The sequence below is a fragment of the Mastigoproctus giganteus genome, chromosome 6, assembly GCF_048544385.1.
Source record: "Mastigoproctus giganteus isolate SK-2022 chromosome 6, ASM4854438v1, whole genome shotgun sequence".
In the NCBI taxonomy this organism is placed as follows: Eukaryota; Metazoa; Arthropoda; class Arachnida; order Uropygi; family Thelyphonidae; genus Mastigoproctus; species Mastigoproctus giganteus.
The window spans coordinates 21,799,661-21,932,509 of record NC_143580.1 but is presented as its reverse complement, the minus strand read 5'-3'; the positions used below and the strand labels follow the sequence as shown (position 1 = coordinate 21,932,509).

The window sequence follows — 132,849 nt, the reverse complement described above, 5'->3', positions numbered from 1 at the left end:
CACCACCAAATACGGAGGATGCGGGAAGGTCAGGGAATGGCTACCGCATATTCCCGGGGCAATATGGCTTTAGTTGCTAATGCTCCTAAAAACAAACAAACAAACCCCTATGAAAACAATGCGACCCATTGACCACATGCGGTAAGAGAGTGCAGAGTTTGTCAACCTATGTAGCATAGATAAGGTGTCCGTAGTTCAGTAGGTAAAATTCCAAGCGTGATGGGTAAAAGGAAGGATTTATCAGACTTTGATAAAGGACATTGTGGGTGCTGAAGGAGCTGGTACCTCTATTTCCCAAATGGCTGAACTGGTGGGGTGTTAGAGAGATGCCATAGTTAGTATACCAGGATGCATCAAAATGGTCAAACAACCCGACGGCAAAACTACAAAGGTCAGCGAAAGGTTTGTTAAGAGGTGAGCGCTGGATCTGACGACTTACAGGCATAGCAATGATGCAGAGTTGACTACCCAATACAGAATGGGCCAACCTAGAACAATATCTGGCATGACCATGCATCACATATGGGCCATCCCAGCAGACGACCCCTATGGCATCCTCTCCTAACCAAAGTTCATTGGCATAAGACTCGCCTGGTGCAAAGAGTGTGCAAGTTGGACATTACAAGACTGGAACGTGTGCTGGTTAGATGAGTTATGTTATTTACTCCACACCGTGGATGATAGTGTATGGATTTGGCATCAACAACCTGGGGCTCTTGATCCGTGATGTATGGTACCAAAAGTGGAGGCAGTTGTATGATGTGGGGCATGTTTCACTGGCAGGAACTTCAACACTTGGAGCATATGGAACAACATATCAGTGGTCTCCACTATCAACTGCTTGCTGAATGTATATAGCCTGCTATGTTTTTCCCGAATGGCAATGGTGTCTTGACAAGATCACTGCGCCAAGTCATTGGGCACTTGTGCAGGAATGGTTCAAGGAACACTTCTGACTTCCAGCATATCGATTGGCCTCCAAACTCCCCTGATATCAATCCCATAGAGCATGTGGGACAATATGGAAAGGCATATCAGGCATCTGGATGCACCAATCACCTCTATACCTCATTGCACAGCTTAGTTGGCCAAACCCTTCCAACATCTTGTTGAATCAATGCCATTCAGTGGCATAGCTACCATGTAGGCAGGCAAGGCCTTTGTGGGCCTGGCATCTTCGGCTGTCTCCTGTTTTTGCAATTTTCATTAATTAAAGTAAGAGCCTGAGCATGTTCTTTGCTTCCAGGCCTGAAAAAGGGTAGATATGCTTCTGATTCCACATCAGATAGCTGCTGTACTGGGGGCATAAGGAGGAACTATGGAGTATTAGGTAGGTGGTCATAATTCAATGATCACTCAGTTGGCTTTGCATTAGCAATGCTTCTGTGGGCTATATTATGAACAAAAGGTATTACCTTATGGATTGTAACACCTTTAAGGTATAGAGTCTGGGCATGGGCTCCACAAGGTGTTGCAGTGTGCCCTGTAGTACTACTTATGCATTGCCCAATACTGCTGGTGGCTTTGTGGGTAGCACAGTTGGTAGGATTGCTGTCCTTCCCACACCAGGTGAAAAAGACCAGAGTTTGAGTCTTGTCAATGATGTGAGGAATTTTTATGGGCCTTTTTCACAAAGGCTGCAGGTAAGAGTCGATTTTTCTCCCAGAAACTAGGTTTTTCTCCAGCGAACAGAAAATTGACATCAGAACACATCCAATTTACAGACAATATAGATGGAGCAATATGGCCTTTTTGTCACTGATTCTCCTAAAACCCCATTACAATATGCTGGTATAATGTCAGGTGGAACCATTGGGACTAATGTACTTTCGTAACAGGTCCCAAACATGCTTGATTGAATGAATCGGGTAAGTTCGGCAATCATGGGATCAAAGAGAATTCAGTCTCATATTCTTAAAATCGGGTAGCAACTTGCCAGCTTTGGGGCATGGCACACCTTCTTGAGTGTATCCAGAGTTGTCATGAAGGGGGGCGTAATTTGTCATCAACAATAGGTGTTCTCATCGAGAGGTTTATTGGTGGTGATTGGAGGGACCAAGACATGCCATGAAAACAATTCCCTAACTCCAGCCTGACAAACGCCAACAGTGTATGCAGGTGCCATGTTGCACTTGCCATATCCAAATACTGTCAGCACGAGAGAGTTGGAAACAGGAGTCATCAGACCAAGATCAGATTTAATATGACTGCTTCCATCATGCAAGAGCCAGTTTCTTGTATTGTGTTGTACGGTTTTAGGAGTATCAATGACAGGTCATATGTTCTATATACACTGATGAGCCAAAATAGTACGAGCGAGTTATGCAAATCGAAGCGACTGCAAGTGAACTGTGGCGCGAGTCAGGACACTGTATAAAAAACACCTGAACTGAGCTTCGTTAATTAGTGTTAAGAAATATTGTTCAAGGTTTAGGCATAAATGGATGTCAGGTGGACTAATGAGACATATGACAGAATAAAAATGCATGGGATACATATAAATTAACATGTGACACAGAAGCCTATGATAGATATAAGCTCGTCTAACCAATTTACAAAGGAGGTTAGGCAGGCGAAGGCAGATTACGAGAAATCTTTGGCAAAGGATGCAAAGAAAAACAGCAAAGAGTTCTTTACTTATGTAAACTCTAGTAGGAAGGGGATGAATCAGATTGGTCCACTTGATATCGATGGTTGAACTGTTGATGATGCTGCTCAGGTAGCTAACAAACTAAATGAATATTTTGCATCGAAATTCACACGTGAGGAGTTATTTAGCGAGGAGAATGCCAGAGTTGTATTCAAATCTGGCAGTAAGCTAGATAATCTTGTAATAACTGAGAGTAAAGTGGAGGAAAAATTGTTAAAGTTAAAAACACAAGAAAGGCACCTGGGGTGGACGGGATCTATCCAGTTGTATTAAAGGAGGCAGCAAAGGAAGTAAGCAAACCCTTAGCCTTAATTATGAGAACTTCCATGGACACAGGGGAGGTACCCATAGACTGGAGATGTGCAAATGTGACCCTAATTCACAAAGGAGGATCAAAGGCTGACAAGTAATTATAGACCTGTGAGTTTAACTTCTGTTCCAGGAAAATTAATGGAGGCACTGGTTAAAGAAGCACTGCAGGATCGTCTAGACAAAACTTCAGTTATAGCTCGGACACAGCATGGTTTTGTTAAGGGAAAGTCTTGCCTAACGAATTTGATTGGATACTATGATGTGGTCACAAAAGAACTGGATGCGGGGAATAACTTTGATGTCATATATTTGGACCTTAGAAAGGCTTTTGATACTGTTGCATATAGTCAAATAGGGTTGAGATAAACAATAGTGGTCTTCACCATCAGGATGGTGCTGCCTCGTGCCCTACAAACTGTAAGATTGAGTCGGGTCTGATCTAAAATAATATGTATATTTCTTTTGGACAACTATCACATCCTCCTAACATCTCCATGATGCTAGGCTAGCAGAGTGAAGGACTCGTGAAAATTATTAACAAGCTTGTGACATTTTTGTCATGCATTTTTTGTTTGGTGTGCTTACATCACTTATGAGTCAAAACATTACGACTACCTACTTAATAGCTTGAGCAGCCTTTTTGCCATGATAGCTGCTTGCATCCAGCATGGCCTCGACTCCACAATACAGCAAAAGGTGTCTATTGTCCTGGACAGCATTTCGGAATTCAGCAAGAGCGTGAGGCATTGGCACGGACTGGCAAATGTATTCATAAATACACTGCATCCCACAAATGTTTTAATAGGACTGGTATTGGGAGAATTATTTTGTGATCAGAGGAGTGCACAAAATGCTTGGAGATGGTCTTTGAACCATTCTTGCACAATGGGGCACTTTGTGACAGGGAATTGCCTTGTTGAAAGTCCACTGCCATCTGGATACATGGTCACTATGTAGTAAAACTTGGTTTAAAACAATGCTGAGGGATGGTCTGGCAGTAACAGTTTGTTCAATGGGGATGCAGTGTTATCCATGAACACATCTCCATGATACCACTGATGCTGATGTGTTTTCATTCAACCATGCAGTCTGGCTGCAGCTATTCGACTGCTCGCTATCGAATACACTCCTTTCCATCATGGAGCTGAAACCTTGATTCATCAGACAAGGAAACTTTTTTCCGGTCATCCAATGTCCAGGAATGATGCCCACCCCAGATAGAGACGCTAATGGTCAGTCAACATGGTCACCTACCCCTTCATAGGCCTCTCAAGGGCATTTGCTGTATGATGTACTCAAAAACGTTTCCCTGGTTGTGATCATCTGTTAGCTGATTGAGTGGGAGTCATCTGTTGTCTAGGACAGCACGTTCCAACCACTGTTCAGCTCAACCGTCAATATGGTAATCTTCCTGTCATGTTGGGTGGTTTTATGTCCCTCTTTGGACCACCACATTTCCACCACTCTGGCAGCACTCGAAGTCGGCAATTGCCTGCCATTGCTGAAATGCTGGCTCTCACCTTCCTAGATCTGAAAATCATTCCCTGTTCTAACTCCATCAGCTCTTTCTCTTTCCCATTGAATGAGCTTCGTATTGATGAACTAACAGGCACACTGTGCCAAAACTATGTGTGCCCGTCAGTGACGTCACTCCTAACTTTTGTGGGATGCTTCCTCCCGTGGAGATAGGAATGGTCAATGTTTTGGCCCACCAATTTATGCCCCTCTGATATTTGGTAAATGGACATCTTGCTATATTATGACTTTTTGTCATACCTCTTATTAAGTGATCCAGATCATGTTCTCTTTCCATTCTACTACATATAACTTTCATTGCGTGCTTGCCTTTTATATATTACTTTTAATGGTAATGCAATCTACCTCGCGTGGAGGCTCGAGTATTAATCGTTACTTATGGTGGACGAGGTAGCCCAGTACATGTAGGAGTTACACTTCCGTCTAAAAGTTTAGAATCACGTTTAATTTTTCTTAATTTTCAAAGTTTTTATTAAAATAGGACAAACTTGTTTTTCTCAATCTTTATTAAAATATTTTCCATTGTGTATTAAAATCAAAGAAAAAAAATTAACTAACATTTAAAAATTTTCTATAATATTCCAGAAAGGTCTAAAAGACTCCTGAATGTCGTAGAACATTGGGAAAAATTCCTGAACGGGGTTGAATGTTATAGATGATTCTAAAATATTCTAGAAAGTGGTAGTTTTCAAATATTACAGAAGGTTGTAGATGATTCTACTGTACAGTATTTTGTAAAAATATAAATTGAGTAAGAGCTTATAAAATCGGACACCCGTATTCAGAAAGAGTATTGGGTGTACGTTTTGTGTGTTTTGTCATAAACATTGAAAAAAAAAAATAAGGAACTGAGCGTTGAAAAAAGAAGTGCTATTATAACTCTGTATAAAGAAAGTTATTAGGTGTTTCATTTAAATGAGTACAAATTGCCATTCGACGATTCAAGGAAACTGGTATTTTAAAGGGAAAACCACGATCAGAACAGGACCGCGCTCAAACAGATCAGAAGATAAGATCACAACATTGATTTCAAAACGAAATCGACGACTTACTACATCTGAAATACAAGCTGAGTTCAAAAGGGACAGTGAGACTACCATATCAACATCCACTGTAAAACTTTGTCTTAAACAAGCAGGACTTCATGGTCGTGTATCGGTCCGATAACCCATATCAAAACTGTAAAATCGAAAGAAACAGTTGCCTTGAACTAAGAACCATCAAAATTGGACGGTTGAAGAGTGGAAAGCATACTGTGGACGGATGAATCTAAATTTTAAATTTTTGGATTCAAGCACAGAGTTTATGTGAGACGATCGAGTGGGGAAAAATGGTGCCGCATTGTGTAGTACCTACAGTCAAGCGTGGTGGTGGTTTTATCAATCTGGGTTTTCTTCCGTTTTTCTGTACTGGATGACATCGTCAGACTTGCAGGAACATTAAACTACAAAAAATTCTTGAACATGATGCAATAACCTCTGGTCTTCCATTTTATGGAAGATATTTTATATTTCTCCAAGACAATGACCCAAAGCACAACTCTGAACTGTGTAGGGACTTTCTAGCAACTAAACAATAGGAGGCGGTATTGCAAACTATGGTGTGGCAACCCCAATCGCCTGGTTTAAACCCAATAAATCGTTTATGGGATCATCTAGACGGTCAAGAAACCAAATTATGATATTAGGGTTCCCTGTAAACGATTACATCTACCCATATATTTATTTTGTCTGTAAAATGCATGTGTTCTCTGGTCGATTTGCCTGTTTGCTGGACGAAAAAAAACCTAGTTTCTGTCGGAAAAAACCTTGCTATCTACGCCTGAGGCCGACTAACTCAGCCTCGGAATGAAAAAAGCCCAGTAAAGTTCCTCGCGTCATCGACGGGATTCGAACCCGGGCCTTTTCCATCCAGTGTTGAGAGGAAGGTAACGATACCACTGTGGCAGCCACGCATAATCTAGACGGTCAATCCGTCCATTTTCACAAAATTTAAGGGAAACTTTGCGGATTGCTTGGAATGATGTTAGTCAAGGCACTATTATAAACTTAATCGTCAGAATCCCACTATATAAAGTGGTGATAAAATCTCGTGGAGGATATTTTGATGAAAAGTCATTAAAGTTGTTAATATTAATCATTTCTTTAGGAGCATCGGCGACTAAGGCCGTATTGGTCCGTGTATATTGTCTATAAATTGCGCGTGTTCTGAGGTCGTTTTCTGTTTACTGGACGAAAAACCCGAGTTTCCGGGAGAAAAACCATGCCAACCTCGCCTGAGACGGAACTAACTCTGCCACATTGTGAAAAAGGACGAAAGTTCATTAATGCAATTTTGAAGTTTTGTACTTGAATATGATTTAGAAAAACGTTTTGTTATATACAAACACTTGCATGTTAAACCACTGTCGGACGTTTTCTCGAACATATTCGTTGCAATGATACTGTACCTTATACTACCTACATTGAGTATCTACTAAGTAGGTATACCTACTTAATTTCAAGTAAGTCCTCCTCATAGAGAAGTAAGATATGTTACTACTCTGTGGTTCTCCCTTTAATCCTCATAACAACCTGGATTAGTTATGGACTCAACGAGGTATTTAAGCGTACCCCAACAGCTGATATGGTGGTAATATTAAAATTATGAGCAACTATAATAAGGCATGCTACCTAAATTACGCTTGTAAATAATGTAAGATAATATTTTACTTTTTAATTAACAGTTGCAATTAACCTTAATCTTTAACAGCAGTGTTAGCATCAAGTTTCACACAGATTGGGGGGCTTACTTACAAAGGTATAATATTGTTCAATGCTTTGATCACCCATGCTGTATTAGCCCCCCCTTCATAAAGCTGTGTCCTTGAAGCATTGCACTGCTTTGCCTTTATGTTGCATTTGTAAGAAAACAAAATAGATAAACAAAAAAAAAAAAAAAAATATATATATATATATATATCACACACACAAGAACGCTCTTTATTTATAAGAAAAGTCAAACCATAGTCAACTTAATGACAACAGATAATTATTTATTTCTAAAAAAAAAACTTTGTTTATATTGAATTCTTGGTCGCATATTTCTTGGGCGTAACAGTGATGTCACACTGATTATCTCGAGTTCTAACTTTTTGGAAATTTTTAATATATGACGTCACAACCATGTGACGTCATATAGTGACGCGAAGGATGTTTCACATAAAACCATCTATCGCGCGTGCTCAGCAGACGCACGACTTTTTTATTATTTTTTTTACAACTAGGGAAATATAATGGATACATTTTTTTTCATGATAAAATTTTAATATTGCAAATAAAAATATATTTCCCATATTACAAATAACGAATTATCACAAACATTCTAGAATATAAAAACAAATATTACATAAAAGACAAACTGTTCTAGAAAAGGTACACAAAATCACAGATTACATGAAGAAAATATTGCACAAATATTCAAGAAAATTTTCTTCTAAAAATTGCCATATGAAATTTACTTCTTTATTAATATTGACATAACGATCTGGATCAAATTGAAGCAATGGTTTTCCATTTAGATGTATGGTCATCATAATCTGCAACGTGTTTAATTTTCAACATTATTCGTTCATATATTCTTTCATTCACACGATATTATGCTGAAAGCTCGCTCAGTTTCAGCACTGTTAATCGCAATGGTTTCAAAGATATTTCTGGCTTTCTTAATTGTAAAGGGAATTTCACTCGATTTGAAAAATAAACTGTCTTCGACAAAATCTCTAAAATCATTAATTTTTTCAGAAAACAAATTTCTTATTCCGAGACGAAAGTTCTTTTAAATTCCACGATTTCCGGTAGAATATGTTTAAAAAATTTTTCAATGGTATGATTATTTTCTTTATTTAATTTAAAATCACCCTGTTGCATTAATAATAGTTCGAATAATTAATTTATCTGCTTTTGCCATAGTGAATCTGTAAAGTTTTTGAAATGTAAGAGAGCTCCTGCAGGATGTCGAGCATCGGTGCTAAATGGTTAAGAAATTCCAGATTTAAAAGTCGCTTTAACAATCCCGAATATTTAACTTCTGATTCAAAATGTTTGCCCAATGCAGGATAATTCCTTTAACCCGCAATTACCATTCGCAAGCTACAAGCTGCTCTTCGTAGCCCGAACACACGACCGATCTTTGTAGTTTCCACATCAAGTTCTTTAGCAATCATCCTTAATTCGCTCTAGTTTTTTGGAGATTGGTAATAGTTTTTTTTTTTTTAATTATTGCCTGTATGCCATTATATTTTAGAACAGTTTCTACACAGTGAAAAGCTCGACAAAGTTTCAAAAACTGCCATCTTCGTAAAGTTTATATAATATCTTAGTTGCCTCAACCCTCCCCCCCTACGTTTGGCGCATCAGCCTTATATGCTGATACGCCATAAAAATCCTAACCCCCCCTATGTTGTTACTGTCGCTAGTTCTTTGAATACTGTGCAAAATATCGGAATCACTCACATATTCAGCTACTGTGACCATGTAAACATAGACATTTACTGGAAGGCGTGGATCACTCATTTCTCAGAAAAACATATGCCCGTTTGTCGGAGTAAAGGGGAACCACAACACAGGTTGACCAGAGGCTATCCATGTCGGGAATTTTCTTAATCCTCTGACTGGCTATGGAAAGCATATTGACTAGCGCGACTTCTCGGAATTTGGCTGCATAAGTTTTATGGGCACCACTAACGTTGTGGAATGGTAATCCCTTTCACCCTTAATTCGCGCTTTCTGATTACCTAAAGGCCAGAGGTGAGAACAATGCATACAAAGTTGTCTCTCCTAATCTGTTCGTTACATGAGAATTATTTTCGTTCTAAGGAAACTACTGTATTTTAAATGTAATTACCGAGGGGAATTTAAAAAAATTCGGTATAAAAAAGTTGGTTAAACAGAGGTCCGACTGTAATTAAATCAAAAATTAAGCAATTTTAAAATACATAACCGATTGATTGCACCATTAAAATGCTGGGAAGGGAACCCCGCTCGCCCCACTGTAGTTTCGGCTTTGGATACTCAATAATTGCATTCAGGATTTCATTTGTAAATTAAATGATGTCTCAACAGTGGGCTCCCAAATTTTCAAAAAAAATAACAATGGGCTTTCGCGAGCCCACTATAGCGCACCACTGGTAACACAATATAGAAGTAGGTTACGACTCTAGTAAATATGAGGATGGAAATATGTGAAATTAATATCACTGATGGCATATCCAATGTCATTAGTCAATTATTTTTTCCATCTCTTGGAGAAAGAAATATGGCCACCATTTATCACCATTAGTTTAAAGAGTAAAGAGCTTAAAAATTGACAACGGTATCAGGGATTTTTGATATAAATGTTATTAAGCGCAGTTCCTTCAGGAGAGGAGGAAATAGCAATTTGAAAAAGTTGTATATTATTGCTTTCAATTTCTGTCTTTGGGCCACTTTGGTCCCTCTAGGTATAGAGACAGAATTGTAGCCTTGAAGACAAGAATTCTTTCTCTATAACTGGATATCACATTTAGCCAGAGGCGGATTTAACGGCGGGCGCATGCCCTGGGCTCCGACTTCTGAAGGGCCCATTCAAAACCCCAACAAATTAGTTGAACATATTAGTTCAAAACTTTGTGATTATTATTATTATGCTATTATTAATTATATTATACATATATTATATTCAAATTTTATTGGAAAAAAAACATTAATAGTACATAATATTTTTTTATTTATTTAAAAAAATGGTTAACATATATTTTTATTTTCCCTGTCTCTCTCTTTTTTTAAGGGCCCTGTTAGACCGAGAGTTTCGGGATCTCTCAATAATCAGGCGGAATCTATTCTCTGATAAATAGCTAATGCAGTGTCTTGGGATATTTTAAACTTTATTAAAAACAACGCCTCTTTAAAACTCTTCGGTCTACCCAAAATAAACCATTCAATTGTTGCAAATTATATCTCGGGAATCTGTGGGATAAGATCATAAAACTATATTCATTCGAAACCTATGTTGTAATACAATAAGAGAGCAGAAACTTATTTTCAAAGGAGAGTGAGTGTACAGACCAATAATGCTTTTCCCCATCGCCCTAGTTCAACAAAGCCAGAACATCTTCGCTTTCACGCCCACGATGGTACTAGAAGGGGATTTATTGCTACAGTGTGGGGGGGGGACGTTCAGTTGTCCCTGCGAAATGGACATTCCACGATGATTCTATCACTGTGACGTAGAACAAGATAATGTTAGTATATAAGAGATGGGAGGCACCAAGAAAGAGAAGGAGACACCTTTTAGCTTTTCCAACAGAGAGACTGGCAGGAGAGTGGAACGTCTTGCCGTCGAAAGTCCAGGGTCCAAACGATGTGAAGGGAAGGTTCTGCAGTCGTGTTTCGCTCCAGCCGAAAAGAACGGCCGAGGAGAAATCAAGACAAAAAGGAAGCATGGCTCAGAAGACCACACCCTAGTTTCTACCGGAGGAGAGGAGGTCCCACCAGCTGTCCTGAAGCAAGAGATTTAACTGGTAAGCCCTTATCTCATTTGTGCGAATGTAAGCTTAGAATATGACACAAACAGATACCATTTGAATGCTTCCTTCCTAAATATTTAACCTTTGTGAATTTGATAATAAAATGGGAATTTCTCCTAGAGTAGTTAGTACACAGAATCGTACAGCAAAGTGCTGGTGAGATAAGAACCAAGAGGGGATGAACCTGTTCACATTAGAACGGAAGTAAGATGGCCTAAAGGTGATGAGCACATCAAAAGTACTTTGCCCAAGGTTCTCCTGTTCCAACCATTCTTGTTCTATGTTGAAGTGTTTTGTGAATTGAATTGTTGTAGCTAGTAAATCTAGAACCAAATAATAAGTCTATTGAAGAAATAGTTCCAGTGATACCAGAATCCAGTATGTTGTAAGCAAATACCAGATCCTTGTTCTGAACAGAAACCTAGAAGCTTATGTACACACATAATTTTAACTTCTACACAAACCCACTAGATGGAATGTAAATCTGTATGCACGTTTTCTTTTGTGATAATAAATATTGTTATGTGTTACACAATGTCTCATTCTCTCTGCCGGTAATCAAATACACCAGTTCAAACCAGTTCGAACCCAGGAGGGGTCATTGCGGGGGATCGAGTTTGACATCCTGTGTTCACTCGATCTTTTAAAAAAATGCGAATTCAATGCTGCAGCGATTGGGTGCTAGAAAAGCATTTAATAGCCGAGAGCACGGATTTTGTCCTAGCCCGACGATCATCTCATTTAGAACAATTATCATAGGAAAAGTAATACGGCCATAAGTCGAGGGGAATAAACACAGAAAGAGAGAGCCCCTGACAGCCCAATATTTTCTTCTGCGCCCGGGCCTCAACCGACCTTAATCCGCTCCTGCATTTAGCCACAAATTGACTTAAAATTGCTAATATTTTAATGTATATAACAACACACCAAAAAAAGGTTAATATGCTCCACATTTTATGCTAACTGGTGAATAATGTACCTTTTATGCATTTCTTCTTTCTTTTATCATTAGTTTCCACTGCTCTTCCCAGCATATTAAAGAACTTTTATTTAATTGTTCTTTAATCTCAAAGAACATTTTTTGAACCTTCAGCTGGGCCATATACACAGACAAAGTTTGATTTCGCCCACACAGGTCTTCTGAATAATGCATTCCAACTAATGAAGCTTGCTTCAAACTAAAAGATATTGCTATTCCTTATTTGGACTGTCTTTCTTTCAGAATAAATTAGTCAATAATTAATTACAGAATTAGTTAATAAATTAGTTGTTTAGCTACGGCCCCCCATATTCATCCTCTTGGTCTCTGTGATACTTTCCATTCTGATATCATATCGATCTACTTCTGTTTTTTATTTAAGCTTCCCAATGGTTGTTCCATTAGTATATTTAGCACTGTGTTCACTGACAAGTGTGGTGGAGACGTCGACTCAGGAAACGTTTTTAACCAGTATATGTTTTGTTTTCTTTATCTTACCATAGTGAGAGGATTTTTTGCCCATAATTTATTAGTTTTTCAGTGCAGTTCCACATTCACCATCCTGTCCTCATTTATTAAGTAACCATGCAGCTAGTTACTACTAACTGGTTGTACCACAAGAAGGTAAGGAATGGATATTCAGTTAGGACCCCAGTCTAGTTTAGGATATGTAGGGCTGTCCTGGTTTAGATAATCTTGAACCATTTAGTAGCACAAACATGTCTATGCATATGTATATATAAAATACACACAGTGACAATTTTTATTTCTAATTTTGTGCATACAGATTAAGCACAGTTAAATACAAGGGAATCACCAAGAAAGAGAAGATCACCAGATGTGAAATGATGCTCACATTTCTCGTAGAAATCCTTTGGCTGCTGATAAAATCAGTTGCAAAAAGTCTGCTACATTTGTGCATCCAACTGAAATTAGAAGCATTTACCATAAACTGAACAGTGTGGAAACCAAAGGGGGGGGGGAGAAGAGAGAAAGAAAAATCCTTTAAGAGGGATTTTCCACCTCTCACCATTTGAAGTAGCATAAACTTGATTGGGTTTGCCAAATGTGAATAATCACTTGCACTTGCATCCTGCAGAGGATCTCTACTGTCTCGTGGCCATCTATACCCAAAAACTGTTAATAGTGTGGTTCCTTTTTAAATATTAGTGGAATATGATGCATTATAACTTAGCTTCCCCAGATCATGCTGTCAATTGCCAGCTCTTTAAAACTCAACTGACACCAATGTCCTCTTCTAACAGACAGGACGATGTAGTATTTTTGCTCTGTGTCCAGATTTCTCTTGAAGCCATCTAGTATAAAAAGAAAAAAAATGTAATTTTTTGTTTAACTCAGTATTCACTGTTGTTAGAATTGCATTATTCTAAATTCCATCACGGAATAGTAAAACAGGCTATTTGTTAATAAGTAAACAATAATTTTACTATTCGTTTGGATTATATGCACAGTATTTTTTAGTTAATTTTGTAACAGTAACTGCAGTGATGTGAAAACTTAAGGTTTCGCATCGATATTCAGATTTTAATGATGAAAACCTTGGCTGTCTGAGCAGTAATATAGTATTTTACCATGGTTAATACCAGTATCATTAATTCTGACCTTGGTATTAGGATATATACTGATTCTGTTACTCATTACCTACAGGAAAATGTGCTTTTCCAGAATGTGATTGTGCAGCTCACTATGATTGCTGTCAGAACACAATTAAGAATTAATGGCATCTATGGCACAACTACTACTATAATTGTACAGGTGTACGTAGCCGTTACACAAGCAGACAACACTCCTAGATTTACTGAGAGGTAAGTTTCAGAAATGCTTTCTTAGTTTCATGTAAAATATTTTGTTTCCTGACCATTAATGTCTGTAATACAATAGTTGATTTACGGGCTAGGATCTTTGGTTTGAAAAATTTGCTACAACCTTGGTCGTTTCAGCAGAACAAACTTTTTGTTTCATTAAAAACAAGGAAGTTTTTGCTTTATTTAATTACTTTGTAATATAATAAATATATTAGTACTGACTATATATTATGCCATAGAGTTGCAAAAAACTAGCCTCATATACCTCATGAGAGCTTCCCCTGGTCTAAGCAAAAACCATGTGAAACTAGCTCATACTAACACCAGCAAGCTTTGCTATAGATTTAATTAATGATGTGAGTGAAGAATATTTTCTTGACTATTCTCAGATTATCCTTGAGAATTAGCTGGTTAGGTACAATGCATCTGTTGCCACACCCAGGTTTATCTTTTTGATGTGTGGATTGTGTGACAGGATTCATCATTTCAGTGTCCTCTACTCTCTGATAAGTCTTGGCTAGAGTTCAGGTAATGAGAACTTGGGGTCGTGAGCAACTAAAAGGCTTGAGTATCATATCTTATGTCCTGTATCATTTGGTCCAGTAATTAACCTTATTTTCTGGTATCTCATATGAGATTAACAAGGACATTTTTGCAGTTTGCTGTTATGTTTTTACTAGCTTTAGAAGTCACGAACAGCCTCCTACTCTTGGAGAGAAATTTCTTCATAATTTCTATCATTAATATATTTTTCTTTGCAAGAAAATCACTGCCTTAACATTTTCAACAGTTGACATGGGAGAGGGAACCACTTGCTGCTGCCTGCTTGTGAATTCATTGCCATCTAAATGGCATGTGCACTCTAGCATAGGCAAGCTTTCCAAACTTAACATGCCCTGAAATTTTTTTGTACTAGTTAAATCGCATTGGGCAGCCATGTCTTCATAATATTTAATTATGAAGACATAATCAGACTTAATAATTATACAGATTTTGCATCTGTACAATTATTAATTTTGAGGACCCCAATCTCAACAAAATACAAAGTGTATTATATATATTATATAGGTTTATAATATTAATAATATACATGATGTCTGAAAAATACATGGCAAAACTTCAGGAATGAGTTCCTCATATGTAGACAATAAAAATATTTTATATCAACATAGTTCCGGAAATGCTTGGTTTCTGAGTTTTGAAGGTCTGTCTATAACACTTAACTGTTCACATCACCTTATAGTAATTATTCAAAATGTCCACCTTCTGCCTGAATACAGGCCTTACATCGACATCTCATGGACTCGCGAAGACGATGCTAAATTCCTGGCATGTTTCGTATTGTCTTACAACCTGCCACAATTCAATTGCGGAGAGTTTTCACATCAGCTACCGGAGTCGAATACACCAATGACTTTAAATGGCCCCACAAGAAGAAATCTAGTGGTTTTAAATAAGATGAGCGTGGAGGCCAGGCAGTTGGTCCACCTTCTACTTCAGGAGTCTTAGATCTTGGTTGTTCTCTGTCGGCAGCACGAGGTGTAAAGGTCCCATGTTCACAAAGACGGCGATGGATACCTTCAAACATTTCCCTGTCTGGACATTTTCATTCTGGGAACCTTTCGTGGTACAAATCGCACATAAAGTGCATATCCGCTTGCTCCTGATTTGAGTACATGGTCGGAATGGAAAACCACCAGATTCTGTCAGTACCTTGTGATGAAGGAAATCACCTGCAGGAGATAAGACATTCCGGTTAATAACTTGGGAACCAAGCATTTCTGGAACTATGTTGATATAAAATATTTTTAATGTCTACATATGAGGAACTCATTCCTGAAGTTTTGCCATGTATTTTTCAGACATCATGTATATTATATATATTATCTGGTGAGTATGGGCTTGGTACACCCAGGGTCCTGAGCTGGATATCATCATTCTTCTCTTTCTTGGTGATTCCCTTCTACTTTTGACACTCTCTCTCTCTCTCTCTCTCTCTCTCTCTCTCTCTCTCTCTCTCTCTCTCTCTCTCTCTCTCTCTCTCACACACACACACAGGGTAACTCAGGAATTTTTGGCTGATGCAGCATAAGCCTCAGGCTTCCTTGCACCATATAGCTAATAATAATAATATTGGCTGTGTTAGGGTAACTAAGAGTAAGAACGTGTGCATGTATACCAATGCTAGGAGTTTAGTAAATAAATTTTATGATTTGAGTTGCTGGTCAAGATATCAAAGGCAGAAGGCAGATATTGTTGGGATATCAAATATGTGGTGTCACACAGATATAAGGAATGCAGAGTTGAAATTTGGGAAGTACAGTGTGTACAGAAAGGATGGACAAAATGGGATGGGAGGAGGGGTTATGCTGTTAGTTAAGAAACACATAAAAATCTAAGGAAGTGCATCCAGTAGACATTGGTGGACAGTGCAATGTTGAGTTCGTTTGGTGTGACATAAGCATTGGGAAAGCAAAAGTGGGAGTGTGTTAAAAGCCTAATGACTGTGATGAGTATATGAAACAGCCATATAGAGAAATAGTGAGCCAGCAAATCTTATTTTAATTTTAAAATATTTAAAATATTGACTGATATTTTGGGTTACTCACTCACACATTAGCAAGACTTTGAATTTATTGGATGACTGTTTTCTACAGCAGCATGTTCAAGAGGCAACTAGAGGGAGTAATGATCTGATTATGAGCAGTGCTTATTCATGCATTAAGAATCTGTAGATAAAGGAACCCCTATGGCAGTGATCACAGTGCATATGGGATTTACTTAAAGATGTAACTACCATCTTTAAGTAAACCCCATATGGGGGGGAAAGGAAAGGGTTTTTGCTTTTGTGAAGGTGACTATAGTGGTCTGAGACAGTTTTTAAATTCTATACAATGGAACCAACTGATGATGATACAAACAGAAATTCTAAATGAGAAATCTTCAGGGACGTAATCAAAGAAGCTACTTTTCATACTGAGAAATTCCGTTCAGTGCTTAGACCTAAATGGATGTCAGATGAAGTATTGAGACATGTGGCAGAGAAGAAAAGTGCACAGGATGCATATAAATTACCAGGTGATACAGAAGCCTGTGGAAGATATAAATTAGTCTGCAATCAAGTCACAAAGGAGGTTAAGCAAACTACAGCAGCTTATGAGAAGTCTCTGGCAATGAATGCAAAGAAAAACAGCCAAGACTTCTATGCTTATATTAACAGTAGAAGGAAGAGGTTGAATCACATTGGGCCACTTGATGTCTATGGTTAACTGTTGATGACCCTGCTCAGATTGCAGACAAATTGAATAGATATTTTGCATCTTCATGCACACGCAGGAATTTTTAGGGAACAGGATGCCAAAAGTTTATCAAACTCTAACAAGGAGCTAAATGACTTTGTGATAACTGAAAGGAAAGTGGAAGAGAAATTGTTGATGATAAACATAAAAAAAGCACCTGGGGTGGATGGCATCTATTTAATTATATTAAGGGAGGCAGCAAAGGAGATAAGCAAACCCTTAGCCATAATTATGAGACCATCCTTGGATTCACGGGTGGTCGCTATGGACTGGAGATGTCTGAATGTATCCCCCAATTCATAAAGGGGGATCAAAAGTCTTGATGCCCATTCTAGGGAAAATAATCGAATCACTGATTAAAGAAGTAATGCAGGACCATTTGGACAGGCATACAATTATACTGCAATCACAGCATACATTTCTTAAAGGGTAGTCTTGTCTAACCAATCTGATAGGTTACTATGACGTAATGACCAAGGAACTGAATGCAAAAAATAATTTTGATATCATATACTTGGATTTCAGGAGCACTTTTGATACTGTTGCATTGAGCAATATTGCTCAATCTCAAGTCAGTGTCTGTTTAACACATTAGCTGCATCGTGATGCAAATGTTCTTCGTGGCTTTTTAATCCAATTGGAGGGATTAAAAAAAAAAAACACCTCACTTTATAATGATTTTCTTCCAATCTGAGAGGAAAAAAAGCCATATATTTTAGTCAAATAGCCTTTGCCAGGAGCTGAATAAATCAATTATAGTGAGAAGAAAACCAAAAAAAAAAAAAAATCTCTTCCTTCAAAATCCAGATTGACTCAATCCCAGGTCAAAAGATCATTAGAAAAGCACATAGTGAAAGTGTTTATAATGTAATATCTTTAGTGACTACTATGTTCTGCATGAATAATTTTAATGTAGCATCTGGAGGTTTCCTGTGTTCACTAGAAATATCAGTAGTAACAGTACTATGTATTTGCTTAAAAACACAAAGGCCAAGAGGTAAAAAACCTATCCAGTTGTTAATTTTTTTTTTTTTAATGTTATATAGTACCACCAAAACAGAGCAGTAGAACATTAAAAAAAATGTTATAACTGCTGTAATCGTTTGGAGTTTTAATAAGCTGTAGTAGTAAAGTTTAATTCTAAATGCAAGGTTTTATCATAGAGAATCATATACACATTATAGCTGAATTTTATATAGTTAATTTTAATGGAAACAGTAAAAGGTTTGAATTTAAACTAATGCAGAAAAATAGAACAAATGCTCTTTCCAAAGAATTTGGAACAAATAGGTATGTTGTGAGTAAAAAGTATTTAAGTAACACAAGTTAAACAAAAGAAAGTATTACAGCAAATATAGTTACCACTACTACTAAAGAAAAATAGAATGTGTAATTTTTAATTAAACTGGCAAAAGAAAGGTGATATTTAGTAAGACTGTATGTGTTAAATAATGTTGTTTGGGAGATGCAAGTTATTTCTATCGGGTATATTAAATTATAATACATTCAAATTGATGAAAGAAAAGTAGTCTTGATTGTTACAACACAGATTACATTTCCAAAGTAACAATTACTGAAGAAAGATTTTGTAGTAGTTAAAGGTAAAGGCACGGGTTTTAACTTCAGAAGAGGGAACTTTGACAGTTTAAGGCACTATGTGGCATCTGTGAATTTGGGTAGATTGCTGAAGGATGATAAATTACTTTGAATTATGGAATACTTTTAAAGCAAAAATCACAGAATCCACGAATGCATACATACCTGTAAGAAAATATTGCAGGAGGAGGATCACGAAATGGATGACTGCATAGCTGGCTGGTCAAATAGAATAGAAAAAGATTGCATGGGGCAGTTACAGAACGATAAAAAGTATTGATACCCACAACAGGTACAAGTTTATCTGTAATAGTACCACAACACAGGATTACTACATCCACTGTTGCCTTACAGGTCCTACTTGGCAAACTCCCAATTCAGTACAAGATATAATACAGATACTTTCTTTTTAATTTGAGAAGGAATATCCCTCTGTCCTTTGGTGGTATTCACTTAAACCTAGAGGAAAGAGGCGTCTCCGTAGCCAGGTGGGAAGGAGCAGCAGTGCGTAGCACACGCTTCTTGATTAGACCGGGGTTCGAGCCCGTTACTACCAAATACGGAGGATGCGGAAAGGTCAGGGAATGACCACCGCATATCCCGGAGCAATATGGCCTTAGTTGCTAATGCTCCTAAAAAAAAAAAAACCAAAAACCTAGAGGAAAGTTTAAATAGTGAAAAGAAGTTTTGTCTCCTTGTGTCAACAGGACTGGTCTTCTTCGGTCAGCTCTGTAATGAGAGAATTTTTTCCTGAGGTGAAAAAGTTTCTCAAAAAGGACCTACTCTGGATGTCACCGAGTCTGTATGGAATGTTTCTTCTACCAGAACATAGTAGTTTAAATAAGTTGTTTAAATTGGGTCTCTCTGACACTCCACTTTGTCTTTGTGGAGCTGTTGAATCTGCTGACCATCTTCTCTTTGATTGTCCATCTTATTAGGATCTTAGGACTGAACTGGAGTCATCAGTTCCAAACTTTTCCCTGGATGTGAAAAGGGCCTTGGTGCAAACGAAAAATGTTTTTATCATCTTAAACTCTTTTGCTGGCAGAGCTTTCAAAAGAAGAGTTTCTGTGTCAATCAGTCTCCTTAATTGAATGAGAATTCACTGTTATACTGAACTCTGATAACAGAAAATTGTTCCTAACATGCATCTTCGTGATTTACTTGACTGCTTAGTGTTTCTCTGCTTATAATCCAGTAGATAGCATCTTTTGTCCTGTTTATGCTGTGCACTTTGATCCACTATGCACTTTTGCTGTCAGTGGAACAGATTGTTATTATGGAAATGATGTGCTTGTGAACTTTCACCTTGTTTGGAAGTCACAAGAAAGTCTCTTGTTTAATTGGGAATTGTTGCAGTATTGCAAATATTCTGTCATATCTGTTAGAAATAATGTAATTGTTATAGTGTAAATATTGTATTGTTGTTGATCGTCTTGGTTTTAACTTACTGCTTGGGAAACTCGTGCTTGTGAACTTTCACCTTGTTGAACCTGCAGGAATATGATGTATTTGTAATTGTTATTGGTCCCTGAGAGCTGGACTTAATGTATAGGAGCACCTCCGTAGCCAGATGGGAAGGAGTAGCAGTGCGTAGCACATGCTTCTTGATTAGAGCGGGGTTCGAGCCCATCACCACCAAACACGGAGGATGCAGAAAGGTCAGGGAATGACCACCGCATATCCCGGAGCAATATGGCCTTAGTTGCTAATGCTCCTAAAAACCAAATAACAAAAAACGTTAATGTATAGTTGCATAGTGTATATATTGTTTGGTTGGTCTAGCTTATGCTCAGACTGGATTAAGTGTCAAATATGGGTAATCATTAAATGTCCGCTTTCTTATGAACTTTCATTCTGCAAGACATAAGTGAGTCTTTTATTTGCGAACTTTCTCTTCTGGGTGTTACAAGTTGACTGTGAAGAGTGAATTTTAAATTCCTGGGTATTAGTTTGAGGTTTATGTATTTCCTCTGCTGTCACTTAATCCTAAGGTCAATCATTCTTTGGTTTAGTAATGTCACTGTTATTATTACTGTAGCCTTATGCCTTTTGTGTAAGATTTGAGTGTGGTATATACATATTTAAACTAATTAATTGTGCTGTATATGCTTTGTGTGCTGTATATTTTTTTATGTTTAATTAACTTTGTTGTTCTGATGTCTAATCACACACCGAGATTGTTGTGATAAAGTTGTTATTGAGATTTGAGTAATATACTCTATTTTTAACTTCTTGCTCTACCTTGTGTTCGACCTGAAGATGTATTTAAATATATTTTAGCCATTCTACTGGCTATCTGGCTAGTTAAGTTGTTAATTTAAGATGATCTTTCTTTTATTTTATGAGTGTTAATCTGTTAGAAATTGTATATAGAACTACAAATATTGTTGATTGTTCTGTAGATAATTTTGTGTAGTTACATAGTTATTTTGCTCTCTCCATGTGACATTAAACAGTGGCTAATGGGGGAAACCCTAGGGTTCGCCAATCAACAAATGAATAAATGAAAAAAAATGTAACAGTACCACAAATAAGGTCGGGGAGGCCAAGTCTGCATATGAGAAAGCATTGCTAAGAGAGCAAAGAATAGGGACAAGGAATTTTTCATGTATGTGAATACAACAAAGAAGAAAGCTAATCAGATCGGACCTTTGTGCACTGGGTGTGGGAAAGTTTTAGATAACCCAACTGATGTTGTGTTTGAATTGAATAGGTACTTTACATCAGTCTTTACTGATGAGAGACCCTTTGTGCTGAGAAGAGGCTGTGCGAGTGAGACTGAGCCATATGAAATTAGTGATGTCATAATTATAGCTGATTGATGATTGTTTATTAGAGAAATTTTTGAGCATAAATGCAAGTAAGGCTCCAGGAGTTGATGGAATATGAGGGAGAGTGCGAGGGAGTGTATTAAATCTTTGAAGTTAATTATGAGGGCATCTTTGGACTCGGGGGAGACTCCTTTGGATTGGAGAAATGCCAGTGTATTATCAATACATAAAAATGGTTCTAAGAGCGTAGTTAGTAAGTACAGAACAGTTAGTCTGACTTCAGTGGTAGGAAAAATCTTAGAGGCAATGATTAAGAGTGCAATCCAGAGACATTTAGATAGATATAGCATTCTGAAGGACACACAACATGGCTTTGTTATGGGAAAATCACATTTAGTTAGCTTAGTAGGCTATTTACTCATGAGCTCGATTTAGGGAACAATTTTGAAAAGTTTATTTGGATTTTAGCAAAGCATTTGGCGCTATCTCCCATGAGAGGTTACTGTATAAGTTTAAGCAGGTTGGGATTACTGGTAAGATTCTTAGATGGATTGCTGGGTGACTTCTGGGCAGAAGGCAAATGGTTGTGATTAATGGATATTCAGATTGGTGTAAGCAGTGGGATCCCACAAGGATTGGTTCTTGGACAACTGTTATTTCTCATTTTCATAAATGACATTGATGAAGGGATAGAAGGCATGATATCAAGGGAAAATTTATTAAAAAATCCTAGCTTTTTTATTGTTTTATGAAAGTAATACCATGTAAAACTTGCAATATTCAGTTGTTAGATGGAGTTTGAGCCTTGAGATACATAAACTTCAACTTTTCTCGGTACAAAATGTTGGTGGGTGTTGAACTTAGTATAATCCTTAGCATAACTTGCATAATAACATGTATAACTTGCATAACTTGTATAATCCTCTGTATTTTTGAACATGGAGTACAAGCAGCTTGAATTCCTTCAGAAACCCAGAAGTAATGACACAGCATGTAAATAAGTTTAACTTAGGAATAATCCTCTATATTTTTGAATCAATGATCTAACAAAATAATAAAGAGCTATAGTGTCGTAATCCTTTTTTGTGTGAACATAATTCTTGGAACTGAGGCACAGTTAATTAAAATTTTTTTCTATTTTCTTATTAATTTTCTTAGATTTTGTCTCTTGGTCACATTTGGTAATTTATTCCATGCACATGGGGCTTGTATTATGCTGCTAAATAAATTTTTCCATCCAAAACATTCCATTCCAATTAAAACATTTGAAAGACATTTTCTTTATCAGACATTTTTGTGGAAGTTCTTTTCTTGGAAAATGTATACAGATTCTCTGAGCATCTGAAGGTGTCCAGTGCTGACCACCGTATTAATACCACGTGATTGCAAGACCTATATAAGATCCTGAGGGGGCACGGAAATGATTGCTTTGCTCTAGTTTTCTTTGATGCTTTTTTTCCTGCTGTAATTGGAAATATGGAAAGCAACAGTGTAAGTATTTTTTTTCTTTATAACAGATGAATTTGTGAGGTTTTTTTTTTTTTGTTTTGTTACTTTAATTAAAATTCATTGTATAAGTTGGCGATTGTGAAAACACTATCAACAGAATTGCAGTTCAATTTCTTTACCCGTTTCCATTTCACCTAATTGTGCAAATTTATAGTTATAGAAAAAATAATAATGAATGATTTCCATCGCCCATTTACAATAGGAACAATATGGTTTTGAAAATAGAATGATGTAATTGTTATCGATAACATTTGTAACAAAATTCATCATTCTTTATTTATCAAATTGTTAATGTAACCATTTAAAGAATCCACAAGAAAAATGGGGAAGCGTAAAACTTTGACTGGGATGACAATTTTTGATATCATCAAGAGCACGCATAGTAATAAGAAATTAAATTTGTTGGTTTTATTTGTGATGACATTTTTTTTTTGTGTTGAACTTCTGATATTTTAATAAATACACATTATATTTTTCTTCCTCTACATCTATATTTTTTTTGTTTTATTTCATCGATTATGAGTTGAATTTTAGTTTATCATAATTGAGTTGTACAAGAAAATTTTCAGGAAATTCATAATTTTTCATTCAGAAGGTAGTTTAACCTTCATATAATGGTCAGTTTAGACCATTATAAAAATTTATAAAATGCAAATGAGTAAATTTACTTTTATAAATTATTGTTGTAGTCATATGAAAGCAATCTTCAACATACTGTTTGGAAAGAGACAGAAAATGAAAAGTACAATTTAGTTGTCACAATTTAGTTTAATAGAAGAATGGACAATATGGTTTTAGAAGAATCTAAAAACATATTGCCTGTTTTTAGTTTTCCATCACAGCCTTATATGTTGCTCTGTTTCCAAAAATTAAACTTTGTAATTATTCTGCCCCATTTTGTTGGTATATTTAATTATTTTGGCTCCATTCATTTGACAATAAATTTGAGGATTTAAACGTATTTTTACATGTTAATTTAATTTAATTTAATTGTTTTAAGAACCCAAATCTCTAACAGTCAACATCAGTATATTCAAAAAAGTAAACCGCTCTTGCATTACAATTTTTTCTTTATCCAAAATGTGTTTACGGCAAAACTGTACACCGAAATATTATTCAGCCAAAAACTGATTTATTTTGGACCTGGCACTCTATATACGCATGATTGAGGGGAGTTTAAGTGATTTCTCCAGTGATGCAATTTATTTCAATAACAATGTACGAGGGAGTATCAAAAATTTTGAAGGCTTGACATAGATAAAATACCAGTAGGAAGATGCTGTTTTTAATATAAGTTGTCTATATATTCAATAACTATCATGAAATTTCATTTTTGTATGTGATTGTACACAGAGGAAGGGCTATGGTTGACAAAGTGGAGTATTGAACAGTGATCAATTCCTGCATTTGCAGGGCAAGAAAGCTCAGGAAATTGATGAAGAAATGAAAGCTGTGTATGGGCAGAATTGTCCATCCTATGAACTATAAAAAAGTGGAAATGGGAGTCCCAGTGCTGTCATACAAGTGTCTTTGACGAGCCAAGAGAAGGAAGGCCATCAACATCCACAGACAGTGAGACGATTGTAAAGGTTGAGCAGCTGGTGCTGAGTGACAGACGTGTGATAGTTCATTTCATTGCAAATTCCGTGGGAATTAGTTATGGGTCTGCCGACAGCACATGTTTAAAGTCTCCGCACGATGGGTTCCAAGATTGCTAATGCCTTTGTAGAAGCAATGTCGAATGCAATGTTCTTGCCAACTGTTGGATTTGTGTAATGCAGATGTTGAGGACTTTTTTTGATTGGTTGGTGACAAATGACGAATGCTGGGTGTACCAGTATGATCCAGAGACTAAAGACATGTCAAAGCAGTGGAAGCACATCTCCTCCCCACCTCCCAAAAAAGCAAAGACCACTCCATCTGCGAAGAAGGTGATGTCTTTTTTTTTAGAATAATTTTTTAGAAACTTTTTTTTTTGGAATATTGAATACAGAGTTGACAAGGTGTGCATGATAATTGATATGGACGGTTTTCATTTAAAATGTGGTGGAAGCGAAAGCATATTTTATTGTAGCGAGCTAGGTATTATTAGCACAGAATTTAAATGTAAACCCTATAGCTATAGGTTTAAAAATAATTTAAAAAATCAAAACTTATCCAATGCCGATTGGAAGAAAGTGCGGTATGTTAAATCCTTCATACATGAAATAACATTTAAACCTATGTATGGCGCCTCTGTAGCCAGGTGGGGAGGAGCAGTGCGTAGCACACGCTTCTTGATTAGACCGGGGTTCGAGCCCATGCCCACCAAATACGGAGGATGCAGAAAGGTCAGTGAATGACCACCTCATATCCCTAGAGCAATATGGCGATAGTTGCTAATGCTCTTAAAAACCAAATAACAAACAACAAACAAACATATGTATGGAGAACCTGTAGAAGACAGCAGCATTGATTAAATTGTAAGAAAGGTGTATAACAGCTGAAAAACTAAACAAATTTTTGGTTGCCTATAAAGGTGGGACCATAGAAAGAGAGCTCTTGAAAAGATTAAATATATGCCACATTAACTTAGAAGAATATGGCTCTCTGAAGCAGAAAGGACTGCGGGTGAAGTCTCTTCATGACGGTAAGACTTCTCATTGTACGACATTGGAAGTTTTGTGTTATTTTCTGTTGCTCAAAAAATTTTATGACTTAAAAACAGCACCTTATTAGTTACCCCCATATAAATAATTTTGTAAATATCATTCAATAAACAACTTTCATTCACTAAAATCTGTTTCTATTGTGTAGTTTAGATGTGAAATTGAAAAAAACTATTGCTTTGTTCATAATTCCTGAATATTTTTTTTAAAAAATACGTACTATATTTTCAGGTGAAATATAAAAATATTAGTTTGTTCATTAAGCAGTATTAATTAAAAATAATTAACTTGTTGGTTAAGCACTATTAAAAATAATTAAAATGTTGATTAAAAATATTACTTTGCTCATGAATACTTTATATTTTCAGTTGTGTAAATACCACTCATTACACGCTAATTTGAAAATACCACTTATTGTGTTCAAATACTACCACTCGTTAAGCACTTTAAAAATAATTAGCATGTTGATTAAAAATATTGCTTTACTCATGAATACTTTAAAAAACTGTGTTCAAATAATACCACCCAATAATTAAAAAAATTGTGTTCAAAGTGCGTTCAAATAGCACATCTTCAGTCTCATAAGTAAATGTATCATTAGCCCAGTGGTTAAGGCATGATGCATGTAGAACTGAGTACAGTTCACACAAAATTATTTATGAAAAAATACTGTAATGTCATCCAGTAACAAAATTTAAAATAAAATAAAAATAGCAGAGTAGAGTCTGAGCAAAGGATTGTGGGAAGCAGGCAACGTCCCCTGGTGGCGATAAATGACGGAGATAGAGAGGCGAGTCACATGATCGTAAGGAAGCAGCTAACACCCCTGGTGGTGAAAATGCACCAGAGTCCGGGAGAGCAGATTCGGGATCTATGACGTCATTTCCGGTGATTTCATTGCCAAATCACCAGTATTCCTACTAACCTCTTTTGGGGATTACCCTGACTTCTAATCTCTCTTGGCACAAGCACATTACAAATATTGCTTCTTCTGCATCTAAAAAACTTGGTTTTCTCTTTCGCTCTTGGTGTTACTTTTCTTCCAAACAACTGCTCACTCTGTAAAAATCGCAAATCCACCCAGCCATGGAATATTGTTCCCACATCTGGGGTGGTGCCCCCCAAAACCTCTCTCAGGCTTCTTGATTCCATTCAGAAGAGGGCAGTTAGGTTAATTAATGATTCATCTCTAACAGAGTCTCTCCACTCGCTGTCTCATAGACGTACTGTTTCTGCTACATGCCTCTTCTACAGATACTTCCATGGGCACTGTTCTTCTGAATTGGCTTCTATAATTCCCGCTCTCTCTTTCAAAACAGTCCGAACATTCCACAATTTAGTGGCAACTGTAATACCTATACAACCACTGCCACCTTAAAAACAAGGTGGTGGTGGTGATTGTATGTTTTACTGTACTGAGAAGTCACGATGGTCAACTGCTGTCTGTGTGGTCACAGCCATTGGCAAAGATTAACGCATATTCCACTGGTTCACAGTGAGTGGACGATCTATTCCTGTGCATAACTTTTTTTCCCGATTCTAAACTAATGCCAACAGTCGGAAAACTGAAGCTTTATGGCCCCCTTTGGTGCTGATTTAAAATCGTTGGAGATTTCCTTCCCTTTTGAAGCTGGTTTAAAATCGGGAACCTATTTCCCCCCCCCCCCCGGTCTTTTTGGCCGGTTTTAAATCAGGGACAGATCCATCACTATGCACCAGTGTTCGGAGCTGGGCCAGCTCTTTCACTCCTTGTCACAAAGTCCATAGGTAAGCACTGAAAAGTAAATTTCAACCTCATAATATAACCTGACCTATTTTTCACTAATGGAAATAAACTGTTAAGAAAACTTGCTTGTAGTAGGAGTTTTCTTAACGAAGGTCATGTCTGCTCTACTCGTTTGATTAACAGAATTTCAATAGCACATGCCTTCCAATAATTTCATTGACTACTAATACAGTTAATAAATATATCCTTGAGAAAACGTCTAGCTAAATTAGATCTATGTTGGCATATGGGAATGTAGTGGAAGAATTTGATTCTCAAGATAGCACAGCGATTATGGTTGTACTTGTATGCTATGCGGAAAATGCCTGGATATGGCATCGCAAAGAGAAGAATTTTTAAGGGCTTTTTAGGCACGCCCACTAATGCGTGAAACTCTTAATGTGTTCGTTTTTTTCAGTAAACAATAAAAATTCGACTCCCAGTAGAATTTTCATGAAATTTTATATTTGAGTTTTTTTTTTTAGAAAATATGTCGATTCAACTCGCATTTCATTAAATTTGAATGAAAAGAAATTTGGAAAAATTGGATCCAACTATCTACCTTACCTTTAAAGGATTTAAAGACCCTTTAAATATCAGGTATGAACATAGTGTTATTTTTAATGCAGCTCTGGGGTTTCCACTCTGCATCAAGCAATGTGATGAATACAAAACTCTGCAAAGGCCAGGTTTATGTAGGTTAGTGAGTGTTCGTGTGGGTTGCGTTATTCAATCCAGCCTCATAGACTAGGGCCTTGTGTTTTCACACAGAAGCGTCTAGTTTATCGTCCAGCACCAAGAGGAGGCAGGCCAGGAAGTAGGGAGTATGAAAGCACTGGCAAGGTGAACTCTTGCCATTGCTTTCATGTAAACCCAGACAATAGACATACGATTGTTTTACCACCTGGGCTTGGAATAGGCACTTTAGGAATATTAGGTGCATAGCATTATCACCTGAGATAGTAATAGTAGTATTCGTCTTATAGTGCAAGAAGGCACAGGCTTTTGCTGCAGGAAAGAAAAAAAAAAAAAAACCAAGCGGATATTATATGCAAATTATATTAATGTTATATGCTTTCCTCCTCACACAGGTAACTGAATAAATTCAAAGGCCATCCAGTCGACCTTTAAATTTATTCAAACTGTTGTTAGCCTCAAATAACCTAGCTACGGCAACTACTTCCAGCAATCAACGTCTCGCTTGCTAAAACAAAACTTCCTACGCTCTAGTTTATACCTCCTCTTCTGTAGTTTTAATTTATGCCCCCAAGTTTTGGAATTCTCTATAACAGTGAAAATTCCGCCTTCAATCATTTTACTAACCCCTCTCAGAGCCCTATAGACTTCGATCAGGTCACCTCTGAGGTGCCTGATTGTCAAGCTCTGTAGCCCACATATACAGTCTTTCATAATATGGTCACTCTTTTTCGAACTAACCTTGCAAATTCCAAGTCTTTGGACCCTTTCAAGAAACTCAGTCTTTTTTTTTTCAGATGAGGTCTCCATGCTTTCACACAGTATTCCAAATATGGTCGTACAATTTCTTTATACAATGGGATTATGACTCCCTGTCTCTACAAGGTAACTTTCCAGAAATCGTCGATAGGACACCATGGGCTTTCCTGGCTGCCTTTTTACACTGCTCAGACCATTCTTGTCCGACTGATTAATCAACATTCATGCTTGCAAAAGATTGTACACGAAAAAGTTCTGTTATAAAGTAATTGCGATTTTGGAGGACATGGTGGAGAATACCAGACAAGGATGGATTCTGCCAAACAGGTACAGGCTCAAATATTAAGCATGCCATATTCAACTGCAGCTAACCCTGGAAGAAAAAGGTCACTTGCTTTCAAACTGATAGAACAAAATATTCTATGACAGGGGTGTAGATTTTGGCTTCAAAAGGCATGAAAGCAAGTGACCTGTCCCTCCCAAGGTTAGCTGCAGTTACCCTTTTAGTGATCCTTCTATTTCCTGAAGAGTTTTTGTTGAATTTTAAGTAATTTGGATAATCTGGAAGCCAAACATGGATGAGAATAGCAGAATGAATAATTTGTAGTAGCAGAAAATGGTACTGCTAATCTCATACAGCTCTATTACTAGTACTGTTGAAAAGAGCATACGGACTTAAGAAAAGGAAAGCTACAGCTGTTATAGGCTACAGAGTTCTCGAATAGGTGCTTAAACGCAATGCTTGCCTTCAGATTTCTGAAACTTATTTCTATTAAGGCTCTAAATTCACTTCCGGAGATGAATATTTTAAGGTTGCATCAGAGAAACACCCAAGTAAACCTTGGCTGCTTCTTCAAGCCTGTGCCCTTTACAAGATTCACATTCTTAGGGAGTGCCAGGATTCTCACACTCGCTATGCATCAGCATATCAAGCGTGCTATAACTATTGTGAACCTCAAGCGAGGGCATTCAAGAGCGCTTCAGACTTTGAATAAGCACTAGTTAGTTTCCACTGCCACTAATTTGACTCAAAATATCGCGGTCTTATTTTTTAAGGAAAGCAGTAAGTACAATAAATACTCAAGCGTTTAGGACATAAGCCTCAAGCTATGGAGGAGTCTAGACTATAAATATAGTGCAAACGCATCAGAAATGCATAGCTATATCTGAATAAATCAGAATATTAGTAAAACGGCATCATTTTAAGTTATATCTCATATTGTGAATACCTTCACAACGAGTTGCCATGATATTGCACTACTTCGAATAAGTAACGCTTCGCCTAAGGAGAAGACTAATGTTACTTATTCTCAGATGGATACCACCACCCAGACGGCACCGTTTCAGGGCTTTTTGGCCCTTCTTCGGTGGGTGGGTAGGTACCTAAACGCTTGAGTCTAAATACATGATACACCATCAGGCATCTCTCATATTGTGGAGTTATACTTCATAACTGTTTTGCCATCATTGCATCACTCGGGTACCTACCCACCCACCGAAGAAGGGCCAAATAGCCCTGAAACGGTGCCGTCTGGGTGGTGGTATCCATCTGAGAATAAGTAACATTAGTCTTCTCCTTAGGCGAAGCGTTACTTATTCGAAGTAGTGCAATATCATGGCAACTCGTTGTGAAGGTATTCACAATATGAGATATAACTTAAAACGATGCCGTTTTACTAATATTCTGATTTATTCAGATATAGCTATGTATTTCCGATGCGTTTGCACTATATTTATACATAGTACAATAAATAAAAAATTCGATCATTTTTTTATTACAGTACAACACTTTTCATAACATTCTAACAAAATCGGCGACCACATGGTTAACGGATATCAAGCTTTATTGATAGGACTAACCCCTCCAAACGGAGATTTTACAGTATTAAGTTTCTCTGGTACTGCAGGTTACCCTTTTAGTGACCTATTTCCTGAAGAGTTTTTGTCGAATTATAAGTAATTTGGATAATCCAGAAGCCAACCATGGATGAGAATAGCAGAATGAATAATTTGTAGTCGCAGAAATCTTAGTAAGAGTTACCATCCATGTGACTGAACAGATAATTAATATGATTATTCTGTGGGTAGAAGACATATAATTCGCTGTATTAGAGGTGGTGTTAATAGTCAACAGAACATGAATATGGCCTGCTGGCAGAATTTCCAATGCGCGAGGGTACATACATCTGGTTGAAAGTAACAAAAGCGTGTTTTAGCCGTTCATTTCTATCAGAACTACATGGATTTGTTCCACTAACCTCAAGTATTATCCTCTGCCGGTGTTTTACCTGTAGGTATTCTTGCAAATTATGATATTAGATCCCCCGTAAATGAATACATCTACCCATTTATTTATTTGGCTGTAAATTGCATGTGTTCTCTGGTCGATTTGCCTGTTTGTTGGACGAAAAAACCACAATTTCTGGGGAGAAAAACTTTGATATCTACGCCTGAGACCGACTAACTGATCCTCGGAGTGAAAAAAAAAGCCCCTAAAGCTTCTCGCCTCATCGACGGGATTCGAACCCGGGCCTTTTCCACCCGGTGTGGGGAGGACGGTGACGATACCACTGCTACCAGCGCAGACAGGTATTCTTGCGCCGGTTTTGTTCACGACTGAAACCGGATCCATCATTTGTCACTGATTGAAACATTCGTCCCCGGTTTTGGACTAGCACAGTCCGAACCGACGTATAATGCTGTTTGGCTGTGACCTGCTATTGAATCAACTTGCCTCCTCATCCTTTACACATCTAGGCTTCATTGAGTCCATCAGTCGACCAATCTAGGCTGTTGTGACGGCTAGACAGTGACTGCTCTAAACATTATGTAGGTGTATTTAATAAAATGACCACTCGGTGTGTATTTTATCTCTATATTGTAAACTCTTCTAAACTTATGTGGCCATACCGGAGTATAAACAGCAAAATTTATTTGGACATAGTGTAGCTTATGTCGGACGATTTTTGTATGTTAGTTCAACTCTGCCGTGACATTCAGTTATGATACTGTTTTCTGTAAAGGGCCAGGAAGCATAAGCTTCCTTGCACCATATGGCTAATAATAATAATAATGAGTATAATGGTGTGTTTGTGCAGTCTGGTTGTTATATCGTTTAATTGTTTCTGATCACTTTGCTAGAGGAAGCAGCAATCACAAAGATAACTTCTGCTTTCCAGTTTCCATCTATGCCAAAGGAAGCAGGTCACCATTATGTATGAACCGTCCACTATAAGGAAGGTTGGAAATTCATGTACTGATTCCTCCCCTCCCCCCCCCCGTGAACCCCGAAGCGAAGATATAGAAATAGCACAACGTCAGAAAAAAGTCCAACACCAAAAAAGGGATCAAATAATTCTTATTTATCTTCGCCTTTTTCCCACGTTTATATGGGGTCGGCATTTCCATCCTTAATTCTGTTCCTCCATTCCTCCGTATCTTGGGCTTCCTCTCTCTTTTAAATCCACTGCCACCTTGTCCTTCCATCTCGGCTTAGGTCTCCCCCTCTTCCTCTTCCCTATTACCTCCAAATTTTCACACCGACTCCCCACATACTCCTCACTACTTTTTTCCACATGTCCAAGCCACCTCAACCTAGATTCCTGTATTCCTTTACTCAGAGACCCCACCTTAACCATACCTCTGATGTAGTCATTTCTTATCCTATCCTTCTTCGTCACACCACACATCCATCTTAGCATCCTCATCTCCGCCACTTCCATCTTCTTCTCCCGTGCCTTGTAATCGTCCATGTCTAAGCACCATACAGCAATGTGGGTCTAACCACAGTTTTATACACTTCCCTTCATTCTAAAATTTACTTTATTAACACACAGCACCCTACTCATCTTTCTCCATTTCAACCATCCATATTGCACTATGTGCTGTATTTCTGCACTCAATCCTCCATCCCTATTAACGTTCGATCCCAGATACTTAAATTTCGAAACTGACGGTAGCTTTTCCTCCTGCAGTTTTATAGAGCTCTCTTCTCCATTTAATACCATATATTCTGTCTTTGTTCTACTTATCCTCATGCCTCTCTCTTCCAACGCTTTCCTCCATTCCTCCAATTTCTTCTCTACCTTTCCTTGGGATGGTTCGCACAGTACGATATCATCTGCGAACAACATACTCCATATTTATTATTATTTTATAAAAAATAATAATAAATATTTTTTATAAAAAAATAAATTTTTTGGCTCCCTTCATCAATGTAGGACTTACCCTTTCGCACTCTTTCAGAAAATAAATTTTACTTGCACGATGCAAGCAAAATTAACATATGTGTTCTTTTTACCATAATTTGGTAAAATAAAGAATTCTCAGAGTAGTAATAGTGAAAACACGAAAAAATTACCAACAAACACAAAGCAGTCTTGGTTTTTCACATTAAGCTACTGAATTTGTTTCTTGTAATAATAATAATAAAAGTTATAGAAAAGCGTTTAGGGCTGAAAGCCTTAGACCACGGGAAATTTACTAGACGAACAAGTTCGTGCAAGGCATCAGTTTAGTTCGTAGTAAATCACCGAAATAGGTGAAAGGGCATCGTTTTTGTTACATCACATAATGCGAATGCCTTCACAATGAGTTGCCCCGGCTATTGCACCACATCGCATAAGCAACGCTTCCCCAGTAGAGAGCCCTCGTAGGCAGCACAGTTGGTAGAATCGCCGGCCTCCCGACACTGGTGGAAAAGACCTGAATTCGAATCCCGTCGATGAGGGGATGAATTTTTATGGCTCTTTTTCACAACGTGGCTGAGTTAGTCGGTCTCAGGCGAGGACAGCGTGGTTTTTTATCCCGGAACATCTGGTTTTTCCTCTAGCAAACAGAAAATCGACCTCGGAACACACGCAAATTATAAACAGTACACGGAGCAACATTGCCTTAGTCGCCGATGCTCTTAAACCCAACAACACCCAATCCCCTAGAGAAGACCTAATGTTATTTGTTCTCGGCGGATACCACCAGCCAGCTTCTAAACAGTGGTTGCAACAGCCGAGAATAAGCAATATTAGCTTCTCTATTGGCGAAGCATTCCTCATTCGAGGTACTGCAATATCAGGGCAACTTGTTGTTAAGACATTCACAGTGGCACACTAGGGTGCTGAACTGGATATCATCATTCTTCTCTTTCTTGGTGATTCCCTTCTAGTTCTCTTCTCTCCCTCTTTCTTTTTCTCTGGGGTAATTCAGAATTTTTTTTTTTTTTTTTTTTTGGCTTGTGCAGCATAAGCCTCAGGTTTCCTTGCACCATATGGCTAATAATAATAATATGAGATGTAACAAATATGATGCTATTTTACCAGCTTCCGTTACTTGCTACGAACTAAAATGATTCTTGCCCTGACTTGTTCGTCTAATAAAAGTTATTTAATATGTTTTTGATTCTTTAAAGTCAATTGTCAACAAAACAGAGGGGGCGCTACACAATCTTCATAAAATTTCTAACCGAGACTGCTTTCTTTCTTTCTTTAGTATGCTGTTGGCGGGTTCGTTTGTTATCCGCTTCAATCTGATGAAGTCGTGTTCGAAAAAAAAGTTTTTCTCAAAATTTTGAGATCGGTGTTAGTAAGTATTTTAAATATATTTATATATGTAGTTTATAAATTGTGAAAAATTATTGTGGTACTATTAATCTTTAAAACTTAGAAGGAAAGGCTTGAAGAAAGTAGTAGTGCTAAAGCACCTCGTGCAGTTGGGTGCCATTACAAAGAACTTGGGTGATATTACTTTTTATATTCTCACAGACACGAATGCCAAAAGTTGGAACCTACGTGGTGGGTTCTAATGAAAACCAACTATATGTATTCTTTAAATGAGAAAAGATTAAAATATTTAATTGCTCTTATTTTTATAATTCGTGGACATTCGAGCACACATTCTTAATTTATGTATTTTGTAAGCTATGTGGTCCATTGTAATTTCGAAACTTATATTTTAACGTAATTATGCATGTAGTGCGGAAGTGAATAGTCAACATAAATATTAAATTTAAACATTTGAAGGAGTCAGCAGAGGAAAGGGTTTTTTTGTTGATAAAAAAAAATAATAATTTGTAGTGTCGAGGTATCCAATGTTTCTGTTCCAAATATTCATAGTCTAGTTTCGTATAGGCGTTAACTCGATTATGCGAGTGGCCTAATCCACATTCCGTCTTAAAATATTCATTTTGGGCCATGGAAAGAAATGAAAGGCGAGTGCCTGCCATCAGTATACCAGATCATAGCTAAAATTGTGAATACCTAACAAAAAATAGGGGTGGGTGCAGCTCCTTGTTCTAAAGTTGATTGCTGTGCGTTGAGATATATATGCTTTGTATCACCTTTCACCTACAAATGTAGTCAGTAAAACTTTAAAAATAATTTTGCTGCATTCCTTTTAATTATCATTATAAAATAATATTTTTGATAATTATCCTCATTTTGGCTGAAATGCAGTTCCACTGATCAACGCAGGTCAAGAACCTAATTTCCTTTCAGAATGAGAACTGTGCACAGCCTTAAAATTTGGAATGCATTTCAAAAGCTTCATTATAGCAGTTGAAGTCATCCCGTTTTCACTGGATGTTTTTTTAAAATTTAAATCATTGCAGATTGCTGTCCTTCTTTGTCCATTCCTTTAAAATAGTGTATTTCTTAGATTTGGGGGAGGAGATTCTAGTTTGATCCACTTTAAATGCATAAAATGTTTGAAGTATAGGAATACTTATATTCCTATACATAGTTGTATAGGAATACTTATATTCCTATACAACTTGTTTTGAAATTTGTATATCTTAGGACATCCACTAATTTTGTAAATTAGACAATTTTCTCTTTTGTCATAAATTGTTTGGAGAAACACAGAATACATTTCCAGTTAAAATGTGATCAGCTCTTGTTTTAGCAACTAGTTGCTTCTCCCCACCTGACGATAAACTGGTAAATGTGATACTGTTCGTTTGTTGCATTCAGTCCATGCTATTTAATTGAGTAACATGAGCAAGGGTTTTGATCTGACAGACTTTGAAAAAGGAATGGTTGTCAGGTGCCAGTTTAAAGAGTTGGCAGTATTACAGAAACTGCAAATTTGTGGGCTGTTGCCAGAGTGCTGTAGTTAAGATGTTCCAAGAGTGGTCAACAAATTTCCAGGCCAATTGTGGGTGCCCACACCCCATCAAGGGTCATAGTGAAGTAGGCTGCCCTGCCTTGTGTGAGCCATTAGATGGAAATTGGTGGAATAACTGACCAGGGATCAACCACTGGTCTCTTTCTATTAATAACTTTCACATAATAAAAAAATTCAAGCCAAATTGATAAAATCATCATCATCATCATCAGCCATTTTCAATCCACTGCAGGATGAAGGCCTCTCCAGCAACTTTCCAGTTCCTTCTGTTTTGAGCACTGGCCATCCATTTACTACTCAAAAACTCATGAATTTCATCTATCCATCTCTGCCTTTGTCTTCCAGGTTTTCTTCTAGCTCCTCTTGGGTACCATTCTGTTATTTTCTTAGTCCATCTGTCATCATGTCTTCGAGCTATGTGTCCTGCCCAAGACCATTTTAGTTCTTTAGTTTTGATAAGAATGTCCTTTACTTGAGTTTGCTGCCTAATCCATGTGTTTCTCTTTTTATCTAACAGTCTGATTCCCAATATAATTCGTTCCATTCGCTGTGTAGTTCTTAGCTTCTCTTCCATTCTTTTGGTGAGTGCCCAAGTTTCACTTCCATAAGTCATGGTGGGGAGTATACATTGATTCATTATTTTACGTTTCAGACAAACTGGGATATTGCTCTTCAGTATGTGACTATATTTCCTGAATGCTATCCATCCAAAATTTATTCTTCTCTTGACTTCCAGCCATTTATCATTATTACAGCTAATAACTTGTCCCAGATAAGTATATGACTCCACCTTTTCAATTACTGCTCCTTCAATCATTATTTCCCTTTCCGTGGCATACTTGTTCATCATTACTTTTGTTTTAGCCATATTCATCTTTAGTCCAAAATCCTTACTAACTGTAAATCTTATTCAGGACGGTAACATCATTCACAATATCTTCTGTTAGTGAGGATGAAGTCGATTTCATTAGTTGTTAATCCATTTGGACTCTTCCATGTCCACTTTCTGTTCACCCTTTTCTTGAAAAAAAGTGTTCATTACTGACAGTCCTTGAGATTCTGCAAATTCCACAAGTGTTTCACCTCTTTTATTTCTTTCACCAATTCCAAAATTTCCTATAGTTCCTCTTCTGCGCTGTTTTGCCTTTTTCCAACCTTAGCATTGAAGTCCCCCATAATAGTGTAGTGGGTTTTCTGCTCATCTAGAAGACTCTCAATTTCAGTGTACATTTCTTCAACCTCTTCATCATCATGGCTCGATGTTGGTGCATAAATCATTATAATCTTTAGCTTGTACCTCTTAGAAATCTTGAATATTAGTCTTGACACCCTTGGTGATGTACTTTTGAATTCCAAAATGTTGTTTTTAAAATCTTTATGGACCAGAAACCCAACTCCACCTTCACTCCTTTCACTGTTTCCATTGGTGTACAGCAGATTTCCACTTGATAAACTTATAAGTGATTCATTTCTTCTTCTTGTTTCAGCCAAACAGATGATATTCCAATTCACATTTTCTAATTCCTTTTCCAGCTCTAATATCCTGTCTTCACCGATGAGTGATCGTACATTATAACAGGCCAAGTTCAATTTCCGTGCATGGCAGCCTGGTCGTACCCAGAGATTCTTAGCACCCTCTGCTTCCACTCTGATCCTCTCGCTGCCGTAAGAAGGAGAGTGAAAGCTGCTGGGGACTGAGGGCCATTTGTATTGTTGTGCTCTCATTGCTGGAGGGTTTGGTCTTTTCCTCTTCACGCTGACCAGGCGTCTTGAAGAGAACCACTCTACATGTTCGTTGCCACCTAAGTGACGTAACAGGGCTTACCATCGAAAAGGTGTGCATGAGTGGATTTTAGGGAGGCAGGCCAACCGGACTTCTCCTAAATCTTCTGTAATAGAGAGATATTGGATCCATCAGTGTTTTAGGCTAAGTGTCTGATAACACACAGGATACCTGTTCCCCTCTAAGCCCCTATGATAAATAGGCTACTGCTAATCAACTGAAAGCAAATGTGCCTGTTTTATTAGCATTATGTTGAAATAAACCATGCAAGAGGAAGGATGGGATTTGTCAGAAATGTAAAGCCAACTGAACAAACATGAAGAAATGAGATGGACATAATTTTGACAAATATGCAAAATAGTTTAATACCACACATGCTATTTAATGGTGCTAATGATTGACAAAATGTGAATTCAGTTTTCCTTCATTATTGGTGAGTTTTGGAGGGCAGGAGCAGCAGTACGTAGCACACGCTTCTTGATTAGACCGGGGTTTGAGCCCGTGACCACCAAATACGGAGGATGCGGAAAAGTCAGGGAATGACCACTGCATCCCCCCCCCCCCCCGGAGCAATATGGCCTTAGTTGCTAATGCTAAAGCCAAACCAAACCTGTGTATGCGTGTCCCAGTGGCTTATAGCATGGTAAACTTTGCCCTTGTATTAGACTATTTTAAAACATTTTTGAAAAGCTGTAATAGAAAGGGTATCTGTAGGTGGGCTACTAGCTGTTTTATAACAGTTTCACTCTCCATCTCCACCCTTCCTCAACAAATTGTTGGTCTAAAAAAGACTGCTTATGTATGTAGTTGGCACAGAATGAGAGAAGACAGCTAGTAAATGGCATATAGAAATTTCTCTCCTAGCTTTTTTTTTATGGCGTTTTGTACCTTCATATCAACTACTTGAAATGCCTTTCATTTCAGATTACTAATTTGTGAGTTTTAGTAAGTATATAGGAAAAATTGGTAGATGGAATGTTAATGTCAAAAAAACTACATTCAAATGGGTTTTAAAGTAATGCCAGTTGTCTATTTTCTGTACCCGGGTGATTTTGTTTTTATAATAAATAACCCCAATTCTGCATTGGGGTGACTTATTATACAAAGTAAATTTCATGTAGGTTAGTGCAAATGCATCATTTTAAGCTATCTACCAAAGTAGTTGAATAAATTAATTACATTGGCATCGTTTTGGTTGTGAAGGCATTCACAACAAGTTGCCATGGTATTGTACTACCTCAAATAAATAACTTCACCATTGGAGAAGACTTGCTATTTATTCTCGGTGGATACCACCACCCAGATGGCACTGTTTCAAAGCTTGTTGGCTTCTCTTCGGTGGGCAGGCAGGTACTCTGGTGTTGCAATAATGACAACCCAGTTATGAAGTATAACTTCACAAATGAGAGATGCCTGGTGGTGATGCCTCTTTCTCTTCACATCTATAGTGATATAGATGTGAAGAGAGAGAGGTATAGTGATATAGATGTGAAGGCATTCATAGTATGAGATATAACCAAAACGATGCCAATGTGATTAATTAATTTAATTAATTCAACTACTTTGGTAGATAGCTATGTTAAAATGATGCATTTGCACTATCCTACATAATTCTACCTTCAATTCTACCTTCTAGCCCTTAAACACTAAATTAAATTTCTTAAATTATATAGCCGAATGATGGAAAAAACGTGCTGAAAATAATGTTGACATAAATTTCATCACCCACTTTTACTGACGGCTACTAAAATTTTAAAAAAAGATTAAGGGATTAAAAATTTAAAAAAAAAGATAGTTTCTGGTGGTATTTTAGGCATTTTCCACAAGCTTTCATTTGATATTTTACAAAATTGTTTTTTTGTTGAGTGGAAAACCAGTTTACACCTGACCAATGCTTACACATGACATAGTTACAAATTCATAGGTTATAGGGTTGGGTGGCTTGCAAGCACCAATGGATAAAACTATAGTCCACAATAATTTCCAATGCAGCTATTGGATGTCCTTTTAATACATCAGTAATGGCTACAAAGTCACTGAAAACTGCAACCAAGTCCTCCATAATATAGAAAGTTTGTAAAAAAAGACAACTAGTAATTTCTTCAGCCACTATCTTGGCAAATTTTAGGGTGTTCATCCTCAACTTGCTGCTGTTTTAAACAGTGGCAAGTGGTAGATAAACTCCCTAAGACCCTGGGGCTCCCATCTTGTGAATATGGGCTTGGCACACCCAGGGTCCTGAGCTGGATATCATCATTCTTCTGTTTCTTGGTGATCTCTCTCTCTCTCAGGGTTTCTCAGGATTTTTTTTTTTTTTTTTATGGCTGGTGCAGTGAAAACCTCAGGCTTCCTTGCACCACATGGCTAGTAACAATAAAATAATAAAAAGACCATAGCGGGATAGGTTTTGTTATTTTTTGCCCCAGAGATGATATGCAGTGGTCATTCCCTAACCTTTGGGAATTTGGTGGTCACAGGCTCAAACCCCAGTCTAATCAAGAAGCACACTGCTGCTCCTGCCCACCTGGCTACGGAGGCGCCCAAGTGGGATAGGCATGTCACTCACAGCTACTTGCAATGAACAATCTTTTTTTTTAATTTTCATAATTTTACTTTTTCTAGAATAATACAATTGAATTTTTTTTTTTTTTTTTTTTTTTTAATTTGATAATTTTGTTTCCAAGATTAATACAGTGGTTTTACACCAAATGCCATTGTATTAAATCTGAAACTGATTTACTGTGGAAGTGTTTTCTCAATCTGGATCAATACATTAAACCAGATTTGTAAGAATTGGCAGGCACATTGATATACCCAATATAATGCAGGTATGTTACTTGTTTTGTTCTCTAGACTACAATAGCCTTAATATACTAATAAATAACTTGCAATATTCAGTGTACTAATGACAATGTTTGGAATAATGCATAATTAGTGATATATACTAGTTCCCCTGTATGCAGAAATACAGCACAAAATAAGAATTTAATAAGAGGCAATCATTTTAATGTAATAATTGAAACAAAATTGTATATTCATAATTTAAGAGAACACCCCCTAAAAAGCCATTGGCTTATGTGTTCTCCCTCCCTTTTTGCTGTTATCTCCCAAAAAAAGTAACCTAAAATATGGATAAATTTATTATTATTATTAAAACTTTCTCTCTGAAAAGTTCCACTAACCAACAAAGTGGGCTTGTAGAACCATATTGTGTGAAGCTGCTTGTACTTCTGCAGTTTCTACGTGAACAATATAAATTAGTCCAAGCAGCACATACAAGATGAAGAATGCTCGTAAGAAGACAAAATAACAGCTACTAATCCCCAACCAGTGAGTTCAGTAATATTTTCCCATAGGGTCAGTCATACTATGATCCTACAGCAAGGTTAAAAATTTTGAGTTCAAGTGCACAGAGAAAATTCTTGTTTATAGAAAGTTAAATTGAAAGACTTTTGAAAAAATGGCAGAATAAAGGCAAAGCAGGAAAGTTGATTATCTATGCCAGTGGTCTCCAAACCTTTTTGGTTGAGCACCCTTACTTATTTTACTTAAAAGGACTAGCATGCACCCTAGAAAAAAAAAATGTATAAATTTTATATATTTTTTTAAATTTATAAATCATTTACATAGAAGGCATTAATCCTAAAATCAGAAATAATTTTAAAAGATCACAAATAAATAAATACAAAATTAAATTGAAGTTAAAGTATAGAATGATAAGAAATCATTGATTTAACAAGTGTAGTGAATGTAATGCAATACTGTTTTATTTATAATTTACATGGTGTGCATTATATCTAGATAAAATTTATTATGTCTAGATTATATCAGTGGAAAACAGCCCTCCATTTAATTGAGTATTATCTCACACACCCCACTTTGGAAACCACTGATCTATAATGATTGTAATAAGATCAATCACACTAATGTGATGAAAAATATCAAAACCAAGTTTTGATTTGGTGCATTTAGATAATTTGTAATAAATGTGAATACTAATTTTCTGTCCCTGTAGCTATTCAGAAACTTAATAAGACTGTCCAGTAGGGATGTTGTTGAGCTTATCTAATACAGTCACATTTTAGTTCCTGTTAACTATTTGTTTCTTGCTTATTTTTAGTGTTCTTGCTTATTGGTATATTAAAGTGCTAGAGAATTTTTTTTAAGCTCTTTCTAACTTAAATATCATGATCATTGAAGTGCTAGTTAGTGATGATGCTGATGACGAGTCCTAATTCTTTCCTGCTTTCTGTGAGGTTTGGTTTCGGTGTGTTTTACACTAGGCCTTAATTTTCCTTAAAGTGGGAAGAATTTGTGATGACCAGAGGCATTTGTCTGAAACTGGAGTTCTAATGACAGAATAATTCTAGATCTATTTTGATGGCTGTTGGTTTTATTTATTTATTTATTTATATACTTAATTTTTGTGAAATTACTACTACAGTGTAGTGTAAACTACTTGTTTTTTACCAGTACAAACTTATGGGAGCTATTTTATTACTTAGAGATGTCGATCTTATCTAATACAGTTAAATTTTAGTTCCCGTTCAGTATTTGCTATTGTTTATTGGCATTATATTAAAGTGCTAGTTAATGATGACTCTGATGACGAGTCCTAATCCTTTCCTGCCTTCTGTGAGGTTTGGTTTTTGGTGTGTTCTACACTAAGCCATATTTTTCCTTAAGGTGGGAAGGATTTATGATGACCAGAGGCATTTGTCTGAAACTGGCAGGTTGTAATGACAGAATAGTTCTGAGCTTCTTATTTTAACTTATTTTGATTGCTACTGGTTTCTTTTGAAATTAGTACAGCAGTGTTTTGTACACTGGCATGGAATCCTCAGGATTTTGAAATTTGAGTTTGAAATTTTTCCAGTTCTGAATAATTAATTGGCTTAGCATAAAGAATACAGCAAAAGCTCTGCCAACTATACCAATTTCTGTAGGTGATTTAACTAATTAAATTTTTCTTATTTTCATAAGAATGTAAATTTAACATACTATTAAAGGAACTGGTGAAAAGAGGTTCCAAAAATTCAAAATCAGTACCAAATAAAAATAGGTACAAGCCTACATTTGCCCAAGAAAACAAGTGTAGACTCCTCGATTTAAAAAAAAAAAAAAAAAAGTTGCTGAAAGCAAAAAAATGCTAGTATTAGTGGTGGCAGATATGTAAGAAAGCAAGCTTATACAGTATTAGCCATCTAATTTCATCTCTGTATCCCCTCCAATAGTTGGTCTAGTTCTTCCCTGAATTTATTCAAGCTACCCACTTCCAAATCAGATGGAAGTTTGTTCCAGCAGTCAAGCACCTGTTGGCTAAAGGTAAACTTCTGCACATTATTCTGTGGCCATCTTTCCTCAGTTTGAATTTATGTCCCCTTGTGTGTGTAGTCAGACAACCCCATGCCCTAGCAGCCCTTCTACACTGCCCAGATAATTTCATGACTCACAATTACATCTTTCATTTCCCACTACCATGAGTGTAGTATCAGTTGGTATGTTAATTTATGATTACTGCTACCCATATGTAGTACTTTTCATTTGTCAGTGTTAAACCTCAACTGCCTAATTTTTCTAGATAGTGTAATCAGTATCGTTAATAAATACAGAACACTTTGGCCCCAAATTGTTGTTCAAGTTGTTCGAGTAACAGCAAGTATGCTCCCAGGTTCTCTCTCTCATAAGCATGCTAAAGATTATTTGTCATCTGACACACTCCGTAGTGAATATTTCCAGTGGCAATCTGACACATGATAAAAAAAAAGTGATAAAAACATTCATTAAAATTTATAATAATCCAAAGTTAGTATGATCAGCAGATGGCACATTCTGCATTTTAACTACTGTAGACAATAAACAGGGTTGGTTCAGGACTATAAAAAGAACTACCTGCAATGCATCTAAACAGTTCATCTGACATTCATTCAAGGTCTATAAGCCTTTAACTGTATTTTTTAGTTAATCTGGAAAGTTTAGCAGCTTCTATGATTATTTCCCTAAATGCTTACAATTTAGAATTGTTGGTAACATTACTACTTGGTCCCACTGTACAGCATTTGAAAACTGTATGAGACCACTACTAGCCTTGCTTCATGAAAGCAAAAACCTTTCCCTTTATCCTTGATGGTAGTTACATCTTTAATTAAATCCCACATCAGTACACTGATCACTGCCACCTAGTGGTTGTTTTATCCGCAGATTCTTAATGAATGGAGTTATCAAGAGTATTGCTCTCTTGTTGCCTCTTCTAACATATTACATTAAAAAAGTCATCCACAAGTCTCTAGAGTGAGTGTACAACCCAAAAGTTCAAGTCAGTATCTAGAAAGTTAAAATTCTCCATTATGAGATTCTTATTTACTGGCTCACTGTATTTGTCTGTATTAACTGACATGGGTTAGTGCAATTGCATCATTTTTATACACAGTAAACTACCTAGGTATATGAATTGGCATTGTTCTAATTATATCTCATTGTGAATAGCGTCATGAGTTGCTATGATATTGCACTACCTCAAATAAATAATGCTTCAGCAATGGAGAAGAATATTGTTACTTATTCTCAACATTAGCAGGTGTTGGGAATGCCAGTGACTAACAAGAGGCGTCTTATTCTGAGAAGTCCCGTGCTGTAAAATCAAACAGGAAGTTACCTTTATGTTATTGGAAATAATTCTGCAAGACACCCAGCCTTACAAATACTCTTACATTAATCTGAATAAAAATAGCGGGTAGAAATAAAGTAATTTTACTAAAAAGAAAACATCTGAAATATTTCAGTTAGTGGGAGTTGGCCTGTTGATACAGCACATAAGACAGATGTAAACGTGGATGTGGGAGGTTTTTTCACTAATCAACATTAGAAGTTCATCAGAAATCTGTATCGACATTATATAAAATAAAATAAAAAACTTCTTGGGAAACTTTCTGTATGGTTCGAACATAATATAAACCATGTTTTTAATCCATTTGAATTTGCTGGATGAATCCAACATTTTGTTTTCTCTTTCCTCTCTCTCAATCAACTGATACCTAAATGCACAATATGTTAAACTTGAACATCCATTTTGAAGTTGGGACTAGAAAAAGTCAGTTGCTAGTAATATCCAATGCAACATTAGAATGTCTCCTCCCTCTAGTTTGAAATGATGTGATGTTAGGAATGCTGCAGGTAGTGCTGCTGTTTTGGAGGCATTCACACTGCCAGCTGATGCCTGAGGTTTAAGTGATCATGTTGTGGAGTTATACAATTTATAATTGGCTTGGCACTGTTGAAACCCGAGGCTACCTGCCCACCCATGAGTGGCCAAAAGGCCTTAACAGTGCAGTCTATGGTATCTGCAGCATTTTAGGGGAGCACAGTATCATAAAGTTTGATACCCCTGTAAGTGCAGTAAGATGTATTATGCTAACAAGTTATGTTATGTTTGTAGATTTGATTTAATTTGATTAAATCTCGCTGAAAAGAAGGGGAAAAAAGCCAACTTATGTAATTAGTATCTTTTGAGCTACTTGCCAATCTTTAAAAACTATCAAATGCTTAAAATTCTTCCTCCACACAGTTCAATATCTCCAAAAATAAAACAATGTTTTGGTTATCAAACAATGTGATTTCCACATTGGTATATTGCCTAATGTGGGGCTCAAATGACCCCAAGATTGCTTCATGCTTTACTGACTGAGCTAACTGGGCAGAATTACCACATGTTGTAAATAAGTAGATTCTGTTAATTAGGAAGTAGTAAGCAGAAAGGCAAATCAAGTAAAGGAGTGAATACAAAACTCAGCAAAAACATTAGCTACAAAGAGGGGATACCTGAAGAGTAGAAGGAATGTGTGCTGCCATATTTTCTGTGTTCATTTATCCAAAAAAAAAATTTACTCATGTATTGTGAAGAGGTTATCCATAAATCAGTCTTTTTAAAAGCTATTTTTTAACATGTCTAACTTGCCATAGAAAAGGATTCAGCAGTTTGAAGTGAAGCATACCCCCCCCCCTCCCAATGTGGAATTGTTATTTTGGAGAGTGCATCAAGTGTGCTACCATCACTCCTGCACCTTTTAGTCATCTTTTGCATCTAGTGTAGTGTTTTACAGTAAAGTCTGTTCCGTCTCCTTTTATATTAGCATTTCATTAAACTGCACAATAAACTATAGATGAAGCTTTGTGTACACTATGTCATCTTCCTGTCATTACTCCTACTAATGCCATATTTATGTGGGAAGATTCCATTTTATAATCGTGCCCTTCCTCGTTGGCTGTACTGCAAATTGGTTTCTCTGTAAATGATACCTCAACAGAGAAGCATAATTTGCTTTAAGAAATGAGCAATCTTGAAAGCCTGTTTAGTAAACAGTATCATTTGTTTAAAACCAATGATACTTTTCTGAAGAAAAGTTGGATGCAAGGATTTGATCCTGAAATTTGACATTAATGTGTAGCATGAGGTTATAAATAACTAGGTATAAGTAGATTCAAAGTCAAGTTTTTTTATTCACAGTAAAAGTTGTAGTGATTTAGAGAATTTATTTAAACAGATACAGCTGAATCATCAGGTACTTTATTTGTCAATTTCATTGATAATGCAATGAAGAAAATTAATTCAGACTAGAGTCGTTGATATAAAATGAAAAATTTCTCTTCACATCTGAGCATTTTAAAGACTTTCTGTGATCTTTTGATAGATTTTATTATTTGATTAGATTTATGTTATTTTAAATTCTTTCCAGGTGGCATTGAAGGACCAGAATGGCTGCTTTTGTAAAAAAAAAAAAAAAAAAACCCAGGTATGTCAAACTACTCCCACCCCAGTACAGAAATTTTGAATGATTTCATATTTCTTAAAACACTTCAGATTATCTAGAAGTTTGTTTTAGTTGTAATATAAAACTTCTTATTTCGGTTCTACTGTATATAGTTTTAAGAGCCAATTTGAATATCACAAGTGAATGGGACTTGGTAGTTTTTTTTAAAAAATTTAAAATATTGACAAATTTTCTAAATAATTCATATTAGAAGCTTGTGAAATTTAGATTACAAGCAAAAATTAGAAACTTGTGTGAAATTTATGGGGGAAAAAATTTAAAAAGTTAACACTATGAGTTAGATATTTCAGAATGATTACACCTTTTATTAAAATTTTATCTTTTAATAATATTTACAATTTTTTTAATTTTAAGGGAATAAAAGTTGATTTGTTTGTCAGGGGTTGACTACACTCAGTGATCACTGACTTGTGACCCACCCCCAATCTCTAATGGACTGTGCCATGCCACATAGCCCATAGTATAAAAGCCAAACAGCTTTGTACAGTAGAGCAGTGGTAATTTGCATCTGGTCATGCAGGTCAAAGTGAAAGTAGCAGGACATGGTAAAGATATCAGTTTCAATATGGCATTCCCTGTCTAGTTGTTCATGGTCTAATATGGTTAAGATGTACAGAGAATTGTGTTGAACAGGTCAAACCATCTCCTGCCAACATGTGAGGTTGATGTTTGTGATAAGTGGAGTGTGCAGCATGTATGGGCTGAACAACAGTTCACTATAACATCTCTTCTACAATGTGGGGCATGAACAATAATCCAAATGGCAGTGTGCCACATACTCAGATGTGTATGGGCTTCCACAGCAGTGGATGGCCTGCTGTGGTATCAATACGCTGGCCACTTGGAATGAAACAGTGCTGGTCAGATAGGCACGGATATCTTCATGTGGAAAGAGCAACACAATGAACTTGCCATGCATGGTGTTCAATAATTAGTCATGTTACTTAACATGAATATGACTAACATTTCAGTGGTGACATCTGCTGGCAGCTCTTAGGAGACAATGTGCACCCTACCATAGAAGAGTACTGTTACTTTGCAATATAAGATGTTACAATAATGACATCAGTGTACAAACTTTGGTTTCTCTAAAAAATTCAGCTGCGTAAATGCAATAAATGTAGTTTTTACATAGTTTTGAGGCTTATTGCCTCAAATACTATATTAAAAAAATTTAATTATTTCATCTTACCCTGTATTTAGCATGTTATTATCTGATATATGTTATCTGACATTTGTGTTTAAATTTCTGAAGTCTATTAATTTTATGTAATTGTATTGCATTCAAATGAGAACCTAATGTGAATGTGCGTGCATCTTGACTTAAGCTGGTGATGTGTCAAAAAAAACAACCAACCACCTTAAATAGGTACTACTATTTGAATTCTCTATATGTATTCTCTTAATGAATCAATTTTAAATTATTAACTGCCTTTGTACCAGATATTTCACTGCTTTAATTGGGTACTCAGCTGAGTTCTGGAAGATTAATTAATTATACGAGGGGTTTCCGAAAGGTAAGATTTTTTTTTTTCCCCTTAATAATCGTAAAAGGGAATGAGATGAAAAGTGGACAGACCGATTAATGTTCAAAAAGACTGCCAGTGCAGTGTTGCGGTATTTTTGCCTGGAAGCAGATTCCAGTTGCAAAATGGCAGCTACTGTGCAAGTGTGGTCCCAAACAGGTGTTTGTGAAGTTATTTGGTTTTTGCAAGCAAAAGGGTCTTCAAGTGACATTCACCATGAACTGGTTGCTGTGTATGGCAAAAAGATGATGACAAAGAAGCAGGTATGTTTTGGTGCAATGGCAGTGTTGATATTGAAGATTGACATTGCCTTCATCGAGCAAGACAGGAGACATTTCATGCATTAAGGGCATCGTTCTTGAAAATGGACATGAAACTGAAATTGTACTAAAATTGAATGCGATATGTAAGTAGAGTTTGATGTCCTTGGCTTTCGAAAGGTGTGCTGCCACTGGGTGCTCCGACAATTATCAGAGGAGGATGTGTCTGGAGAACCAAAATGCATGGGATGTGTCTGGAGAACCTGTTGCGATACAGCAATGAAATAGGATTTTCTTGTTTGCATGGTCACAGCAGATGAAATGTGGGTTCATCGCTTTACCCTGGAGAGCAAACAAGACTCCATTACCTGGAAACATCGACAATCTCCTGTGTGCAAAAAATTCAAAACTGTTCCTAGCGTTCTGGGATTGCCAGGGTGGATTTCTTACCGAAGGAACAATCAGTGCACGGCTTTACTGTACAACATCGGAAAAACTGAAACTCAACATTCAATGCAAACGACTTGGACTCCTGAAAAATGGCATGATTTGGTTGCATGACAGTGCAAACCACACACTGCCCACCCCCTCATGAGTGGTTGTGCCGTAATCGCTGGGAAACTGTCACATCCCCCATAAAGCCCAGACTTCAGGCTTCCATTTTTTTCAGCCCTCTGGAAAGCATTTCACCACAGATGAGGAAGTTCATTAGGTGGTGCAGTGTCCATCTTTGGGACAAGTGCATCAATAAAACTTTTTTGTGAGGAAGTGTATGTTCACTTATTCCTTGATGTGTAATTCCAACTCCGTGTTATCAAACATTGAGAGTAAAAATGTGTTACCTTATTTTTCAGAAACCCCTCTTTAATACGTTAAATAATTGTGCAGCACTTTTGCAGGAAATGTGTTTTATTACAAAATTAATGGCAAATGCTGTGATGAAAGCAAATTCAGACTAGAGTCGTTGATATGTATAATGAAAAATTTCTCTTCACACCTGAGCATTTAACTAACACCTAAAACTTTTTTCCATCCAAAACAGTGCTTGAATAGCTTCAAATTAATTATTAATATATTCACTTTTTTTTTTCAGATAGTGTGATACCAAAAACTGTGGGGAAAAGATCCACCTAAAAATGGCACTGGAGTAGACACCAGCAAAACCTTCCAACCCAGTTTTGGACTTTTCGTGAGTGAGTAATATTATGACTCGTTTTCTGTGTTGCTGTAGTGCATTGATGAATTTGGCTAGAGTACAGAAAGTTCATGAGTGAATTTCAAAACATACAAACTGAGCATTTAATGATAAAAATTTTACATTTAATATTTAAAAGTTTGGCTCTGATATGTGTTTTTATTGTTTTTAGCTGGAAATGACCAAGACACTGGTTCTACCCTGTAAGTTATTTTGGTTTCCTTATATTTTAATTTCTACCATTTATTTAAGCTTTAATTTATACTTTATGCCACAATCTGATTTCTCAAATTGCTAAATATATTGGTGTTTTTCGTGTAGTTTCTTTTCCATTGTAACCTATTGCTACCATTAGACTTAATTACTGAGCTCTCAGTATGGTACACTAGTTACTCTGCCATTACTCATAACACCTCATAACTGAAAGCAAAGTGGAGGAGAAATTGTTGAAGTTAAACATAAGAAAAGCACCTGGGGTGGATGGGATCTATCCAGTTATATTAAAGGAGGCGGCAAAGCAACTAAGCAAACGCTTAGCCATAATTATGAGAGCATCCTTGGACTCAGCGGAGGTTCCCAAGGACTGGAGAAGTGCAAGTGTATCCCCAATTCACAAAGGGGGATCGAAGGGTGACACGAGTAAATACAGACCAGTTTAACTTCTGTTCCGGGTAAATTAATGGAGTCACTGGTTAAAGATGCATTGCAGGATCATCTGGACAAGGCTGCAGCAATAATTCAGACACAGCATGGGTTTAAGGGAAAGTCTTGTCTGACAAATTTGATAGGATATTATGATGTGGTTACAAAGGAAATGGATGCAAAAAATAATTTTGATATCATATATTTGGATTTCAGGAAAGCTTTTGACACTGTTGCGCATGGAAGACTTGTACAAATTGGAGCAGAATGGTATTAATGGTAAGTTGCTACAATGTATAAAAGGATGGTTAAGTGGGAGAAGACAGAGGGTGGTAATCAATGGGTGCTGCTCTTCGTGGACTAATGTTATTAGTGGAGTCCCACAGGTCCACTGTTTTGTATATTTATCAATGATATTGATGAAAGTATATCAGGCTTAATGTTGAAGTTTTGCAGATGATACAAAGATTGGCAGGGTTGTTAATGACAGTAATGGCAGTGTGCTACTGCAACAGGATCTAGATTAATTTGGGCAGATGGGCTAAGAAGTGGCAACTCAAGTTTAACCTTGACAAATGCAAAGTACTGCATATGGTTAGAAGTAACCCCAGAGAAATGTACCAACTGTGTGGTACTACACTTAAGGTGGTAGAAAATGAAAAAGACCTGGGTGTAATTGTGCAGTCAGATATGAAGTTTTCTGAGCAATGCAGACAGGCTGCCAGGGCAGGTCATGGGGTTTTGTCATATAGGAATTTTGCTAGCAGGGGAATGAAGGGATCCCTCTTACCAAGAGAGGCTTAAGTTCTGCGAATTGCAGTGGCTGGAGACTAGGCACCTGTGCAGTGATGTGATTGAGGTATATAAGGCTTTGAATGGGTTGAGCACGCTGAATTCTGATGGGATCCTTCCACTTGTTCAGATTACGAACCTAAGGGGGCATAAATTCAAATTAAGAAAAGACAGATGTAGAATAGATGTGCAGAAATTTGCCTTTAGCCAGCAGGTGGTTAATTGCTGGAACAAACTTCCATTTGTCATTGTGGAAGTTGATAGGTTAAATAAATTTAAGGAGGAACTGGACAGGCATTTGGAGGGAATGGTGTGATTTTTTTTTTTTTTTTTTTTTTTTTTATTTATTATTATTTTTTTTTTTTTGGCTGATGCTGCATAAGCTCATACTTGCTTTCTTGCATCACATGCCACTACTACTAGGTGGTAGATGACTCAACCGGTGCAATACCACCACTTTGCTTATTGGAGGCTTGAAGTGGCGGAACCTGTGTTGTGTCTAGAGCTAAGTTCCGGCCAACCCTTCCATCATGCAGTACGATTGACGACTTTTGAGGTTATGATGAACATCGTGGCGAGATCCATTATTCCTTACATTGAGGGTATAGCTCTAAAATGGTGTTTGCAGGCTGGACGCTAGTTAGTACACTGGTGTACTAACTGATTCCTAATTCAGTTCACAAATATACATTGTCTCAATTCTAATCTCAACGAGGTCCATCTCCACTTGCAGTCTGCCAAACTAAAGCCAGTTCCTAAAAATGGTGACAAATCCCTCTTTCAATTATCGTCCCATTGCAATTACTTCTACTCTTTCTAAAGTAATGGACAAATCAGCCACTCCTCCCTTGACCACTGCTTATGTTGGTTCATACCTGGGTGATCACCCACCATGTACTATTGCATGGAGGTTATACTCAGGATTACTAACAGTCCCACTATTGTTAAGGTGCAAGCAGAGGATTTGGCTCTCACAGACCGTCTGGACTTTGCCGAAATTGGGTCCACTTGACTTGAGTGTCACCTGAATATCAGTTCCAGCGTTTTAGACTCCCAGGTAGCAAGTACAGCTTGTCTGGCATATCTGAGAGAATGTTTGACAACCTCAAGGACCTTTTGGAATAGACAAATTAAGAGACAGCTTTTATGACCACCCTCATCAGATTAGCATCCTGTTTTCCTTTCAGGGATGGGGCACTGTACAATAGTGCAATGGCATAAGTGTTATGGACTGCTTGATGACTTAAGGTGTATAAAGCACACAAGGGGTTGAATAAAATGCTTGAGGATAGTTGATCTGTAGGGTTGGGTGAAAAGAATGTAAGACAATAACTGAAGACTTGATCTTGTACCATTTATGGACAGCAAGTTTTAAATACAGTCTATCTTGGTTATAATGAGCATTTCAGTTTACACATTCCCATACAATCCCTCACTCGTATAATGATTGTACTACACAGATACCGTACAAATTTTGGTAACTATGTAAAACATTCTTAATTGCTCCAACCCAGTTCTTTGAATAGACAAAAATTAAAAGAGCGACAGCTTTTATGACCACCCTCATCAGATTAGCATCTGCTTTTCCTTTCAGGGACAGGGCACTATACAATAGTGCAGTTTTAAAGTAAAATCAATTAGAACCCTTCCTTTGGAAACTGTCTGCTAATAAAAGGTATCTCAATTCACAAAAAAAAAAGTCAATTATTCTTGAGTTACAACATAATGCAAAAAATGTAGAAGTGTAAAGTTTTCTTTGACCTCTTCAACAGTATTGACATTGTGGAAGAATAAACATGCTTACACAACTGGAAAAGAATATAACTGAAAAAAAAAAAAAAAAACTTTAGAAAGTGTGAAGCAATACTCCAAAGTGCTATTGCTTCAAAGTGCTGGATTTTCCGATCTTGAGGGCTCAAGTGGAAAAATTTGCTAACTGTTCCTCGGTGCATGTTATAACCAAGTTCGACTGTATTAAAATAAAAAAAGTAAACTGCAGCCATTATCCATGCAGGATGGAAGCTGTCTCAACAAAATGGACCATAATTTGCCATGCTGGTCCAGTTGGCAGATCAGTTGTAGTTAGCAGTCAGGGGCTTGAACCGGGGTCCCATGGAAATGTATTGTTATGAATATTTCGTTTTATATTATTTTTTAATTTTTGCTGATGAGAGTCTTGCATAATTTTTCTCCTGACTAACGCAAAATTGACTTCTGTGCTCTGCAGATTTTACTTGTGCCAGCAGGCTGTGAGCACTGCTTCCCTATACTAATTACTAAATGAACTGCTGTGATGACATTTCCTTAGGACACCTCTTATATTATATGAAGAGAATAAATGCCCTTGCTGAGTAGTAGTGTTATTTATTTAGTCACTTATATAATAGAGATATCGATTGTGAATTTGCTTTTTTCTTTTCTTTTTTTTAATAGGTTGATGAGAACAATGGGATCTGTTCACAAGTAAGTTGGCATTATAAATTTTTAATTTTATAAACAGTAGCAGCTTGTGATGAAATGAACTTAGGACACCTTCTGAAATGTACTTGACAGAGAGAATATTTCTGATTAGAATGCTTTATATATATATATATAAACAAACACATACACAGCTGTCTAGAAGTTAACGTCTTTCTTATCCTTTTCAGGTCTGACTATATCTGCTGCTAAATTTCTAAAACAATAGTAAGTTTTAATTTTTTTTTCTGATCCAAAATTAATAATAAATCAGCCAGATTTTTAAATTGCACTAATGTTTTTGGATGAAATCTAAACAGATTTTCTTAAAAATTAAATGAATTTCATCTTGATAAAATGCATCATTGTGTACTTAAGTAGTTTCCTCTTAAGGTTTGCAGCCATGTTTCTTTTTAAATGCATATTTCTGGGTGTGTTTTTTATCTCTGCCCTCAGTAATGACCTTTTAAATTCTGAAGTAATTAATTTTCTATGAAGAAAACAGTTAATTAGTTGTAATTAAAGTTTTATCTGTATCTCATATTGTGCTCTTAGTGTTATTTAGATTATTTATACTCTTAAACATGTGATGCCGTGTTGTATTTAGTTTAACTTAAATCATCGTATATATTGTAGAAACAGATTTTTATCTGTTAACAGTAATTGTGTGACAAGCCCATTAAAATTTTAATGAATAATGCCTATAGCTTACACCTCAAATACCTGGAAAATTATACAGATTACTGTGATGAAGATGTTCTGACACCTCTAGTGAAATACCATGATCATTTTTTTTAACTTCTGAGAATGTATATACAAAGTAAAGTATTCATGTATGCTGAGACTTTAATATTAAGTTTATTAATTTGTTAAAATTTGTGGTTGCAGGTGAATAATAACTGAAAGTCCATTGTTTTGGTAAGTATCAAATTTTTCCATTCAGATTTTTAAAGCTTTAATTCCCTCAAGACCAATTGGATTATTTTAATATTGTTTAAGGGTTCATTGAACACAGCATCTCCGGATGGCTGGTTTATCAAGAAAAATAGTTAAGTTATGGGGTTTATACAGAGTAGGAGTAAGTTCTAATCTATAATGCACTTTCAGAAAATTGCATCCTGGATTTTCAAAATAACCAGTGAAATTTGGGTGGGGGGGGGGCATTTTTATTTTAAAGAATGCCTAACTACCATATACCTCCTCAAAAGGAAATGTTTTCTTATTTTGAAATTAGTTTTAGTAATTCTTCATACAGGAGACAAGTTTGCAAGTACTAGTAAATGCTTAAATTGCTTGTCAGCACGTGGGCATTTACTAACTTGTTTCCAGACAACAGTTTATCTGAAATTTCACTAACTCCAACCTGCTTGATTTTCTGTTCCAATCCTTTGCAGTTTTCCTGTGTGATATACAGGAAACATCGGTTTGACTTTCTTTGAACTTAATTTATGCAACAAGTAAATAGCCATCTATTTTATTTATGAGTCTTGCTCCCCAAGTTCTGTACAACTTCACTTTGAAGTAGTGGTGAAGAGTATAAAAGTTGCCAAGAGGTGTGAATTATCTCCTTAGATAATTGTTTCCCCTCCTACCAACCATTGCAGCAAAAAGCTGACTTCTTAGCACTATATTGCTAATTACTATTACTATATGAATTTCGTTGGCAAGGTCATTGCATTTATATAAAGCATTCTTCCCATTAATGAGATCACCTTTCAGTTTGACAAATTATAATGTAAAAATTGTTACCTGAACACCTCACTTCTAATACGTAGTAACATTGCAGCAAGCGAAATGTCACTGTTAGAAGTGAAGTAGTCAGTTACACAGAGTGGCATTGCAACAAGAAAAATAAAAACTAGTGATCACAGTTTTGTTTGTACAGATTCTTTAGGAGAGTTAAAGTGAAAAAAAAGTCTACTTAGCATCATTTCTAGTGTTTTGCTAGTCCCTAGGAAAGTTTTAGGATCACTTTCAGATTCAGAAACCCTGGTTCCTTCCACCCACAGATTGTAAAGTGTTATAAGTGTTACTTTAACAAACCAGTAGAACAAACTTGCAGGTGTTGTTGGTCCCCAAGAAACTGTAAGCTCAGTCACGTGCCAGCATTGAAATATTTGAATGTAGGAATACCTGAAAGAAGAATTAAATTGATATGACATTTTCAGAATGTTGTTTTGGTCCCTGGATTTCATAACTCCCACCCTTCATTCTCCCTACTGAAACATAACAGTTCTGCAGTGCATTCCAAACTTTAGATACTGATGTAATTACCAAAATTGGGTGAAATCCAGCCTATAACTTTATAATCATGTAATCCTTGGAGTAGCAGCAACATGCAGCTTTGCTTGAAGGTGGTATAGAAGTTTCCAGTCTTAAACTTGTGCATCCTCCCATCTAGAACAAGTGAAAAAGATTTGACAACTTGGTTACTTCAATATATATATATACTTATACCCTCATTTGTGAGATGGTTTCTCCATATTATTCAAGTATTTCATTCTTCCTCCAGAGAAAAAAAACTAAGCATAAAAATTTCCAAAGGGGGGGGCTACACTTTGTGGGACTCAGCTAAGAGTACTGGGGAGACATAGTAAGTACAAGTAAAATTAATAATATAGGCTCTTGCAGAGAAAACAGATCAGTGGAGGAACATTACACAATTGCATGTTATAAGTGTGAAATGAAAATAGGCTTACCTGATGTCAGATTTTCAACACTTTACACACTCACTCTGAAAGCTCTTTGTTAACATGTGCCTACATAAATCTCACCTGATTATTACTTCTGATTTCATGTATAAGACAGCCAAGGATGAGCTGAGCATTGACACCTCTTATCTGAATTTTATGTTGACTATTTACTCTGAGGCTTTATCTTGCATACATACATATATATTAACAACTTCATCCCATACGTGCTTCCAGGGCCTAGGCCCATATGCACCTGCTTTATCTTGCAGGACAGATTCTTCTTTAAGAAGGAATAGTTAATTTCTAACTACCAATATCTTGGCCAACAAAACATGATCATAATCTTCACAGCCGACCTACAGTTGGGCCTGGCAACCTCACTGTTAGCTTTGTAGGGTAACGTTTCATGAGTATTATGTAAATGTACAAATATAATATTCATGGAATTGTACAATGGCAAGTGTATTATTCTATCCTATTTATTTCCAGTTTGATATTTTAATAGATGATTGCTGTCATTCATAGTCTGATTTTGGTTTTACTGAAGCTCCAGTTATGTTCTAGGTCCACACTGTATCCTGAAATTCAGTACATGAAGGAAGACAAGGTACAAAACATGACATTTTTCTTTCCACATTAGTGTGATTTCTATGTTCTACTGTAGTATTAGCAACTTTAGTATTCACAATTTGTGAGGAAGCAAGGCTTACACAGCACCAGAAAAAATAACCCATTCCCTCCAGTAATTTCTCCAAACCTTTAAATGTATTCTGACTACCTTCCCACAACTACACATTAAATTTCTTTATTCTCTAACTGAATTCAAGTTTCTGCATTCTGTGCTGCAGCCATCCTTTTCCAGTTTAAATTTAGTTCCCCCCCCCATTCTTTTTCAACCAATATCTATCAGCATCTAGTTACTTAGGTGTTATGCTCTTCAGTTATGTCACCCTGCAGATTCCTAATTTGCAGAAACTGCAATTTTAGAACATTATGCCTTTGTTGCTCATTCCTAAAATAACATTCAAATCTGAAATTGGGAAAAATGTCATATTTGCCTTGTATCCTCTGTGTTAGATGTGATTCTTTTTACCTCTGTTCTCACTTAAGGATTGACAAACATGGTGGTGTCAGTCTGAAATCCATAGAAATGAAAAGTAATATTGAATTGCATGTTGGTCATTCGTACTTGCCAAATGTTTATTTACATCTATTGTCTTAGAACATAATCTTTCTCAGTTGTCCTGATCATGGAAACAGTTTGAAAATGTTTCTTATTAGTGACATCACAAAAAATATGGTAGTTGCAGTCATAAGAATCAAAACTAGTAGTTGAACTGAAAAACAGGTGATTTGGTTACTATTGACAGCAGTTAATCAGTGATTTTAGGTTATCCCATTGTGGCAAACTTTTTATATCAATTTAAAAAATTGTTTTACCAGTGCCAGAAGAGGATCACAAATACCGAGTACAAAATTGTCTATCTTCCGAACAAGCCAAAAGCAGGTGGCAGTTCAAAAAAAAAGAGAAATGCTAGCATAGCACAAGAGTATTGAAAAAGGTGATTGAGCACTTGATAGTAATAATCTGTGCCTGTCATCTTATTAATTAGTGTGCTGGACAGATGTTTTCCTTCCTTTGAAATTGGATGAATACTTGTGGAAATTTTCTACTATCTCAAAAATAAGTGATAAAAGGGAAACTGTTTTACAACTGATGGATAACATAAATTTATTTTGAAGCAATGCACAATAAGACAAACTGGTTTAATAGTCTGGTATAATGGTGGCACCCTTTAACAATGTTTAAAGAAGTTAGTCTGAGAAAAACCTTATCAGCATCTTTTCAGTTACAGAATGAAAGTACAAGCAATTGCTAGACAGTGGCACTCTTGTTAAAATCCACTTCATGATCCAAATGTTTTGAAAAAAGATAAATTAATTTTTATCTGCTTTATGTAGCAGCACCTTGCAATATTGTTTTCAGCTGGATTACTTTTCAGCAAAAGTCAGGGTCCAATGAAATTACTGCAGAAATTTGTGTCAGTGATGGCTTGGTCTGTTCCTGTCATGTAACAAATTATTCCAGTTTACCTTGGTGTTTTTTTTTTTAATTTTACAAAAATAATTTCCATAATTTGTTTGGCCCAATCACCCATAACATTGTTTTATCAAACTTATGTGCATTGCATAATCTGTGAATAGCCCTTTATTCTTATGATTAAAAAGGATTATCGATTTTGGTTGTTTAGATAACATGTTCTGAAGTTTTGATTTTTTTTCAGGGTAGCTCAAGCGATCAACTGTATAAAATCAGAACACTTCCTATTCTTAAGAACTCTTCAGATGAATCTATTAGTTACAACTGTAAAAATTCCATTTTGTAGAAAACATGGTCACCATGTGGGGAAAGACCAATATCTCATCAGAAGGCCAGAGACAGAACTATAGTGGAAACTTGATCCAAAGGGTGAACCTAGAAATTGGACAAGCAGCCACAAACGACTTATCATAGTCGTATGTCTATGATAAAAGGCAACCTTTTTGAGTGAAGAGCCACTTTTGATCTAATTAAAAAAAAAAAAAAAAAGAGAGAGAATCCGTTGAGCCACACTTGAGCTCAAGGTTTTAAGAAATGGAAGAGTGGGAGGGTGTTTAATTAAAAAATATATATTTTGAAATATTTATTAATATTTCTAATGTGACTTGCTGCTGAACTTCTTCAGTGAGTCTTTCAACATCAGGGAAATATGCTGTAATTTTCATCTTTAAGCATGCTGAGGGAATTGCATTACTCGGACAGTTCCTTTTGATTTATTTTAAATATAGCTTATATTTGAAAATATTTTGCCTGCACAAGTTCGTCGAACCAGAAACTGAGCAGCTCCGAATAAAAATATTTTCAAATTTATATAAATGTCCAGTAAGATACTCCATGCATCCAACAGAATTTGGTCTTGCTTTTTCATCTCATTTTTGCTGTCCATTTGTGTAGAATTGCAAGGAAAGTGCTGCAAACAAAACTTTCATCAGTCGATTCCTACAACAAGGGGTGTGACGACAAGCCATTTTGCTCAAGAGTGAACGATGGAACCACAGCAACCCAAATGAGACCTGCGACGCAGAAGGTCTGTGGCACTTTCAGCTTTTCATCCCAACAATGTATATCTCTTTTGTGAAAATACATAAAAACATGATATTAATTTTGAATCTAATCCTTCATACACATTAGGAATTGTTGGCGCAGATCAGAAAAGTGTTCTTAATTTGGTACATGTCAAATGTACCCTCGAGCATTGGAAGTTTAGTTATTTTCACGGTTGAGAAGAAACATTTCTCCTGGTTACGATTATGCATTGTAGAAAATATGATCATGTAATCAATGAAATTTTCTCACAAAATAAACATAATTCGGAGTTTGGAATCGAATTTAGCGATAAACTTCTTTTTCTTTTCTTTTTTTTTTTTTTTTTTTACCATGCTACAAATAATAAATCAATTTGCTGGATGGCTCAATAGATGGGGCCACCATCTTTACTTTCAGATTTTAGAAGGTATAGTACAGTATATTTGATAAATTACTTAATAAGATTTTGATTTTTCAAATTGTTTGACTATCTGTTTTTCTCTCTGAAAATACATTCAAACAAATAAGTAACAGATTAAAGACGTCGCACGCCCCTGTGATGGAAGGGCTGCAGAATACAAACCTTTGCTTTAGTACTGTTTTACATATGCCATTTCTTAGTTACTATAGAAACAGAAATAACTCTGCAAACATAGTTTCAATCCCATGACTTTTGCTTTAACTGTTGAGGAAACAATATTTTGTCTTGTTTAGTATCAAGGTTGCGTGCTTGGATTGGCTGTGGTTCCATCGTTTGAAGTGGCTGTAAATATGCACACAAAACGTCTCATTGTCTTGTCGTCGTACACCTTGTACATCGCCTGATGAAGGTTTGATTTTGAACAGCTCTCAGTTCCTCTGAAGTTACTTTACATATGGAGGATTTTGACAATGAATTTAATTGGAATCATGTTCAACACCTAACCCAAACAGTCAACGTCAGATGTTTCAAGCATGGATTACTATGGCGATCTGTCATCAGTTACTATGCCACATTCAGATCAATCAACATACTCCCTTGACCCTGATGTTCAGTTACCGGCTGCGAAGCCTCAAGATGATATTGAATTTTGGAATCCATATGCAGCGAGTGAAAAGCGGCTTTTCAACGTCTGGGGCATCTACAGAGCCAGTTATGCTGATCAAAGATGGCTTTACAACAACATATACGGGGTACTGTAGTCAGGTTTAACTTTTTTCTTGGTATTTTAAATCAATGGAGCACCTTGACAGTGTTATTGGATGTAGAAAGAACGGGGTGTTGTAATTTCGATAATCGAAGAATTTCAAACATGTCTACACATTGAAATGTATATCGCATCTGTTCAGATAAAAGCAATGTACCCAGGTCAGTGTTTGTGTTACTTTTTGTGATTTGTAACTAGTTCTGAAAAAAAAGTTATCAATTAAAAAAATATCTATTTGTAAAAATATCATGCCTGTGTTTTTTCTTAGATATTAGAAAATAAGTTTAATTTTTTCCATTAATCAATCAGCAAAAACACTTAAAATTAAATAAAATCATTAATTTCAGATTCTCACTTTTCAGTTTGCATATAGTATCAGTAGATGGGGTGTCACCTGTGGTGTGGCTAGTGGGAAAAATATATCCACAGGTACTTGTAAACACTGTTTAGGAATGTGGATTTCAACAGGGGCAACCTTGTTTCACTTTTTCAGCTTACAGAAAAGATCAATATATATTTAATCATCAAAGCACAAAATTAAAGAAAATAATTAATTTCAGATTCTCAACACTAAATGAACCTTTTAAACAAAGTCGCCATTTTATCTGTGAGAAAAGGAATTGAGTTCTTTCTGCTATGTGTGACCATAAGCTGACCATTGTTATTTTTGAGATTAAACAGTGCAAAAAATAATAACAAATCAACTTGCAGAAACATACACTAGTTGGAGCCAGTCTTAAACTTTAAAATGCCATGTCATTGCACATGTTACTTGCCTTGAAAGCATTGTGGGTAAAAAGATATTTGGTTGCTGTGATTCTATTTTGTCTTTCTAAGGAATGTTATGAACTAAGAAAACACAAAAAATCGTATGTTTGCTAAGGTGACGTCAAGAGCTCTGTAGCTCAATAGTAGCCAGTTAATAAAAAAAAACCGGTGCCAAATAAAAGTACATTTTTTCATTAAACTTAGCTCTGTATGCAGAATACAGAGCTCTTGATGTCACCTCACACGCTGTTAACTATAACAGGTACATTTACACATTCCTACAACTAGCCGTGGGGATAAGCACCAAACGACATGGGTTTGACCCTCAGGAGAATAAAATTTATCTTTTAACTTTAATTGAAAATTGAGTAGCGCCTTCTAGCGAACGAAATAAGAACTATATATTTTCCCCTCCCGACTCAGCAGCTAAGCCTAAACCTTGACTCACCTTGCCGGCACACGCTCTACACCAATACTGCAAAACATGTGACCTTGACAGCAGCACAAACGAAAATCGACACCAAATCCTCGATTTCAGTTTTTTTTTTTTTTTTTTTATGCCCTCCACATGGCTTGTGCATTGTTAGCATTGTTTGAGACTAAATGTTTTGAAATAATTGTCAAGGGTTCAAACCACCCAATTGTCTCCCCACAATGATGCACTGCCCTACCTGTTTAAACACCAGCCATATGCAAATTTATGATTTTTCTCTCCTTTAAAGAAAGATGAATCTTGTGCCCAATATAGACCATTTCCACAGTGGATGATAACCACTGAAATCACTAAAAATTCAAACTACAGGTGGGAATTGTAATTAGTCTCAAGTTCTTAACTGGGAAACCCATCCACGCATTGAAAACTAATCAATTGACTTTGAATTCCTTCAGCTAGCAAATTGTTGCAGTTATCAACAAGTTGCTGGCTAAAAAGTTTCCTACAATCTAATCTTGTCTAAACCCTCTGAACAGAGTGCACACACCTATTTCTGTTTTGTTTCTCACAGACAGGTACAAGTTTTTTATTTTTAAAGCCACAGTCTAAAAAGTGCAAGAGCCCAAGACCTGTAGAAATGACAATGAATATCGCAAGTTTGCTTGTTATGACTCAACCAGTGCCTTCAGCAAGCTTCCATCTTATGGTTTGCCAACTGCTTTTTGTAATTGGTTATCCAGATTTCTCTCTGATTGCTCACTGAGGGTGATGGTAGATAAGTGTTTTCTAACTTCTCCAATAATGCTGGTGTCCCCCAAGGTTCAGTTCTTTCCCCTGCTCTTCCTCTTGTATATTAATGACCTTCCATTGACTGGAAATCCTATCCATAGTTTACAGATGATAGTACATTGCATTCCAGTTTCAGAAACCTTATTGTGAATAATTGCTACCAATTCCTTAAATGCTGTTCTCCAGTGGGGCAAAGACTACCTGGTTGATTTCAATCCTAAAACTCAGTCTTGTCTTATATCTTGCAAAAAGGATTCTTATGCATATCTTTGGTGACACCAATTTCTAGGCAAAATGATATCTCTTTTGGGGATTGCCCTGTCTTCTAATCATCTAAAAAACTTAGTTTTGCTCTTGGCGTTACTTTTCTTCCAAACAGCTTTTCACCTGTACAAATCAGCCCTACTGTGGAATATTGTTCCCACATCTAGGGCAGTGTCCCCAAAACCTCTCTCAGGCTTCTAGATTCCGTTCAGAAGAGGGCAGTTAGGTTAATTAATGACTCATCTCTAACAGTCTCCACTCGCTGTCTCAATGACTTACTGTTTCTGCTGCATGTCTTTTCTACAGATACTTCCATGGGCACTTCTGAATTGGCTTTTATAATTCCCGCTCTCTTTCAAAACAGTCCGAAACCGTACATGCCGCCAATATCCATTTACTGTTCAAAACCAAACTCTCATAACCAACTTTTCATTTTCCTTGTTTATTGATTCAACTGCTGTTTTCTGGAACAGCCTTTATGTATTTCCTGAAAATTAGTCTACAGAAGTTCAGGTCTGATATCAACAAATATCTTCTTGTTTTCTCAACCTCTAACCCAAGCACAGTACCAGAGGTTCTAATACCTCTTGTTTGGGGTTTTCGTAAAAAAAAATATATGCAATCCTGGCAATCTGATTGGTCAGCAATTGACATTACAATCCACAACTGCATAAAAGGGTGAATTTTTGGGTGGGTTACTGTTTTATGGTTACTATTATTCATAGCATTGGTTTTTTTCCAGTGAAGTGCTGTGGTTATTTCGATTCAGAGCCTGTTATCAACCTGTGCATTGCAGAAGAATCTGAGATTAATTTCGAGTGTTCGGGGAGTGATAATGTATCGTTTTCACCTTTATGGACCTCAACTCCTGTTAACTTTTCATCAGTCCTTCCAGTGGAGGATATCACCACGGCAAGCTCAGTCTTTTTGACCCCAGTTATGACACTGAAGAGTCATCACATCTGCCCAGTTTGAATCTCGTCAGGAGTCTCGATCCAGAGATGGGAATTTAAGATCATCTATCAAGTGATAGTGTCTTTCCAACATCATGGGCTTCAATGATTCTGATCAATTGCTCAGCCCAGAGCGTAGTTCTTAAATCTAATGATGGGTATTCCACTTAGCCTTATTTAGATTAAATGTTAGTTTCTACAGACTGTTGCTTGCATTCAACGCTAACTTTGTAAGACAGTTTTGTATGCATTAAAACTATGCTTTTGTAAATTTTATGAGTCCCTTTCTTAATTTTAAAGGATAAGTACTATTGTGAAAATAACTTTAAATGCTAGAGGTTAATGATATCAAAGACTGCAGTGGTTTTAGAGAGATTGACAAAAAACTTTTCTTTGACATGTATGTAGGGGCTCTGCAAGTTTTTTTTTTTTTTTTGCAGTGATACATAATCGTGTTAATGACATTAAAACAATTTCTTTTATGAAAAACAGTCAGTTCTTTTGTTTTGTTCTCCTGAGCCTTTTGGGAGGCAATGTTGCTAAAGTAACACTTGTGTACTGTCTGCTGCTTGTACCTCAGACCAATCAGCGCACTTGCTTTCTTGCATCACATGCCTCTATTACTACTAGTTTTAGCTTCACATTGGTTAATTATGCCAGCTGACTAATTACTTCATTGGCTATTTACATCAGCAACCTATTCTTCAGTTTCAGAATCATCCAAATTTGCCACAGTTTCATTGTTTAAAATTGTGCATCCAGCATCCATATCTGGCCAATCATTTACTTCATCAAAATATTTTTCAAACCAGGAACATTCTAACAAACTGCAATTTTTGTTTCTTTTGGATTGTTTTCTGTTTCAATTTGAATATATTTCTGGCCACAACTTCCAGTTTTGTATTTGAACTGGAACATCATTCCAGGCATCAGCAACATTGAAAAATTGCATCTTATACAGTGTAGCTTTCTAAAACTGTCAAATCTAATTTATTTTCTGCCTAAATAAGTTTTTGAATGAACATTTTACAATAATGACGTTATGTGTTGATCACACCTTGGTCCTTCGTCCATCAGTTGAATGAGATGTTTGCTGAGAGAAAATGGCAGGATATTTTGCCATCATTGATTTTTAAATCACACAGGCGCATTGTGGGAAACATTTAGATCTAGGCTTTTGGTTTTCTATCACAACCTGCTGGCATTAGCACATACCATTATACTGATGTAATCTTTTTGCATCTTATATCCTGCTGCCATATGTTCAGTCATTGAGGACATCAAATTAAGGGCAGTCTCAATTGTATTATTTTGGTCTTCGATTAGCTGTTGCTTTCTGTAATTTTTCATGATAAATTCCTGTGCTAATTGCACTTAACTTCTCAGCATGGATTTGTCACCAAATTTGTCCAACCATCTGACTCTCCACGTAGTTTATTGATTTCTATGGCTTTTTCGATTATTATAGGTCTCAACAATGGAATCCTTAGCTATGTTTTTGAACAAAACATTGCTGTGTCCAGTTGTTTGTTCCATTTTTTTGTGATTACCCCAACACTATGTTATGTTTCTGCCATTTCAATGGATCTGTGTTAGTAGCACTGGTTCGTCACTGTCCTCCCCACCGGGTGAAAAAGGCCCAGGTTCAAATTATCTTAATCCCAGAAAAAAGCCCATCAATGACATGGGCTTTTTTCACTCCATGGCCAAGTTGGTTTCAGGTCTCTATAATGCTGATGTTTTATGTGATAAATCCTTGTTGAGGTTTGAATTTTGCAGTAATTAATAGTTTTATCCTATTTTATGATAACATCACACAATTAATAAATTTTTGTCCTTAAAAGTAAAGAGGCCAAAAAAAAGTACAGGATTTAAAGAAATTTAAATTATTATTAAAACAAAATATTAAGTATTACAATGTACTGCTAAAAAGATCAGGCTTTCATATAATGTTAGCACATCAAAATAAAAGTTTCATTTGTTTAAGGCTTAAATTATGGGGCCATGTGACACAAGTGCATGTTGTAATTGCCCAGTTATATGGGGCGAATTTGCATTAGTAAAGGCACGTGATGTAAGAAAGCAAGCTTCTATAGCATCAGCCAAAAAAAAGTTTCTAATTTCACCCATTCACTTGCTCCAGATATTTGTCTAGTTCTGCCTTGGATCTGTTTAAGCTATCAACTTTTACAACATGAAAGTTTAACTTGGGGCACTTTACCCACCGGCTAGCCAGGTGGGTAAAGTGCCTGCCTGGCAACCCAAAGGGCGCAGGTTCGTATCCCGCGTTTGGATCACAGTAAAATGCACAAGCTTTGCGAGGTGCATTATGGCCACAGAACAGCTGATGTACCAACTAACAAAAAATTATTTTTTGTTCCAGCAATCAACCACCTGTAACTATCTAAAGGCAAACTTTCATGCATCTATCCTGCAACTGTCTTCAATTGGAATTCATGTCCTCTCAAAAGATTGTTCTGAGCAAGAGGAAAATCCCATCAGCATTGAGCACGCTCAAATCATTCAAGGCTTTATACACCTCAATCAGCCACTGGCAGAGGTGAAAGATTCTTGCACTGCTTCTGTTGGAATGAGCAGAAGCCTGAAAAACAAGATGCAGGATATTTCAGACTGCTGGGAGTCATTGTGGTACAAGTAAACACTTGCTTGGGTATAGAAACAGGTGCATGTATACTTGTGTGTACACCAATGCTAGGAGTTTAGTAAATAAATTTGAGGTATTGCTCAAAACCTCAAAGGCAGATATTGTTGGGGGATTTCAGAGACGCAGTGTCACACAGATATACGGAATGCGGAACTCGAATTTGGGGACTACAATGTCTAGGAAGGGAGGAGGGATTATGCTATTAAGAAACAGGAAATCCAAGGAAGTGATGCCAGTCGACATCGCTGGACAAGTCAGTTTGGTCTGACATAAGCATTGGGAGATCAAAATTGAGAGTAGGAGTGTGCTATAGGCCTAATGACCCTGATGAGTATAATAAGCTACAGGGAGTGGGTCAGTAAATCTTGTAATGGGGGATTTTAATTTCCCAGATATTGACTGGATTTTGGGGGCTGGTCACTCACCAGCAAGGCTGATTGTTTTCTACATCGGCAACTAGAGGGAGTAATACTCTTGGTTTGATTATCAGTAGTGATTCTTGGTGCATTAAGAATCTGCAGATAAATGAACCACTAGGTGGCAGTGATCACACAGTGTGCTGAGGTGGGATTTACTCAGAGGTAACTACCGTTAGGCTTATTGCTTTCGTAAAGGCAACGACGATGGACAGACACAGTATTTAAATTCTATACAGTGGGACCAACTGATGAGGTTACCAACAGCAAATTCAAAATGGGAAGCATTCAAAGAACTTATCTTGGAAGCTACTAGGCTTTACATACCAGCTAAGAAATATTGTTCAAGGTTTAGGCCTGAATGGATGTCAGATGAACTAATGAGACATATGGCAGAGAAGAAAAATGCATGGGATACATACAAATTAACACGTGACAAGCCTATGATAGATGCAAGTTGATCTGTAACCAAGTTGCAAAGGAGGTTAGACAGGCGAAAGCAGATTACGAGAAATCTTTGGCAAGGGATGCAAAGAAAAACAACAGAGTTCTTATGTAAACTCTAGAAGGAAGGGGATGAATCAGATTGGTCCGCTTAATATCGATGGGTCAACTGTTGATCATCCTGCTCAGTAGCTAACAATCTGAATGAACATTTTGCATCAACATTCACGCATGAGTTATTCAGTGAGGGGAATGCCAGAGGTGTATTCAACTCTGGCAGTAGGCTAGAGAATCTTGTAATAACAGTAAAGTGGAGTAGAAATTGTTGAAGGTAAATACAAGAAAGGCACCTGGGGTGGATGGGATCTATCCAGTTATATTAGAGGCAGCAAAGAAAGTAAGCAAACCCTTAGCCATAATTATGGAGCTTCCTTGGACTCAGGGGAAGTACCCATGGACTGGAGATGTGCAAATGTGACCCCAATTCACAAAGGAGGATCAAAGGGCGACACAAGTAATTATAGACCTGTTAGTTTAACTTCTGTTCCAGGAAAATTAATGGAGGCACTGGTTAAAGAAGCACTGCAGGATCATCTAGACAAGACTTCAGTTATAGCTTGGACACAGCATGGTTTTGTTAAGTCTTGCCTGACCAATTTGATTGGATAATATGAAGCAGTCACAGAAGAACTGGATGCAGGGAATAACTGATACTGTTGCACATGGAAGACTGCAGCACAAATTGGAACAGTGTGGCATTGGAGGCAAATTGCTGCTATGGATAAAGGGATCGTTGAAGGGGAGAAGCCAGTGGTAAACAATGGACACTGCTCATCGTAGATTAATGTTATTAGTGGAGTCCCCCAGGGTTAAGTGTTTGGTCCATTATTGTTTGCTGTATTTATAAATGATATTGATGATGGTATATCAAGCTTAATGTCCAAGTTTGCAGACGATATGAATGTTGGCAGGGTTGTTAATGACACTAATGACAGTACACTGCTGCAACAGGATCTAGAAAAGTTGAGCAGATGGGCTGAGAGGTGGCAAATGAAGTTTAACATTGACAAATGTAAAGTACTACATATAGGAAGCAATAATCCCAGAGTAACGTATCAATTCTGTGGTACCACACTGACAGTGGTAGAGAATGAAAAGGACCTGGGGCTAATTATGCAGGCAGATATGAAGTTTTCTCAGCAGTGCAGATGGTCTGCAAGAGTAACTCATGGTGTCTTGTCAATGATATACAGGAATTTTTCTAGCAGGGATAAGGAGGTGATTATCCCTTTGTATAAGGCAATGGTCAGACCACACCTTGAGTACTGCATACAGGTCTGGAGGTCTCATTTCAGAAGGATGTAGAGCTGCTGGAACGAGTACAGAGAAGGGCAATAAGATTTGTGAATGGAAAAGAGGGTTGCTCTTACGAAGAAAGGCTTGAGTTTTGCAAATTACAGTGTCTGGAGACTAGGCACCGGCGAGGTGATCTGATAGAGGTGTATAAAGCCTTGAATAGTTTGAGCATGCTGAATGCCGATGGGATTGAGCATAAATGTTCTTGCTCAGAATAATCACCTGAGAGGGCATAAATTCAAATTGAGGAAAGACAGATGTAGGATGAATGTACGGAAATTTGCCTTTAGCCAGCAGGTAGTTAAATTTATTTAGGTTGATAACCTAAATAAATTTAAGGCTCAGCTGGACAGGTATTTCGAACGAACGCAGGGGGTGAAATGGGAGTGGTTTTTTTTTTATTTTTTTTTTTATCTGATGCTGCATAAGCTTGCTTTCTTGCATCATATGCCTCTACTAATGTTTATTTCAGTAGCATTCTGGACATGGATTGCTAGATCAGTAGCGGCAAAGGGGACCATAAAATTCTGTTCAGTTGAAGAACAGAACCTTTCCAATTTATGTTTTTAAAAAGAATCTTTAAATCCTGTGCGAATGGAGAAGTGATGATATTGAAAACGTTCTCTGGTCACTAGTCCAGTCGGTGAAAATACTCCAATTAGACAAACTGAACTGGTTAGGCAAACTGAACTGGTTAGAATCTGGTTAGGCAAACGAACTGGTTAGAAACTGGTTAGGCAAACTGAAGATAGATTGAAGATAACTTGTGGGAGTTGTTTGACTCCAACATGTTACCAAAAGCACTGGACTGATAACTCAGTAAACTGTCTGCACCTTAATCAACTGCAAGCAAGCATGAGAAACTAGAATGACTCATCCCATTTCAACATAACACAAGCCCACACCATTAAATCAGTAACCTTTGCTCTTAAAAATACAGGCAGACTGACTGTAGTTTGCTGGGGGAAAGGGGGTAACAAGGTACAAGTGGTACTGACCCAGCATCGATTTGTCCATTTCAAAACAACTTTAAACTGCATTTCAATTCAGATTTTTTTTTTTTTTTCCCGAGCCGTCTTAATTTAGCAACCCTTCTAATAACCGTATAACGTCTTTGTCTTTACTGTCTATTCCTGTATAGTAATTGCTTTAGACACATTCAGAGGGCAGTCTCCTAGTTTATTGAGAGATTTAGCAATTATGGATTCCTAGTCACAACCTCAATATAGTGTTAACCTATTATCATTGCTATTGACGTAAGCATTTATATAATACATAATTGTGAGAATCAAACATTTGGAGTAATCAATATTTGTAAATAGCAATTATATATAATCATAAATAAATAGCTTTATGATTATATGCAATTTCTTCAATTCCCTCAGAAAATATCTATGTACAATGTCCTTGTTCTGATCAAAGAGTCATGTGTCCAACAACCTTTTGGTAGGCTTGATCATTACACAAGAACCATTAGCATGAAGTGAGAATGCACTCCTCAGAAGATTAAAGATTGTAAGGAAGAAAGTTATTAAAGGTATATTTAATTTCAGGAAACGCTGACAATTTACAATTTTGCATGACCCCCATTAATTGGGCACACAGCAGAGGGTGAGTCAATGCATATTAAATTATGGAATATTAAAACTCACCGAATTCATCTCCACTTTCAAAATATTACAAAATGAGAATTTGTAGCTGCAGACGACACAGTTGCAATGTATGAATATCGCATCCAAGACCCATTCACGATCGCCAGCCTGTCTCACACTGGGCTGAAAAAACTCGAGTTCGAATCCTGTAAGCTATATGATGAATTTCTATGGGCCAATTTTGTAAAGGTTTTTTTTTTTTTTTTTAAGCAAATGGGCACATTGACCACAACACAGTTTTGCAGAAACATATGTATGGCACAATACAGCTTAAATCGATGCACCTAAGTCCTACAGCAGCAGCAGGAGGAGCACATATTTGAAGCCCAAATTTCTGGGCCTAGTTTTTTTTGGATATATTTATTTTTAGTTTTGCTCAAATGCATGTGGGACCTATATGATTTTAAAGCAGTTAATTAGATATTTTGAGTTAGAGATTGGTATTTTATAGTAAATGAGCTTTCCTTTTTTATATAAAAATATGTTTCAGTGTACACCACTGCTTGCTGTGCTTGAAAACATACTGCCTCTGCAAAATACAAGAGGCGTTTGAAAATTTCTGTACTAATGTATAGTGCTTAAAATAGGGACCCACCAAGTTTCAAGCAGTTTGATTAACATGTTTTTTAATTACATGTCCTGAAATGACAAGTTTGTGAGAATGCTGAAGGATGGACAAAATCTGTCACCATGCAGTCATTCAATTTGGTGAAGAAAAGGGACTAAGGCCAAAGGCAATTCACCATGATATGGTTCAAACATTGGAGGGGGGGATACCACTTCCTGTCCAATGGTTAAGAAGTGACAGCAGAATTTAAGAGGAAAAGCATTGGAAGACCTGCAACATCCATCACTCCAGAAGTTGACAGTATGCACGATTACAATTAGTCTCAGTTGTGGCCGGGATATGGTCAATTGTGACCATCCCGGCCACAATGGACTATGTGGGAAAGATCGTGTGTCGGGGCATTTCCACTCCGAAACATCCCACGAGTGCTCAATTGGATGAGGGCGGCCAAATTTGGAGGCCAATCAAGATCGGTGATACCTTCACTGTGTTCCTTGAATCACTCATGCAGAGTGCGGGCCCAATGACACAGGTGCATTATTGTCTGGGAAAAAATGCAAAATGGCAGGGTGCACATGTTCTAAGAGCTGCCCATAGACTTCGCTAGTGAAACATTGGTCTGTATGCACCAGGGAGTTCTATGGGACAGCAAAATGTCCCATATTAAGCAACCACCACCACTACTGCTGCCTGTCTGGATAGTGGGCACTATGGGTCTCTGGACTCGTGTTGCTGGCACCACACGTCTGTCAGCATGTACCAGGTATTTGGACTCATTCGACCGACATAATCGTTTTCAGTGCTCCAGTGTGAGAGGGTCTTGTGTCGTCTGCTCTGGAAACCCATACATCTGAGTGTGCGGTGCAGTCATTTGGAATATTGTTCTTGCAGTCCCCATGTTGTATTGTGGTGCCAACTGTTGCAGCGACCGGTCCTTGAGCCTGTACAATGCACTGCACCCTTAGGTCTTCAGATATCTGGTGAGGTAAATGCCTAGGCAAGCAGCGGCTGTTATTCATGTAAAAAGTGGCCCAATGCAGTATAGAGTTGGTAGTCATTATTCAGTGATCACTCAGTGTAAATAAATTAATACAGTAAAACTTCAATTTAATGACCTACAGCATGTGGTTTCATTTTTCCCAAATCCAAGGATATCCTGACATTTCTGGCAAAATAGTGTATTTATAATTTTTGGTTACTATTATATTACGTAACCCGGAAAGTTATTTCATAAACCCACATGTATTGTGTCTGTAAATTGCGTGTTCTCTGGTCGATTTTCCTGTTTTGCTTGACAAAAAACCCCAGTTTATGGGGGGAAAACTTTGCTATCTAGGCCTGAGACTAACCCAGCCACAGAGTGGGAAAAAAAAACTCATAAAAGTTCCTCCTGTCATTGATGGGATTCAATCCCAGGCCTTTTTCACCCAATGTAGGGAGGACAGTGATGATACCACTGTCTGTGTATATATATATATATATATGCACACTTATGAAAGCCCTCATGGGTAGCACAGTTGGTAGAATTGCCATCCTCCCCATACCAGGCGAAAAGACCATAATTCGACTCCTGTCTATGATAGGAAAAAATTTTATGGGCATTTTCGTGTGGCTGAGCTAGTTATGTGAGGGTAGCATGGTTTTTTTCATCCAGCAAACAGAAAATCAGCCTTAGTTACTGATGCTCCTAAAAAACCCTATTACAACAACACTTATGAAATGAAAGCCAAAACTTATTGAATAGTGCACTTTATTTTTCACTACGAAGCACTGATTGGTAATATACAACTGGATAATTTCGTTGCTATATAAATATAGTTAAATTATCTTCTTTAAGCTTGTCACCCTGGATATTTATCACAAATGCTTTTCATACTATATGTCAGTTTTTTGTTTATTAAACTGATTTATAATTAAAAATATATCCTAAAAATAATCACGAAATTTTTTTTTAGATGTTATAGTGCTAATTCTGTAAATGAAATATAACATCACAGCAGGGAGCTGCTTGTTTGTCCAATGAATTCTGGATTCACAAAATCTGGTTTTTCATCATACAAGGAGGCAAACTGACTTGTAGTATAATACATATATATTAATTTATCTACTCGATATTTATTAACTGCCCAGGAAGTCTTGATAGCTCAAATAAATTAAGATAATACGAAGATTCTAGCATACATTGAGGCATTTTGATCTCGTACACCCACAGGTTTTTAATTTGGTAAGGGGTAACGATCAAAGTCGCTTTTGATGTGTAGAATTTTCTGGGAGGGTTGAAATTCAGCAGCCAGCATGAGTGCTTCCCCTGCAAACGCAACATCATGGACACTTCATTACAATACAATGCAAGAATTTTGTCCATTGATATTACACCAAGGAATCAGGTGGACTTTCTTGAAACGATTTTGTGATCAAATAAAACAAGCATTATACTTTTGAGTGGTTTTACTGTGTAACTAGACATTGCTATATAATTCCTATCGCTTGGTAAAGAGGCTAAATAAAATTGTTCTATTCTATTGGACAAACACACGCTGTAGTCTCAAGGGCAGCAAGTGGCTATAATCTCCGTCCTGCAAACATGATCAGCTTTTTGAGGGGGCATAACTGTCATAGACTGCCCCCTTCTTCCAACTGTAGGGGAATGCCCCCAATTGTAGACATAATAGTTGCAAGTTAAACAGGGTAGCTGTTATAGCGATCGTTCGAAGGATAGATGTTAGTCTATAATACCAGGATTTTTTTTTTCTCTCTCACCCAATGTGGCTCAGTTAGTCAATTTCATGCAAGGGTTTTTGTTTTTTTTTTTTTCATCCAGCAAAAAAAACACAGAATGTGCCCAATTTATAGGCACAGCATACTCTCTCCTCGTAGTCTTACTTGCTTTGTTGCTTATACATTTACTCACTTCAAATATAGAAAAAATATTTACAAATTATGCTTACCATATCAACAAGTTACAAATACTAGAAAAACGAGGATTTTCTCGGGATTCTCGAGGACCAGGGGATTGCCATTAGCATAAAGTTGGCCCTGCCTTGAACGCTGTGTGGAAGGGAACTAATCCCTTCATATCGCGAGTGAGCTAGCTAGTCAAGGAGTCAGCATTGTGTTTTCTATGGGGTATAAGAAGCACTTGATTTTTGTAAAAAAATTTGTTTTGGAGAATGAAAAACCTGATTCTCTAAGTGAAACGTGTACAATGCAATGAAAAATTGCAGTGTGAGGAGTGCTGCCACTTCAGTGTACAGCTTGGAATCAACACTTCCCTGATTAGGCGCTGCATGGTATGAGCCAGTGGAATACTGCCATGTCAAAAACTAATGCTCAACCACGCACGCATTTTTCTGATGTACAACCTGAAAACCTCAATTATGGAGCACAAACAAGTGCATCACTTGACAAAGCTTAATGACATGTCGCTAACTATGCATTGATTCTATTCAGTGACCATTTCAAACAGCTACGTTAAACTTTTAATTACAACAGGTATCAGCAGTGGAAGGCTAAATTTTCTTCTCAGTAGCTAGAATTTTCTTCTCACCTTAAAATAGTGATATACACCATTTGAGCCAAAACATTATGACCAGTGAGTTCTTATGCAAATCAAAGCAACTGCAGGTGAACTAAGGTGCGTACGCGGGTCGGGACGCAGTATAAAAAACACCTCATAATGAGCTCCGTTAATCAGTGTTACTCTTGTTCTTCAGATGGGAAAGGCAGCAGACTTAAGCAAGTTTGAGAAAGGTCAAATTGTAATGGCCAGATGACTGGGTCAGAGCATATCCGAAACGGCACAGCTGGTGGGGTGCTCACAGTTAGCTGTAGTTAGTACCTACTGGATATAGTCCGAGGAGGGAAACCCACGAACCACTGGCAAGCTGTTGGACGACCATGGCTCATCAATGCTTGAGGTGAGCGAACGCTCTTCCGGATGGTACATGACGACTGTGGCACAACTCACCGGTAATTGGAATGCTGGTGACGATAATAATGTGTCCCAACACACAGTACACATCGAATCCTGTTAAAATGGGGCTCTGTAGACAGGCCACTCCGAGTGCCCATGCTAACCATGGTTCGCCAGCAACAGTGCCTACAATGGGCATGCGAGCATCGAAACTGGACCTTGAGTGATTGTAAGAAGGTCGTCTGGTCTCATGAATCATGTTTCCTGTTGCACCACGTGGACGGCCAGGTACGTGTGCGTCGTTTACCTGGGGAAATAATGGCGCCTGGATGCACTGTAAGACAAAAACAAGCCGGTGTCGGTGGTGTTATACTTTGGGCCATGTTCTGCTAAGATACCCTGGGTCCATGTGCCAGGCACTCTAATGTCAACCACATAGCTAAACATCATTGCTGACCAGGTACACCCTTTCGTGGCAACGGTCTGGCGGTGCAGTCTTTCAGCAGGATAATGCGCCATGCCACACCACCAGGATTGTTCGAGACTGGTTCGTGGAACATGAGAAGACTTGCAGGTATTTCCCTGGCCTCCAAATTCCCCAGACATCAATCCCATCGAGCATGCGGTTTGTGTTGGAACAGCAACTGCGGTCTGCAGCGTCTCAACCACAGACCTTACAAGAATTAAAGGATCTGCTGGTTACGTGTTGGTACCAGATACAAGACACATTTAGAAATCTTGTAGCATCCATGCCTCGCTGGGTACGAGCTGTTTTGGCTGCACATGGAGGGCTAACATCATATTAGGTAGGCAGTCATAATGTTTTGGCTCATCGGTGTATATCTGCAATGCATTATGCATCAGCATACCACTGTAATAAGCAATTTTATAAACGATTTAGCAATATTAATTTTTTTTAAATATTTTTCATGTTTAAATGTACATTACATTATTTATAAACAAATTCGTAAAAAATACTGTTGTAGAAAAACATTTTCTTGGCATTGTGGTAGTAAATGAAAAATTATGCCATTCACTATGATTTTTTTGAGATCTGGCATTAAGTTGAATATTTCCCTCCTGCAGGCGTTTGTGGAACTAGAGGAAGGGGATGGACATTATCATTTGTAGGAGCCACATGCCACCTAGCACGAGGTGGTGAAGAATCAGCTGACGGTGGTAATTTTCCAGCTAAAATAGCATCCATTAAAGCCTGCTGTCCGAGCCAATTAATCAGACGATCTCGTCTGATTTTAGAATCTGGATCAGCAAAGGTTGGATCTGCAGTATTCCAACTGTAACAGTGACAGGCCCGACGTGCTCCAACAACACAGCAAGCAATTGATAAACACACATCTATTACTGCTAAAAGTATGATCGATATATCAACTGCAAGAATGGAATTCTGAGTGTTTGTCTCCCCTGGAAATGAAACTCTCTGTCCATTTATATCGATATAAAAGCTGCTTGTTGATGAAATATCGTGGACCAAACCAGTAGCTGTAAATACGATAACAATCCCTGATGTTGACACCGACAGAATGGAAAGACATATAAAGAAAATGATGCAACCGGTCCGTTCAAACCGCTTGCTTATTAAAATACCAATAAGTCCTGTAAGTATGGACACAGATCCAGACCATAATCCGCTGCCAACGAATGCCATCGATGCATCAAGTACAATGGATACCGAGCCGAACACAATGAGAAGCATTCCACATGGCAGTTTGCATACTCCGAGAGCGAATGCCAACTTTTTAGACAGATTGTCTTGCATGTCATCTTCGTCTGGAACCGCAGAAGGATAGCTTGTTCCACCTTTACAAAACAGCAGATCTTCCTGCAATGAGTTCTTTTTTCCAAGAGTCATAGCGCCTTCATCGAAGGGAACATGTGCTCTTCCCTTTGAAACCTAAGTAAACGAGAAAATTACAATAATTTTCACGTATGTACATCAATAAATGATAATATGAATTAATAGCATGACATTAAATTATATATAAATTCCATTAGTTGATTTGAAAATTTTAATACTCTAGTATGGTTGTAACAAGGCTATTCAAAACTTGACCACTTACTTGCTGTTGAAATTACCATTTTAATTATCTTCATTAGCTAATTAACTTCTTAGATATTCCTTGATGCGTAATTAAGCTGTTATTGGAAGATAAAAACACTCTACTTTGGTTTAATTATGTGGGACGGGGCACACATCGAGGTCTGGGCTCATCCCCCAGAGCCAAGAACAGAAATAGTGTCAGATTATTTACAGAATATTAAGCTTTTGACAGTATATTCATAAAGATATTCATATATTCTTGACTTTATTCACAACACATTCATAAAGATATCGTACTTTGAACATTATTTACAATATATTGGGCATTATTATGCTGCCCATATCAAATTACCCCCAGGGGCTCACATCTGGTGAGTATGGGCTTGGCACACCCAGGGTCCTGAGCTGGATATCATCATTCTTCTCTTTCTTGGTAATTCCCTTTTACTTCTCTCTCTCTCTTTGGGTAATTCAGAATTTTTTTTTTTTTTTTTGCCTGGTGTAGCATAAGCCTCAGGCTTCCTTGCACCATATGGTTAATAATAATAATAATAATCATAATGTGTAGTTTGCCTGGCCAAGGTCAAGTAATGTCTTCTCCATGAGCTTCAAGAGGATGGAAGAATGAGAGATTGGCCTGAACTGTTTAATGAGGGCTGCAGATTGGCATTTAGGGTGTGCCTCACAGCATATATGTTCCACAGAGGGGGGAACGTAGTGCTGTGTTAAGACTCGTTTAAAAATTGATAGTAGAGGATCGATAAACGAACTAAGACAGTTGATCATGAATTGTGGCACAAGATCGGGGCCTGCAATTGCAGTGGGCGGAAATCCATTTATTGCAGTTATAAGCTGCTTCCTGATGATGCGAACGGTGGCGAGCATATCAGTAGGAATGTTGTTGATGGGTAAGTTGCCTCGGTACATCAGGGCCACAGTGTTTGAGAGCAGAGGCATAGAGGTTGCATTTAAATGCTTTTTAATTGCAAATGACTTCTGGCGGTTGAACACTGCCTAGGCTCTGGAGAAGGCAATATTTGAAAGCTGGTGTCCACCAAGCTCTCGACTGGGGAGTGATGCAGACAGTCTTTGTAGCACCATAACTTACAATGGTTCAAATCCATCTGGTCATAAGGTCCACAGCTAGCTCGAGATCGCAATTATTGAGAGCCTCCCAAAGTATCGAGGATGCGGCTTCGCGACATCATGGTGGATCAATGAATTTGGGTGCTGTGATGTCTTTTTTGAGCCTTGGATATCGAAGTTAGGTGCGGCTAAGCAGGAATATGGCAATTGGTTCGCGATCGGATTGAAATAGATTGTGAGGACTGTCTTCGAGGTCCCATGGTGCTGAAGAGAATATCAGATCCAAGAGATTAGATCCTCTCGTGGGGTGGCAGTTAAGTAGGCTGATAACCAATGAATCCATACTGCTAATGAGTTTCCTACTAAGACGTGTAAGAGTAGGTGGAAGACTGAAATCTCCACAAATGTGCTTAGCAGAGGCATGGAGGTGATTTACCAGCCAGTGGATCACATCTTCAATGATGTCACTGTTTGGGCCTGGTGGAATGTATACTGTTGCTCTGTCTATCAGGTTGGCGTTGAGCTTGAGGGACACCATAGCAACTTCAAATGCAAGAGATTGGGTTACCACAGAATGTGCCAATGAGAAGATAATGGTATTATAGAGTCTTATTAGGCGAAGTAGGATTTCCCTTGAAATATACCGGTTTTTCAGCCCACATAATACAAATCGGCGTGAACACGCACGTGATATACATACGGATATAAGCCACAAGCCTTTTTTTTTTGTCGAAACGAACAATAGAGTTTTATTGTTTTTTTTATAAGTTATTATTATTATTATTATTAGCTATATGGTGCAAGGAAGCCTGAGGCTTATGCTGCACCAGCCAGGAAAAAAAAAAAAAATTTCCCGAGTTACCCTAAGAGAGAGAGAGAGAGAGAGAGTCAAAAGTAGAAGGGAATCACCAAGAAAGAGAAGAATGATGATATCTAACTCAGCACCCTGGGTGTGCCAAGCCCATACTCATCAGATGTGAGCCCCTTTACAATCGCTCAAATATATTTATCTTTTCACTTTTTCATTCATATTGAAAAAAAAAAAAAAAAAAATCACAAAAAACTATTTAATATGAATAATACACTCCCGCCTAAAAATTTGGAATCACGTTTCATATATTATGGAACCAGCTTGTTTACTAGTTTTTATTAAAATATTTTCTATTATGTATAAAAATAAAAAAAACTGAAATAATATTTAAGAAAGTTGTAGAATATTCCGGAATGTAGTAGAACATTGTAGATAAATCTAGAATGTTTTGTAATAAAATAAATTGAGCAGTATGAGCTGCAACTTATAAAATCCAACATCCATTCAGAAAGGGCGTTTGGGGTGAATTTTGTGTGTTTCGTGATAAACATGGAAAGAAATAAAGAACTGAGCGTTTAAAAAAAAAAGTGCTGTATAAAGAAAGTTTCCATGAGAAGTATTGGCAAAAACTAGATGTTTCATTTAAAGGCGTACAAACTATCATTCGACAATTCAAGGAGGATGGCAATTTAAAGGACAAACCACGATCAGGACTACCGCGCGTAACAACAGAAGCACAACATACGACCATAACGCTGATTTCTAAACACAATCGACAACTTACTGCACCTGCAATCAGAGTTGAATCCAATAGGAACATTGAAACTCCCACCTCTACATCCACTTTAAAACTTCATCTTAAACAAACAAGATTTAATGGTCGTGTAGTGGTCGGAACACCCTTGTTAAAATCGTAAAACGATCGGCTTGAGCTAAGAGCTATCTTAGCTCAAGCTATCAACATTGGCCAATCAACATTGGCCAATTGAAGAGTGGAAAAACGTATTGTTGACGGATGAATCCAAATGTAGAGTTTATGCGAGACGATAAGGTGAAGAAAAATTGGTACCACATTGTTTTATGACTGCAGTCAAGCACGGTGGTGGTCCCATCGTGATCTGGGGTTGATTCTGTTTTTCTGGAGTGACATGGTCAGAATTGAAGGAAAATAAAAAGAGGCTATAAAATCATTCTTGAACATAATGCAATATCCTCTGAACTTCGACTTTGTGGAAGAAATTTTATATTACAACAAGACAATGACCCGAAGCACAGGTCTAATCTGTGCAGGATCTTTCATGTAACTAAACAATAGGAGGAACTATTGCAAATTATGGTGTGGTCACCCCAATCGCCTAACTTAAACCCAATAGAGCTTTTATGGCATATCATCTAAACAAGTCCGTGAAGTCTTCCCACCTTCACTAATTTTGTTATCCTTGCAGATCGCTTGGAATAATAATAATAATTATTATTATTATTAGTCAGAAGAAAAGAGAAGAATGATGATATCCAGCTCAGGACCTTTGGTGTGCCAAGCCCATACTCACCAGATATGAGTCCCTAATGTTGGTCAAGAACACTATTATAAAACTAATCGCCAGAATTTATGTAAGCCAGTGATAAAATCTCGTGGAGGATATTTTAATGAAAAATCTGTATAGTTGTTAATCACAATATACTTTTATAGTTTTGAACAAGTGTTGCAATAAAGAGAGAGAGATAAAAGGTAATCCGCTAATGTGCTGAGGGCGCCCTTGTCGACAATAGTATAGCACTGATGACAAAGTTCGACTTGAAATTTTTGAAAGCTGTATCCAGATGACCAGTGTGTGTGTGTGTGTGTGTGTGTGTGTGTGTGTTCCATACAAAGAAGAGAAAGAGATGAAGCACTGCACGAAGTGTATACGGTTGAGTGACCACAAACATAAACCTCTATTATTAATCTTGTCGTTGGAGACAGCCAGTGGGCACGCACCAAAGAACAAACTTGTGAACCCATCTTTTATAAACCAGGCCAACACAAGAAATAGTATAAAAGTTTTAACGTGCGAGATGCATGACCGTAATCTTCATAAATAGCCAACAGCTTTTCAGTCAACGCAACTAAACAAATGAGAGGATGGTTATCAGTAAAAGTTCAATGACTTTCTCTCAAAAGAAAGTTTCCTCAACGTCCAAGCACAGCAAATTACCATAAGTCTTCCTTATTTGGGTCCGGTTATTATTTTTAATATCTTCTTGACAGTTCATATTCTAGTTAAAAAAATAAAAATAAATAAAAGAAAAGACTAACAAAAATAAAATATTCTATCCAAGAGAACTTTTGCCAAACAGCGAAGCAGACGAAGTACGCTAGCAGTTGGTTTTGGAAAGATGCCAAGTTACATAATTACTAGTGCAAATAAACAATAATAAATAAATAATAGTAAAGTAAATAAATGTAATGGGCTTTTTTATCATCAGGTTATTTAAATCCCTTCCACCATAACACAATAAATAAATAATATTTAATTAATATTATTTTTATTTTATTTTATATTTTTTTTTTGTAGAAGTCCACTTCTTTGCATTTTTTAATGCAAAATTTTATTTTGCATTAAAAATAAAATTTTCTAATGCTAAATAAAAAATAAAATTAAAAATCCGTGAAAACAACAGAATAAAAGATTAATTTCAGAATGAATACAACAAACCAAAAATTAATGGTATCCACAAGCCAAGTGAATATTATGATATTTATTTTTTAGTAGATCGTATATCAGTACACACATTTTTATTATTTTTATTTCTTTTTGGGGGGGGGGGGGATTACAAACTTCAACTAGCAATGCCAGAGAAATTCCCTATACAGTATTTAGAACATAGTAGTAGAAAGAAGCCATTCACGAAAATTTAGTCCGATCCAAAGAGCGAAAATAATAATAAGAATTATCATTATTATTAAAAATAAATAAATGAAATGTTTGGTCTGACTTATTCGGAACACGTTACTACCTCCAGATTTAAAGGAATAAATCAAGCTTGGGATCGAAATGAAACATTTAACGAAACATAAAATTTTTAATTTTGTTTTAATAATCAAAATATACAGGGTGATTCAGGAGGAAGAGTAAATATTTTGGGAGGTTATAGTACCGGTTATTCTGAGTAAAAAAAAGTTCATATAAACATGTGTCCAATTCTCAATGGATAGAGAGATACAGCTGTTTGAAACTGGCGCACACTGCTCCTTGAATCAGATGTGACCAAGAAGCAGTTATAACCTGACGTTAGAAGTGTTAAGAACATCTTCACACATGCTCAATATGCCGATATGGTGTTTGTCTACGGTTTTTGTGGTGTTAGTGCTACTGCTGCTTGTAGAGAATACTGTCGACGGTTTCCTAATTGCAGAATACCGGATTCAAGAGCGTTTACACCAAGTTGCGTGAGACTGATACGGTTCCCAGCGCTCATATTTATTCTGAACGTGCAAATGAACAAAATGTGGATGAAATAGGACACGTTCTTCAGGAGGTAGAACATAGTTCTACTATTAGAGCACGAAGAGTTACTACGTGTATCGGTGTTCCACAGACAAGAGTATGGCGAACATTACGGCTTGTATCCATTTCATATACAGTGGGTGCAACACCTTTAACCAGAAATTTTGTTGTTGGGTAAATGCTAATTCCATTAATACTGTTCAGCGATGAAGCTGCTTTCACCCTTGACGGTATCAACAACACTCGTAACTCTCATAGGTGGTCAGACGAAAATCCACATGTCACTGTAGAAACAAAATTTCAACATCACTTCTCTGTAAACGTGTGGTGCTGTATCATCGACAATGTTGATTGGACCTGTTGTGTTACAAAATCGTTTTACAGTGCCCATTTACCTAGAATTTCTGCAATACGAACTTCCACTACTATTGGAGGATGTTCCCTTGGCCATAAGGATTGGTATGTACCTTCAGCATGACGGAGCTCCTGCACATTATACCCGTCTGGTGATATAATGTTTGGTCTGACTTATTCTTATCCAAATCGAACTTTCCCTGAACGTTGAATCGGCCGCGGTGGTCCCGTTAATTGGCCTCCAAGTTTCCAGACCTCACTTCGTTAGATTTTTGTTTGTGGGGCTGGATGAAATGCGCAGTATATAAAGAAAAGGTGAATACAAGAGACACCTTTCTCGCTCGCATTTTGGCTACTGCTGCCCTCAGGGACGGTTGTGGGCTGTTGGCCGCCTGTGTGCTGAGATATTTGGCCGCCCCTATCAATGCGGATCGCGAGTAGATTCATAACTTAACCCAACTCATGGGAGCCTACTAGTATATTTTTATGACAGTTCCATATAGTTGACAGGGGTAAAAAAAATCCATAAAAATATTTGACATATTTATTTTAATTTTATTCAAATCAAAATTGTACAAGATATATAAAACAGAAATAACAAAATGTACCCATAAAGTAAGAACTGCACTCTTCTTTCTTTCTTATTTGCCAGTTCATCAATAACATCTGATAATTCTAAACTTTCACAATTCCTTTTCTATAGCTAACAGTTCTCGATCATTAAATATGTGTCTTAGTTTTTATAAGTTTGAATTTCGAAAACCTCCTTTCACCTGATGCTACACTAACTGGTAATGTCAGAAAAATTCTCAAAGCTATAAACAGATTAGGAAATGATGACATCAAGTTATTTTTTTGTAATATATGTCAAGTTTTTTTAATGGGTCTGCAATTCTACTGCTCAAAATTCTATATGTTATCAGCTCATTGAAGAGCTCAGCTCTTCAATGAGGACTATCAATATCCTTAATACTTGTGCTTCCTTTATTAATTTGAAGGGAAACATCTAAATCAAAACAAGATTTTTTAATTTCCTCTTCAGTGATTTTTCCAAATTCACAAAGAAATTTAAATACATTATTACATTCATTTAGATTTTCAAAACTTTCCTGAATGGAATTTAAGGCTGTATCAAATATGTTTACTGTCATGTTTATGTTCCCATTGTATATGTTGGTATGACTTCTTAATTTTACGGTAACGTTTGTCCACGTTCGCTATTTCATCGCCGACCACTGTATTAAAATAATATTAAATTACATTTTAATTTTATTCTTTAAAGTGCACTATCGGCCGCCCTAGGGATTTGGCCGCCTGCGTGCATGCGCACACTGCACACCTACCAGAACCGGCCCTGGCTGCCCTCATAAAGGAAAGCCAAGACGACCTCAGAAGAACAAGACGTCATATTACCATAAGAGTTGCAAAGTGCATTGAGGTTGGCGGTGGGATTTTCGAACTTTTATTGTGAACTGTAAAAAATTTGTCAATTATTTGTGTTTTGTATCATTCAAAAAGTCAATAAATACAAACAATAATTCATTTAGCGTTCTTTAATGCCTCTCATAATGGCTTTGTGCGCGCCAGTTTAAAATAGCTGATCTCCGTATCCATTGAGAATTGGACACAGGTTTATATGAAGTAACCTCCCAAAATATTTACTATTCCTCCTGAATCACCCTGTATAACAACAGGGTGATTAAACACAATCTCTCGAAGGCATTTTGCTTACCCTTTTCTCTCCGTAATCCGGGTCAGTCACCTAAGGAAAATGACATGGGGATTGGGAAGTATATAAATTTATTTATTTGGGTTTTCTCTCCCGGAATTAATTCACTGTAGACTTTAATATTTAGTATAAACAAAATACTGAAATAAAATAAATAAATAAGAAGCTATCAGTGTTTTTACAGCTCTAAATATACACTGCACACTTAGTGTACATCGCTGTACACCGTCTTTAGTTGATTAAGTCCAATAAAGAATCATTTTCGTAATGAAATTGAAAGGAACGCATGCACGCAATTATCCTCCCGGGATAGAGGGGCGAGGTAGGTGTCGAACTAACTGAACGGAACCAACATAAGGCGGAAGTAGACGTAGGCCAGAACGTAAATTAAAAAAAAATAATAAAAACGAAATTCGAGGCACTGTTAATATGTTCTAGCTTTTTACTAGTTCAAGTCTTTTGGTATCTAGCCTTTGTCTTTTGGTATGAAACTTGCACATACCTCATCTCTTGAAATGAAAAACGTATTTACCAAACGTTTCTTTGTGAACGAGAACAATAGACGTTTTGTTTATTTCAATGTATTCGTCATCAAGGTCATAGCAGCTGACATGTGTCAGTCGTTGGCGGCAACTATCCTGACCTTATTCTTCGTACAGAGGTGTTCCATATCAAAAGGGTTTTCAGAACGCCTGCTTGGTTTCTTTTCCTTTAAATTTTCCCAAGATCCGGCATATGGAGGTCAGTAGTACATGACCCAAAGCCGCTAACATCTGGGCTGCCTGAATATTCCTCCTGGTGAGTTCTTTACTGAAGGTCACGAAGTAACAGCTACTAGTTAAATTAATATTTCAGTGGCCGAAAGAATACATTCACTGTTCGCTGTTATTTTAATGTGCTTTGACCTTTTTAGGTTCTTAAAGGTATAGTCAGTGCTTCCTTAATGGATACCTTGTCAAAAATACCTTCATAAAAGAGAAGATGAGAGTATTAAATAGATTTATTTGGAAACTATCCGGTTTTCCTTGTTTGTTTTTTTTATATTCCTAAATGTTGATGTATTATGTTGTAACAGAGCTACAGCATTCCAAGCAGTTTATGATAAAATAAAATGAACGCCAGAATAAAGAAATGTCAAAATTTCTTTGTTAAAATAAGCTTTTAATATATAAAATACATATGCTTCGAAAGTTAAAGGAATTGACTTTTTCGTGAATATTTTTTTTGTGTGCAGTTAACTTTAAGGGCCATATTAATTCAGTAAACGACGCCTGTAGGATAGTAGTTGTATTAGGCTTAGTAATAAAGTTTGCACTTTTGATTTGTAAGTCTTGCAAAACGCTTTCTTTCACTGTAACAGTATTACAGGAAAGAAAAGTTAGTCTCGCATACACCTGCACAACGGGTTGCCACAGTATTGCAGTAAACGGGACTTCTCTTTCTTACTTAAACTTAAGGCCGCCTGTTGTTGTTGTAGGGCTTTAGGAGCATCAGCACTAAGGCCATATTGCTCAGTGTATATTGTCTGAAAATTGCGTTTGTTCTGAGGTCGATTTTCTGTTTGCTGGACGAAAAACCTGAGTTTACGGAGGGAAAAAACCATGCTACCCACGCCTGAGACCGACTAACTCAGCCACGTTGTGTAAAAGGCGTATAAAAATCCCTTCCGTTATTGACGGGACTCGGACTCAAGTCTTTTCCACCGGGTGTGGGGGAGGATGGCAATCCTACCAACTCTACTTCCCACGAGGGGGAGTCCACCTGTGCAACTGGATATATTGGGTAGCAAGTGCTCTTTGGAATGGCTCTTGCTTCTTCTCACGTGACACCAATGCTTTACAAGTCTTCTTGAAACATCATGCGCCAAGTCTTGGGTGGCCTGCCTCTCTTCCACATTTCTCTTTGGGAAATGAGCCACTTCCCTATTAAAGCATAAATATATTAATCTTGCTACCAAGTACTGATTAAATCAAACATCAGTTGACTAGTTATCAGACAAGTACCAATATATTCAGCCACATTGTCAAGTCCTGCACCGATCAGTACCTAGTTACTCAATGATGGGACAATAATCCCTAAAATGCCATTTGGATACTGACATGCGCTGTGTTTCTCCTTATAGAGCAGTACTGATTATTTGCAGTGAATGACTGAGGCAATTCGTGTCATTAAATAACGGCGTCTTAATCTGCAGGGGAAAAAATCGTTCTGTGGGAAAAACGAATGCCACTATAAATGCAACTATTTCTGACAGATTTCTAGTTTTCAATTTGTAAAGAAACTCCAGAATGTTTTTAATAACAAGCGACGGAAAGCACGTGAGGTGAGTGACATCATGTTGGCGTCATGCTTGTAGGTTGTCTTCCAGTAAAATTAACAAATATCAAGTTGAGTAAAAAAACGGGGGGGGGAGCAAAATAAAAATGCCTAGTACAATTTTCTTTTTTATATACATTTATCTGCACATATCTAAGGGCTGCACTTTCTCTAGCTAATGACCTCAACTCTGCTTTCATTTAAACCTGCTTAGCAAATGTCTCTGAGCTCTCATTAGCCTTCATGCTAAACAAGGAAATAGTTCAGAAAAAAATCATATTACGAGGATACAAGGTGGGTTTTTTTTTTGTTTTTTTAGGTCATTCCAGTTACTTATATGTACAAATATAGTAGTACAAACGTAATAAAGACTTGTGTAATACGAGAGATTAAAATCAAACATTTCTACACAAAGCAGACGAACACTGAGTCCTAAAGAAAATTCGATGATAAAAAAATGCACAGAATTCTAAGGCAACATAAAAAGGGTTGAGACACTTCTGCGCTGAGTTATCCATTTATGAAAATGGTTACTGAATCAGAGAGAGAGGTCTACGCATGGTTCTGCATGCATCGCTGGATTCTTAAGTAAACATCCCTATTGCATAGCACTATGTAAACGACTCCCGAGGTGAAGGACTTTGCTGATAACGAAGGCTTTATGCTAGCACTAAACAGGAAGTCAAAGATTAATTTAGAAACCCGTTAGATTATATTAAATGAAGAAATGTCGATTAGGAGGATAGAACCCCCTCTTGATCAAAATAATTGGTATTTTTTTTAGATAGATGGATTGTTTTCTTAAATTAATCGAATCTTCTATGGTTAATAGAAGCCAAAAGTAATTCATTTCATCAACTCATCAACGTGCACATACCTCAACATTTATTCACCCAACTTTTAACAGCCACAGGTAACGATCGAATATGCTGTCAACCCATTCGTAATGTACTTTACTTTCCCCCCCCCTAGATTTTAAGAAAAATTGAAATACAACACTCATTTTACATTTCTACCGTGATTAATATAATAAATAAATAGTATACTTCATTGTTTATATATTTAGAAATTGGTAACAACAAAAAAAAAAAGCCCTTCAAAGAGCAACGAGTTTAAACTGAAAACTTTTCATGAATTTCTATTCGTCCGATTTTAATGAATTTTGTAATAGTTCAACAAACCTTTCTAAAAGAGATAAATATAAAATTTCATGAAATTCCGTCTACTGGGAATCGCTGTTATACATGAGGACGGACAGACAGACAGGCAGACGAATACAGTGAAGACAATAGGCGCTTTGCTCATATTCCAACACCTAAATGGCTATGGAGTTTCTGATGGTTAGTAATAATAATAATTTTTAAAGTTTTTAATTTTTTTCTAATGTAATCTACTTTTCCTCCTGGATTTTAAACACAATAAATATTTCAAGGAACTTCTGTGATTAATAAAATAAAAATACTAATTACTTAAATATATAAATTCATTACTGTAATCATTGCTCGATTTACATTTGTCAGATGTTAATGAAATTTGGTGTGGCTCAACAAATCTTTCCAAAAGAACCAAATGCAAAATTTCATGAAAATCAATGCACTGGAATCTAGCTGGTACATGCAGATGGAATGAACTTGGAGAATCTTTTTTATACTTAATATCAATGCATAGTTGAAAGGATCCAGGTTAAGCTGTATAAAGTTGAATGGGCTATCAAGCGAAACAGTTCTGTTTGTTTTTGCTATACAAGACGGTTTCTGCTTCGTATTCCTCCAAAATATGCAAACATATTTTGTCCCAAATAGTAGGTGAATTCCAGGATTCAGAGAGAGAGAGAGAGATTTCCTTAATCCTGATTATTTTTAAAGGTCACTGTCTTCTGCATCTTTATAGACATACAAACAGGTCAAGCCTGTTTGTATGTCTTTCGATATGAACAAAATTCTCGAATACCCCACTAAGAAACGTCTTACACCTCCGCTTGAAACTGGTGAAGAGATCATCAGAAATTCCTCCAGTCTAAGAGTCACTAGAAGTGAAGTCCTTCCAAATGGGTGCTAAGTGACTAAGCCACTATGCTTACACGGAATCAAGAAAGAGATTTAACTTATATAGTATATCCTTAAAATTCGAAGTGGCCATTGCGAACCAGATTTCCGGTTTTTTCTTAAAAATTTATAGTTTCTTTAAGGATTAAGATTTAAATTTATTAATCTGAATATTAATAAACGTGAAGCTTAAATGTTTAAAATCTTTTGATCAAAAAACGCTCTTAGATCTATTTGAGTGCAACGATGGAATTGAATTGGCAGTGCATTAGGGGTGGTTCTTATAAATAAAGAGATCCCTTTTCTCTCTCTCTCTCTCTCTCTCTGTCTCTTTCTCTCCTATTTTTGTTCAGGTCCTATAAACTAATTATTGGGATTACTCAGCAAACCAAATGATTTAAAATGAGCTTCCATTATTGAAAAAACGTCAACGATGTCTTAAGAGATGACTCAAATTTGACGTCATCTACAAAAGAAATTTAGGGCACATTCAAGAAGTCGGCGCTGAAAGCAGCAGAGCCAGTAGGTGTCACCTTATGGCATACTAACTGACACTGTCTTTGCGTTATATTCTTGATTTTTAACAGAACTATTCTTCCAGCTCCAGGTTGATGTAAAGAAGAAAAATGTCCCAGTTATCCCACAAATGACTACAAATAAGTTTAAGAGCACGAAAGATCTAATCATCCGAAGCAGAGGACAAATTTAAATATACGACATCCATTTAAGAGTCACAACGTTAAATGACAAAAGAAAAATCTCAACTTTGGGATGTTTTCATAAAGATACAAAAATGGAATAAACTTATATACACATATAAAGAATCGATAGATTCCAGTAGATATTTAATTAAACCACAATAAACAACTTAAAGTTGAAAATATCTACTCACACAGCATTAAATATAAAAATATCCACTGTTCTTCAAGAACTGTGTGCAATACTAGGCTGAAAAGAGGTATTCAAACTAGACCCGAAAGAACACAATTCTAAGCAGGACTTAAGTTGGGTCACACCACCCAAGCCAGCCTGCACTACTTCTTCATGGAAGCAGGGCGTGCCCCAGGATTTTACTTTGCACATGTCTTTAAGACTTTTTTTTTTTTTTTTTGCTGTTGTTGTTTTTAAACAGGACTACACTCCTAGTTCTAAGCAATAATAATAACACGAACAAGCATGACCGATAACAGAAACCAAACTAGGTCATATTACTGTTCTGTGCAGGAGAAATGATGGAAAAATTCACTTCCAAACAATCAGCAGATTATAACACCTAATGACAGATAATAATTTCATTCTTAATTATAAAGAAAGAATTTCAATACAATCACAATTACAGGTTGAGACCCAGTTATTGACCAACAGTCGGAAACATATGAGGCTACAAAGGTCAATGAACGTCATCTCTTTTAATATAAACAATATAGAGTATAGACACTCCTGTAAGCAGGTTACTTCCATCATATAATCAGGACATAATGTGTACGAAAGGTTTGGTTAAAAGTATATGGTGTTTCAAAAGTGTTGTTACTACCGTAAACACTTTTTTAATTTTATTTGGCAGAAGACCAAATAATTAAATGATTTGGTCTTCTTTTGGTCATTTTTTTTACGCGCGTTAGTATATATATATAATGGGCTTATTGTCTTCACCATGTCTGTCTGTCCGTCGCAAAGATTTTCACAGAATTTTATATTTGGGCCTTTTAAAACGATTTGTTGAAACACTCCAAATGCCGTTAAAATCAGCCCAACAAAAATCCAGCAATTATTTCTTTCTTTCTTTCTTTTGGTCCTCAAGTAATAATTCGACTTCCAGTAGATGGTTCTATTTGCCCCTTGGTAGAAAGGTTTGTGCAAATATCTAGATCTTGTGTATCTGAACAAAGTAAATTTAACAAAAGTTTTGATCCAGGTGAATTAATTATACCATTCAGTAATTCACAGCGATGTAGTATGATATGCTGGGACGTATACTTTCTCATCTGAGCGATGAAGAATGCCTATAGGATAACATAACAGGCATCAGTAACTTACATTACAACAGTTGTTTAAAAAATGATAAGAAACTGGCCTTTGCTAGCATAATCCAAATCTGAGAACTGTTATTCTTTCCATTATTTTTAGGATAACAGACCTCTTTTACTAAATTAGATGTTGCAAATCGAAATACGGTATACAGTATTACGTTAGAAAGACATGAAAATAGAGTTCGTATACACTTAATTCATTCTTATGATCCTCGAACCAGTTCTGTTACAATTCTGGCCTTATGACTGGTGCAAGAACCCATCCGTTGATGGATACACTACAGCCATGAAGGGATGCGCCTAGTCAGAAAATATTTCCAGACAACCTAGAAATCAAAATAGCATCCAACTGTTGCCCCGCTGGTATCAAAGAGTCCAATGTGCACCACAAAAACACTCCCCACACCACTGTGCTGGCATCACCGGCCTGCATTGTTGACACCTAGCAGGATGAGTCCATGGAATCATGCTGTTTTCGCCATTTCTAGTCGACCCATTAGCGTGAAACAGAAGGAACCGAGATTCCTCAGACCAATTCTCCACACACCCGTAGATTACTCTGTTGGGGGGGGGGGGGGTCACAAGAAATCCATGGTTTATTAAATGAATGGTGAATTTAAACTTCATCTTGCGTTGAAGTTTAAAGTAAAGTGTTTTTTCATCCCAAATAGCTGGAAAAATATATGAAAAATTTACTTACGTTTCCACTTAGGGGGTGGGGGAAAGTAGCATGTAATTGAATCGTATTACTGTAGAATCATTCTGTATTTAACATTACTAAATTCACTGTGCAGTATTGATGCTGCTTGTTTGGACTTACAAGCTATACTGATAACGGATTTTTACTGCTAGACCAGTCACTCAGGAAGAATTTTGTGGACGTCTCCAAATGTCACTAAACTTCCAAAGCTGCCATCTGCTGTGGTTTATTATTATTATACACACCAGATGTCCGTATTTCAAACAGATTTTTTTTTTTTTTCTGTAACTTCCGACCGTAGCAGAGTAACTTAATGAGCTTTTTTTTTCAAGATGTTGAAGAGAATGGTCTGTGAAACATCATACGATCGGCTCTCTTTACGACGCCCATGGCTGACCTACCATACCATAGTTGACTTTGTAATGGCTTAACAGTTGTTGCTTTGGGAAAAACTCGCCAACAAGATACAGGAAATTCAGCTAATGAGACGGAAGTTTAATCCATGTGATTCGTAATGAAGCATTACTTTTAACCCCCAACCATGAAAGGTTCATGAAAAGTTAAGATTTTCATACTTGCTAGTGGAATTTCATGGCGATTTATCTCTTAATGAAATCTTTATCGCAATAATAATAATACAATCAATATATTGCAATATTACTCTTTACAGCCATCAGGCTAATGCTTAATACACCGAAAATTTTCTTTCAACTAGACAGTCAGAGCTGTAATTGGGTATTCTTAGGCATGGTGAAAATAAATAGAAATTTTCGGCCCTCTATCAGGGCCACCTTAAGAATATTATCAAGGTGGCGCTGCCTCTAACCCCACAAAAATGTTTATTTATTATTATTACTAGCCTGCAAGGAAGCCTAAAGCTTATGCTGCACCAGCCAAAAAAAAATTTCCGAGTTACCCTGAGAGAGAGAGTCAGAAGTAGATGGGAATCACCAAGAGAGAAGAATGATGATATCCAGCTCAGGACCCTGGGTGTGCCAAGCCCATACTCATCAGTGTGATGAGTATTATTATTATTATTAGCCATATAGTGCAAGGAAGTTGAAGCTTATGTGCATCAGCCAAAAAAAAAATGAATGAATAAATAAAAAATAAATATGTTATATTATATTGCATTGTCGGAAATAGGTTCACCTATAGATGAGCATAATCGAATTATTAATAATCAATTATATGCAAATTAGTTGATTTTCAAATCGAATAGGTCTATTATATATATATACATATATTATTATTATTATTATTATTATTATTATTAGCCATATGGTGCAAGGAAGCCTTAGGCTTATACTGCACCAGCCAAAAAAAAAAAAAAAATTTCTGAATTACCCCGAGAGAGAAAGAGAGAGAGAAGTAGAAGGGAATCACCAAGAAAGAGAAGAATGATGATATCCAGCTGAGGATCCTGGGTGTGCCAAGCCCATACTCACCAGATGTGAGCCCCTGGAGTTATTGTATGCAAATTATTTCATAATCACTTAATTTTGCATATAATGGATTATGATTCTCGATTATGTCCATCACTACTGCCACCTGTGGGGGTGGCTAATTTGAATACACTTTAAAGGACTGATCAAATTATTGGAAGGGATGGGCAGACGAAGTGGGATAATGGTTTTTTTTTTTTTTTTTTGTTTTTACATAAAGACAATACTTTTCTCAAAATCACTCACTCCCACATGAAAGAAGCTTTTCTTCTTTTTTTTTTTTTTTTTTTTTCCTTTTTTTCGTAAAATATATTCCACGACCTAATAAATTCTACGAATAAGGTATACTGTATTTACTTGCAACCCACCGCCATTACATCATTTGTGTCTTGAGGTACCATTTAAGCACCAGGGTTATTACTGTTGACGGGTTATCGTCATGCTCTGTTAAAAGTAATTCCGTAATACGGCCAAGCTTATCGAGACTAAAATTATGATCTTATACCGCACAGTTTATGAATGAATTTCATTTAGAATGTGAGGTAATGTGCCAAGGAAGTATAATCAAACTTACGCATTGTCCAGTGTTATTGAGGAAGTGTCAAAGAAAACAAATAGTCTTTAAGCCTGACACGATATACACCGACGAATAAGGAAACTGGCGCAGATATTCAAGAAAAAAAATCTGTAACAACAAAATGGCTAAAAAAAAACTAATTGAAAAACAAAGAAAGGGGAAATTACAATTACATAAGCAAGGTAACTTTCAGCATTTCATTTATTATTAATTAAAGAATTATGGAAATTGAAATTAAAATAATTTAATAATAAACCGATGTAGGCGCCACCAGCCAAGATGTCAAAAGCTGTCCATATTTCGAAATTCAGTTATAAGATTTCTTAAAAATATTATCTGCCTAAAAAACGATATTTTTTCAAACAGATCTTGGCAAACAACATTTGAATTAGATAATATGAATATATCGATAAATAAAAAAATAAAGAAATATTATGCTGAAGAAAGGTTATGAACCAGAAGAAAAGTTATGAAAATGGCGCGCTATTTTTAACAATTTCTCGTCTGCGTCTATTTCTTGTGTATTTTTCAGATGCACTTGAACGCAGCTGTAGTCATTTATATCACGCAAGTTAAACTTTGCGTGTCCCTGAGTTTCAAATATGCGCATAGCACGGTCCACAATGTGGAAATGACACATTGGAATTTTCTTCTTGGAGTTGAAAGTCGCTTAATAGGTTGAAAGTGCTTTGAATTATGGAAAAGTCTTGCATTGGCATCTTTCTCACGACCTTTGTGATACATTTATTTCAATCTCTATCATCAATTTGATTAGCAAATAATAGAGTTGGATTCTTATAGGGTCAGGAACAGCTGAGATATTTAGAACTCGGAAAATCGTGATGTTAAAAAAAAAAAGAAAGAAAGAAAAGAAGGAAAATATTTCTGATTCCAGTACAGTACTATTTAACTGGTGACATTGAACAAATAGAGCTTGTAGATTCCTCCCGCAACACACGCCCAAACCGGCCAGAAAACCTCCCCTGAGGTAATCGATTAGTCAGTAAAGGCGATTTTCAATATTTGTACTGGAATTCAGTAACAGGTACTATTTCGGTCACGGACGCGATTTCCCTTTAAAAAAATTTTTTTAATAATAAATAAATAAAGATATTTATCCGTCAGTTCATATTTTGGTATCTGAGTTCACTATACATGGTAGGGACGCTATAGTTTGGTTTAATGCAGTGGTTCCCGAACAATTGAAATCTACAGACCCTCCCAAAAATCAAAAAATGTTTACGGACCTCTTCAAAAATCAAAAAAGTTTGCGTACCCCTATATGTATGCATACGTTTCTCTGTGTGTTAAACAGAATTGACAGACTTCCAGCATGGAATAATTGTAGGATGACACATAAGCAAGCGTTCTGTACGAGACATCGCAGTCACTCTGGGGATCCCTAGGTCAAAGGTTAGTGACGTCATATGCAAATGGTAGAGGATTGGGACTGAATCTGCCAAAAATCGGCCTGGTAAACCCCAAAAACTAACAGAGAACGGGACAAGAGAATTCTGCGAAGAACTGTGCGCGCAAATCGTAATTTGCCATTGTCTCAAGTCACACAAACCCTCTCTGAGAGTATTGGGACTAATGTCAGCACTCGTACAATACAAAGGACACTCCATGATATGGGTTACAATGGTCGTGTTAATCGGCGTAAGGAGCGCCGATTAACACGGTGTAAGGAGCGCGAATCTTCGACTGTAGAGCAGTGGAAAATAGTCCTATGGACAGACAAGTCGAGGTTCGCACTCTACAAGTCTGATGATCGTTCCTGGGCGTGGCGAATGCCAGGGGAACAGTTCCTTCCTGATTGTAATCCTCTCAGCAATGATGTTTGATGGAGGCAGTGTCATGGTATGGGGCTACTTTTCATGTTTTGGCTTGGGCCCATTAGTCGTTATCGACAAAACTATGAATGCTGTGCAATACAAGGACAGCCTGGACAATTATGCACTTCCAACATTATGGCAATACTTCGGGGAATGCCCATAATTATCAGCAAGACAACGTGGCATGGGGTCGTAACAGAGTGGTTTGAGAACGGGTATGAAAAAGTTGGATTGGCCAGCCCAGAGTACGATCTGAACCCTATCGAGCATCTTTGGGACGTATTGAATCGTCGGGTACGTACATGTCGAGATTGGCCAAAGAACAAGGCCGAACTGGTGGGTGTGTTTTAACACATCCACCAGTTCGGCCTTGTTCATATCACTTGTTCATTCAGGTGAGGAACATATCACCTGACATTTATAAAAAGTTGGTTGAGAGAATGAGAGAAAAAGCTGGTTGAGAGAGTATGCCGCGAAGATTGAAGGCCGTCATAAAAGCAATAGGTTTCAGCGCAAAACATTAAATGACAAAATAAAAGCTTTTTTTCTTTTTTGTCTAAAAGCAGGTGTTCGGATATTAATGGCAGGGCAGTGTATGTATGAACACTGGGTTTTCTGAAAAGAATATTCAAAGTTTTATGTTTAAAACTACAACCCAACTTTATTCCTATTTTTACATAAATATATAATAATCACTTTTTTTGTTATCAATTTGCTATACATAGAACGAATAATTTGACCGTCCCAGAGGGTCCGTTTTGCATACCCCCTGGAACAGGGATATGAGCCCCCAAGGGTCCGAAAACCCCAGTTTGGGAAACGCTGATTTAATGGATAGAGGATTCGATGGAGAGAACAAAATAATTCATGTGGTAACAAATCGAATTTTACTAAAAATCTGAAAGTATAATAACTTTTGGTTAACTTAAGTTTTTACAGCAGTGAAGTAGAAACAGGAAGGTCCGATTTTGCTGATACTGAAAAACCTATTACAGATAGAATTGAAACACAAAAATCAAAAGTTTACTCACAATTATAAGGTTGGTGTTTTTCCCTCAATTTCTGGCATCATCTAGAAGTTTCTTATCACTTCAGGAAGTGAAATTATATACACTACCCTCCAAAAAGTATACAGCCACACTGTTTTCGTCTATGGGACTATCCCACATAAATAGTGACTCAGGGGTTTGTGAGCCACGCTACTAGTTTGTCGATTTGCACAATTTCTGACAATATACACCATCCAATGTGAACCGTCCAATACACACCATCCAATGTGACAGCACTACCACCGTCCAAGAACACACAGGAAGACCACAGAAACTCACTCTACATGACCAGAAGGCACTTGGAAGATAGCGCCATGAAATATCATTCGTAGGTGGAAAGCCTATATCCACTCCATTCTATTCTTTCCGTTTCTCACAGCGTGATCAACTCAGAAGAGTTCCCAACTTCCACTATCTTTGTGACTGCAAGCCATGGTCTCGATGAGATCATAAAATTCTTCAAATGCTATATATAAAATTCTTCAAAGACTCGCAAAAGCTTATTTAGTTACCATTATAAGAAACTTGCTTTAGCAGAAATCATACACCACTTCGCTTTAATTAGAAAATCGCTCTCATATTTCAATGCCACAACACGTGGAAACTACTTTAGTTTGTTTCTCTCTCTCTAAATAATCATTCTTATACCACGAGTTTTTTTTTTTAAGTTAGTTTATTTAGCCCAATGACTAAATGTACTGTAATTAAGGTAACGTTTCGGGAACCTGGCCGGAACCCATCACCAGACGATACTTGGTTGTTAACAGCATGCTGCTTCTCCAAATGCAAGAGACTTAGGCATTCCGCAAGTAGAAAATTCTAGTGTAAGCCAAACGGAAATTTAACCTAAAATCCTCCGGACTTAAATTTCACAATTAATAATTATTGGAATATAATTAATTACAAATGTTCCCAAATTGTAACCTTTCTGTTTTCTATTCCTAACGACATGATCTGATGATGGGTATTGGTGTATATTATTATTATTATTATTATTAGCTACGTGGTGCAAGGAAGCCTGAGGCTTATGCTGCACCAGCCAAAAAAAAATAATAAAAATAAAAAAAATTCCCTAGTAACCCTGAGAGAAAGAGAGAGAGACAAAAGTAGAAGGGAATCACCAGGAAAGAGAAGAATGATGATATCCAGCTCAGGACCCTGGGTGTGCCAAGCCCATACTTACCAGATGTGAGCCCCTGGGGAAATTTTTGCCTGAAACGTCACTTTAAATGTCTAGTGGTTTGGTCTGTAAGCCTAATCAACCAAAATTATTAATTTCACGTGGTATAAGAGTATTTATTAATTATAGTAATTAATTTTCACTGAGAAAGTGAAGCTCAGTCAAACTGGGTTTTTCATCCAGTAAAACAGTCAAACCGCCCACCGATACATGCAGTTCACAGACCCCACACCGGCGCCTCAGGCCTTAGTTGTTTTGAAGTACAAACAAATGAAGCCTCGAAACTAGGCCAGAAGCAGTACAGTAGTAAAAAATAAATAATAATAAAAATAAAATTTGGTTATTAGTCATGGTTTTCAACTTCCACACAATCAAACATTAATTTTATGTAACCTTGATATTTGTTTTAATTTAGTTGTTCAAGTCTCGAATCGTATTGACTTTTAGTTTTGCAGTTCAACTTTGAGAAAAAAAAATCTCAAATTATTAATAGGACATTATTATGGTATAAATTTTCTGATGTAACCGAGTGGTCAGTATCAAAATGCAGTACAGTACACGTCCATCTGCACTTTGTCTTGTGTCTGAATTTACCATGGTTCTAGATCAAGTGACTGCTAAGTACGGTAAATTGTATTTGCTGTCAAAATAATTAGGTGTGAACTCTTTTGACTGATGTGGCCTTGCCAGAGTATAAACAGAATACCCAAATTAATATTTGAAAAGTAGAGTAACTGTTTTTGCGAAAAGACAATTGATCACGGAACAATGAAATTCCACATAAATGAAAGCATATTAATACAGTACTTTTCCATATAATAACTCGTACCATTCAGGCACTTATCTAACATGTTAGGAGTGAGGTCATACTTCTGTCATGAAATTCGAGGGATATTCAACCAGGTTTCAATACACCATTTAACTTCATCATCACTGAATCAGTTCCATGCCAGATGGTTTTTTTTTAAAAGTCCGAACAGATAAAATAAGGAGAAGAAAGGTTAAACTGTGTTGTGCATGGGAAAACAACTTCCATCCACAATAGTGTTGTGCACAGATGGTTCACATGAATGACGTCCCTGAGACTAAGTAGTAGGTCTTTAACAAGTTAATGAGCATGTATTGCTTATTAGAAGTTCCAGCACGATCCAACGCGCCATGGGCTATATTTCATTTACCTACAAGGCATGCTAACATCGGAATGCTCGATTCTCTAATAAATTAGCATGGCAGCCTATTAACACAATTTAAATTTCAATCATTGCGAAAATCTTTGCCACCCAAGATTAAAACAGATAACATAAAGGAGACTAGTCTTATTTCAATAAAGGATAGAGAACCCATTAGCAAAAAAAAATCAAACTATCTCTGTAAAAAAGGGAAAATGTCCATCTTACCATTTGTATGTATCGAATGACTGCTATTGTCTACCTTATTTTAAAATATGCACATAACACATTAAGTTTGAAGTTTTAAAAAGTCTGAACCATTTTATGAGTAACTATACAACTGGGCAGCGCGAATCAAGGATTACAAAATCACCCCTAACCTTCACACAAGGAAAATAGTCACTCCTATCGTACTATTTCCGTTCAAAGTAGTGTCTGAGTGGATACTCGAAGCTTGGAGATGATGTAATAAGATCTTTTTCCGGCGCCATTCTCCTTATGATACTCACGACTGAATAACAAATTCTGCTGATGGACTATAAATATAACAGAGTGTAACCAATGAACACTCCTTGCTAACAAACTACTTCATTACTGCCCTCGTGGGTAGCACAGCTGGTAGGATCGCCATCCTCCCCACAAAGACCTGAGTTTGAGTCCCATTGATGACATGAGGAATATTTTTATGGGTGTTTTTCACAACATGGCTGAATTAGTCGGTCTCAGACGAGGGTAGCATGGTTTTTCTCCCGGAAACTGGAGTTTTTCGTCCAGCAAACAGAAAATTGACCTCAGAACACACTCATTTTACAGACAATATACACGGAGCAACATGGCCTTAGTCGTCGATGCCCCTAAAACCCAATAACTTCATTACGTTTATCTAACCTGGTGCATGTTAGGTCATACTTATTTCTGATGTGCAAAATTCTCTCTCAGTGAATTTGTAATTCTAGAAAAATGCATTTAAAGGATGGAAATTCTTATATGGAGAATTATTTAAATTTTATTTACCCATAAAATGGTGCTGATTTTCCATACTGCATGCAGATTAACATGGCCAGACTCCCACCTGTCCAGCAACTGCTCTTTATATGAGAGCCAACAGGAAAGCGAGCTTATTCCTGTTCCGATGAACCAAATCAACCATGTCAGTGTGACCAATATGTTAAGAATATGCGAAAGAAACTACCTATATGAATATTTTCAATGGAGAGTCACTGGAAGACTTGGGTTAGCCAGTCCCAAGCAGGTGCAGGTGGCTCAAACAATATCATCCGTTGTCCATTTTGATTACAGTCATTAAAATATTTTGGAAATATTTCCAAGGGTCAAGGACTGGTACTTAAAGACCTGGTGGCAGTACATCTAGGGCAACAACCTTAAGTGAAGATAAATACTTTCGAATGTTGGCACGAAGGTGCAGGTTGATGAAAACTGTTATCCATATGGCATGATCTCAATCCGCATGCTTGAGATGCTTATGGAAGACGAATTTCTATCTCGGACCACATCTATAATCAGCACTGTCACACATTGCCTCTGGGGTGGGTCAATGTGTGACAGTGCTGAGTGTAGATGTCACATGTTTAACCTGAAAATAAAAAAAAAAAAGAAAAGTCAAAACGTGTGTGATAGTCCACTTCACGGTGCAGTCATGAATGAGTCAAATGTCCACAAATGAGAAATGTAGCCTGAATATGCATAGAAAAAACAATTGTTCCTACTTAGGTTAAATTGTATTGATGTGAGTGTAAGATATGGTCATATGTGTAAACTGTGAGATGACCGAGTGAACGCGCTGTTGATTGTTTCTAAAAAACAACACCAGTATTCCCCCTTTAAAGTCCTTGTTTGAATAGAACGTGGTGAATTTGTGAGTGGTTAGAAGCCTCACAAAAAAAAAAAAAAAGAAAAGAAAAAAAAGTGCAACCTGTGTAATTGTTAGCATGAAAGATGTACAATTGAAATGAAGTAGCCCTCCCCCATGCTCCGTGTATATAGTCTGTAAATTACTTGTGTGCTGAGATTGATTTTCTGTTTGTTGGATGAAAAAAAGTTTCCGGGAGGAAAAAAAAAAAAAAAAAACACGCTACCCTCGCCTGAGCCGACTAACTCAGCCACTTTGTGAAAAAGGCCCATAAAAATACTTACCATCATCGACGCGATTTGAACTCAGGCCTTTTCCACACCCGGCGTGGGGAGGATGGTGCTTCTACTAACTGCCCTACTCATGAGAGTAACATTTCATTTTAACAACTCATTTCCTATGAACATCTGAAATTTCAAAGTAATTTGTTCACTCTGTTAATCTTTAACTTGTGAGGAGAGCTTATTGTGACCCCTACAGTTATTTTTCTCCACTCTCCTATCCTGTTCAGGAATCCCAGTGATTCATCCACCCTCCTACTTTCTTATCAGTTGCAGACGAGCAGCATCATAATACGATCGCGTTGTATAGCTCACTTAAAATCTGAAACATAATTTGTCTAGGGTCACTGAGATATAATTAGCCTTTGGTGCTGCAGAAGGAGATGAAAATCTCCCTTTTCAACATTTCTAAGTGAATAAACTACAATCCAAATATAACTTACTGCTACGCCTAAACATTTATATCTTTATTTTCCTGAGTGTCAAAAAATATCGAAATTAGATTATTTTTTTAATAAGGCAATAATGGATGTCAAATTTTATGGTTTTTTTAAATTAATAACTATATTTGTAAAATAAAATATGTTTTGGACTTCGAGGAATTCAAAATGAGAGAGAAAGTAATGTTTACATAACATTCTAATTTAACTCTAGCTCCAAAAAATTTAATTTAATTTTTAATTAAAAATTGAGAAACTGCGCAATCTATTCAATAATTAGTTAACTGCAATAATAATAATAATAATAATAATAATAAAACTATGAATTTATGGGGTTTTTTTTTTCATAATCTGAGACGAAGAAATAAAAAAAAATAGTTTCTTGCATAGGCTACTGTTAACGAGATTACAAGAAGTTGCGCCAATGACATATGCGCAGAGGCACAAATAAAGTTAGTAACGTTAAGTGAGGTTTCACGAATTGTTTCGAAACACGCACCAAAGACCAGGCACAAAATGATACTAAAACCGGTTACAATTGTCCTTTGATAATGACCTAATTCTTTTATCCGGAAAGAAAACGCGATTCGAGTCTTTAAATGGGGTCGAAGGTAAGAAAAAAAAATCTTTATGAGAGTTCTATGATAACAATCCTGTTACTACATGTGGATTCTTGGGCAATTTAGGTTTCTGTGTGTTCCCCAGTTTGAAATAGTTGCTCCTGTCAGTTGAGGGGCGGGAGACGTTCCGTTTATTACTCATTATCATTATTCGTTTCAGTTAATGAGATTCCTCCCCCCCTACCTCCCCCGCAACCCAAGGAATAATTTATGGCGAGTTGTCGCATTTAATTTTTATATTTCACTTGTTAAAACTGCAAGTTTCATATGATGAAGCAGAAATTTTTAAAACTAATTATTACAATTACTGTACATACAAGTATGTAATTGTAGCTATGATGCTAAGCACTTTATATACATAGTGTACATACAAGTATAAGACAGGCTGCTACGTAGTAATTACGGTATTTTACATAATTACAGAATAAGTGTTTAATATCGCTTTTAAAAGTTCTGAAATTATAAATATTAGTTAAAATATTTTCGACTACATAAAATGACTCATTAAATTTCATCACAGGTTCTATTTTCAGTCTGCTTTTATATTAATTGCAGCTGCTAGGTCCGGAAAATGTGAAGCGTACAATAGTATAGCGGAAGTATTCAGAATCAAAACTACAGGTAACTAACCCCTGCACAATTGCAACTGATGATGCCCGAAAATCGTTGAGTAAGGGGAAAGCTGGTATCGCTGCATAATTTTCTTATTGAAAATAACGTATAATGATAAGATTGGGTTATGTTATTAGCATTAGTAGAGGTATATGTGCAAGAAAGCAAGCTTATACAGCATTAGCCAAAAAAAAAAAACCTTCCCGTTTCACCCATCTATTCACTCCAAAAGGTTGTCTAGTTCATTCAGCCTTTAAGCTATCAACTTCCACAACGACAGATGGAAGTTTGTTCCAGCAATCAACCACCCGCTGGCTAAAGGCAAATTTCCGCACATCTATTCTACAACTGTCTTTCCTCAATTTGAAATTCTGCCCCCTAGGGTGCAGAATCTGAGCAAGAGGCAGAAATTCATCAGCATTGAGCTTGCTCAAACCATTCAAGGTCTTATAAACCTCAATCAGATCACCTCGCAGATCAGCAAAGTGCAGCATCTCCAGATGCTGACATTTTCAGAACTTAAGCCTATCTTGGTAGCATCAACCCTTTGTTCCACTCACTAATCTCGTACTAGTAGCTCAACATCTTTCCTAAATGAGGCTTCCAGACCTGTATGCAGTACTCAGGGTGTGGCCTGACCATTGCCTAATACAAGGAGATAATCACCTCCTTATTCCTGCTAGCAAAATTCCTATATATCATTGACAGAACCCCGTGAGCTACTCATGCAGCCTGTCTGCATTGCTCAGAAAACTTCATATCTGACTGCACAACTACCTCCAGGTCTCTTTCATTCTGCACTACCCTGCGTCTACTACCACACAGTTGGTACGTTTCTCTTGGGTTACTGCTACCCATACGCAGTACTTTGCATTTGTCAGTGTTAAACTTCAGTGCCACCTCTCAGCCCATCTGCTACCAACCTTCGTATCGTCAGCAAACTTGGACATTAAGCCTGGTATACCTTCATCAATATCATTAAAAAATACAGAAAACAACAATGGGCCCAACGCGAACCCCTGGGGAACTCCACTAATAACATTAGTCCATGAAGAGCAGTGTCCACATTGATTACAACCCCCTGTCTTCTCCCACTCAGCTATCCTTTTATCATTGTAGCAACTATGGATTGACTTATAATTTTTTTAATCTCTTATATAGACTTGCTATTTCATTCTCATAACATGATTATATAGTAACAAAATACTCCCATTTGTAGAATTATTTATTTATTATAGGGGGAAGAGAAAAAATGTACGTCTAAAATTCATGCGTGCTATTATTCAGCGTAAACAAAATAATAATAATTAGTATTAATGTGTATTGTTAATAAGTAATTTGTATTAGCGGGTATTACAAATTTACCCGGTATTGGGAATTTGTCTTCTCAGTGACGAAATTACTATGCTGCTACGTTTACCACCGCTGGCTGGAGGGGGTCAGGAATCTCTGAAAGAGAGACAACTCGTTCTTGGTATTCTCGCTATCAAATATGTTTACCTTTTTTTCTTGAATTCTTTTTATATCGAACAGAACTGTAAAAATATTACCTAAAAGACGCTTTTCTTTTATTAAATTAAAATATAGCAGACATGGTCTCAGATTATTAGCGTATTTAAAATTTTAATGAATATTATTTATAATTTAGACCCTTTTAATAAAATTTACCAGAATTTTTAGAAATATCAGTAAATTTTTATTTTAAAATTACCTAATTTCTAGCTTTTTGAAATTTAAAAGTTGGCAGCTGTGGTAATGAATGGAATCTATTATCTGTTTCATGAATCGGGCTGGAGAACTTGCGGGTCTCCCCTCTTTCTACAATAATTTTATTAACACATATATCTTATGAACTCTTCTTGTTTTATATGTTTAAATAAACAAGTAAACAACAAAAGGATCAGATTCCTTATACCATACAGATGTGTCGTCTACCAAGAAATAAAGTACATCTTAGAAGAGAACTTGCAGATGCTGATAAAGGAGCTCAGTAATCAACTGAGAAAAATCCATTCAATTAGTATATGGATGGATGGACCGTTTCGCGCTATTTTCAGCACTTACAATTAATGAAATGCGTTATTTCTCTAAATTAGCTTTATAAAACTTCGCGATGTTCTTTGGGCTTAATGGTATACAGTTTTCTTTTTACATTAAACTATGGAGATTTAATTAATACTATTACTTTCTGGGTCTTGAGTTAAGTGACGATAATTCGTTTAATACTCATGATTTGGACATTAGCTTAAATCTAGTTTATGATCCCAAAAGAAGTTTTGAGAGGAGACAAATTTATGAACTCAAGAAAAACTATGGTAAAAGCAATCCTCAACAGAAGTAATCCTAGGCATCTTATTCTCACTCGTGCACAATCTAATCATTATGCTCTCTTCTAACTTGAATAAAGCAATTTGCTTGTATATTTTAAATGTTATGCCAACGTTTGAAAATTCTAGCATAGCTCTTCAATCCAACGTGCCTCATGTAATGAAGTCATCAATAAAAGTTTTTAAATCTTCCATTTTGGAAAATGATTACCATAGCAGATAAGTCAGTCGGATGATTCTGACTGAGTCATAGGTATTTTTCTTTCTTTCTTTTTATGAAAACCAAAACACGAAAGGCATTAGAACCTATAGTACTTCGTACCGTGCGTGCGCTGAAGGTTGAACACGGGTTCAATCTTCAACCCTTCAGTTCTGCCAGAGTCCTGGAGAGTCGAAAAGAAGATTCTGTTCTTTTGTTCAGTCAGGAAGCATTTATTGCTGCATGTGACTATATAGTGTACAAGTTCCCACTGAAAAATTATTTTCTTATAAATGTCCAGGTAGCACAAATTTCATCAATTAGCAGTGCATCATTTTCAAATTTGAAATGTTTCCAGTATTTCTAGGCGTCGTTAAAAAAAAAAAAAAAAAAAAAATTAGATGTTTTGATGCATCAGTTTTGTCGTTTTCAGTGGGAGAACCTACTAAGAATGTTATTAGCGAAGTCCCCCAGAGCCTATTGTTACGAAGATGTATCAGACTTAATGTCTAAGTTTGCAAATGATACGAAGGTTGGCAGGATGGTTAACGACAGTAATCAGGGTATGCTGCTGCAACAAGATCTAGACAAATTACGCAGATGGGCTGAGAATGGCAACTGAAGTTTAATATTGGCAAATGCAAGGTACTGAATATGGAACGAATATATTCGTTGGTACATTAATCTGGTTATTCCAGATTAATGTACCAACCCTGTGGCACCACACTCAGGGTAGTGGAGAATGAAAAAGACCTGCGGTGAATGATATACAGGAATTTTGCCAGCAGGGTAGATGTGAATATTCCATTGTATAAGGAAGTGGTTCCCAAACGACTGAGATATACGGACCCTTTCAAAAATAAAACAAGTTTGCGGACCCATATATATATATATATGGACTGTAATGGATTGAGTAAACTCAATGCTGATGGAATCCTTCTTCTTGCTCAGACTACACATATAAAGGCATATATGCAAATTGAGGAAGGATGGTTGCAGGTCGGATGTGCGAAAATTTGCCTTCAACATTTGGTGTTTGATTGTTGGCATAAATTCTCATGTGGTATTGGATGGGTCGTTTGAAGAAATTCAAGGAAGAACTACATAGACTATTAGAGGAGCAGACAGGTGAAGTGGGAAGTGTTGGCTTTTTTTTTTTTTTGCTGATGCTGTATAAGCTTCCTTTCTTGCATCAATTGCCGCTACTGCTAATAATAATAATAAATACAACGTTATTCCGTCATGAATGGCATTTAACTGTTCCTCATAGCAATGCTGAGTGAGAGGGAATATTCGGCCATATGAGAAAAACAAAAACTGTGTTCAGATCTTTTTATGTTGAAGCTTTGGAAATGCCGTTGACAGCTGAGAGAGAGAGAATATCCAGCCAGATGAGAAAAACAAAAACTGAGTTATAAACAAATTTATGCCTGTATTTTAATATAAAATGTGTATTTTATCAATAAAATTTAATTTCTAGTATAGTGTTCACTTTAAAAACCTCCTGCTTTTTCTCGTTTTGGCTTAAAATCTCATCTGTTGTTTTTACTTCCTGCTTACAATTATCTGATCTCTTGCTTTTCGAAAGTCAAATTGCAGTTATGACAATGAATGAAATCTATTAGCGTTTCACGAAATCGGGCTGTGGTTCTTCCTCATTCTTGCAGTAAAGGTGTGTTTATTGTCACCTATTCTATCAGTCAAGTGTGCACAGTATACACTAAATTACAAAAACTCCCAGGAGGCCTTCTCCTATTAGTTTTCCACTACACTTAACTCAGGATCTTTCAGACCTTCTCCCAACTTCTCTTGCCATTTTTACTCATACCACACACACACACACAGTGACCTTAATAAGGTAACCCTTCATCTCAAGTAACTAATAATTTGCGTTCCTTTAACCCAACTCTTTGGGAGCGATACAATTAGACATTACAACGTAGTAATTTTATCCCCCCCCCACCACCACTTTATAGGTATAACTCCAACCTGATTCTTAAATGCCTGGAGATACACACATACATTGAGAGAAAGAGGTGGTAAGTACTTACCATGATTGGTGCAAGATGTAAATTCCGAAGATGGAGGCTGCATCACAATAGGTCGGAATGCAAATTTCTGACATCAAAAAACAAAGGAGTAGGACTAGATATCTGACTAAACTGCTGTTACACTTTAACAGAAGATGCTTTTAATTACGGGTAATAACGCAGATCCGACGACACACATAACTTGAAAATTTTTATGACCTCGTTCCAGGTTCGGCTATTTCCCACGAAGAATCGATTTGAAAATCAATTGCTTGCCACCGCTGATTTTTGTACCACCCCTCCCACCAGATTACTAAACTTTAATTCTTTCTCTTTGCACTGCCTCACTGCGTTGATGTATTTTCGATATTGAAAACATGTTAATGGATTCCTCCAACTTATAATAAAATATTAAAATAGGCACTGTGCGTCTTCCCCCACCGGGCACTGTAAAAACTCAAATGCTGCTTTGACGAATTAGCCAAAAGCAGTATATAATATATATTTTGGTGTTCAGATACTCAAATGATAAGAAAATATACCTTTTATGCATATTTCTAAGATGCTCGAGCCACCAAACGAATTTTAAAGAATACCAAAAGATGATGATGTATAGGGGTTCACATCTGGTGAGTATGGGCTTGGCGTACCTAGGATCCTGAGCTGGATATCGACATTCTTCTCTTTCTTGGTGATTCCCTTCTACTTTTGACTCTATCTCTCTCGGGGTAACTCGGGAATTTTTTTTCGCTGGTGCAGCATAAGCCTCAGGCTTCCTTGCACCATGTAGCTAATAATAATAATAATAATCTTTGTTTACTTGCCAAACTACGTAATAAATTTTACCAGCATAAAACAGCAATTTTACGTTGGGCTATATTTCGTATAACATAAATACTTTAATAATTTATGTATATTTTGTATTAATATTTTGTAAAGCACAAATACCGTAATAATTTAGGTATATTTTATAAAGCATAAATACTGTTATTGTATTAGTAATAGCAATGGCCACATGATGCAAGGAAACCTATGGCTTATGCTGCACCAGCCAAAAAAATAATAATAATAATAAATAAATAAATAATAATTTACGTATATTTTTAAAGCATAAATACCATAATAATTTAAGTATATTTTGTAAAGTATAAATACCATAATAATTGAAGTATATTTTGTAAAGCATAAATATCGTAATAATTTACGTCAATATTTTACGTGTATTTTGTATTAACATTTTGTAAAAGCATAAATACCGTAATAATTTACATATATTTTATATTAACATTTTCTAAAGCATGAATATTGTAATAATTTACGAGTTCATTTTTACGATAACAAAGCGTATTGTCTGAGTTCTGAAAACTTCCGGTTGTTACTTCATTCATAGGATAGAATCATAATGTCTCGTTTCAAAATCATACTTGACAAATCAAACAACGAAGCTTTTTAATTTATTCCTTTGATGATGAATATAACGATTAACATAATGTAAACGGATCAACTATTCTTCTTATTCAGAAGAGATTTAGAGGTTTTATCTTGTTTTACCGGAAAAAGTCAATGGAAAATCTTCAACAAATTAATTTACTGATCTCAATAAACTAACATTGTAAATATAGCATTTATCTTTATCTAGATTTTATCACTTACTTTTTGAGAATTCTGCCATCCACGGAATCACCGTTTATTATCAAACACAGCGCATATTCGTTCGTATCTGTCATCTGTCAGAGGCGCACGGTCGGACGCAAGAACACCATAAGATGTCCCAAGGGAGGTTACTATGCCAGTGTGTTTATTTTACCTGACCTTGAATAGAGCGCATGCGCTACCCAATCTGTTGCGTTACTGATACGCTTATTGCTCTCCATTCGCACTCCCACGGTTGTTAGCCAAAGTTTCAGACAAGGCATATTTTTCAGACTACTGTGGACGCGGGAGATTTATTATAACCACACACATCTGGCGCCGTATGGATTACTGGCGGCTGAGCGTACATCTCATTTTACATGTACTTAACGCTTTTCTTTTCTCTCTTTTTTATTTTAACGTTATCTCTTAATGTTTTGATGTTCGTCCATCCTCTCAAAGATGAAGATGTTTTTGCACTGGTTGGCAGTAACATTACAAATCGACCACTGCTGTAAAATTAGGCAAGTGCGTAGTTTTACGGAATTTAAATGTTGAAAGTATCCATTTACATATACGTTTTGTTGGTGTCCAGAACCTAAACCAAATATCGCGATCAGGACTATGGAAATGGGGGCGCATTGGATCACTAGGGCCCCCGATCTAGGGGGTCTTCGTTGAAGAGCGAGAACGATAAAAAAGTTTTCTTGTTCTTCATTGAAGAACAAGTTTTTGAATTAAACTGCTCTTATGTACATTCAAATGATATCGGCTACGTTAGTTCCAATAGTTTGTGGAGTAATGAAGTTTATATAATTGTCAGCTACCAAACAGTTTGTTTAGTGGGTTGTGGGAAGAGTGGTCTGTTAGTGTACGTTTTGTGAACTGGCACTGGCTAATTACCAATTAAGAAATAATTAATTAGTATTATATTGGATTTCTGACTAGAAAAAATCACAAAAAAATCTGCTTTTTGTGGTATTTTCGCCTTTATTTTTTCGAGAGAAATGGATTTTTGACCAAGTCATCGGAACACGATGCACCCACATAAAGAAATTCCAATTACATTATCCCGACTGCAGCCAAAAAATCTGCATTCCCTCCACTATGGTTATAAATTTCCTGCCGTTTTAACTGTTTCATTTTAGCCGAATACTGTACCATACATTTTTGATATGCCTAGGACATCAACGATGACATATCTCCAACAATTAATTGGTAGAATTCAATTAGCTTGGAAATGCCAAAGTTTTGGTCCATGCCGTATTCTTTAATGTTGCCTCCACTTTTGACTGCTTAAAATTTCCTCTTTACTTATTGTTTTAATCCTATTTTGGTATTGTTGGTCCCATTTTTTCAGTTATTAAAGATATCCAGTCTAACGGTTTTAATGCCTCTACAAACAATCTGTACTTGAATGGGTTGAGCACGCTGAATTCTGATGGGATCCTTCCACTTGTTCAGATTACAAACTTAAGGGGGCACAAATTCAAATTAAGAAAGGACAGATGTAGAATAGATGTGCGGAAATTTGCCTTTAGCCAGCGAGTGGTTAATTGCTGGAATAAACTGCCATCTGTCGTTGTGGAAGTTGATAGGTTAAATAAATTTAAGGAGGAACTGGACAAATAATTAGAGGGGATTGTTTTGTTAATTTTTTTGGCTGATGCTGCATAAGCTCATACACTTGCTTTCTTGCATCACATGCCACTACTACTACTACTTCACGACTGGGAGAGTACATGATAAGTATACTCTCTACACTTGTTTGTTTTATTACTTGTTAGGGCCTTTTTTTTTTATGAGTTAACCCTCGACTATATTTCATGTGCCGATGATTTAGTTTTAACGTATATAGGACTCGTGGCTTACAGATGGTTTACTGGTCACTTGTGCAGAAGAGTGTAGGTGATCTGATAGTCTTTTTACGGTGATCTAGTCTCAATTAATCGAGACGAATCAGCTTATGAGATCATCTTTCAAGAAGAAGATTCTTAGATAATGTTTTTGATTACTCTGACGCTGATTTGACACAGGTGGCTGTATGTTTTTTTTTATTTTTTAGCCATGTTGAGAACTGATCTTAGTAATTGTTCTTCTATACCCCCGGTAGATATATGCCAGGGAAATCCTTATTTATATATTTTTTGTATTTTTATTCTTTAGCAATGACACTATTTTACATATATATCACACACATATATGTGACCTATTTAGTAAATTTTCTCTTTCAAAACACGATCCTGTTCAGCAGGTAGCTAATAAACACAGATCATTAAATTTTAAAGCTCTAACATGTGTATATAATAAAATTTAAAAGCGAAAATTTCAGTTAGCTGTGAGATGAGCTATCTGTGTTAGTGTTACAAATCGCAGTTTGAATTAACTCGTCTCACTTTCTGAGTAACTCGCTTTCGTACCAATTTATGCGTTCCATATTGAGCAGGATCCCTTGATAATCGACAATCATCCCAAGCCTTTTTATTCTCTAATACAATTTCATCAATGCATTGGTCATCCATTTCCATCCAATACTTTACTATGAGTATCTAGAACTATGTCCCAGAACACTTTCCATTTATTACGTGTATTCTTTAGAAATTTCCGTTGCGCCCAGTGAATGTAACTCAAACCATGTTAAAAGTAAACGTTTCCCTGTAAGAAATTGATTTCTATTTTCCCCTTTTCAATTGTAATTTTATTGGATATCTCCCATACCAAACGTTCTGCTCTGCTGAGATAACATTGGTGTGGGATATATATATATAGAGTCTAAAATTGTTATTTATTGCTGGTTACTGATTAGAAGTATTTATTCAAGCTTTTTGGCTTACAAAACATTATCTAAAAGATCGCAACTTTTGTAGCCGAGAACTCTCTGACTTACTTATCTTCCCCAAACCAGAAAGTTCCTGTTTACAGTACTGTTACAAAGAGAGAAGTTAAATTAACAGTAAATAATTTTCTGAAGGCTACGTTTGGTGTATAGGCTAGAATATGCTCCTTCTTCTTGGATAATTGTTCATTTGGCAGCTTTAGCACCAAACAAAATTTGACCGTGTATGTGCAGAGCCTTTACAACCTTTTATAAAAGTTTATAGATTTATCCACAAGTTGATAAGTTTTTGTTTAACAAGAAGATATATTTTAGTGCTACGTCCATTTTGATATACAGTACATTGGTACTGAATTCTTCATCACGTTTGATTAGTCCTCAATATATTAATATTCAATCAGAAAAAAAAATTATATAAATAAAAATAATGTACAATTTTCAACTTAATCTGTTATAAAATATTTTCACATTTGTGTGGAAAATTGTCTCATTCGTTTTGATGAATGAATTTTCTGTTTATAAGCTAGAATGGGTAGAAGGTGCCCTGATATATAAATAGTTTTTAGTATGTAGACATTAACAAGAGAATATGTCAAACCAATTTTCTACCTCTTCTATAATATCTTTTAAAAAGTCAATATATGCCATTGTAATATCTACACATCATAACAATTACTTATGAATAAGAGCTTCATAAATAGTGTTGGAAGTGACCAACTCTTCCTGTAGGCGCGATTGGCCACAGTATTTGCAGAAAGCTAAATCAGTTTCATGAGTGATGTTATCAGTGGTTGTGCAAATAATTTGCTTCATTATTTCCAAATCCTTAGCGTTGTTAGAGTACATCTTTTCCTTATGGTAACCGCTTAAGAAATAGGTTAAGGAGTAACTGAGCTATGTAAAATCGGTCCCACCGAAAAATAAGTGATTATTCCTAGCACTCTGGCTATGAAAATATTCAGAGAGCAGTAAATTTTTAAACAACTTAGTAAACCTTTCTTTGGTCTGAATTCATTCTGAATCATCATATCTACTATGTCCATTATTTTGCGTTTGCATCGAAGCAGATAAAGTTGTGAGGTGCCTGTGTATTGTATTCGTAAATTGCAGGTATTCTATGTTTAGTCTCCCCATTTTTATGAATGAAAAATCAGAGCTTTCATGGGGAAGGGGTGTTGAAGCTTCGCAATTCTAGCCCAGAACAATTAACTTGCCTATGGTGTAAGAAAAAAAAAAATAATAATAATAAATAAATAAATGTGCCTCTTGTCGAGGCCCGAGGAGGCCCAAGTTCGAATTTCCCTTATGGAATTTCCCCTACTCTTATTATTATTATTATTATTATTATTATTATTATTATTAGCCATATGGTGCAAGGAAGCCTGAGGCTTCCTTGGAAAAAAAAAAAAAATTCCCAAGTTACCCTTAGAGAGAGAGAGAGAGAGAGAGAGAGAGAGAGAGAGAGAGAGAGAGAGAGAGAGAGAGAGAGAGAGTCAAAAGTAGAAAGAAGGGAATTACCAAGAAAATGAAGAATGATGATATCCAGCTCAGGACCCTGGGTGTGCCAAGCCCATACTCACCAGATGTGAGCCCCCGGGGTTATCTCTTTTGAGAGAGATTGTAGTGGCATAGTTCCAACATCAAATATGGAGAAATGGTAACCAAAGATTCTTTGTTGCTATGAACTGAGTAATGATTGTAGGCAAGTGAGAGACTCATAATGTAACTCTACTTGAGTTGGTTTCTGAAAGCTAATTGGTAGCAAGTGCAGTCTATCATGGCTATAAATTCCTGAATGATCTGTTAATAATATTTGGCATTTTTGCAATTTCCATAAAAAAAAAAAAAGAGATAGAAGGAAGCAAATACTCGTAAATATCTCTTTGTGTACAAAAATGTTAATATCTTGTAAATGGGACAATTCTTCATATCAAACAGGTGGGATCACTGCAGCCTAAATCCTTGAATAGCTACTGTGACTTAAATGAAACTTCGTCTTACGACTGGAAATTGCTATGTCTGAAATTCTAGATTAGTTTTGAATAAATCTTTGAAAGCTGCAACAATAATGGCTCTTCCCTTTGTTTGCAATTCTTCACTGTTGAGTTTAGTTGTTTATGTGTTTTAATTAAAGTACCAAGAAAGCTAAACTGTTAGGCTTCAATATATTTATGTCTTACTCCCTCTCACTTATAACAATGGATGACATCACAGTTTCCCTCGCGGGTAGCACAGTTTGGTAGAATCACCGCCCTCCTCACACCGGGTGGAAAAGCCCTGAGTCGAGTTCCATCGATGACGTGGAGCATATTTATGGGCCTTTTTCATAATGTGACTGAGTTAGTTGGTCTCAGAAGAGGGTATCATGGTTTTTCTCCCCGAAACTTGGGTTTTTCATCCAGAAAATAGAAAATTGATTACAGAACACATGAAGTATACACAGAACAGTATACACGGAGCAATATAACCTTAGATGCTGATGCTCCTAAAACCCTACAACAACATCACAGTTCTCTCACACCACTAGAAATGGTCCTGGATGCGATGCCTATCAAATTCAGAATTTCCGAAATTGAGGGGCATTTTTCATTTGGATGGGAGGAGTAGAATCGTCTAGAAGTAGGGGGGTGGAAGGCGGTAAACAGCCCCTGGCACGAATATCGGTCAGGGGGATTTGAGGGTAGCATGCTCATTTCCATATGTCTGCTTATGCGATCAATCAGAATTTTATCTTAACTGTTGCGCTCCAATGACAAATTACAATTGTGCGATATCATTTAATGGCATTGTTGATTCTAATTAATTTTTTTTTCTGAAGGTAGGGAAGTTATGAGGTTCACAATCATGTCAGAAGCCCTTCTCCGACGTCAATGATACCTCGTGACCTCGACAAGATGGTGCCGCTGCTCACACAGGGTAAATATTCATGGCAATCCTGCTTAACATATTTCCACACAGACTAATTTCTGGCTTTGCAGATATCAACTAGCCTATCTGCTTACATCGGCTTTTGACAGCTAATTTATTTCCGTGGCGGCTCCTGAAAAGCAAGTTGTGTGAAATGCATTCTGTTAATATTACTGAATAAAAAAAGCAAATATAACAGTGTACTGTATAATCCCTAATGTTATTCTTCAACGTGTAAGAACGATCTTGCCATGTTCAACAGGTAACAACATTCTTGCTGCGTTGAATGTGTAATAACATTCTTGCCATGTTCAACATTTTTCAACATGTCTAACATTCACCGCGTTCTGGCCCTCATGAGTATAAATCACAGTTGATATAATCACCGTCCACCCATATCGGGTAAAAAAAAAAAAAAAAAAAGTTCGAATACCGTCGATGACGCGAGGAATTTTTATGGGTCATTTTCACAACGTGGCAAGTTAGTTGATCTCAGGCGATGGGCCCTGAGTGCCAAGCGAGTGATCATAGCGATATATAAAGCGATTTGAAAGCGTCTTTCCTCTAAGTGACTGAAATATAGATTGTTAAAACCCTTCTTTTATAAGGTTATTTATTTTTGGCCTTTTCTAAATAAAGAAGTAAGCTTCGTACCAAGAAAGGAAAGACACCTTTGTTTTGTATATATATAACTAACTGCTCTAACACACTAATCTCTTATTGCTTGGTCACTGGTGGCACCGCTCCTGCCTCCACGTGGTGGGGCTGGGAACCTGAGTATAAATTCAATACTCAGGGCTAAAAGGAGCAATTATGGATCCATTAATATCACCGACTGTAGAGCCTACATGCTCGCGTGAACTTGAGTCATCTCAAGCAAAAAAGAATCAAAAAAGACGATACTTCACATGACCTGCCTGCTTTTCTATTTTACGCTCTTTATCAACGAAACCTCTTAGTAGTTTATTATTAACATTAGCTATATGGTGCAAGGAAGCCCGGGGATTATGCTGCACCAGCCAAAAAAAAATTTCCCGAGTTACCTGAAAGAGAGAGAGAGAGTCAAAAGTAGAAGGGAATCACCAAGAAAGAGAAGAATGATGATATCCAACTCAGAACCCTGAGTATGCCAAGACCATACTTACCAGATGTGAGCCCCTGGAGTTTCTCCTTTTCTGTACAAACGACTTCGCTCAGGAGATCTTCTTATAGAAACTTCCAATCCTAGTCATTCTAGACAGCTCCTGAAGCGAACGACCTTTGGAAGTCTTCCCATTTTTGTAACCCCACACAGAACATTAAACCCCTCAAAAGGGGTCATTTCACAATGGGATCTCCTTAATGTTTCCGATGAAGAAATTGCTGAACTTAAGGCACAACTCATCAACAGTGCCAAAAGAACAGTGACTAAACAGGATGGCGTCCTTATACCCACCAGAAATGTTATCCCTACTTTCAACACACCGAATCTTCCTGCATCAGTTAAAGCTGGCTACCTTTCTTGTAAGATCCGATCATATATTCCAAATCCACTCAGATGCTTTAAATGCCAGAAGTATGGTCATTCTCAAACAGCATGTCAAGATAAGGCCATTTGCCCCATGTATGACTCACTGGACCACTTCCAAACTGAATGTGCAGCAGCAGCGCCAAAGTGTCCCAACTGCCAAGGTGCTCACCCTGCATATTCCAGAACATGCAAATCATGGAAAATGGGAAAGAAAATACTGAAGTACAAAGTAGCGAAAAATGTCTCATACCAAGAAGCATGAAAACAGATATTAAACATGATGTCATCCAAATCTTATTCCAATGCACTAAAAAACACTAAAATGTTATCAACATTACAATTCCTCCTAAAATATCTCTTTCTCAATGGGACAAATCATTCCTCACAAATGACGAGATATTGACAGCAACAAAGACGAAGACTACATGAAATTCTGCTAATATAAAGCAAACCAAGCAGCACCAAGACAATGCCCCCAGATTAGGAACTTTAATTAAGGAAAATAATGTAAATCCTACCCAGAATAAACTAACTGATCGAAGTATGGAAATTGACAAGAAGTTGGGTAATGAAGGTACAGTTCTCCTACTACATGCAGAGGACGAGATGGATATTGCTCGTCTAGTATTTTCAAAACAAGAGAAAAATATAAACAGGATCGAGGGAAAACAAAGCGGTCAGATCAATCTACTTAACCTAAACTCAAATAATACAGAAAATCATTCAATGGAATTGTAGAGGCCTAAGAAGCAATCTAGATGAATTAAAATATTTAATGCGCCAGAACGATCCGTCAAGCATTTGTCTACAGGAAACATATTTATCATCAAGTTACACCCCCCAATTCTCAATTTTAGTTTATGTACCATCCAAACCTATCCAGATTTGCACCACATTAGAAGCCGTAGACGTTCTTATTGTTCTTGGCATTACTTTCATTCTTGTCTCTATTTATATTACACCAAATGTTTCATGTTCCACTGCAGAACTTGATGATTTATTGAATCAACTGCCCCAAACTGTGTGCCGTCCTGGTGATGTCTGCTCATCATCCTTTGTGGGGTTCCACGAACATGGACCAGAGAGGGCAGATAATCGAAACCATACTTGACAACCATCACTTAACATTGCTGAATACTGGTGTACATACGTATATTCACCTGCCTACAGAATCAAGTTCCACTGTTGACCTGTTCATATGTTCCTCATCCATTCATCCTAGCCTTGATTGGACAGCATTAACTGATCTTCACAGCAGTGACCACTGTCCTATAATTTGAAAAATACAGACAGATACAAACTATGCCTCCAGCCAACAAATTACTTGCCTTCATGGTGATTCCCTTTTACTTCTGACTCTCTCTCTCTCAGGGTAACGTGGGAAAATTTTTTTTTTTTTTGACTGGTGCAGCATAAGCCTCAGGCTTCCTTGCACCATATGAATAATAATAATAACGTTAAACTTCTCCAAAACTGCATTATATGGAAGTTGCACTGCATTCCGAATAATAAATAAATGAATTTACACTTCACATATTTTAATCACTTTGTCGTAGTCGAAGATCGAAGTTAGAACGGAAATATGTGGTGACATCTGAAGGCTTATAAGGTAACTAATTAATATAAATATAATCGTCTGCGTTACTCTGTATTTCGCCTTGCTTAAATTTCTTGTTGACATTATTTTTAATGATATTGAACAAATTTTGTTTATTTTGAAATGTTTCCAATCGAAGTATTATTTGCTGCGCATCTAAGACCTTTCAAAAAGTATTATCGTTGCTACTCTATTTCGATGTTGTCAGGAGATATCAGGAATGACGTTGAGAATGGAGGCAAAATTATAATGCCGCCTTCGGCCCTAGATTACCTTACTCGATTGAATGTTGTTTATCCGATGCTTTTCAAATTAACGAGCCATAAAACAAACAGAATTACACACTGTGGCGTGTTAGAATTTGTTGCTGATGAGGGAAAAGTTTATTTACCTTACTGGATGATGAGGAATTTACTTCTGGAGGAAAGCGATTTACTTCAAATAGAAAGTGCAGCTTTGCCAACTGCAACCTTTTCTAGATTTCAACCGATGTCGTATGAATTTCTTGATATATCAAATCCAAAAGCAGTATTAGAAAGTGCTCTTAGAAATTTTGCCTGCCTTACAGTGGACGATATTATAGCTATCGAATATAATAGACGAGTATATGAGCTGTGCGTTTTACAAACTCGACCAGAAAATGCCGTATCGATTATTGAATGTGATATGAATGTCGAATTTTCTTCTCCACCGACCAGTTCTAAAGTTGATACAGAAAGTTTACCCCATGATAGTATTAAAAATTGGAGTCGTGGGTATAGACTAGATGGAAAGATAAAAGAAACTGAAGTTGAATATTTTTCGCCTCAGCCAGTTAAAAAACGCGGACTTCCGAACTTTGATTATCAAATTGGAACTCTGGTGTTCAATAGAAATAAAATACCAGTACAAGAGAAACATGAAGAAAAATGCATGAACAGATTTAAAGTATTTTCAGGAGAAGGAAGAAAGCTAAAATAGAGTTTTTTTTCTAATTCATCGCTATAACTGTCATTTTCGAATTATACAAAATATAAAATTACATCTTATTTTTGTTTATTTTGACAGGAAAGGTCATTGGTTATGAAATAATACTGAAGGCAATGAATCATCAATATTATACTCCACATTTATTAAAATGATTTGAATACTTATTTAACATTATTTAAATTACTGCAGTTCATAGTATATCAGCTGTTCAAAACATCCCCATGTACCAGATGTTGAATACAAGAGATTCTGAGACAGGTTTCAGCTTCAAGTAAAGTTTATAGGATTACAGTCTTGTGCATATAATTCCACAACTAATACTACCTATACTGGACTTGTGCATATTTCAAATATTTTATTTTTTTTTCAACTGTTATTTAAATATAATTTTAACTGAATGATTTGTATTAAGATATAATGAATTATATAATGATATGCTTAACTACAAAATAACAGTTATATGCCACAACTGTGTATGAACACTAGCTGTAAAGAAATAGTGTGTTTTATGAGATTTACTGTTGCCTGAGAATGAAAATGTACAGCATACTGTGAACTGTTTTTTAAAACAGTGTACATTTTTGCCTGTGTGTGTAAGAGAGCGACTACAATGCAAAATAGAAGTAAAATTTTCATTTATTTTATGCCAACCTTTTATGATTTGGCTTTTATTTTATTTTATGCATTTTATGATTTGGCTTTTATTTTATTTTATGCATTTTATGATTTGGCTTTTATTTTATTTTATGCATTTTATGATTTGGCTTTTATTTTATTTTATGCATTTTATGATTTGGCAACCTTTTATTTTATATTTGGCTCTATTTAGTAAAATAATCGGTTTTCATTCATTTGCTTGAAAAACAGTATCCTATGTAGGATATGTTTTTTTTTTTTTTTACAAAATTTTTATCAGTTGCAAGAGTGCTCAGCTTGTACTACTGATTTGGACTAATATTTTATTTTTTGTAAAGTGTGATAAAATGCATAAAAGACTTAATACCATTTTAGAATTAAATGAAAAAAATGTTGAATTTCCTAATTATTATTTAAAATGTTTGCTTGTTATGCCTTACAGTATTGTTATTTTAGAATTAATCCCTTTTATGCAATGAAATATGTTAAACCAATTAATATTTTTGTATACAATGATTTAAATAAATGCTAGTTGCACCACCAGACACTTTAGGCAATGTCGAAAATATTGATTTTAAATATTGTCTGCAAACTAACAATTTTTTTTTATTTTTGCTTTTACTTTTTTTTTAATAAGAGATCTTTATTGAGGATTTATATTTCCTTCCTAACTGAGTAGCTTTAAAATTTCCTGTATGGGTAGCAGTGATCCCAGAGTAACATATCAGTTGGGTGGTACCACACGAAAGGTAGTGGAGAAAGGAAAAGACCTGGACATAATTGTGTAGTCTGCCATTTTCTCTGAGCAGTGCAGATATGCTGTTAGGGTGGCTCATAGAGTTGAGTCACTGATATACAAGAATTTTTTTATCAGGCACAAGGAAGCGATTAACCCATTGTATAATTATTTACATTGACTATGTAAAATTACATATTCATTACTTATCAGCTTTAAACTGCATTTCTAATAGGTTTCTTCGCCTACACTTTCCAGCAATCAGCAGTGAATCTGCTTTTGATGCATACAAACAAATTTGGGTTTGCTGTTTATATCGGTATTTGCCAATGGATGGACTATGAATAGGTGAAGTTCTGAAAAGTGTTAAGGTTGGTTTAAAAAAACAAAAAAAATAAAAAAATAATAAGAATACATTATCAGCAGTTAAAGAGTTTGGTCCTTTTCGATGTACATGCCTTTTGACTTTATATGCACACTGCAGTGTCTTTGCCATGCCCCAGGCCAGGACTGGGATTCCTCTCAGCAGTTGGGGTGAGATATTTGAATAAATTTAGCAAAATACATAGAGCACAGATTACTTGCACACCACTTGGCATCTCATATTGTGGAGTTATACTTTGCAACTGGGTAGTCATCGTTGCATCATCAGGGTACCTGCCCACCCTCTGATTAGGAGCCAACAAGCTCCAAAATTGTGCCGTCTGGGTGATGGTATCTGCTGAAAATAAGTAACAGTAGTCTTCTCCATTGTTGAAGCGTTACTTATTCGAAATAGTCACCATGATACTGCAATTTTGAAGTATCATGGTGACTCGTGAAGGTATTCACAATATGAGATGTACTTAATGATGCCAATTCCTAGTTACTTAGTAGCAGGCTGCATGTAGAAATGATGCACTTGAACTAACTTGCATGTCAGAAAAATAATAAAATGAGTAAATGCTTTGAAACCCAAGCTGATCTTGTTGATATCAAAGGAATTGCCTATTAGAAATGTTCCACCAAAATACAGTCAGCCAAGCATTCTACCTTCAAGTTTAGAATATTTACAGCAGCTCTTTTTTTAGAAAAAGATTGAATGTTTTAGCTGAACAAGCAAATATAGCAGCAAGATAATACACTTCTCACAGCTGTCTCAGTAATGGAGTTTTGTCCAAAAAAAAAAACAAGGACCTAGTGCCAGAATTCTTACCATACTTATGTGACAGATCCATGCAACTTTTTCATGTTTCCAAAGCTGAGAAACTTAGATAGGATCTCATTTTTCAATTACTTTTAAGATGTTGAGAGCAGTGTGATGGCACAACTGTGAAAGGACTTCCAGAAGACGATTTCCAGTAATGACTCCAGGCTTGACAGAGTATCATATCATACCAGCCAAATGTTTTAAAGCCAAGTTTCATTACCATTTAGCACAACATAACAGGACAGACACAGATATTATTGTTTGTGATATGTGTAGAGTAAAACTGGTGAGAAAAATGCAAAAGAATATAATTGGAGAATGTATTTAAAGTCTGCAGCCACTTACATCCAATGCATTGTCCTGAATACATCCACTTACATCCTATACATTGTGTTAAGTATTAACCCTCTGATTTGATGGCTGTACAAAAGATAAGTTAATAATGCACCTGGAGTTTGACACAATCTACTCAATTATATTAAAAGAAGCAGTAAAAGAGATAAGCAAACCTTTTGCCATAGTTATGAGAGCAATCATGGATTCGGGGATGATTCCTACAGTTTGTAGATGTGCAAATGTCTCTCGGATTCTCAAAAGGAAATCAATAGGAAAAATTAATAATTACAAGCCTGTCACCTTCTCTTCCAGAGAAAATAATGGAGTCAATGGTTAAAGAAGTAATGTAGGATCATCTTGACAGAATTGCAGTTATATGGCAATCATAGCATGGATCTGTTAAGGGGCAACCTTGTATGACCATATAGTAACAGAAATTGGGATACAAAAAATAATTTTGATAGCATATGCAGGGTTATTCAAAAATGAAGTCTGGGGTTTCAAACAATTCCTGTACACACATGAGCAGACATAGGAAAAAAGAAATATTTCCAGAATGCAAGGATAGTATTGAAGTTTTTTTACTTACCTCATAAATGTTCAATATGAGAGCCTTTAGTGAAATTGCTCAAAATCGCACATTCTGCTTATTCACTTTCCCCGACAAATGGAAGGTCGATTCATCAGAAAAAATCACTCTGTCAGCAAAGTGCTGTTGCACAACGATAACAGATTTACTTACATGAAACTCCAACACAGTAAAAGCTTTCTCATTACATTCCGAAGCCATGTCGCAACAGAGCAGAACTAGCGTCACAGGCAAACGAGTGACTGCACGGCGGTACGTGTCCAACGCCATCTGGTGGTTAGCCGTGCAGCATACCGAACATCGCGAGCGTGGGAACGAAACTTGAGATATTATGCATTCTTTCGAGATGGCTACAAATCATTATGACACATGTGCTTTCCCAAAAAAAAAAAAATTCTGAAACCCCGGACTTCATTTTGAATAACCCTGTATTTAGATTTTAGTAAAGCTTTGTACTGTTTCACTTGAAAGACTTGTGTACAAATGGAGCATTGCAGCATTAGGGGAAAATTACTGCTATGGATAAAGGGACAGTTGAGTGGCAGAAGACAGGATGATTACTAATGGTCATTGTTATTCTTGGGCTAATGTTATTAGTGATGTCTGTCAGGATTCAGTGCTGGAGCCCTTACTGTTTTCAGTATTTAACAATATTGATGAAAGCATATAAGCTTAATGTCAGTTTTCAGATGATACAAAGGTTGGCAGGATGGTTAATTATGCTAATCAGAGAATGCTACTGCAACAAGATTTAGAAAAATTAGACAGATTGGTTGAGAAGTGGTAATCAAAGTTTAAAATTGATAAATGCAAGATATTGTATATAGGTAACAGTCATCCCAGAATATAATACCAATTGGCTGGTATCACATTCAAGGTAGTGGAAAATGCAAAAGGCCTACAGGTGATTTTATGGTCCAGACAGGCTGCTAGGACAACTCATAGGATCAATGTAGGGCAAGGATATACAGGAATTTTGCCAGCAAAAACAGTGGTGATTATCCTTTTGTATAAGGTAATGGCTAGGCTGCGTACAGGTCTAGTAGCCTCATTTTAGTAGGGATGGGGATCTATGAGAACAGATACAGAGAAAAGCAACGAGACTACTCAAACTCAAAAGGGTGCTCTTACCAAGTAAATTTTCAGTTCACAAATTTCTGATTGAGTGCACTAAATGCAAATGATATCTTTACCCTTTCTTGGACAGTACACATAAGGGGTCATAAATTTAAATTGAAAAAGGATAGATGTGAAAATTTACTTTCAGCCAGAGAGTATTGATTGATGGAATAATCTTCCATCTGGTGTTGTGGAAGTGGGTGATTTTAATAAATTTAAGGAAGAATTAGGCAGATTGTTAGAGAGGGGTATACAAATTAGTTTTGTTTTTTTTTGACTGATGCTATATAAGCTTGCATCATCTGCTCTGCTAATACTAATACTATAGTAATCCAAAGGCAATAAATAAATGCCAGTTTATAGGATAGAACATTTTATTAAACTTAGCAATATATATATAACAAAATAGATATCAGATAACATTATCTGCATGTGTCAAAATTTTTTCATAATAACATATAAAGACATACTGATATGAGTTGGAGGGACCTTAGACTGTCTTCAGCAATTCATGACCCCTTCCCAAACCTGAAGGACAGATGTAGGCCAAGGGTTTTGTTAAACTGGGAAGTATTTTGCTCCTTTTTAAGCCTTTTTTTTTTCTTTTAACAGAGATTTAATTATTTGATTTGTTCATCTGTCAAACATATCTCTAAGATTAGTTAAAGTAGACAAAATTTTCAGAATAGGTTTTTTACATGACCGCTAGATAATATTTCAGTTTGATTACAAATAAAAATCTATTGAGATGTCGTGATTATAACATCTTAATGCATTAAGATGTTTTTACTTTGAGAATTAATTTGATTTAAAATTTGATCCAACCAAAAAAATCATATTGGATTTATGTTTCAAAAACCTAAGCTTTCTTTATATAATTAACTTTGTATCTTTGTATCTCTTTGTATATATATTACAGAATCAAAAATCCATGCCCAAAGCTGGATTTCATCAGATAAATCTAAAACACAGCTAGTTTATTTGTTGGGCCATTTGGGTCTATCATAATAATTGTCTTCTTATTCTAAGAAACTAATTAAATACTTTACATTATAAAGTGCTTTTACTAAACCTACTTAGCAGCCACCTTGTTTTCCTTTTCACAATTTTGCAGACTGCTGTAAAATTTTCTTCCACATTTAAAATTCTGCTTTCAAGTCACTCATGGCACAATGATAAAAAAAGAATATTCTGCTTTCATTTGAAGACAGTAAAATATAATAAAGTAATCTTAGAATTTAAAAATCAGTTTTGGGCAGTGTGATCGATAATTTATGGCATGTGTGCAAAAGTATTACAGCTATGGGATTGCCTTGAAGTTTTGTGAGCGAGATTAGTGAGTCATTGATAATTAGTTTAGTCATCAATAATTAGCTTTTTTATCATGGTGGTCCTTAAATGAAGCAGTAATCTGACTTATATATCTTTTAAACTGTTTTTTTTTTTTGTAAAACATTTATATAGCTTTCATCCATTTGTAATTGACAAAAAAAAAATCAAAAGCAATACTGTAATAAAAATATCTTTTGCAGTTTTTTCTAAGTACTGATGTTCTTTGCTCATGAAGTTCCCGTATATTTCCAAAAAATCACAGAGATAAATTTGATTTCAAGAGGCCCCATTATCTAAGCATGACACTTGGTGTATCATGTCAGATATGGACTTTTTATTTTAGAAGGCATTAATTTTCAAGTTTGCTTTTTTAATGTGTGCGAAACCTGTTATAAAATTCCTTATAAGAATGTTCATGTTTTAAAAATGGACAAACATTGCAAAAACAGGTTAAGTTCACAGAGGATGAGGATTGCCATATGCAGGAGCATTGAGAAGAGAGTTTCAGATTCTATGTGAGGGAAGGATGCATCTTGGAAGCACAGATGAAAAGGCAGTTCCAGTGAGGCCATTCCCCCCCACCTTCTCCTAAGACCTCATGCTTGTTCTTGATGCCCTTGACAGTATGTGCGAAGTTGCACTGTTGAAAAATGTCTCAAAGAAACAAATGCCTTTTGGGCCAGACTAATGTTCAAGTGGTTCAAAGCCAAAGTTACAAAATAATAGTTTATACCTATATCTGAGTTCAAGTTCTTATTGCTTGTGCAGAACAGCAAATACTATGCTATCGTTTTTGTACTGTTCAGTTCTTGAGTACAGTGGAACCACAATTTTTCTTGCTAATAATGGAGAGCGGGATAATTTACACTTTATTCACAGGAAAGTCACAATTTGTATACCCTAAGTTATCTTTGCATTTGCAACACCCCATGTGTAGGAATGGACTGGTCTGTGATGCTGCTGTAATGTTCAAAGTTGGGAACAGCCCCTATAAGATTGTAGTTTGCACATGTAGCAATCAAGTTTTGAGGTCTGCAAGGAAGAATGGGTTGGTATCAAGATGCTTCTGACTTTGAATGTGGAATGATTGTGTGGGCAAGAAGTGCAGGTGCTGGTATCTCAATAACAGCCAACATGGTTAATTTCTCCCATTCTGTGGCATCACTACTTTACTGAGACTAGCTCGAAAGCCATTGAACAACTAACCAAAGATACGTAGGACAGCCACGTGTATGGTCAATGTCCATGATATGTAGCATGTGTTTCCTTTTTTAGCACAGCAGCTCAGCTGACCACCCAGTACAATGTAGGAATAGCAAGACCAATATCCACACAGACTGTGCTGGACGTTAGCTTGTATAGACCAGTGGCAGCCATTGACTGCCATACCCTATACAAGCTAATGTCCAGCACAGGCCCTATACAAGTCATGCTCACTGATAGACACAAGAAACCACCTTGCATAGGCACATTAGCACTAACACTGGACCACCAATGTGGAAATCTGTCACCTGGTCTGATGATCTCTGTTTCCAGCTCCGTCATGCTGATGAGCATATGTGCATTTGGAGAAAAGCAAGATTAGACCATTGCACTGGATGCACTTTAGTGTTTATCAGGCTGCAGGCAGTGGTGTTATGATTTGGGGTCTGTTTTCATGGCATGCCCTAGGTTCCTACTGAATCATTAATCAGTGCTTGATGAGAATGCCCACCCTTCTGTTGTCACCAACTAAGTATGCCCTTTACAGTGACAGTATATCCAAACAAAATTCCATGCCACATGGCCTGGTAGGTTACTAACTTGTTTTAAAAATATAATGAATTCCCATGGTCACCCCTCTTAACTGGTCCCAATCTAATTGAGCAAAGGGCATTCGATGCCACTACCATCTACCTGAAAATGTGTGGGCATTACTGTACATTATGCAAAGTATGGGTACCACTACCACAGGATACTCTGCAACACACACCCTGTGTACTTCACACCAAGACGTGTATGGGCTCTGCTACTGACAAACGTTATCCCCAAGAGATATTAGGTAGGTTTTGCTGATGCAAAACTAACTGGGTGTACAATCAATTAAAAATTAAATTAATTTATCTCTTCCATCATACAGTATGATTGATGACTTTTGAGGTTATGATGAACACCATGGCGATATCCAATATCCCTTACATTTCGAGGGTACAGCTCTAAAACGGTGTTTGCAGGCCGGCCGCTAGTTAGTACACCGAACTGAACCTATTGGTAACTCTCTAGGAGGCTTCCAGATCAGCTAGTGTATAATCTTGCTACCTCTACTCTGCCAGATAGTGACTGGAGGGAGTCCGAGTAGTGTGTATGTGGGGAGCATTGTCGAGGCTACGTTATGTCAAGGATCTGGGTATATTCTTACCATGTGTACGCCATCTCCAAAAATTTCATTACTTCATACAGCATGTCCCACCCACTTTTTCTTACTATTGAATACACCATGAATTGTCAAACTAATAGAGCAAGCTTATCTGTAAAAAGATCTAAACCTCCCAAACACTTCCTAATTCATTTCACATATATACGTGGTCTCAATTCTAATCTCAATGATGTCCATTTCCACTTGCAGTCTGCCAAACCCATGTACTTTTTCTGACAGAATCTCAGTTATCAGTTGATTCCATTACTGCTCATCTCAGATGCCCAAATTATTCGCTGTATGATTCCTTCCGCCTCAAAGGTGGTACTTGTGCATATGTCCGTTCTGATACTCCCTGTCAGAGATTTGGCAATTTGGAATCTCCTCTCTTTGATCTTCTCTGGCTTAAAATCTGTCTAACTCATTGTTTAAAATTCATCTGTTGTCGCTATCGTTCTCCCTACTCCACTAATCACTTGGAGCTCTTTGACTTTCTCCACTCCAACTTTCCTAACAGTAAGGTAATTTTCCTTGGTGATTTTAATGTTCACAACTGCAGCTGGCTTCCGTTTTCTAGTCATACTGACCCAGCTGGTCGAGAGGCTGAGGCTTTTGCAATTACTAATGACCTTGCACAGATTGTTCATTTACCTACAAGGATACCGGACAATCCTAATCATACAGCCAACACGCTTGATCTTTTTCTCACAAACAACCCCCTCTAAGTATACGGTCGAAGTGAGAGGTCCTTTAGGCACTTCAGATCACAACTTGGTGATTGTCTCTTCTCCAACGGAACATTTATCTCATGGCTATTCCCAACCCCGTGTTGTTTGCATTACAAGAATGCAAAATGGGATGACCTGCGAGATTTCTTTTCTTCTTTTCCTTGGTCGGATTACTGTTTCAAAACTTCTGATGTCAACGTTTGCTCAGATTGTGTCAGTGAAATTATTCTTGCAGGAATGGAATTCTTTATCCCACACTCCACTTTAAAATCTCGTCTTTTATCTAAACCTTGGTTTTCCAATAAATGTGCTAAGGCTGTTCAAGAGAAGAATGTTGATATCGTAATTGGCCTGTTTCTAATTCTTCAGTTTCGTTTTCTGCCTACACCAAAGCTCACAACAATTATAAAGCAGTTATTAATCAGTCCAAACTAGAGTTTGAACGGGCTAAGAGTAGAAAACTTGCTTCTTGCCCTAATGGTAGCCAAGCATTCTGGTCTCTTACGAAAGCTATTGGCCGCAACTTTTGCCTATCTCTGCTCCCACCTCTGTCAAAACCAGATGGTTCTGCTCTCACTTCGGCCAAAGATAAGGCTGACCTGTTGCATCCCATTTTTCTTCCAACTCACGTATTAATGATCTTGGTAAAACACCTCCCACCATTCCCAACACGCTCCAGTCAATGCCTTCTGTGGTCTTCCGTCAAAAGGATTTTGACGAATCTTAATGCTAAGAAAGCTCCAGGTCCTGATGGTATTTCTCCACTTGTTCTCAAAACCTGTGCTCCTGAACTTACTCCTATTCTTTGCCGCCTTTTTTCACTTTCTTATTCCAAAGGTGTTTTCCTTCTTCTAGGAAATTTGCTCTTATCCAGCCAGTTTCTAAAAAGGGTGACAAATCCTTCCCATCCAATTATCGTCCTATTGCAATTACTTCTATTCTTTCTAAAGTAATGGAGAAATTAATTAACCACCAACTCACTAAATGACGTTACTAAATGACGAAGTTACTAAATGACGAGGCTACTAGAGACGGTCGTTTTCAAAGCCGCTAAGTGGATTTTTGTTAATTATTGATTTGAAATTGTTTTTCTAAAACTTTTGATTTAAATTTAGTAGTATAACATTATTTTGTGATTTTCTGATTAATTTGGTGTATTTATTCTTTACTCGGCCTTGTAATTGCATAAAAGTATCGGTAAAGGTTTCCACGTGTTTCAACTCCGCTAACCGTTCGTAATTTTCCCGCCTTTGTGATACGATATACCGTACTAGATAGCGTTAGTTGAACTTCGTTAGCAGTTAAATTGTACGTTTAAATAAATACATATAACGACTTAGATTACAAACGTAATATAATTAATTTTATTTAACATAATTAATTATACATATAACCACTTAGGTTACGTAACATAAATAATTAGTAAAAACAAATAATTAATACATAACTTGATACGAAAGTTATATAAAGGGATTTCGCAGATAACACTCGTTACTGAAACGTAAATATTTCGTAGATAACACTCGTTACTGAAACGTAAATATTCCGTAGATAACACTCGTTACTGAAACATAAATATAGCGTTATAACTGTGTTTGGATACAAGTTTAGGATTTAATTTTGTACAGAAATTGAAATTTTATTGAAAGTAAATCTAAATCATGACTCAAACCAGAGCAGCTAAGCAAAGGGCTCAAGCTAATGGGAATGCTGTGGCCCAGGGGAGAACTGAGGGGGGCAGTTGTCCTCTGAATCACAGCCTTGTAAGATGCACTATTTGCTTGATGTTTGCGGAGCAGTCAAGTATGGGACATGATACTGCCATGGGGGATGTCTTTGTGTGTGCGCGATGCAAGGAGTGTAAGGAGATAAGGCGACAACTCAGCGTTGTTATGGGCCTATATGAGAGCTTGAAGGATAGGGTGGATGCCCTCGAAGGATTACAAGTGAGGGGCCCATCAAGCTCTCAGCTGCCCACACCAATGCCAGAGCTTGCACTTGGTCATCGCGGAACACAGCGGCAACCCCCAAGGCAGAATGCGCTGGTCCCAAAGGAACTAGTAGTTGTTGGTGACTCTATTGTCAGGGAAACGGGAAACATGCTTTGTAAAAAGGATAGGTGGAATAGGACCAGGGTATGTCTGCCAGGGGCAAAAGTTGATGACCTTGTAGAGCGGATATCATCTTTTAAGGGCACAAAAGGTGATATAGTTGTACACGTTGGCACTAATGACATTAAGAGTAGGAGACCGGCGGAATTACTTGACAAGTACAGGTCACTGATGAAAAAAAGCCGTGAATTAGGGTTGAAATTGAAAGTGTCTGCAATTCTGCCCAGACACGATAGGAGGGAGTATATGATGAGAGCCCTGTCAATCAATTCGGCCCTGGAAAGATTGTGCAGGGCTCAAGGGGTAGAATTTTTTTCAGCCTGGTCTGTACTTGTTAACAGGAGAGACTGCTTCTACAGGGATGGGATACACTTAAATAGAAAGGGTGCAAGAATGTTTGCTGATGCTATCGAGGCAATGTTAGGTGGGTCGGAAAACTGCTAGATTGGGGGGATACAAGGACTAATAGATTAACAGTAGCCACTGGCAGAGGTGAAAGTGATTCTTGCACTGCTTCTATTGGAATGAGCCGCAGCCTGGAAAATAAGATGCAGGATATTTCAGAGACTGCTGGGAATCATTGGGGTACAAGTAAACACATGGGTTGTGTTAGGGTAGCTAAGAAAAAGAACAGGTGCATGTATACTTGTGTGTACACCAATGCTAGGAGTTTAGTAAATAAATTTGATGAATTTGAGGTATTGCTCAAAACATCAAAGGCAGATATTGTGGGGATTTCAGAGACGTGGTGTCACACAGATATAAGAAATGCAGAACTGGAATTTGGGGAGTACAATGTGTACAGAAAGGATAGACAGGATAGGAAGGGAGGAGGGGTTATGCTATTAATTAAGAAACACATAAAATCCAAGGAAGTGAAGCCAGTCGACATCGCTAGACAGTGCAGTGTCGAGTCAGTTTGGTGTGACATAAGCATTGGGAGATCAAAATTGAGAGTAGGAGTGTGCTATAGGCCTAATGACTCTGATGAGTATAATAAGAAACTGTTCGGAGAAATAGAGTGGGCCAGTAAATCAGAGAGTCTTATAATGGGGGATTTTAATTTCCCAGATATTGACTGGAATTTGGGGGCTGGTCACTCACACAGTAGCAAGGCTTTTGTGGATTTATTGGATGATTGTTTTCTACATCAGCATGTTCGGGAGGCAACTAGAGGGAGTAATACTCTTGATTTGATTATCAGTAGTGATTCTTCATGCATTAAGAATCTGCAGATAAATGAACCACTTGGTGGCAGTGATCACAGTGTGCTGAAGTGGGAGTTACTCAAAGAGGTAACTACCATTAGGGGTAAAGGGAAGGGGTATTGCTTTCGTAAAGGCGACTACAATGGACTGAGACAGTATTTAAATTCTATACAGTGGGATCAACTGATGATATTGCCAACAGCAAATTCAAAATGGGAAGCATTCAAAGAACTTATCGTGGAAGCTACTAGGCTTTACATACCAACTAAGAAATATTGTTCAAGGTTTAGGCCTAAATGGTTGTCAGATGAACTAATGAGGCATATGGCAGAGAAGAAAAATGCATGGGATACATACAAATTAACACGTGACACGGATGCCTATGATAGATACAAGTTGATCTGTAACCAAGTTACAAAGGAGGTTAGGCAGGCGAAGGCAGATTATGAGAGATCCTTGGCAAGGGATGCGAAGAAAAACAGCAAAGAGTTCTTTACTTATGTAAACTCTAGAAGGAAGGGGATGAATCAGATTGGTCCACTTGAGATCGATGGGTCAACTGTTGATGACCCTGCTCGGGTAGCTAACAAACTAAATGAATATTTTGCATCGACATTCACACATGAGGAGTTATTCAGCGAGGGGAATGCCAGAGGTGTATTCAACTCTAGCAGTAAGCTAGAGAATCTTGTAATAACTGAGAGCAAAGTGGAGGAGAAATTGTTGAAGATAAACACAAGAAAGGCACCTGGGGTGGATGGGATCTATCCAGTTATATTAAAGGAGGCAGCAAAGGAGGTAAGCAAACCCTTAGCCATAATTATGAGAGCTTCCTTGGACTCAGGGGAGGTACCCATTGACTGGAGATGTGCAAATGTGACCCCAATTCACAAAGGGGGATCAAAGGCTGACACAAGTAATTATAGACCTGTGAGTTTAACTTCTGTTCCCGGAAAATTAATGGAGGCACTGGTGAAAGAAGCACTGCAGGATCATCTAGACAAGACTTCAGTTATAGCTAGGACACAGCATGGTTTTGTTAAGGGGAAGTCTTGCCTGACCAATTTGATTGGATACTATGATGCAGTCACAAAAGAACTGGATGCAGGGAATAACTTTGATATTATATACTTGGATCTTAGAAAGGCTTTTGATACTGTTGCACATGGAAGACTGCTGCACAAATTGGAGCAGTGTGGCATTGGAGGCAAGTTGCTGCTATGGATAAAGGGGTGGTTGAGGGGGAGAAGACAGAGAGTGGTAATCAATGGACACTGCTCATCGTGGACTAATGTTATTAGTGGAGTCCCTCAGGGTTCAGTATTGGGGCCTTTATTGTTTTCTGTATTTATAAATGATATTGATGATGGTATATCAGGCTTAATGTCCAAGTTTGCAGACGATACGAAGGTTGGCAGGGTTGTCAAGGACACTACTGACACTATGCTGCTGCAACAGGATTTGGAAAGGTTGAGCAGATGGGCTTCGAGGTGGCAAATGAAGTTTAACATTGACAAATGTAAAGTACTACATATGGGAAACAGCAACCCCAGAGCAACGTATCAACTCTGTGGTACTACACTGACAGTGGTAGAGAATGAAAGGGACCTGGGGGTGGTGGTGCAGGCAGATATGAAGTTCTCTGAGCAGTGCAGACGAGCTGCAAGAGTAGCTCATGGTGTATTGTCAATGATATATAGGAATTTTTCTAGCAGGGATAAGGAGGTGATTATTCCCTTGTATAAGGCAATGGTCAGGCCACACCTAGAGTACTGTATACAGGCCTGGAGGCCTCATTTCAGGAAGGATGTAGAGCTGCTGGAACGAGTACAGAGAAGGGCAACTAGATTGGTGAATGGGACAAAGGGGTTCTCTTACGAAGAAAGGCTTAAGTTTTGCAAATTACAGTGTCTGGAAACTAGGCACCAGCGGGGTGATCTGATAGAGGTGTACAAAGCCTTGAATGGTTTGAGCATGCTCAATGCTGATGGGATTCTTCCTCTAGCTCAGAAAAATCACCTGAGAGGGCATAAATTCAAATTGAGGA

At 36.9% G+C, this 132,849-nt stretch overlaps 1 protein-coding gene, 1 long non-coding RNA gene and 1 pseudogene across 3 annotated transcripts; 2 read left to right on the top strand and 1 right to left on the bottom strand.

Annotated features, from left to right (window-relative positions):
- Positions 1–34,368: 34,368 nt before the first annotated feature.
- On the top strand, positions 34,369–63,977 carry LOC150084072 (uncharacterized). Its single transcript, XR_016547047.1, has 7 exons — positions 34,369–34,470; positions 46,525–46,581; positions 49,500–49,599; positions 49,774–49,804; positions 53,469–53,498; positions 54,381–54,410; positions 63,496–63,977. It is a non-coding gene; the product is annotated as an uncharacterized LOC150084072 (long non-coding RNA).
- An 8,676-nt stretch (positions 63,978–72,653) lies between these two features.
- LOC150084071 (uncharacterized) lies at positions 72,654–108,750 on the bottom strand. 2 transcript variants are annotated; one of them, XM_090375882.1, is made up of 2 exons: positions 108,626–108,750; positions 72,654–76,632 (listed from the first exon to the last, which is right to left on the bottom strand). In XM_090375882.1, exon 2 carries the CDS (start codon positions 76,588–76,590, stop codon positions 75,781–75,783), a length of 810 nt encoding a protein of 269 aa, XP_090232008.1. In that variant the 5' UTR covers positions 76,591–76,632; positions 108,626–108,750; the 3' UTR covers positions 72,654–75,780. The 2 variants fall into 2 exon arrangements, with proteins under 2 accessions (XP_090232008.1, XP_090232009.1); XM_090375883.1 differs by lacking the exon at positions 108,626–108,750 and adding an exon at positions 91,339–91,446.
- Positions 108,751–117,557: 8,807 nt separating this feature from the next.
- LOC150084070 (ubiquitin recognition factor in ER-associated degradation protein 1 pseudogene) lies at positions 117,558–118,414 on the top strand (annotated as a pseudogene).
- The last annotated feature ends 14,435 nt before the right edge of the window (positions 118,415–132,849 follow it).

Coding starts and splice junctions, on each gene's coding strand:
- LOC150084071 (XM_090375882.1), bottom strand. CDS start 76,590: ATGACTCTTGGAAAAAAGAACTCATTGCAGGAAGATCTGCTGTTTTGT.